Source organism: Diorhabda carinulata, chromosome 5 (genome assembly GCF_026250575.1).
Source record: "Diorhabda carinulata isolate Delta chromosome 5, icDioCari1.1, whole genome shotgun sequence".
Taxonomy (NCBI): domain Eukaryota; kingdom Metazoa; phylum Arthropoda; class Insecta; order Coleoptera; family Chrysomelidae; genus Diorhabda; species Diorhabda carinulata.
The window spans coordinates 17639385-17761280 of NC_079464.1; the positions used below are offsets into that span (position 1 = coordinate 17639385).

Consider the following 121896-nt stretch of genomic DNA (forward strand, 5'->3'; position numbering starts at 1 on the left):
TACGTTCAAATATATAAGTACGAATTAATAATATGCTGTCTGAAATATAATTTAAATAAATACTGGACAACAATACTGGATTAGTTCAAAACTGTTTTGAAAGTAGAGTTTGATTTACTTATTATAAATGGATCATCGGAATAAGAGAAAATTATTTATCAAAATTGAAAGATTAACGGACAAAATTTCACCATACCAATTTTATTCAAATACAAACGAAATTACATAAACAAAATATAGGAAGTTATGGATAGGATTTATATATTTTAACTTAAAATAAATACTCGTGATTTTCATATATACAGTGCTTTTCAGATAAAAGTATCCATCTTTAATAACTTTTGTAATACTGGTATTTAGAAAAAATCCAAAAACACGTCAATTTATGTTGGAATGGGCAAGCATTATGGCTTATTTAAACTTACTGGAAAAGCCACCCCCTCACCCCTAGCAGCATCCCCTTTATTTTTTTAAATTACTTTTCATATTTTTTATGTAAAATTTGGATACTCCTCTTTGAGCTGATTTCAGAAATGTATAATACTTGTAGGTTAAAGTGGTTAGTTTATGAGATAAACAATTTTTCTTTTAAGAGCACAAATTTTACTTATTATTTACTTTCACCTTATTTGCCTGTACTAAAATGGGTTGTACAACAGTTCAAACTCTTTAATCTTTTTAACTGTGCTATTTATTCTACTTAAAAAATCCAAACAACAAAAAACTCTACTTTTTATTAAAGTTTGACATTGTCAACTAGAATTTGTAGTCACTATTGATAGTGTAATTTGATACATTATTTATTTTGTTTCTCTGAAATGGTTTACTCTTTGCAAGAAAGAATTGAAATTGTAGGTTTATACTACCAAAATAATACTTGTGCAAGAGCTGCTGCTAGAATATTTAACGAATTACATGACGGAAGACATGCAACTCATAAGTATGTAATTCAACTGATGGAGAAATTTACCACAACAGGGTCTGTTTGCAATAAAGTGCATAAGCGAGAGGGACTCGTAAATAACGAAGCAATCCAAGTGGCAATTTTAGGGCAAGTCAGCTTAGAGGCTCAACAACCCCAATCGTTGTCAACAATAAGTAGAGCGATCGTTGTTTCATCTTCTACAGTTGCTCATGCTCATGGTCATTAAATGGCTTAGTAAGTAGGCATAATTGTAGATATTGGGCTGAAAGTGATCCACATATTATGCGTGAATTCCATACACAACATCCCCAAAAGTTAAACGTTTGGTGTGGTATCCTAGGTGACCACATTGTCGGACCTTTCTTCATCAACGGAAATTTAAATGGTGAATCATATCTTGAGTTACTCAGGGAAGGGGTTGACCCACGTATTACAACAATAATAGAAAATGATGATAACCTTTCCGAAGATTTACTGGTATTTCAACAAGACGGAGCTCCCCCACACTATGCTATGCCTGTCCGACAATTTTTAAACGAAACATTCCCCGCTCGTTGGATAGGTAGAAGGGGGCAGATGATGGAGTGGCCACCTAGGTCACCGGATCTAACACCCCTAGACTTCTTTTTATGGGGGTATTTAAAAACAAAAGTTTATGCTACCCAACCAGAATCTCTGGATGATTTACGAGAGAGGATAGAAAATGAATGTCGACAATTAAATCCAGCCGTATTAAGCAATGTCAGAGAGCCATTTCAAAATAGATTATACCATTGTATGGAAGTGAATGGTACTCATTTTGAACACTTATTGTAACTTCATAATAAATAGCACAATTAAAAAGATTAAAGAGTTTGAACTGTTGTACAACCCATTTTAGTACAGGCAAATAAGGTGAAAGTAAATAATAAGTAAAATTTGTGCTCTTAAAAGAAAAATTGTTTATCTCATAAACTAACCACTTTAACCTACAAGTATTATACATTTTTGAAATCAGCTCAAAGAGGAGTATCCAAATTTTACATAAAAAATATGAAAAGTAATTTAAAAAAATAAAGGGGATGCTGCTAGGGGTGAGGGGGTGGCTTTTCCAGTAAGTTTAAATAAGCCATAATGCTTGCCCCTTCCAACATAAATTGACGTGTTTTTGGATTTTTTCTAAATACCAGTATTACAAAAGTTATTAAAGGTGGATACTTTTATCTGAAAAGCACTGTATATTGAATCACTATGAATCTTTTATTTTTATAATCACTTTGCGAGAAGAGTCGTCACAGGACAGAGTTTAGTCGCAGAACAACTATTTAAAAAATATAATTTCATTTCAAGGTCCAACTCTAGACAATATTAAGTAAAACACATGTTTTCTTGAACAAAGACCATAGTGCTTGTTTGTACTTTTGGTTAAACAGACGTTTTTACAACTCAAGTACCTGAGGTCATAAAATCAAGCCTATACCGGCCTTTCATTCAAACTGCACCAATGTGTCTTAAATGTGTTACCTAAAAACTTAAAAACAATAAATTAAAATATAATAGTCCTTTTAAATAAATATTTCTAAGAACCAAAAATATATAAAATAAATGTTTAAAAACTAGAATTCATTTTTGCTCAGAGTCCAAGACAAAATAATATCACAAGTTCAGTAATCAATTTTTTAATCTTTCATCATAAAATAAATATTTTAACAACTCATTCCTTGGAAACAATAATTTTTTTTATTACAAAAACACAAACCGAAAAATATGGTTTAATATGAATGTAGTTTTAATATACATCAATGACATTTCAGTATTCATAGCATTCAGTTTTATCGGCAGTGTAATAAAAATCGAAGCATTACATTACACACATACATTTCACGCAGCTTCTGTCTATGCAGAAATATTATTTGATTGTGATTTGGAAGTGACTAAATAACAACTTGAATTTTATTATACATAGTTTTTTTTTAATCATTTGAATACAGTACAAACCCCTTTAACTTGAGATTCGTGCTTCGTAATTTTACATAAATTTTTAGAAGAATGTAGAATATTACTTTTCTATAATGTACTGAAATCTCTTAGTTAGAAAGAAGAAAATCTCTTCTATTGAGGAGATATAAAAAGTACTTAAGAAGTTTTTCATTAATTAGATGCAGAAAATTCATAATTAATACTTTTAAAAGTATAAATTAAACGCTCGAATAGAATGCAAAATATTCAAAAAGCAACTATTATTTTCAAAGTATAGTCGTTCTTTTTTTTATTGACTACTTGAAGTTGGGAAACAAACGCTAATTGATCTAATAAGTGCAGTGTTAAATCTAATTTTTGTACCTTGCAAGAAAATACATTTTGATTTTATATAAGGAAATTGAACTAAGTGTTTTTTGAATATTTTTGTTTAAAAACTGTACATATTATAAAGAAGAACGTGCCCTCAACTTGGAGCAGTAGACATTTCAATAGTTTTAGTTTCAAATAACAGAATGTGTGAATGCCATAGCCCCCAAAAAATTTCATTAAACGCGTTATGCAGTTTCCAGAACGGACACGGGAATCATAAAAAAAGGTGAAATAAACCAAAAGTGGTATTAATCATATTTAGTTAGTAAAATTGTTTATTGATGTTGAAGAACCGCTTCTTTGTCATCCTTTTCACTTAATTTTATTTTGTTTCAAATACCGCTCTTTATAAATAATTTTATGGTTTTAAACTCATCGTAATCCTTAAGTTTTATTGCTTTTTGTATCTCCTATATCCTCAATAAACTAACAACAACATTACAAAGAAATATCCATTCTCATAGAAATATTCTTTTCGACGTTGTAAAATATTTTATTTATAGAATTTTTATGGAATTTATTATTGTTAGGTTTAATTGTCATTTTATTTTTATCCTAGGTATGCATACTTATACAAATACAACTTTTATTTGACAAAGTTTCATTTTTTTTTCCAAATGTATAGCACTACTCCCTTGGAATCAATTCCATCAGGAACTGTTGAATACGAGCTAAATCGCGGCACAGTGCTAAGTAATTCAATTTATAAAGAACGTCAATCGTGTGACATAAACACATCCATTTCAATACTTCTGCTTTTCATCCACAATTACTTTCATATTTATGCTAATTTATTACAGTTTCTAAGCTGACGTTTCATTAATAACCTCTCTAATGTTCCGCGTTATTAATTCAGAAACAAGCCCCGTCGACCGGTGACGGGTGAAAAGAAAAATGGCACCTGGTCAATTTTTTCACGTACTTTGATTCTCTATTCCAACACGAAAAATTTGTATTGACAGATCTACATTGTCGCTTCAAATTCAAGATAAAATATTTAATGAATTTATTATAGTACTAAATACTACTAACTCGTGTTTCCCAAACCAGAAGTCAAAATAGACGGAAAATAATTACGATTGAAGGCTATCATCAATCTTTGATAAAAAAAGAAAACAAAAAAGAAAAACAGACTCTAGTGACAGGCAATTTGTGGGTAAATTAGCCGTATCTGCTCTGTGTTTCGTGGTTTGTTAACACATAATTTATAGGATCCTTTATATTGAGTGACTATTCAGCGTGAAACAGGCGGTAATATCAAAAATAGCACTTAAAACGTAAATACAACAATTATTTAAGGTAAAAAAATCTCCAATAATAATCAACATCTGTGTTAGAAAATGGAGTTTCCAATACAACGTCACGCGGGAATATACAACCGATAAATTTTTAATTTTACAGTAATTTCCGTGGTGTAAAAATATATTGACGAATTATTGAAGAAATAGAAATTTGAGTAAATGATTCATGACACTTAATCAAAAAGGCCCTACTGTATATTACAATAAAGACAAGTTTCAATATTCGATCCTTCCATATTCTCCCCATTCTATAGAATAGTATAAAAGGATTCAATTTAGGTACAACATTGTATTCATAGCAAATACTATAAATCAAAAATCCCTATCGATTGATCCGTCTCTTATTGTTATTTCATTCCTTTGTTCATCTTTAGTATTCTTTACCACAAATTCAAAGATTAATATGTTATTCTCATAATAAGAAAAACAATTTTCTATTTAATATTTGTTGTAAGCACGATATTATAGCTCAATAAATTTTAACTCCCATTAAACAAGGAATTTGTAGATCTGGAATAGATATGCATGAACGTATGGATTGATTTATCGTAAGAATATGCTTGCTTCCTATATTCTAAATAACAGATATATTTGTATAAATTATAACTGGTTTATCTTCATTAAAAAAAACAAAGAAATCTTTAAAAAAGAAATTTGCTCAGGAAAATTTTTGCGCATGGATTTGACGACGTTGGGAAATGGTGGAAAAGGAGTTAGCGGCTGGCAAACTTACACGGGAGTTTGTCAGTGAAGTTCCGCGTACCGGGCGATATATACGCGAATGGAAATTTGAAAAAATTGTGTAAAGTTAGTTAAAACTCTCGTCGAGTTTGAAATTGAAAAAGTTTCTCGCGTGTTTGTGAGCGATAGATTTAACTCTGCTTTTGATTTTTGTCATCTGATATCAAGTTTTGACTAAATTAAAAACAGCGCTGGTTAGTATTGGCTTTTTATATTATTTTTTAAAATTTTGGATTTAATTAATTTTTTACATTTTAAGGTTATCGTAATTTTAAAACGATGATTATTCATTTTTCTTTCTACATAAATTTGATTTCTAATAAATTGTTTGTAATTATAAAAAAGAATAAGGAATTGCTAGAATTTTATTTTTATATGGTTATAGGGACAGAGTCCTTATATATTTTTATTCAGGTTCAGTCTGCAAAACTTTCCAATGGCATGTCTTAATTAAAGTGTAACTAACTCAAATATGAAGAAATTAACATCAAATTGAAGAATACTATTTACAGATTTAATAATATTGCATTTTTTTTGTTATGTTTCAAATTACAAGAAATTTTTGTTCGACGTACTCAACGTGATCAAAAGAGTCGTAAGTCAAATAGTTGGTTCCTTTTAGAACATTCTATCAGTATATTTTCACAATTTAGCTGCAGGAATGTTGGCGTTATTTTATATAGATATATTCGTGATTTTGAGTCACTTTTAATTTGAAATTCTTTCTTTATCTTTTTATTTTGATTTTTTTTGAAAAAAATTAGTATCATTCGTGTAATTTTGTGATCTAATGCAATGATACAACTGTAATCTAAATAATATTGTATTCCCTTAAGTTTCCTCGTTCAATAATGTGTGGTGATTTCAATAATAAAAAACTTTGAGCAGTATCTTGGTAAACTTTTTATTTCTAAGTAATACGTCTTTGAAGCATATAAATAGAAAACGTATAGTATTTTTAATAATTTGTAGTTAGCGCCCAATTTAATTCAAATATTCCTTTGCAGATCGTCAAAAAACGATCACATTCCCTACCACGTCTTAAGGTGCATTCCTCTCAGCAGGATAAATTGCAAATGGTACAGTCATTAGCTACACATGTCACCAAACTCATTAAAAATGAAAGTTTTCAACCCAATGGCGCACGTAACGTCGATGAGTGTTTTTGAAATGATCCCGTTTTAATTGGCGAATCTCTTTATACGTTTTTTGGACATTAGAGAGAAGGCTCTTTCACGAAATGGAAATATACATCTGGTTGTTTATTTGCATTTGTAATTTTAATGGTGAGTTTCTAAAAGAAATTCAAGAAATTTATTAAAGTAACTATGCGTTATAGTTGTGAAGTGCAGTTTTATTTTTTATTTGATCTTTTTGAATTTTGTAACGTTACCTATAATTTTATTTTTTCCTAATCTTTCCTGTTTTGCAAAAACTCTTTTCATTTGGATGAAAAAAATTTTACTTTTGAACAATAAATGTTTCCTCGGTTCCAAAGTTTTCTACCAGAGCATTTACAATCCACTTTAATCAAACGTATATCATCATATTCTAGCCAACACTAGCCTACATCTGTGTAGGATAGTAGCCAGCTACTTTACCGATAGAGTTCTCAAATATGACACGAAGAATGGTCCTAAGGAGTACGATATTACAGGAGGTGTACCTCAGGGCTCTGTTCTAGGCCCACTCCTGTGGAATGTCATGTACGACGGACTGTTAAGACTGAAACTACCAAGTAACGTCAAACTGATAGCGTACGCTGATGATGTAGCGGTCGTGATCGTTGCCAAACATCTTGATGAGATAAGCCATATGTTCGACATCACCTTTGACAGAATCAACCAATGGATGGACGAAATGAATCTCCAGCTGGCGAAGTACAAGACTGAGGCAGTGCTTATTAGCAGCAGAAAAGCAGTAGAGACCATCAAGCTGAAAGTCGGTACACAAGAAATCACATCACAACCGTATATCCGATATCTGGGAGTGATGCTTCATGCCCGACTCAACTTCAAGCAGCAGGTAGAACACGTCAGTGCCAAAGCATCGATAGTAAGAGCTAGTCTCGCAAAACTGATGCCTAACGTCGGCGGCCCAAAGCAGAGCAGAAGACTACTATTATCATTAGTTGTCACGTCGGTGCTCACTTATGGAATATCCATTTGGGCAGATGCGCTGGAGCTGCAGGAGTCATGGAGAAAGGCTGGACCAGTATATCGTCTAAATGCTGTAAGAGTAGCCAGCGCCTTCCGCACAATATCGGAGGAAGCAGTCTGTGTCATTTCCGGAACTTTGCCACTCAGAGCTCTAGCTGATGAAAGAAGGAACCTTTACCATTGAAAGAAGAAGAGCGAATGACTTCCACTAGAAGAAAGAAGATATAAAATCTTAGCTACCAGAAGGAAGAGCAGCAGCTAATTCCTCCCTCTGCGATGTAATGCCTAAAAGGCGGGTCCGTGGGGGATGAGAGGATAGAAGATAAGAGGTTTAGGGTTTAGTGAGTAGGGGTAATAGCGCCGCAGAGTCGAGTCTCACATATTCAGGCGTACCACCTATGCCTGGAATCCGTAAAAAGGATTCCCCCCTCTTATAAAAAAAACACACACACACAAACATGCACACATAGGGAATGTTTTAATAAATTGAGATAGACAGTTAATTATTTCTAGGACTTGTATCTGGTGCTGGACTGAAATGGGTTCGTGTAAACGTACCTCAATATAGGGTACCAGGGGAAACGGCCCAGTTACAATGTGAATACGACTTAGGTAATGATACTTTATATTCCGTTAAATGGTATAAGGATCACGAGGAATTCTATAGATTCGTTCCGAAAGAAAGGCCTCAATCTAATTGGTTCGAAGTAGATGGAATTCACGTTGACGTAAGTATATAAACTGTTTAAATATCAATTGATTCATCACGATGTGAGATTCTGTTTTCGTTACTTTTGGAATCGAGGTCCGATTCCACAAAAACAAATATTGAATCAAACATTTTAATTCGCAAATATCATGACGGAACAAAATTAGTAAATGATTAATCGGGTTGACGTGAATATAGCTCGAGATTACTATAGCATGTTAAAGAATCATTTTGATCGAAAAGATACAGTCATAAATAAAGTAAGGCTAAAAAAATCATTTTTATGCATGTAATACGAGGGGACTTTGAAGTTACGTCCGAATTATAAGAATCCTGCTAATTCATGGAATGAAAGCTAAAATATTCCATTCAAAATGAAAGTGCATCAATTTGATAATATAGAAAAATGAATGAGTCTTGATTACGTTTTCATTTTAAAATAAAAATAATATTATTTTAGAACAATGAAATCCGCAGATGCAATCACGTTCGATTTAGGATTTTTTAATTTATTTTACGTTGGTGTTATTTTGCTAATTGATACCGCGTCATTCTAAATGATTGTCAGCTGAATAATACAGTGAATGAAATTGCTCCCTTCAGTAATAGGGGCATGTTCTCATATATTCTATTTTTTTATATCTAGAATACAGATTTGTTGTTTTATATTACAGTAAATGGTGATTTATAAAGGTATTATTGAACATTCAACATTATTTTACATTAAACGGTAAACCGACAATTTGAAATCTAAATTTAATAAAATGATAATCTTAAACTGATTGTTTAATATGAGTTTCAAATGGTATCTTCTCAAAAAAATTGTAGATACTTTTTTTTAAATTGAAAAATATATAATTATTTTGTTTCAGATGAGTCGTTCCGATAGCAAAAGAGTTGTAATAAGACCTATAGATTGGAAGAGTACCGGAATATTTCGATGTGAAGTATCCGCAGAGGCTCCATCTTTTGCTTCAGCGCAGAGCGAGGCAAAAATGGAAGTAGTAGGTAGGTTCAAATATAATTTGCAACAATACTTTGAGACGTGTCAGTTTGAATATTTAGTTTTAAATCTTAAGAATTAAATCATTTTTTTTTTTTTGAAAGAGGAATTATCCAACACACCTCAATCCCCAATTAATTAATTCCCCTAAGATTGGACCAAATAAATGTTTTCCGAAACAAATAATAATTTTTACCTAAACAAGCTTATTAGTTTGATATACAAATAACTCTGGATTATTGCTTGTTTATGGATACCGTTACAACGGAAAGTTTAAGATGTGTCGCGAATAGTGTAAATCTAGGTAGAGAAGGAACGTCAACTAAGTAACTCAGATAATGAAGATGTAAAGCACAAATGTTCTCAGCAAACATAAGATTCTTTGTATTCAACTTGTCGGGTCATGGAAAATGTACGTTCACAAATGTGTATATACAAAGGGAGTGCCAAAAGTAATTTGAGATATTCTTGTAGACGACACGATTAATATTTAATTTGAACGAAAAAAAAAAACAAATATCGCTGTTTTATTGTTCCAGCTCTTCCAACTGAAAATCCTGTTATATCAGGTGTAGAAGACGAATATCAAATTGGAGATGAAATAAATTTAAATTGTACAGCAGGAAAAAGTCATCCTGCTTCTATCTTGCATTGGTATATAAACGAACAGCAGGTAAATACTATTTACGAATCTTTTACTTTCTCTTGGATCAAAATGTTGATGATTGTATGGATAATTTTATTTATAGCAAAAGAAATTATTATTTTTATTTTTAAAGATTCAAAAACAAGACGCACTAATTTCATATCCCGACGAACAACATTCGCGAGGTTTGGTATCATCGGTGTTAGGTCTAAAATTCAAATTGGGTAACCACCATTTCCGTGGAGGTTCGATGAGGGTGAAATGTGTAGCTTCAATGACACCTTTACTATATGAATCAGACAGGGAAAGTGTCGTACACACGAAATCTCTACCACTAAGAGAAGCCCTTCTATTGGGTAAGTAAACTTTGTATAACTAATAATATAACCAAAGAAGTGCAAAGGAAACAAATTACAAAAGAAAATGAGGCAAAGGGCTCAGTTCGATAAACTTTAGGTACTTCTGAATAGACAGTAGAGGATAATTTTGTATATCCTATATACTTTTCTATTAACAAATGCTTTAGAACAGAGAAATAATATAATTTATTATTATTAATAACACCAGAGCGTGTATATATTCATTTGATATTTTTTAATTAATTAATCTTATCAAGATCCGTTTTGTGACTGGATTTTTTCCAGGGTTATGCAATACGCATTTCCTACCGAATCACACTGTATATAACGTTTATAATTTTTTTTGTTATAGTGAAAAGTTTCGGCAGTCGAAACGAGTTCAACATCGCCTCATTTCTTTTCGCTGCAATATACCTTTTAACGTGAGTGTTTTTAATTGTATAAAAAAATATCGTGGTAAATAAAAAATTGTTTCAATATTTGTGCAATTCGATGTCGCCTTGAACTGAACTGCTATTCTTAGTGTCTATTTCGACTGTGATAATCATCTAAATGAAAACTTTGTTTATTCTCCCCGTAACCCCCAATGACTTTCGAACAATTTTAGTATTTTAGAAATTGATTATTTTTGCATGATTATGATCAATGTAAATATTAATATAAAGGATGTTACCTTCATAGCAATCAAAACAAACTTTATCGATTTAATTCATCAATTGCAGATTGTGGAAAATAATTGAGTCTTCTAAAGATGAAAATATCCTTAATATTGATCTTTATATTAACAAATTCTATAGAATACATTTGTATACTACCCTCATTGAATGTTTGGGCGTCCGTTGAAATAAAATAGTATTCCAATGGAAGTAATTATATAATACAGAATCAAATGTGTGATAAAACTAATTACTAGTTCATTCAGTATATTTTGGTTAATTATGATCGTCAAATTTGGCTTAATAAACAGTTCTCAATGTAACATGTTACAAATTACGTCAATCAATTATTATTCAAATAATTAAATATGTTTTATAAACTTCTGAGATGGATAGAACTAAAAAATGTCCTGGAAATTTTATTTCATGAGACATTTGTTTCATGACGACTCTTCACAATAGAGATAAAATTTCTCCATTCACGAAATTTTTGCTTCTAAGATTCGAGATATTATCTGCCATTTTCAAGTGATTCAATTATCATTCGCGCGATTGTTACAAAAGAGAATCGAAGAAGAAGAAGAACGCTTGTTATTATTACCTAATAGCTTCTCAAAAAATCTCATACATTTTGGGAATGCCGTCAGATTTATAAGCAAGAGAAAAGCATCATTTAATATGTAATGTATTCAAGAAATCGCAATTTTTTTCAGGATGTCTGTGGTTGATTTTCAGTATTAACTCCAAATAACAAAGTCTGCATTATAAAAAGACTCTTATTTTCCATTTGAGTTTTTTCTATTTTATAAAAATAACGGACGCCACTGAAATAACCAAATTTTACGTTAATAAAATGCACTACAAAAATATTAATCATTGAAGATTAAATTTTTTATTATTAAATGTATTTTATACAAAAATAAGTGTAGGCCAAGGCTCAATCAACGCGATATTGTTTTAAAAGGAAAACTACCAATCTGCCATTAGATTGAATGACATTTTAATAATTTTGAACGTTGCTTGTCACGTAAGATTGTCTCCACTCCTCAATTCTGTTACTTCAATAAATGTAAAGTGAAAACAGTATAGAAAACGCAACAAAACACACAAGTATTTGGTCGTTTTCTAATCATATTTTATCCTGTTGAAAGAGCCAGTCGTAGAAAGTGGCCATAGAAAAAAAAATTGCAATTTTGTTAATATATAAATGATAAGTCAAATTTAAAGTAATTAATTTCAGAGATTAGAGTCGCAGATAATGGTTATTTTTTATCATTTTTTTAGACCATATTGTAACATGTCTGTGTAAATAAAAAAAAGTATTGGATCCATAATTTTTGTCAAACAAATTTACAATAAACTTTTTTTGCCCAATATCACATATTTATTTATCACACTAATCCCTAAATAATATCCCTGATTGTTGAACTAATTTATTTTTAATTTGGTTTTACGTTCATGCACATTGGCGTTCACGAAGGAACTGTGTAGCATGATCATTTAAACGAAACAAAAAAAAACCTGTATCTGTTGTTTCCGCCCATTCCTTTCATTCAACGAAATTAAAAAAGGCAATTTTCTATTGATCTGGAGCTTTCCGCAAAAAAATTCGATTAAATTAAACTGAATAGCAGGATGTCCGCCAGCATATCCAACAAAAATATAAATACGAGTATACAGTACACAAAAGGATTTTACCGTTGAAAGGATAATGATAGGATGTATAATATTGGTCAAATGCGAGGGCAAGCATTGGGGGTAAAATCTGTTTATAGATCATTTCATCCACCAATTTTCAAAATTTATAGTTAAATTATTATGAGAGGATTCACTTCTATCTTGAGGTGGGTTTAAAAAAAACAATTGGAAATCATTGAAAAGCGATTTTTTATAAAGTCGAACGACACTTGTTCACGCCAAAGTCATTTGAAATTCAAACCGTTTTCTAACACAGAAGAATATTCGTTGTATAAAAGATAAAGTTCAGAAATTACTTTCCCATGCAGTCACTTCGAAAAATTTATGTGAGTTTAACATTTTCTCCTTTTTTAAATAGGCAGCTGACAGAAAAGTAAAATAAAGGCGAAATCTTTCTCACTCGAATTGCCTTATATTCAACACGAAAACTTTTCGAGTCCCCCAGGAAATGCCTCAAATTAGAAGCCACTTGGGTTTATAATTTGCGGTAAAGTTTGTAAAAAGGAAATAAGAAAGATATATAATTACGAAAAATAACATTACAAACAATTTTTTAATAAAAGTTTTGATTATAAGTGTTCAAATCGACAAACAGAATAGTTTTTAATTAACAATTTACCAAATTTACAATGTATCTAAAAGGGAGAAATTAATATAACTGATTATACATTTCTAAAAATTGGATAAAATGAATTAGTCATTTACAAATAATTATCAAAATGAGCGGTGAAATAAATGAAAACAGCTTCCGTCAACAAAAGGAAAATTATAGAAAAGATTTCTTTGCGATTAGGAACAAACCTTGAACTACTTCGCTTTTATACTAACTTTACCTGAATACTTCCATTTCTGTAAATTGTAACGATTCCTGTCTAAGTTTCCTTTGCGGCTTTATGATCCTAATGTCGTTTTCTCGTATTAATGATGAATTTTCAGAAGGATTCTCAAAAGATACTTGGCTTCTTAACAAATATCGGTTGTTATGTTTCTAAGCGGGATAATTATTGCGCTTTACCGAGTTCATTATAATTATAGTCTGTTTTCCATTAAATATGGCGAAGGTTGTTTATTATAGCTTTTGGTTAAATTAATCTCAGTGACGTAAACAGTAATACAGACACGTTCCTTTACTTTTCATTTGTTTGCTTAATTAATTTTATTGTCATATTAAGAAATGGAAAAGTCGATTAACTGAAATTATATTTAAATAGGTTATTAAACAGATTCAAAAGTGATTATTTTCTCGGTCTATGGTATTTTCAATAGTGAGACACTTATTTTTAATATTAGGTATTAGCCAGAATCGGAATACACAAAATTTGCCTAATAAAGCGTGTTATGGATGTTTTCAACTCCATGAATGGGAAGTATTGTGCAGCATTCGAAACCAGATGTTATCTCAATATACATTCTACACTTAATAAGAGCTCGCGTTCAAATCCGTGATATTCGAAAAATCAATCATCAGAAAAATATTTGTTGCAAAGAGGAAAATATTTAGAAAATATTTCGTTTATAATTCCATATTGAAGTGTCTTCGAAGTGTCAACGTTTAATTTAATAGGAAATAAATATAAAATAGTTTTATGGTTTTGTTGATTCTGTTTGGTCATGTATATTCTTCAGACAATAATAAAACGTTATAGAGCAAGAAGATCGTATATAGATAAAATAAACGACGTATAAATATGTGCAGTGTATTTTAGTAATGCAGTTTGTGTCTGGTATAAATCTTCTTGAATAGAAACATATTGTTGTGAAATATCCGCATGAAGTTCTCCAGTAAATATATTGCTGCATACAATTTGCAAAGAGAACAACCAACTCCAAGAGGCACAATAAAATTATAACTTGGAAACTAGAACCAAACGGATTATTAAGAACAATAAGTCGACATTTATAAAATTACTGCAAAAGTTCGTAAAATTTAATTGTTCCGTACACGCAAAATAAAACAGGGCAAATAGTCAAATAAACAACCCAACAACCCAAAGACCAATAATAAATAGTAATAGAGCTATTGAAGTACCTTGAAATAATCATTTGGAAAAGAAATGGGGTTTTAAAACATTCCATCGTAATTTTGACGACTTTACTCTATACCAGCTACTCTTTAAATATATATACGTTTTGTAAATGTTGAAAATAAATATTTTGAAAATGTTCTTACAGAGAAGATAACTTCGGCACAAAGAAACCGGCAAATAAAAAAATGTAGTCGAGATAATATAACTCCACAAGTATTTTAACATATAAAAATTTTGCGAAGTTGTATGAATTTTTCGTTCCTCTTGGGTAATACATTCTTTATGCCTCAAAAGATTTATGGATAAAACTTTTAACGTAAGACAAATACCGCACCTGAGACAGGTTTGGGTATATATATAAATGTAAATGCGTCGCTACGCTATTTTATATATGTTACTGTGAATGTCCAATATTAGTGAATGTTAAGATGCACCAGTGTATGTCGACAAACACCAATTTCGATGGTGTAACTCGAAAACTGTTCTTAATTTATACTTGACTCGGACATACACCGGTGAATGTGAATGTTAACATACACGTTAACATACTGTGAACCTTCGGCGAAGATTCGGCGATTTACAATTTGTGTGAATTTTAAGAAACGCCAGTGTTTGTTCGAAAAGCAAGAACGTCGCTACGCGATTTTGTTTTAACACATGTAACGAAGAGGTTATGTTTGTTTAACCTAACCTAACCTAACTTACCTACCTATAACTAGTATAGGTAGGTTGTTTCAATGATTTCGATTAATAAACTATTTGCATCTATTTATGATTCTATTTATTGTAACAATTTGTGACTTCATTAGTCGTATACTGGCCCAAAACTTCTGTTTTCACACATCATTATTTCTCTATGTCAATTAGGCGGGCTTCATAATTTCGGTCATAATGAACATCGTGGTCTATGATAACAGTCACCGGTGAAAGACCGAAATCGTCATGGAAAGGATAGATAGCGGTAATTCACCAACTACCTTGGTGGATGTTAACAGGCACCAGAGTATCTTAACATATAGTGCATTTCGTATATTCACAGTAGCATATATATAAATACACGTTTTAAGAAATGTAAACCATATTCATCTATATTATCTAACTCTTTTTCTGATCTACCTTTTGATATGTCAGTATATTTTGCATGCTTTTTAGAATAATTTAAACATATTTCCATTTTCTATTCCTAATTTAAAACTAGTAGTTTTTTATAAATTCAAATATCTGGGAATCTGGCTCCTTGAAGACCGGGAATCAGACAAAGAAATAAAATGTCGCATTGAACAAGCCCGACCGGCATTCTTGAGGTTTCGAAGAGTGCTTACTTGTCCCATACGACTGAAGTGCTAAGTTTGGTCGGTGCTTCTCTACGGCATGGAAAGCTGGACATTGAAAACGACTGCGATTAACAAGTTGGAGACTTTCGAGATGTGGCTACACTGCAGAATTCTTGAAGTGCCTTGGACGGTTAGATTGAAAAAATTCTGAGACGTATCCATATTATTGGACACATTATGCGAAACAACAAATATGAATTTTTGCTCCTACTGATCGGACGTAAAATTGAAGGAAAGAGAGGGTTCGGATGGAAAAAAATATCTTGAATGCTAAACATCAGACAGTAGACAGGACTACAAGATATACAATCTTGTTAATATTATCAATTATTAAACTTTTAAGATAAAATATAAACTAGTTGTACCTAGATTTTACCTACCTTAATATTAGGTAAAAAAAGATTATTTTGTGTCTCTTGTAATCCTAACAAGCCGAAGCATCCCCTATAGTATTCCGCCAGGTCATGATGAATAATGACACAGTTGAGTGAACTTACGAACGAATGAAATTCGCTGAAGACGGGGTTATATTATAAATAGCTTTAAGCGCATCTTCTGCGTTCCCCATTTTACGTGAACATATTGTATATACACAATAGACAACGTAGGAGTCAACTAACAAGTGAATATCTGGGAAGGTGCCATCTGTTGAAAATCAATTATTCAACCCATTCATGCGAAATCATTTTAGTCATTGCATGAATAATTAACAACAAAAAAAAAAAACGAGTCCGATAAATAGGCATGTTTGATTTATTCATTTTTGATGAATAGTTATAGGGTAATGATGTTATATAGAGTAAAATGAATGCCCATTCACTAATCTTTCAAAATAAGAGAAAGTAATAAACAACAGGGATTTATACAAAATAGATCAACCATAGACGCTATATTCATCTTAAGACAGATTGCCGAAAAGGCCATAGAGTACAATAAAACCGCGTTTATGTGCTTCATAGACTTAACAAAAGCATTTGACAGAGTGAGATTACATGACGTCATTGAGCTACTAAAAGAACGAGGCGTAAACCAAAGGACAATAGACATCATTCGGGACATGAACAACGGAAATAGCACATATGTAAGAGTAAACAACGAACTCTCCAGTAAAATGCCAGTATCAACAGGGATTAGACGAGGAGATAGTCTCAGCCCAATACTCTTCAACATTATAATGGACGAAATCATAAAAGAAGTCAAAACGGCAGGCAGAGGAGACAGAATGGGAAAACATGAGCTTAAGATAGTTTGCAACGCTGATGACGCGGTTGTGATATCCGAAGATGAGGATAATCTACAAAAACTGCTACACAGATTTGAAACAGTTGCAGGAAAATTCAATATGATCATATCGAAACAAAAGACACAATCTTTGACAATAGCGAGAGAACCAAGAAGATGCAAACTGGCAATTTATAATAAAAGTGTAGAGCAGGTTATGTCTTTTAAATATTTAGGGGTTAACATCACGAGCAATAGGAACTTGAAACAAGAAGTCAAAACGCAAACAACAACAGCATTTAGGATATCGGGATTCCTTCGAACCGTGATATGAAGGAATAAATTTTTAAGTATCGAAAGTAAAACACGGATATATAAAACTTGTGTCAAACCAGTAATGACATAGGCCATAGAAACGAGTGCGGAGACTGCAACTACTAAGCGAATTCTTAAAACGACCGAGATGAAGACATTACGCTCAATCACAGGGAAAACACCAAGAGACAGAATAAGGAGCAATGAAATCAGAAGAATATGTGACGTTCCGGATATAGTGAGATGGGCCAGAACTAGAAGAAGAGCATGGAGAGATCATGTCAATAGAATGGACGACGATCGACTGGCGAAAATCGCAAAGGAAGAGAGACCCAATACAAGTAGACCGCCTGGAAGACCACCAAAGCGCTGGTATGAGAGCTGGTCCTCGGAGTCACAACTTAGGCTGCCTCTTTGAAAACACAAGACATAGTCTTAAAATAAGAAGAAGAAAGTAATAAACCTAGCAACGGATAAATATCTTATAAATAGGTTTCTATATCAATGTAAGCAAGTAATTGAAAAAAATCGAATAAATTAATATTTTTTCCATCATAATAACTTATTAAACACAACGCTCCTTATGATATCTTCATTAAATCCACAGTTTTAAACACAAAGGTCCATAAACCGATGCTGCCTTTAAACCGCCCTCAAAATAAATTTTGTGTAAATGATATAGCCATAATTTTAATGTCACTGAATAGCAAATCTGTAGAGCTAATGCTAAGAAATGGAAACTGCACAGTCATTTGACTGCCACATTTACATTATTGAAGTTAGTTGAGAGAAAATTTCTCTTCTTCGCCTATTTTTTCTTGTAGCGGTACGTATTAAGCCTACAAGGATTTTGTTTGATGATTAGTTGCATCTAGAGTAATATTATGTCTAATTATTTCATCTATTTCAAAAGAATATCTACATTCAAGTTCGTTCAAGTTGAATTTTTTAAATAAATTTTCTTACACAGTGTATTATTGATACATATATACAAGTATTGTAGAGCTTATCTTTTTGCTTGAATTCTGCTCCTATCGATCCAAGAATTTCGCGAGAATTATGCGTTAATAAACAAAATCTTTATTTACATATTATAAGACAAACAAAACTTTCAATAACTCTGAAATGTTTGAATTTTGCATAACTAAAACAGAATATGAAAGTAGTTTTTTTCCATAATTCAGAATCATGCGTGTTTTTACAAAACGTGCAGGCTTAGATAACTTATTATATGAAAAATTTTTTCCATATTTTTTTCAAATGAAATATGTTTATTTTTATTTTGAGATTTTACTTTCGCTTTTAATCAGTACGGATCTGGCTTCCGCGCCGGTTACAAAGACAGTAAAAAACGATTTTTATGTATTCTAATGAGTGTTGCGGAATGAAAATAATTTCTCGTGATAAAACTTTCTATTTCGAAGAATTTGTTTCTGTGGGTCGGTTTCGGCTTCATCGAGATTTTCAATAGAAATGAAAAAACAAGAAAGAAATATTACAAATTATATATCATTTGGGTACAGTGTCAATATGAAAGTATCAATTTAATATTTCATTACAAAATCGGTTACTACAATTATATTTAATTAATTATATTGTATATTGGATGCTGTATTGATCTTATGAAGTAATTTAAAAGCTGTTCGGAGTTTAAAAAATGGATGAAGAAAATAAAGCGAAGGAAAATTAATCACACGTTACGGTTTAATTTGACCTCTGTCATTCGGTAAAGCTCCAATTTTAAAAGAAACGGTATATCACGAAAAAAAGAAGCTTGCGGCGATCACCTGGATTCTGGTCTTGATAGAATCCATTTAAATCAGAAATTTGAAAGAAAGTGCCCGTTTGTAGTTTTGCTCTTTAAATCCCACTTGCCAACGGATCGTAAAGAATTGCGGCTACTCAACATGGTTTCGTTGTTCTTGAGATTGAAATCGCTACGCTGGACATTGATTTCACGGATAATTTGACCATTTACCGTTTTCTCTTTGCTTTTGTCCACGTCTAGTCCGGAGGCGTAAACCGTATATGTAAAAATAAAATTAAAATGTAAAAATTATATATGAGTATTTGAATTGTAAAATCTTATTTTCTTTGTGGAGTCCGTTTCTCTTTAGATATATAAAATCAATTCCGACTTTTTCACTACATCTTAGATACGAAATCATTCCAAATGATTTTTTCTAATTAAATACAATTATTCAAAAGTGTCGAACAAAGAGAATTTATTATGTTCTACTTCGAGAATTTTAAGTTTATCTAGGGAAAAACTGTTTGTTGAAAATGAAGCGATTTTTAAATATATATTTATTACACTTAAGTGTACACTTGAATCTATTTTTCGTCTTTCGAGGAAAGATTTAAGCCTTCGAGAATAAAAAGCATACGAAATAAAAAAATGCGTGTTATTATAACATTCTTATTGACTTTGTTTTCTTCCTTAATTATTTATCATTGCATCATCTTTCGATATGTCTTGGCCCCTATAGTTTACGTAAATAATCCAAGTTTTGACGTGGCGATTTTCAAAAACTATTAAACGAAACTATATTATAGGAAAAATGTGGCACAGATAGTCGCTTTGTTTCAAAGTATAGTATAAAGTGTTTGAGCAATGTTTGAAAGATTTTTATCTTCAGAAAATATGGAAGTAGGTTCTTTCCGGAATTTCTAATATTTCTAGAACGTCATTAAACTATAAAATATTAAACAATAAGCAGTTAAATGTCACATTCGGTATTACTTTAAACGGTATTGAATTGCACTTAAGAGAAAATAGCTATTGTTAAACATAAATCTCCCTTAGAGTAAAACCAGTTACAGGATCAATTTAACCATTTAAAGAATAATAATTCAATGGTCACCGTATGGTTCTTTCTTAGAATATCGCATCAAATCTACATTTTTATTATATATTGCAAGTAATGGTGGCAATAATAAATAAAATACATATATTTACGTAAGTCATTTCAACACAAAGACCTTTATGCTATAAAAAATGGAAAAGATTCTAACGAATTTCATCATCTTATATAAAGAGAGATATAAAGAGAGAAAGGTATTTTCAAAATAAGCACACACCTTTTGTTACGATTTCAGATTAATGCAATGAAAAAAGAAAGTAGAAGAAACAATAATCCTAATTTTTAATTCTACACTATCTTATATATTAAAAAAATTGATGATTTCCATTCCGAGTCCGTTCAGGCGTTCTACGCAACCGATTTGCAAAAAAATTTTTTTAATGAAAGGTATTGATGCAGAGATCAGTCATCAACCATCGGATTTTATCTAATTTTCACCATTCTCAAGTTATACTCAAATGCGATTTCCCCCTGTACATTATTTATGGGAGTTTTTCACATACACACGTTCTATCCTCAATATCTCAGGTTCTATTCAAGATAGAGACTTTGTTTTGGTTTGAGAGCACTCGCTGAAACACCCTCTTTGTTTTGAATTTTTGAACACTTGAATCGGTTGAGTTGGAGAGGAGCTAGGCGCGTGCATTCAATGTGGAGTTATGGATTTTTGTAGGTTTTTGGCAATTTTTCTACATTCAAAGATCTATATCTCAGGTTCTAATATAGCTACAGAGTTCGTTTTGGTTTAAGAACACTCGCTGAAACACCCTCTTTCTTTTGAGTTTTTGAACAAGTTATGTGAAGTTATTTTCCTCACTTTATATAAAATATCTGTGTCAGCTTTTAACGATAAAAGAACTTTATAAATTCATGATCATTCATTTTTTCATTCATTCTGTTTGTAGCTCTGAAATTGTAAACTGGTGTAAAAATAAAGTTTATTTTTAAAAAGATATTTTTTATACAAAATATCTTAACTAACACTTAAATCGGTTGAGTTGGAGAGGAGCTAAGCGCGGACATTCAATGTGAAGTTATGGAATTTTTTAGGTTTTTGGCAATTTTTCTACATTAAAAAGATCTATATCTCAGGTTCTAATATAGCGACAGAGTTCGTTTTGGTTTAAGAACACTCGCTGAAACACCTTCTTTCTTTTGAGTTTTTGAACACTTGAATCGGTTGAGTAGGAGAGGAGCTAGGCGCGTACATTCAATGTGAAGTTATGGAATTTTTTAGGTTTTTGGCAATTTTTCTACATTAAAAGATCTATATCTCAGGTTCTAATATAGCTACAGATTTCGTTTTAGTTTAAGAACACTCGCTAAAACACCTTCTTTCTTTTGAGTTTTTGAGCACTTGAATCGTTGGAGTGGGAGAGGAGCTAGGCGCGTACATTCAATGTGGAGTTATGGATTTTTTTAGGTTTTTGGCAATTTTTCTACATTAAAAAGATCTATATCTCAGGTTCTAATATAGCGACAGAGTTCGTTTTGGTTTAAGAACACTCGCTGAAACACCTTCTTTCTTTTGAGTTTTTGAACACTTGAATCGGTTGAGTAGGAGAGGAGCTAGGCGCGTACATTCAATGTGAAGTTATGGAATTTTTTAGGTTTTTGGCAATTTTTCTACATTAAAAGATCTATATCTCAGGTTCTAATATAGCTACAGATTTCGTTTTAGTTTAAGAACACTCGCTAAAACACCTTCTTTCTTTTGAGTTTTTGAGCACTTGAATCGTTGGAGTGGGAGAGGAGCTAGGCGCGTACATTCAATGTGGAGTTATGGATTTTTGTAGGTTTTTGGCAATTTTTCTACATTCAAAGATCTATATCTCAGGTTCTAATATAGCTGAAGAGTTCGTTTTGGTTTAAGAACACTCGCTGAAACACCTTCTTTGTTTTGAGTTTTTGAACACTTGAATCGGTTGAGTTGGAGAGGAGCTAGGCGCGTACATTCAATGTGGAGTTGTGGATTTTTGTAGGTTTTTGGCAATTTTTCTACATTCAAAGATCTATATCTCAGGTTCTAATATAGCTACAGAGTTCGTATTGGTTTAAGAACACTCGTTGAAACACTTTCTTTCTTTTAAGTTTTTGAACACTTGAATCGGTTGAGTTGGAGAGGAGCTAGGCGCGTATATTCAATGTGGAGTTGTGGATTTTTGTAGGTTTTTGGCAATTTTTCTACATTCAAAGATCTAATATAGCTACAGAGTTCGTTCTTTTCTATTATAATGATTTCTGATACTTATTTAGTGGATTCGAAGCGAGCGAAGCCGCGGGTAAAAGCTAGTTTCTATGAAGTTATCGAAGCCTCGGGTATAAAATTATAGTGATTACGGTAGTGGACAAGTAATAAAAAAGTAAATTCCAAAAACGATTTGTACAAAATATGTCAGATAGACAAACTCAGATAATCCGTAGCAATTATTATGTGCGAGCATATCGCTTTGACGGTTTAAATTGAATATGTTCAAAGCTTTACCTTGTCTGTTCTTTTGCGTGCTCAGGTAGGGATTTTCCAAGCAACGTTTATCATATATATTAACAAAACAAATCAATGAAGGATTTATTTCCTTAACTTGTTAACATTCTGTTAATTAAAGTGCTACATGTACCTGTTTAGGCTAGTCTGTGAATTTATTCACCCGAATTTTGAATGGAAATTATTCCTATTGAACATCATTGCAAATTATAAGTACATAATAATCGAAATATTTATCCGTCTTCGAAAATGATCTATTTTCAAAATACATTTCAAGTCTTCCTTAATTTCAACAGAAAAATTCAATTTATAATTAGAGTTTTTTAGTAATTTGAACGTCGTATTTATGAAAAAGTAGCTTTAAATTAATATTTATTCAAGAATAATTTTTGCTAAAATATTTAAGTGTAACTTCGGGTTTATGAAAACTTCATTTATTAGACTTATTTCATAGATTGGCCTAACTTAAAAATGACAGGAAGGAGAGGTTGATATTCAATTTATATACCCCCTGATGCGTTCATGACTGCATTTCACAAATTGGTTGTTGGATTTGAGCTCACGCTATGCATTTGCCTCACATAGATTGACGTTACGGGAGAATTGCAGGATAGATAAGCGGGTAAAGCTGAAAATCGGGGTGTATTTCTATTTGGGAATGATGATAAATCGATATATAAATGAGAAACTAGACAATATTTTCATGATTTTTTTACAGCAAGAATTCTTGGAACATGAACGGAAAAATTTTGAATTTAGTTCAGTGGTAAAAAAGATGAACTCATAAAAGGAAGTAGGATTATACAATGGCGATACAAAATCTTACAAACATGGAGAATAACCTGTGAAACAACTAGACAAAAGAAGTTAAATTCATAGTAATATAACAAGTTCAATTGAATCTACACTCAAAAATAAATAAATTTAATTCATCCTTCAGAGAAGTGTATATATATTTCTAATTATTAACTAACGAAAATCATAGAAGTACAATGAATGTCGTTAATATTATAATAGTAAACAATCTTTAAAGACCATTATGTTATGACGACTAGCAATGCAGGTAAGTTATGATTAATATGATTTTAAATAGAAATCTAATCGTTCGAATGAATTTTTTTGCAACAAAAGATAAATTCATATCCGTATTTCCAGAAAGCCATAGGAAATGGTAAAATTTCCGGATTTTATAGAGCTGAAATTTATATGAAGCGGAAAATGGTCAGATTAAATTCGCTCAGATAAAAGCCGGCTATAGAAAAATTTTAAATTATTACTGTTTACAAGGCGGCAAAGTTTGAAATACAGAAACACAAAGAGGATAGATTATTACTAGTTGCATAAAACTCAATTATGATGATTTAATATTCTATTTGATTTTGAAAATCGACAAAGAGTTTAACTATATAAATCGAAAAAGTATATAACGCAGCCCTATATAATATTTCTGTCATTTATTCAAATGTACTAGCTTTTACCTGCGGCTTCGCTCGCGACGAATCCATTAAATAAGTATCAGAAATCATTATAATAAAAAAGAACGAACTCTGTAGCTATATTAGAACCTGAGATATAGATCTTTGAATGTAGAAAAATTGTCAAAAACCTACAAAAATCCACAACTCCACATTGAATGTCCGCGCCTAGCTCATCTCCAACTCAACCAATTCAAGTGTTCAAAAACTCAAAAGAAAGAAGGTGTTACAGCGAGTGTTCTTAAACCAAAACGAACTCTGTAGCTATATTAGAACCTGAGATATAGATCTTTGAATGTAGAAAAATTGCCAAAAACCTACAAAAATTCATAACTCCACATTGAATGTCCGCGCCTAGCTCATCTCCAACTTAACCAATTCAAGTGTTCAAAAACTCAAAAGAAAGAAGGTGTTTCAGCGAGTGTTCTTAAACCAAAACGAACTCTGTAGCTATATTAGAACCTGAGATATAGATCTTTGAATGTAGAAAAATTGCCAAAAACCTACAAAAATCCACAACTCCACATTGAATGTACGCGCCTAGCTCCTCTCCAACTCAACCGATTCAAGTGTTGAAAAACTCAAAACAAAGAGGGTGTTTCAGCGAGTGCTCTCAAACCAAAACAAAGTCTCTATCTTGAATAGAACCTGAGATATTGAGGATAGAACGTGTGTATGTGAAAAACTCCCATAAATAATGTACAGGGGGAAATCGCATTTGAGTATAACTTTTTTAATATATAAGATAGTGTAATATTAAAAATTAGGAATATTGTTTCTTCTACTTTCTTTTTTCATTGCATTAATCTGAAATCGTGAAAAAAGGTGTGTGCTTATTTTGAAAATACCTTTCTCTCTTTATGTCGTTTTTATTTCATCCGAACATATAAATGAATTTCTAATTTCAATTTAGAGCGTACAAACGTAGGAATCGAAATCCTATAAACAATCAACGGTATAATAAAAAATAAAAAATAGATCTCGAATGAATTATCTGGGAAAAATAAAAAAAAATCACATTTTTCATCGATATAATTAAAAAGATAATGCATCAAAAATGTTTTTCGCTGAATTAATTTCGTTTTTCAGATAATTAAGTTAAAAATAAGCAAAAATTCCTTTCTCTAATTATCTTTCCATTAAACCTCGGGTAGTGGGTAATCTAGAAATCTCTCTATAATTGGCGGTCCGAGTTTTCATTAGATTCCACTCAACCAATCTACTTGGAACGACTCGAAGATTAACTTACTTAAAAATAAGGATTCTTCAGAGAATGCATCATTTCAATATATATTTTATTATGTTATAAACGTTTTGCTAAAAATCGAACATTATTATTAACCCAAAATTAATTTTCTGTTTCACAATATTTCTTTTATAGTTTGCTATTACCGCTCCATAATTCTTTTACCAACTGGCACGCGTATAACGAAGTTCCAGGTGCCGTTGTTACTCCATATCCCCCATGACCGTAATTATGGACGATTTTAATTTTTTTATCGGCGGTTGTTACCAAAACCTCCTTTTCGACTCTTACCGTACTTCTGTACGGTCTCAAACCAACTAAGTGATTCACTTCTTTGGCTGATTTAATACTCGGTACCAATTTTTCGCAACGTTCTCGTATAGATAAAGCATCAAATTTATCAGGTTTCGTGTTGTAAGAATCATAATTTCTACAACCGCCTAAAGTGACGTATCTAAGACCCGGTATTACATAAGTATCGAGTTCGCCGTAGTAAAACGTCTTCATCCAAGGAGCGTCAACCTAAAAAACAAAAAATAATTCTATTGAATAAAACTAATATTAATAATAAATCTGGTTTGCCGAGGGTTGAGGAGATTACAACCGATAAATAAGGCAATTAATCAAATCAAAATATAGAAGATCTGACTCTCAGATTACTTTCTATTTGTGAGCACAATATTGCAAACATTGTTTTAAACAATATTATAAAAATTCACCTTAATAACTTGTCCACGAATAGGTACCATTTTGTTGTCTTTGCATAAATATTTTGCTCCCATTCCAGTACAATTGACAATTATGTCGTATTCATGTCCTAAGGATTCCAATCTTTTTACATGCCGTTGCACAATCTTTCCTCCAGATGATTTAAATTTGTTCGTTGCCCATGGAAGGTAGATTGAAGAATCCGTAACTAGGGTCGTCAAAAATGAACCATATTTCCATGTTTCGGGACATAAAGTAGTTAGTTCTTTTTCTGTTGCTTTTCTGTATATCGGTAATAATTTCTCGATATATGGATTCTGAAATTGCAATACAAAAAACAATTCCATTACAACTTCATGAAATAAATTAATATCTAAAAATTATGAAACTGCCGCATTTTCTGTGAATATTTAATAATGCTTTTGCATTTTTTCAATAATCTATACTTACTCTAACAATTGATTTGTGCTGATTTGAAAAAATATACCCCGATATCTCCGCAACTCCAACATCTGCTCCATAAGAATTGTCGTGAATATTTTTCCAGTAATGATAAGAATCATTTATCCATTTTCTAAAAATAAGCAAAACGACCGTTTCACTTTTTATACATCAGATCATCAAGTTTATATTTATTTATCATATTTCACGTACTGCGTCGTTTTTGCGTCAGGTCCAATAAATCCAATACCTGGCCTAAATAATCCAGCAGCTACCCAACTGCACGTATCTTCGTAAAATTGATCGGCCAAAATTGTAACTTCTACATTATTAAAACTGTTTAATAACTCGTTAGCAGTAGTCACTCCTATTACGCCCGAACCGACTACGATTATTTTTAAATCTGTCATCGTAATTACTGTGCGAATAAGTATCGACGCAACCAAATGAATTTGAAAACAACACTGAGGATTTGTTATATTTTCGAATTGTTAGTGTCAAGTAGCGGGTATAAAGGTCAATAGAATTGAGATACGTTTTAATTAGATTTCATTATACAATGTTTATGTTTCGTCATTTAGAATTTCTATTATCGAAAGATTTCCATGATTCCATAAATATTCACAAATTGAAAAGAAATACAGTGATAATATGAGTTTGAAAATATATATGAAAGAGTACAATTTACGAATACAAAAAGATACAAAAAACTAAAAGTCTGAAACTGAAATCATCCAAAGGTAAATTAGTAACTACAATATTTATTAATTTGCAAAAAGTATTTGTTACTTTACTGTAATATATTATATTCTTCTATTCTGAAACAGAACAAACGTGTTTCGAGGTAAATGCTTGTTAACTCACAGTGGATCTGAAACTACAAACGCCATTTCCTTTAAACCAAGAAAAGTCATTAACTTTCACGGTCCTTTTCATTTCGACGGTTTAGTTTGATTCAACTATTTCGTTCTTTCAAATTACGAGAATGTTAATACATAAAGAATTTCACGATTACTTAATTGAAATAGTAGAATAAAAATATTTTAAAGTTCATGTATATTTCCATCGTATCATTGTTATTTATAAAAAACAAACAAACATAGAATAACTTTTATTAATTTTTTACACCTTTTCACACCTTATAATATTTAATATTTATCAAATTTCTCGAATATTCATTTGATTTAGTTTTCTCATATTTTTTCAATAGAAAAAAACATTCAATTAATATTCTACTTCGAAATTAAATGATACAAAAGGTCCCATTGAAAAAAACCTATAAATTATTTAATGGCGTTAAAATAATTTTTCAACTTCTGTAACGATATGATTTTCAATCAAGTCACATTTAACCGATTAAGGTTATCATCACGAGCAAAAAGAAATATATATTAGGGAGTTCATTAAATACTACGTGACAGACATTTCGACTGTTACGAATTCCTTTTATCGATTCATTTTACTATAGTCCAGTCAAAGTAGACATTTGACTTAGACAAATTCGCATAAAGATGAACATTGACAGAGACATTAAATACATCATTATAAATGAAATGTTAAAAGTCCCCTTCGATCCTGCTTCTGCAAAAAATTTTATTCAAGGTCAAAAGTAATAAATTAAGGTTTTTTCCATTTTTATCGAAAACAGTAAGTATTATCGTGAAAGTAGATCAGACAAAAGTTGTAGATCATACAATTCTCTACAAAAACGGTCAAGTTACTTTTTTTCTTAGGACTCACCATTCGTGAGATATCGCGGTTTCAATCATTAGAAAATTCATATTTTACATATGAGGTAGTGATTAAAGTGATTTCCACAGTAGGTATACTCGACGATCTATTGTAATAAAGAAAGTTTGATCAGATCGTATCCTATTAATTGAAAGAATAGTAATATTGCTAATGATTAAAGTGGAATAGGTTGTTTTTTTCTACATGTCATTATATAAGATGATTGTATAATTCTACTTCGACAATTATTTCTTCGTCTTCATTCCCTTCTTCTTGCAGAATTTCTGTTCGCTGTTCGAAGAAAAGGGATGCATCAATAATCTCTTCATTAATATCATAAATATCTTCATCTGTTGTATTTGTTTCAATATTGGAGCAAGTCTGACCCTGACAATTGATGCATACTGGCGAACAAAATAATCCCTCTTTTTGACAGCCATAATTTTCACTACAATCCGTCTTGCATTTACAAAAAATAGTATTGAGTAGTTTTTCTGGAGCACGCGGGAGTAACGTTTGAATTGGCCCCAAATAACTATCTGTTAATTTCCAACCCCATTCTTCTGGGTCCAGCTCATTGCCTAGCCACACTTGAACTTGGTAATAGACACGACACAAGTGTTGAAAGGCAGAAGCAGATGTTGGAGGCAGACAAGACAACTGTACTGTTTTATTTAACAAACTTCAAATATCTATATTTGTCTATGGAATAAATTTTTTTGAAGCAACATACATTGCAAGAAGCAATCTTTGTAAATACTTGTGCGCAATGAATTAAATCATTACGTTTCTCAAACAATTCAAATACTGATGTTTTACCTCTTTTAAAAATTGCTGATGTAGTATCGTAACCAATTACTGCATGTAAAAATAAAATATGAGCTTGACATTTCGGATATGCAGTCAGACTTTGTGATGAATATATTGTTGATTGTACTTGAGTTTTTCCAGGTTTTAAAAAGTAAATAATTTTATCATTTGGAGTCCGTGCAGTCAGTAATATCAACAAATCAACATCTTTCCCAACAACGACAGTTGTATCTGAACTTTTCCATTGTTCTATTGCTGTTTCAATTATAGGGACATCAGCATCATTATCAACTTGTTTTATTGAAATACCAGCAGCTGTAAATTCTTCACATAACATTGAAATGAAGCGACACTTATTGTGAGTATTTGCAAGAAATTGTTGTTGGTTTGTTGGAACTTTCATAGATCGATCAAAAACGATATCAACAGATAAAGATGTTTTTGTAGTCCGACGACGTTGTTCTGCAACTTCAATATTCTTATTTTCATTTATATCTAACGTATACAGGCTGCATTTTAGTGCATATTATGAAAACATGAATTTTCTAATGATTAAAATATCTCACGAATGGTGAGTCGTAAAAGAAAAAGTCACTGGGCTATTTTTGTAGAAAATTGTATGATCTACAACTTTTGTCTGATCTACTTTCACGATGATACTTACTGTTTTCGAGAAAAATGGAAAAAACCTTAATTTTGTACTTTTGACCTTGAATAAAATTTTTTGCAGGAATAGGATCGAAGGGGACTTTTGACATTTCATTTATAATGTCAATTTTCAGCTCTATGCGAATTTTGGCTAAGTTATGACTTATTTTTATCTATTTTGACTGGATTATAGCAACTTACAGAATTATGAGATTTAATATCCGCACTACCATAACTCCGATAAACATATATATATATATATATATATATATATATATATATATATATATATATATATATATATATATATATATAGTAAGAAGAATACTACTAATTAACCATTAAAATTTCAAATCAATTACTCGAAATAATATTTCCGTTTCGATAAATGTTCTTAACAAGTTTATAAATAATTTACGTTTCAACTCGACTAAGTCGAATTCGTATAGTAATTAGCAGCCGAATCTGAAATCCGACCGCATCGCTATCGTTTGCGACAATATTATGCAGTTTATGGAAATCGGATTTGTATGCGGAGTAGGAATATACGCCCATAACAATTTCGATAATTGGTTTAAACAGGTAACAAAGAGAATCTCCGGAGACAGTTTCTAACACTATTAACAATACAGACTATTGATATTGAAGTTTGTTATTATATTGATGTCGACAGTGTACCTTTCAACAAATTATCAAATTAAAAGAAATATTGAAAATAATATGTTGAGTTTAATATTCACCGGATGAAAGCAGGAACACAGGACTTGAGTATGATCAATACTTACAGTATGTACCTTCCTTAAAATATATATGTTACAAGAAAAGTGGATTCTCCAGTAAGAGTTGACTCTTCCTTGGTAAAGTCGACTCTAACTGGACTTTTAGTGATAAAGTGATAAATTTTGAACAACATCTACTAGACAGAGTTGACTAGACCTAGGGAAAGTATACTCTTACTACCTTGAATTAGTGAAAGTTGACTTTCCGTAAGGAAAAACAATCTTCCTAATAAATAAATAAAAAAAATAAATAAAAAACAAATAAAAAAGCAAAAACTCCAAAATAAAAAATTTTATTGGACAATGTTTATTATTTATTACAACAAGGTAAAGATTTGTGGCACTTTGAGTTGCAGAGTACATCTTTCTTTTTACACATGCACTTATTAGATATGCATTTAGTGTGGCAAGAACATTAGAAAAATCCTTGTCCATTTTCAAGCGATTGTGAAGCTGCAACAGTCATCAAAGCAATAATTTTATCCATAGGGACTTCATTTTCATTAATAATGTTTGTGGGACATTTACTGAATTGAGACCTGAAAAATATAAAAATTTAATATTAGGGACTGGGAGAGAAAGGAGAATCAGAGAGAAATAGAGAGAAGATACCTTGGAAAAAGCTGCTTCAGAATTCCATCTCTTGTTCCGATTCGATAGAATCCATCATCGTCGACTTCCAGTATCATGCCGAGGATAGATCGAGCATCTCCTCTTCCGCGGTCAACATCTGGGACAGGAATGCGGACTGATGCTCTTTTTGCTAGTGGCGGATGAATCTGAGTTTTTTTTTCATTCGTTTAGACAGTGAAACGCTTCTTTTCTCTGCTTCTTGATGGACTCTGAAGAATCAGAGAGAAATAGAGAGAAGATACCTTGGAAAAAGCTGCTTCAGAATTCCATCTCTTGTTCCGATTCGATAGAATCCATCATCGTCGACTTCCAGTATCATGCCGAGGATAGATCGAGCATCTCCTCTTCCGCGGTCAACATCTGGGACAGGAATGCGGACTGATGCTCTTTTTGCTAGTGGTGGATGAATCTGAGTTTTTTTTTCATTCGTTTAGACAGTGAAACGCTTCTTTTCTCTGCTTCTTGATGGACTCTGAAGAATCAGAGAGAAATAGAGAGAAGATACCTTGGAAAAAGCTGCTTCAGAATTCCATCTCTTGTTCCGATTCGATAGAATCCATCATCGTCGACCTCCAGTATCATGCCGAGGATAGATCGAGCATCTCCTCTTCCGCGGTCAACATCTGGGACAGGAATGCGGACTGATGTTCTTTTGCTCCGCTAGTGGCGGATGAATCTGAGTTTTTTTTTCATTCGTTTAGACAGTGAAACGCTTCTTTTCTCTGCTTCTTGATGGACTCTGAAGAATCAGAGAGAAATAGAGAGAAGATATCTTGGAAAAAACTGCTTCAGAATTCCATCTCTTGTTCCGATTCGATAGAATCCATCATCGTCGACTTCCAGTATCATGCCGAGGATAGATCGAGCATCTCCTCTTCCGCGGTCAACATCTGGGACAGGAATGCGGACTGATGCTCTTTTTGCTAGTGGTGGATGAATCTGAGTTTTTTTTTCATTCGTTTAGACAGTGAAACGCTTCTTTTCTCTGCTTCTTGATGGACTCTGAAGAATCAGAGAGAAATAGAGAGAAGATATCTTGGAAAAAACTGCTTCAGAATTCCATCTCTTGTTCCGATTCGATAGAATCCATCATCGTCGACTTCCAGTATCATGCCGAGGATAGATCGAGCATCTCCTCTTCCGCGGTCAACATCTGGGACAGGAATGCGGACTGATGTTCTTTTGCTCCGCTAGTGGCGGATGAATCTGAGTTTTTTTCATTCGTTTAGACAGTGAAACGCTTCTTTTCTCTGCTTCTTGATGGACTCTGAAGAATCAGAGAGAAATAGAGAGAAGATACCTTGGAAAAAACTGCTTCAGAATTCCATCTCTTGTTCCGATTCGATAGAATCCATCATCGTCGACTTCCAGTATCATGCCGAGGATAGATCGAGCATCTCCTCTTCCGCGGTCAACATCTGGGATAGGAATGCGGACTGATGCTCTTTTTGCTAGTGGCGGATGAATCTGAGTTTTTTTCATTCGTTTAGACAGTGAAACGCTTCTTTTCTCTGCTTCTTGATGGACTCTGAAGAATCAGAGAGAAATAGAGAGAAGATACCTTGGAAAAAACTGCTTCAGAATTCCATCTCTTGTTCCGATTCGATAGAATCCATCATCGTCGACTTCCAGTATCATGCCGAGGATAGATCGAGCATCTCCTCTTCCGCGGTCAACATCTGGGATAGGAATGCGGACTGATGCTCTTTTTGCTAGTGGCGGATGAATCTGAGTTTTTTTCATTCGTTTAGACAGTGAAACGCTTCTTTTCTCTGCTTCTTGATGGACTCTGAAGAATCAGAGAGAAATAGAGAGAAGATACCTTGGAAAAAACTGCTTCAGAATTCCATCTCTTGTTCCGATTCGATAGAATCCATCATCGTCGACTTCCAGTATCATGCCGAGGATAGATCGAGCATCTCCTCTTCCGCGGTCAACATCTGGGATAGGAATGCGGACTGATGCTCTTTTTGCTAGTGGCGGATGAATCTGAGTTTTTTTTTCATTCGTTTAGACAGTGAAACGCTTCTTTTCTCTGCTTCTTGATGGACTCTGTAGACTTGTCCAGGTCAGTAAGGATATAATTACCATCATCCACGAGCCAAGTTTCACCACTTGATAAATTTTGGTTTGGTCCAATGATATTAGTATTTCCATTCCCGTTACATTCTGTTTCGTTTTCTTGTTGTTGCTGCTCCTGTATTTAATTAAAAGCACATTGAAGATCCTCTTCAGTTTCTAAATTTGTCAATATCTCAGTAGGTAGTTTTGAAGTGGATAAGCCAAGTCTCGGGGGGCAACCTAACATATCCTCATACGGAGACCTTTTTATCCCACTATGCAATGCAGTGCTTTTTCATAAGTTGAATAAACATTAAGCCTTCACTCCATTTTGATGTTTTGTGGTGTTGCATCCAGGTGGCTCTCTCAACACTACCTTGACTTTGACTATGTCGCGGTTTGCCATGCACCATTTTGAAGTTTGGCCAAACAGTAACCAGATTGTCAATAATTTTATTAACGAATTCTCTGCCATTGTCAGATTGTAAAATATAAGGAGCGCCTAAAAAATCAATGATGTTTTCACATACTTCCAGTCTTGCAGTCATTGATTTCAGTGCCCTTAGCACAACAAACTTTGTTAAAGGATCCTAGTACACCATTATAAATTGAAAATCTCTATCGGATTGCGACTGGAAATCAATCAAATCCACTTGACATCGAGATTTCACTTCCTTGAATAACAAAAGCTTTACAACCAGTCGTCCTTTCTTCTTGTGGTTCAATTTTTGAATACAAGGTTCGCACAATCTTAAAAATAGTAAAATGTCCTTTGTAGTTACATTTTGGAATTTTCCTTTCAATTGCTCAATCATGCGATCTCTTCCTCCATGTCCAGTGGATATGTGCGCCTCGTTTAGAACTCCAAACAGCTCTTCATCAAAAACATAATACTTTATGTTTTCTTGGTCTGTGACAGGGTGAATTAGTTTTGTAATACCGCTTACTTCAATAATATCATATCGCCTTAAAAACCTAAGATCATTGTTTTCTTTTTTACTCGAGGTTTTTAGACTTGTGACTTTTTCAATATAACTATCGTATTTCAATTTGGACAACACCAGTGAATTTACTTTGGAAGCCGAGCGTTCTAGATTTAGCTTTTCTCGAAACACTTGTTCCTTGGAGTCTGGCATAATTATTATTATATTCTGAAAGTGATTATTAACCCTAAAGTACTACCGTTCATAAATAGTGACATATCTAATACTACTGAGTCAAATAGACCCAATTTTTTGATTTTTTGTTTAAAAAAGGTGGAAATTTTTTTCAAAAAGTTTTATTGAAAAAAATGCTATTATAATATATGAAAAAACTTATTTTTTAATGACATTAGTTAAATACAATTGAGAATTGAGAAAATTTCACAAGTAGTATTGGTTTTACTGTCATTTTACACGGACAGATTGCACATCTCTTTCTTTTAGAAGCTAATCCTCTTTGTTGAGGTTCTGGACGTGTAAGATTTGCATTACCCAGTAAGCTCTCCATTATAACTTTTAAACTGCGAGGCAGTGTTTTGCTTAACCTATTTTGGATGTGTGGCACGCATAAATCACGGCCTAATTTTTTGATGAACTCGGATCTTGACATACTTTTCTGAGCGAACTGAAAAACAACTCTACTTTTGACTCCTGCTATGTTCAGAATGGCATGAAAAATAGTCATCGGACAACGTCTTGTTCTACGGGAAGTGGATTAATTCGCACATTTCTGATCTAAAGAGTCTACTCCCCCTTTAGTTCTGTTGTAGAATGAGATTACTTCTGGTTTTTCAATTTTTCAATTTCAATTTTCAATCATCGTACTGTCAATAAAATATCTCCAACTCTCTAGAGGAGTAAATGGTGGTTCTGACGAACATTTCCTTTCAAGGAAGGTAAAACTCGAAGTAAGTTTGGTGCTAAGGTTTTTCCTCTTTTTGGAGCTTCTTTTGACCATTTTGTTTTATCTTTCTTTCCATACCAATAATTTCTCTGTTGATCAGTTCTTTCTCCTTCAATTTCAAGTAATTCAACACAGTCGTCTTTCTGATTCGATACAAGTTCGTTATCACTAGGCACCCAGTCATCCTCACTATCTGTGTTGTGTTCACTTAACAGTTCCACATCTTCTTCTTTCTTGTCACTTTCGTCACCATATCCTAAAAGTTCTGTACATGCCTGCAATCTATCTGTTGTCAGTGACTCTTCGCTGGATTGATGTTCAACCTGTGACTCAGCGTGGTTTTCTGATTCCATGTCTTCCCAGAAATCATCACTTTCCACTATTTCTAACAGTTCTTGATCAGAAAGTGGAACGTTTCTTTTGTGACTCATTTTCTTGAAGTAAAAAAACTTGATTATACGAAAATAACCGCGAAACAACCACAAAAAGAATATAATAATAGACTACACTTTTCAAAATAAAATAACGTTTTTGCTACCGTCGGGTCAATCTGACCCAATGCCGGCAATCTATTGTACTTCAGGTAGCTTATTTTATACTGCAACACTCAAACACGCGTCCTCATAGACAGTCAGGAGAATACTAAAGAGCGCATGAATCAGTTACGATGAGAAATACTTAGTTGCCATGTTTTGATAACTACACATGGTAGTACTTAAGGGTTAAAATTCAAAGACACACTGAAATTAATTGTAGTCCAGGAAATGAAGCGAAAAAGCTTTTGTATTGAATTAATTAATATTAAGACTAGCAAGGCACCAATTTTTAAAAACATATCATGGAAACAGAAACAGTGAGTGATCGGGAAAAAAGATTAAAAATGAAATAGTATCTGTAAATGGATCATTCGATACTTGGGAAACATTTCAAACTTGAACAAATAACACTCTTGGAATCTATAGATAACAAAATATTACTTTTCCGGTTTATCTTCGCCTTGAGCGGCATCTAAACTATAAATGAAAGAAAAAACAGATTCCGACTCGGTTTTTGGCTGTCCAATTAGCGTAAGATCGCTCAAATTCGGAGAATCACGACACACATTAGCTAGATAACTTTACAACTTTAAACTACTTCGTTTACTGGGCTATTAATGAAGTTTTACTATAACAAACTGCAACTAATTATTGAAATGTAAACACTTACTGAATCCTTGGTCGCTGTTGTTAATAGCAACAAATAGACACGTGAACGGGAAGACAACGGTAAAGACAGTGAACAACTAGAGCTGGAATAAACATAAACAAAACAAAAATATGCGCGCGCATGTATATGAGAAGAGCAACATCTCGGAATAAACTTTTATTAAACCACAGTAGGTATAGTTAACTCTTCCTAGGTAGAGTCAAATCTCCCTAACAATCTACTTTTCCTGTAACATATATACTGTTTCACCTTTGCCGACCTCAGATTTGAGGTTTTTGGTTACTTTTTTACCCAATATTTCCACTTTTTTGCCTCCTGTTTAAGTTTTCGTTTCTTATCGAATTTTCCGTTTCAGTATCTCCAAACATCTCAATGATTTATTGTCCAATTGTCAACAAACGTCATCAGAATATCACCAATGGGGTAATAATTATTTACAACAAATGTTACGTATTCAAAACGTTCATTCAAATCATCGATCGCTTCATGAAAATTGGGAAGGAAGTGTGAATTCTTATTATTATTTCCTTCATTCAAGTTTTTATCTTTACGTAAAAGTATTGAAAAATAATTGGCAATTTCATTACACAAACAAACTTTCTTTTACAGAAAGCAGATTTTGTGAGAAAACTAACGTTCATGTTATGCAATTTGTCGAGATATAGTTCTGAAACAGCGACGTATCATTTTAAATACAAGTTCCTTCAAAAATTCAGTAATAAAATTAGAGTAAATACACATAAATACACATTTGAAACCAAAAAATGAGGAAATGTGAGTTTGCGCATTTACAATAACTACTACTACTATTATTGAGACCACTCGAATCCAAATTGCCTCCATAATTTTCTATCCTCAGCCATGTGTACTTACATCTTTACTCACTTGGTCATTTCATCTTGCTCTTGGTCTCCCAAGTAGACGCCTCCAATCTGTTTGACCTCTCCACACTCTCGTTATTGTTGTCTTTTCATTTCTTCTTCTTACATAGTACAGCCACTTGTCATGTACTTCTAATCACAGCCACAATATCTAGTCGTTTGTACCGGTCCCTGAATTCTCTGTTTTTCAGTATTCTCCTTCGAAAACGGACCCATATATCCTCCTTAATATTTTATAAACGTTATTAACTTCTTCTGAGTGTGTTTTGTTAGTGTCCACACCTCAGCTCCATACAATAAAACAAAATCGTTGAAAAAATATAATTTCTATAATATCGGTCATATGTATCCGAAGAAATAATAGAAATTTAGAATAATCGAACTCTTAGAATCAAGTAGCAAAAGTATAAATAAATTGCAGGTAAAATTCGCTTCACTATCAAATTGGATATGTTTAAATCCTCATCTTACGACAATTTTTAAGGGTACCAATAATACGAAGGTTCTTTTTATTTCGTATTCCATTTCCGGTACCGCTACTGACAGTGTTTTCTTTTCATCTGCATACCAAAAGCGGTAGGTATTAATAAATCACCTGATAACGTTTAGCGAAGAGAATTTGCAAGAGAGAAAAATATCAAAGAAGCCGAAGTGCATTCAAGAAGTATTACTTCCTCGGACGGTTGGGCTTTGAATATATTATTATTACCTACTTACACAAATATAAATTTTTTATAATTTCACCAACAGAAATTACATACATATAATTAATAAAGTTCATAGTTGCTTCTGGAAACAAATAATTCCTAAATATGTGTCACAAATATTTTATCAAAAAACTTGATTCCGTTTTAGATCACGCCCTTTAAATCACTTGCTTCTTCTAGGGTTTTTTTCTACTCTATCATTGGCAGTCGCTTTCGTTTTGTTCAACTTTATTGTGAAGGAAAACAAACATAAATTTCGTGGTGTTTATCAAATCAAATATTTTTCCACACAAGCGATATTTTTAAAATTTACTACTTCACCCACTTTTTCGTACATAAAAAAAACCGTATGCGAGATTTATCACGAAAGTGTTCAACCTTTTTGTAATCTAAATAAATAAACTAGACGAAATGTTGACACAAACAAACATAATTTAATAGGGTTTCTATCAGAAATTTTCCGGCAACATGGAATGTCGCCGTAAATAGTTTTTGGCTTTTACTTTTTGTTCAAAATATACTCTATTTCTAAAAAGGATTGATCAATAATTATTTCAGTCTCGTTTTTAACTAATTAAACTGTGAATTAAGTGAAAAAAGAATAGAGACTGTAATTTTTTTCTCCAATCATTGAACAAAATTTCGCCCACCTTGATGCAGTATTCACCTAAGGAAATTGATAGAAAATGTAGGATTTAAAATTCGACAAGGAACACCGAGAGGAAAAGATGTATTACATGTATTGACAATAAGGCTTCTTGATTTCTCCTCAGGTTTCCTGCAATCTCGTCTGTATTAGTTTCCTTGTGAGAAAAGTCTTCCTAGGAACCTAATTTCGCCCCTGGCTTCATGATTTCTCTTCAGGTTTCTTGATGTCTCTTCAGGCTTCTTAATTATTCCTCAGGTTTCTTGATGTCTCTTCAGGCTTCTTGATAACTCCTCAGGCTTCTTGCAGAATCGTCTATATTAATTTCCTTGGAGAAACGTACCCCTCGAAACTTAATTTCACTGCAGGCTTCTTGATTTCTTCTCAGGCTTCTTGATGTCTTCTTCTCCGGCTACTTGTAGTTTCGTCTATATTAGTGGGAAACGTCCTCATAGGCATAGTCATGGTAACTATTTTTTTGTTGGGAAATGTCACATTTACAAACGAACATTTGTGATTTTTTTTCTTCAATAAATTAGTTTCTGAGTAACGGATTCTACGAGTTTCGACACATTTAATATTTACACCTCGTATAGAAAGTTGGGTTATATAATTTTTTTTGTGAGGTTTTTTTTATAGATAAAAAACTACGATAAACGTTTCTTACAAAAAAGAGGTTCTTTCCAATCAAAGTATAGGTAGTGATGAGCCAAAACATTGTGATAGTTTTAAAAAACATTGTATCTTACTTATTAAGAAGTCTACAAATCATGACGAAAATTGATATTATTTAATCTAAATAAAAAAGTACGAGTCGAATATAATGATTCATTATGTCATTATAACGTTAATTAACACCATTTCGGATATATTTTTTATGTAGTTTTCTTATAATAAATTCCAGTGAAATTATAGCAAAAATTACTGAGTTGTGTCCTGCATTTTATGTCTCAATTTTAATGTCTAAAACATCTTTTGACGACGTTTTAACAAATCGAAATATTCTCGTATTTTAGTTATCAATCGAATTAAAATCGATAAAGTTGTACATTTGATTTACCATAAAAAATAGAGCAAGACGATTTTTATAGAATATGAACAAGTCATATTGTGAAAATTTCAGTAGAATCAAATTGCACAAAAACAAAACTTGTCGGAAATAAAGGAATAGATTCAATTTTCACAATATTCGGTTTAATACGGCGGTTTTTTGTTTATTCCCGTTGGAGGGAATAACCTTTTCCGAACTCTTCGCATTTTTCAAGGAAAATTTCCAATAACACCCCGTCATTTTAAAACCTACCGACACTGATGGCATCATGTTCATTCTTTGTTTTCCTTTCAGCTACTTATGGTATCAGATGTACGTAAATGACTGAAACGTGGCAGATATAAATTTTCGCGATATTTGTTTGTTTCTTTCCTTTCTCTCCCTCGATTGATGTGAATGTAGAGAGACATGATCTCGTTAAATTTACACAAATAAAAAAAAATATACATTATAGTATATACACTGCAATGTAAATGACCTCATTATTTTTTCCATTTTCGTTAAAAGACTTCGTAATTAAAGTTGAAAGCATCATATTACGTACCTACACATCAAAACAAACACAGAGTTCCACTACTTCGTGTTGAAGTAATCATTATCTGAAATGCACTATTGTTACCGTTTGCGAATCTATGTACCATAATCGAAGTAATAGCTCAGATAGGAATGCATCATCACGAAGTGCAACTTTACATTTTGACCCAATTTCGTTTCGTGGGTAACTTGATTTAAGTTAATTCACTATTTGAACGGATGCGGAACTCCGGAAGAGAAACGCCGGGAGATTAGAGTCAACGGAATGGAGAAAAGATCACTATCTTGTTTAAGTAACAAACTATGATAACTATTCAGAAAATTCCTAATAGTAGCAACAGTTAATATTTCGAATTGAATAAAAAAATTGTTAAATATGTTATTGTTTTTTACCGCAGAATTGTATAAATGTATAAACGAGCAATTTGTAAATGTAAACCATTGCAATTTAGCATTTAGGTATCCTCAAACCCACCAAGCCAATTCTCATCCCAAAAAGAATCGGAAAATATCTTATACGTCTTATAACTAATTTGATTAAAATTTCAAGCACCTTAAGATAAATAAACAATAACATAATAATTTCCCTTTAACGTCCAAAATAGAAAAAAAATAATATATCACCTTTTCATAAGAATGTCGAGCTGAGATAACATTCCATTTTATTTATTCGGCCAATAACTCAATCCGTTTCAATATATATTATGTTTGTTCCAGCTATTTTTCCTTTTCTGGTTCATATAGATCAAAATACCGATGATTAAATATATATAACGTTATTAAAAAATATATTTATCTATAAATAAAAATCTAATAAAACAAATTTCAATCAATGCTTTTTACAACCATCCAAATACCTTTATAACCTAGGGAGATTTATCTTTTAAATCTTTAATAAATGTTGATATTTTCGCTTTTTACTTATGATAGGAGAAAAAAGTCGCATAGGACTAACTCCGGCGGGTAAGACCCAAGAATTATTTCGCTAAAAGTACCGATGAAAATGTTAATTCTATCGAATTATGAAGAACGATATTATAACCAACTATAGTACAATATATCAATAAAATTATCCAGACTTGTATCTCTCTCTGCGCGTATATGTATTCATACTTGAAACAATTTTGAAATAAGCTTGATATAGCAAAAGCATAATTTCGGCTTTATACCAATGTGAAATTAATTAATTAGTTATCTACCATTTCCAATCCATGGAAAGTAATCACGTTCGACAATTTGAAGTTACTTTTACTATTTAATAATGAAACAATTATTTTAGAATAAAATATTATTTTAGATTTTCTATTCAATGATTGGGTGTAGATTCCTAAATATTTTTCTTATTTTGATCAGATCAGGCTCTACAAAAGTTAATATTCAAAGTATTCACGTATTAATTCAAGTCCTTAACATCCCAAGTCACTCGTAACATATCGCAGATGATTACATTCATATGGTATGCAAATTAGTTTAGTCCTTCTAGCAATTGTTGTACACTATTAAAAATGTTCAGACATATTTAAACTAAATAACATCTAAAATATAACAATTATTACATTATATGAGTTATTTCTTTTTAAACACTATCGTATTGTAAGTTAAATGACAAATACGAACGTGAAATGATCCGATAAGTCATTTTTAGTTGGTAGTACATACAAATTGTGCCAACTATACAATAAAAACTAATTTTCGACAAATCAAATCGCTTAACATCTTATACATATATTCACTTCTATTTGAAAAAATGTCTCAAAGAAAATCTATTTGTCTGAAAAGATGGTACGTATTATAACCACAAAAGGCAAATCGTTTTATAAGAAAAAGCATCGATAATATCTAAGAAAACTAGAATTTACAACGATGTGGTAAGAAAATTTGTATCTATATTCTCTGTAATACCTGGTTGAGTTTAATATTAATGCTAACTCTTTTTTTTTAGGTACTCTTTTATCGTATTTGATTAGGTTTTATCTTTTTTTTTTCTCTACCATCTTGTTTATTTTATTTCAAGAGAATCCTGGATGGTACAGGGCTTTCATTCAACACCGTCATTTGTAACATATTTTAGTAGTGTACTTAATATCTTATTTAAGCTTAAAGTTTTAACGAGAATATTTGTTCTATCAAACTCATTAAATTAAATAAACCATTAAACGCAAATGCGACAACTTTGTGCTGTCGGTATTGTTTGATTTGTTAATTAAGGGTGTATATATTTATTGTGACACAATCCACATGGTAATGAATAGACAATCCGCTTTATTTCCGTTTATAAATTAAGTTATTAGCCTCTCTCGCCGACCTCTCACAGTCTCGTCTATTGATGGGGTTGGTATATCCCATATTTTGGAACGACCATATTATGAAGGTACCGCGAATTTTATCTAATAAGTCACAATCTAATATTCCTATTTGAAAAAATTGGAATAACGGATGAATTTAAAAAAATTTGAAACTAAATACTGCACTCCATTTTCAATGTTGTCGAAATAACATTCGATTTTTTCCATCAATTCATTTTAATGTTTTCGTCTCTTTTATCTAAACTAATTTATAACTACATAATATATTGTTGTTAAAGTTTACTCCTTAAGAATCGATTTGCATATATAAGGGGCCCGGTATGAGAAAAATGTGAGGAGTAAAATCTATCGATGAATGACGTAGTTACGTTTTTGGTGCGCATCCTATGATGCGCAACTTTCTAATTTGTCAGTGTCAACACACTTATATTGCTGTCATTGTGAAGTTTTATTATCATTGTGTTCCGCTAAAGTGAACTGAAAGTATTTTGAAATAGCTATGGCAGAAAGAGGTGTAGATGATATTGCCGGAACATCTAACAAACACGTGGTTGCAAGGTACGTTATAATTCATGTATTATATGTATGAGCATGTGCAATTTGTATTTATTAAATATTTTGATAATTATCGATGTAGTTCATATAAATATATATTTGAAAACAACACATAAAATTAGATAATCAACCCAATATGAATTATCGAGCGCATCTACATAAAATAGAAAATTTCTAACCTAACCAAAAATTATTTTTTTTGTCGATGTCTATAAATTCTTCCACGTTATTATGATTAACAACTGTAGTCAATAATTCTATAATATTATCAGAAAAATCGACAATATTTTTTCATTATAATAATGTTTTTATATAATTTGCTTTCGAAAAGTTATTTTTTAGCTTATTTAAATAATTTTCATGTACTATTTATTATTGTATTTAAAAGATTTAGTGACATAATTATCTTTTTATAACCATTTTTGTTAATTATTAAGATAATATTATATTTTAAATTTTTAAAAAAATGCTTATAAAAACCTTTTTTTATCAATTAGTCATTAGTCAATTTATCGATTAGTTATAATAAATGTGTATGAAATGAATAAATTGAATAAATATATATTTATGTATGTATATTATTTTCATTAATTAACAAATTTACCCTTTTATACATTATCAATCTTTTTTAAGTTAAATAAACTCTTTTTGCGTCTGGTTAGACTATCGAACTTAAGGAGTAAACTCCAGTCGTGCGTCGGAGCTGACACAAACAATTTTTTTTATATAATAAACGGGAGCTTTAAAGTTGCCTGCAAAGGCTTGAATATACATGTTTATGTATCGTTTCCCAAAAGCCGAGCAGGATTGTAAAATGACAAATGGTGGGCCAAGTCGCAGATTGTTTCAGCACTATACCCCGGAGAAATTATGAAGCTAAAATAACGAAAGTACATGTATACATACTACAAACTAAACGGTTAAAAATTATAGCACCTCTACAAACGAAGCAAAATAGTAGACTTGTATTTTGACGCGATACCTTTTTAAATTTTTAACGTTACCGTAACGTCAAAGTTTGATCCATACAGTTTTAAAATCCCTTTGTTCGCAAATCAAAATACACAATATAAAAACGTTTTCTACGTCTTAAATTATATTCTGACACTTTCCTCATTTCGTTTTTCTTTTTATATATTTGATAAATATACGGCTTCGAAAGAAAATAAAAATACGACATACTGTTTGATTTATTTGTGGCAATTTTCACAAACTGTGACATCTATGACAAGGTAATAAAAGTAACAAGTAAAGACAAGCTGTATCTGATTGCCAGATATATCTTTTCGGATTGCTCGATATCCGTAACTGTGAATACGACCCATCGGATTTAATCGAAATATCATCAATGTGTCTATCTACGAAAGTAGATGAAGAAATTTCTCTTTTTGATAGATTTATAGAGTAAATTAACATTTTTTCCCAAACCGAAATTTTAATTCTCATCTTTCTTAATGATTCATACAAGTTTCGTTACTTTTAATAATAAATAGATAAATAAATAAGTTCAATCTCATCATGAGATAAGAAGAAACATTGAATAATTAACTATTAAATAGTTAATTAGTTTCTACATAAGAAAAAATTAATAACGGAGATTATTTGAGAATAACGTACCGGTTAGATTGTTTAGTAGTCACGACTCACAAATAAATAAAATTTTCGACTATTTTGCTGTCAATTTAAGTGACACTAAGCCTATGAAATAGCAAACTCTCGATAATACTGAGCTGTGTTGATCCTTGATACGTAGCCCTTCGAGACAAAAGCGATGGGATTCATAAAGATCGAATTGGAAAATAAGGACTAATGATCTATCTGACAGTATATTCCACGGAGACCATTCCATTATTTAATATCCGCTCGTAGTCACTAATACTATGAATATTAATGATGAAAGTCTAATGTATATACGAAATGTAGATTATCTATTTTGCAAGAACTATTCCAACAGCGCCAGCTAACGTAATTTTCGCAATAAAAAAATATTTTAAGTACACGGAGAAAATTATTTATAGCAACTTGAAAGTTGTAATTTTTTTCATTTCTCACCTTTGTCTATTATATTTTAAATATATTCGTATATTTAAATGCCAAATTTCAATAGTTTCTTGATACATAATTTGGTTCTACGTAAGTTATTTATTCACAAGCTGTTTTAATTTTTTTTTCACTACGTACTACTGTCGGTCTTTTTTTATTTTAGCTTTGCTTAACTTTCGTATCTAACAATGATTTCACCTGGAGAGAAAATATCGTATACAACGTGTCGTAGCGAATATGATTTAAATTTATATAAGACAGGGGACGTCACTCACTTCGGATGATCGTTCTAACTTTTGAAAAGCGATCAGATTAAGGTGACAAAGGTTCATAAAACCAAAGTTAATATACGTATTTGTGTTGAAATACGTTAAAAAAACGAAGCAAATATAGATACGAATAAATATTTTTCAAACTACCAAACTTGTCAATAATATTCCAGCTTAGAAAAGTTATCTTTTTAAACTCCAATATCTTAGTGTAAGTATTTTATTGAAAATGAAAAATATATTAAGCCTCATATCTATCTATTAGAATCAATTATTTCTTTTGAGGAAACCGAAAACTTGTCGAGCTTCAAATCAATAAAGATTTTCCTGAATTTGAATATTTTTCCGTTCTCCATCTACCTATTACAAAGTTTTCTTGTTTTTACTGTACGTCAGAAGCAATTTAAGGAAAATTCTGCAAGTCCAACACAATTTATGAGTTAACAACTTTTCAAATTTAAGTTTCGGGTCATATAACAATAAACCTTTTCCATTTTTCGAGGTGTTCCTTATTATTGGTCGAAGGTGCCGCTTCATTTTCTGCGTTTCCTAACACAGAGCCGTTCTTATCATCGGATTCTAAATATGTACGAGATATCAGTTTGTTTTTCTAATATACAAACAAAAAAAACTTAAACCAACACTGAAAATTATATATAAGACCACCGTTCGAAATATTTTTATTTCTTTTATGACATTAAGAATTTGCTAATTTTTTAGAAAAAATTTCCTAGAAAGTATATTATTTCAAATTCTTTTAATAGTTCATTTCATGAATGAAATTTTGACGATTTTGAAAATATGGAAATTGTCTTTGTAAATCTTTTTTTTTCTCATATTTAAAATATTGATGATGATGTTTTTCTTGTTTTGATAAGCCGCCCCTGTTATATCTCTACCGACTTTCCATTTGACAAATGAAGTATGAGTTTTGAGTTCTTTTTCGCGTCTAGTGGGCTATGAATAATGGAAGCAGACGCAGACGATATCGAAAGTCTGCGAAAATTTCCACGATGTTCAAAGACACTACAATAATAACTCTACAACTTTTTTGACAGAGAATTATGAAGAGTAGCACGTATAAAAATGTTTATTTTGGATTTGTCACCTATTTTATAGCGGTGGTATCGTAATGATAAATAAGTAAAAACACTACGATATCGAACTACTTTTCACAATAGAATTTTGTGCAACTAGTGGTGAAAATAGAATATTTCACTCGAGAAAATAAATCACGAATCGCAAAAAAGTGTGTTAGTTTATAGGACGAAATATACTAAGCGTTTCGTGTACCAATTTATCACTATAAAAAAAATCTAATAACCTGTCGTTACTAATTATAATGGGATATTTCATACAATTATGCAACAATGATTTTATAGACTAGTACGTTAACCAAAACTCGCATTTTCGACAAAAATTTATAATATTAGTGGAGATGTCATAATTTCAGTTGATAAGAAAGGAATCCGTTTATTTTTTACCGGGCGTATTCACAAAAGTATTATGACATAAACTTCATGTTTCCAAGTGTCAAAAATCATCTCAGAAGCACATTTTTTAAGTGGAAAAAAATGAAATACGATTAGAAGCTGATAGAAGTTACCGAGAAAAAAGCTGTTTAATATGAAATATTTATAAGTAACTACTTTTCATTGTTTGTATATGGGCGATTCCATAAGCGTATCCCAAACGTCAAGACGACTAATTGTCGGACATTCTGTACAGCATTGTGCAACTTTAACAGTTTTAATAGTTATCATTGCTGGAAGTATTACATTTTTTGTATATATTCTAACTCGTGAAAAATGGTGAGGTATTTTAATAACAATGACTGTAAATAAGAGATGATTTGTATCATATTTATCATTTATCGGAGAAGGAATGAATGACAAATGACAAGACAGGTGATTTACGAAAACTTCTTATTGGAAACGTTTTTTGACGCTCTAATTATCCAAAAATATACTGGAAAATTGATAGGGATACACCGATTGTTGGTAAGAAGAATCTATCGCATTACAACCAACAGAAGATTCCAAAATACAATAAATACCGCTAATTTTAATCGTTTACACCTTCTATGTAGAATAATCACAACACCTGTAATCTAGATATAATATTCTAACTTTCTCCTGTTATTATTATAAAGTGATATTTTCTGTCCTCGGTCAATAATTAGACACATATAATTGTTTTTTATGTTGCTATTAATTATATACTCATCCTCGTATTTATTAATTGAAAGTATATACCACAAATTGATCTGTTATAATCGATCTGGCCCCATATTTCGGATCACACTAAAATCATAAATAATAAATCGTAGGAATCCATTGAAATGGGTACGGTGGTAGCACATCGAATCGTCTCTCATGTTGATCGTAACGTAATGCCCATCAGAGAGATAACAGTGAGTTATCGAGGCACTAAACCTCAATTACTAGTTAATCCTTGTAAGTTTAGATTAGAAGACAATGAGATTCTATTGTTTCTATTGTTCCTCTAATGATATCCGTTATTAGAAGGGATATGGTCTCCTCGCCCTAATTAATGACGTTGTGATCGTCGAGTGACATTCCATTTTAATATAATAAAATTGAATTCTCTATTTGTTTTTCAAAGCAATCGAAATTGTCTACTACTAAGCTCAAACTTTGAGCCTCGCAATTCATTTAATTACCTCAATAAACATTGTGATAAAAGATTTTGGTATTCACGTTCGATGAAAGGTATTTGGTACATTTTCTCAAATTTAATGACTTGAACATTTGCGGTATCTCTCAAAATTGATTTTAGATGAAAGGAATATAAATAATAATTGGCAAGCATCGGCAATATAATGAAATGTAGTGGTTTTTACATACCCTTTAACAAAAAAGAGATTCCTATCTTTTGTAGAGCATATAATTTAATTGAAAGAAAAAATTATAAAATACCGTTTTTTCCGTATTAATTTTCTTGTGAAACTTGACAAAAGATTATTAATTAATTCTAGGCAATATCTTGTATCAGCATAATCCCACCGTTCCTCTTAGTTTCTAATTGACCACAATTTTTATCTTCCGCTTATCTTTAGCCAAAGTTTGTTGAATATTCTCACGGATATCTAGCAATATTGTTCCTTTAATTTTATTCATGAGGTATTTGACATTCCGTGGTGCTCCTCGTGAACAATTAAGTTTTCCCACTTAGCATGCTGGATTATACTAATAGAGATGAGAACTGTTGAGTAGTGTGCTCAGTTCGATTCACACGAGAACCGATTTCCCTACATCTACAAGGATCAGGGAAATGGTAATGTTTTGTTTTCATATGAAAATCTATTTTGTACTCGATGTATAATTTTCATCACAAATTTATCAAAACGTACCCAACCAACGTCAACACCGGTTTGATTGTTTGAATCCAAAGACAAGAACAAGAAATACATATCGCTTCACAATACTTTAACGTGGAAGATGGAAGATGAATTATTTTAGGAAATCTTTTCATTGAATTATATGTAATTTCATTTGAATTTTATAATAAAAGACAGTTTTAAGATAATTGAGACTTTTCTTGTATTTGGAAAGCAGCTTGATCATTTTGAATGTATTACGTAAAGTAAATGAAATCTCACAATTATATTTATAATACTAGGATTATGTCTGTAAGTATAGACATGAAAATATTAAATACCGTACGTAAATTATCAGATGTTTACCTTGATTGTTTTGTCGCATTAAATATTGTTGTTTATAAAAAGTGACTAATTATCAGTTTATAAAGACTTAGCACAATCAATGTGTCTTAATTGTGAATCTTTGATATTACCTATGTAACTAGTTCGAGATTGAGAAGCAACATTCAAATCGAATTGAATTTTTTACTGAAAGCCTGTACGATTAAGTTCCATATACTTCTCCGATTTATTATCTTAGGAAGACGATAGAACTTTGAAATCGTAGGATTACTAATTTATATTTTAATGGGTAGGAGACATTGTTATTACAACTGGAATCTCGACTCAACAAATGTCTCGAAATAGCTTATTTCTAATTATCACAACTTTGCTTGCTTACGGGAATTTGAATAATCAATATTTTTTCTTAGAAGAAAAACAGACAGAGATTTGCTTTGAAAATTTTCATTTAACGATTGTATAGTCAAAATATCGTACAGTTAAAAATAACATATCTGTATAGTTTATAATTGGTTATTTAATAAAATTATTCAAGTCGGTTTTTGTTTAATCTAAAGATGTAGTGACTTAAATACAATTTGTTCAAAGTTTAAAGAAGTTAAAAATATAATTTTTGAAAGGGTTCCATCGACGCCGTTGGTATTGAAATCCTCAATAAGACTTTAAAATTCACAACGAACCAGAAATTCGATAAGCGACAAGTTGGGCTTAAAGGTTAGGGGAATGGAAAAGATAAAGATGATTCTTGACATATTTTCAGTATTCAATGTATAATTCTTGGGGATGGCGTATTTTATTAAACAAGAACCACGCTAGTCATCAATCAGAATATTGGATGTTGGATGTTAGAAATCGCTGAGAAAGGGAAAAAATAGAGCCGACGTGTTTAATATTAATCGGATCCCGTGTGGAAAGTCGCTTCCTTCACACTTTTATTGTCTCATTTTTTATTATCAACTATATATACACATTTTTGTAAGTTTTCAAATTTTTATTTAAAAAAAGCTTTGAGTTTTTTTTGTTTCAAATGTTTTCTATCTACACAATCAAATATTCACCTGAATATAATATAATAATAATTTATGATAAATGTATGACATAGTTTATCTTAAAAATATTTCGTATATCTAAAAACTCGAAATGAATTAATTCCATGTTTAGTCTTCTCAATGTTATAAATTAACTAAATATTTAATTTCTTTATTATTTTTACCTCAAAATGATATTATTATTCGCTATTTATACACAAAAGTATTGTCTGAAACGTAATTTGGCAATCTCTTTGTTAAACATGGTTAGCAATGACCTCAAAGTGTTTTTGTCATCAATATCAGGTAAATACTCTTTGAATCAATTTTGATATAACATTTGACAAATTGATTCTTCATAATTTAAAAATAAAGTAATAACGATAGAAAAAATAATATGCTTTAATCTAATCCATGAAATTTATTTCTAGTTAATCTAATGGCACTGATTGCTGGAATTGGTTATTCGTGGTCTTCTCCTTGTACGCCGAAACTGAGAAGTGTAACAGATCCGGATAATAATCCACTAGGAAGACAGGCGACTTTGGAGGAAATATCTTGGATAACTTCATTGCACGCTCTGGGCTCTTTGATAGGTCCACTATTTACTGGTATAGTCAGTAAATCATTTGGAAAAAAGATCACGTTAATTATCTTTTCGTTGTCGCAATTAGTTTCGAGTTTAATTTTGATATTCGCGTTTGATGTTAAACATTTTTACGTTGCAAGATTTTTATTGGGTATCGGCACCGGTTCCGTTTTTTCGGTGATTCCATCATTCGTAGGAGAAATATCACCGACGCGTGTTAGAGGTAGAACCAGTATGTTAAATTCGGTTCTTTTAACTGCGGGACAAACTTTAGTATTGATAGTAGGACCGTTTGTGACCATTAGAACCATAGCTTTCATGACTATTATTATTTATTTCGTATTTCTAACTACTTTTAGTTATTTCGTACCACAAAGTCCGTATGATTATGTAATGCGCGGCAGACCTGATAAAGCGAAAGCAACTTTGCGAAAATGGGGAAGACGTGATAGTTTAGAAAAGGAATTGTTGGAAATTGTTACAATATGTGAAGAATCGTCCAAAGAACAATCGTTAAAAACTATTTTCAAATCGACTATTTTGAAAAAGTGTCTTCTAATTTCTTTGGGATTGGTGTCGTTACAATCTTTAGTAGGTAATCCGGCGATAGTAGCTTATCAACAAACTATTCTCGATTTATCTAAAAATTCTACAGTATCCAGCGATATTTTTATAATTATCATAAGTGTAGTACAACTGATAGGTACATATTTTAGTACTACGTTTGTCGACAGATGGGGCAGAAAGCGTTTATTGATTATATCCTATTTAGGTTTATTCGTTCCACTTGCAATACTAGGATTTTATTTTTTTCTTCTGGAACGTAATTTTAATTTAGATTTTTTCTTTTGGATACCTTTCACTAGTATTTTGATTTACATCTTATTTTATAAAATAGGTGCTGGTCCATTGCCATGGACTCTTAGCGGTGAAATATTTCCACCTTCTTTTAAACCGCTCTTAAGTACCATAACCGTGTTTTGTATGACTCTTGTAAATTTTTTAGTTACTTTAATTTTTCCTTTTATCAGCGTTTATTTAGGTACCGCTTTCAGTATCTGGTCGTTTGCCGTTTTTTCGCTGATCTCATTGATATATATTTCTCTTTTTGTACCGGAAACTAAAGGAAAAAGTTTAATGGAAATACAAAAAATGTTGTTGGGAGAAAAAAATGTGATAAAACATGTAAGGGAGGCGATTAATTTTAATTCAAATGCGTCAAATTTGGAATGAAACATTTTTTATTCAAAAATTACATCTACGTACAGAAAGTTTTTTACATTATGATCATTTACTCAAATAATAATGCGTAGACGAATTCAAAAATTATATCTACAGATGAAACTTATGTACCAAAATTTTTTATTTAATAAAAAGAATTGTTTCGCATGATTAAAATCAATAAATGTATAGTTTATTTTTATTAAACTTTTCAAATATTTTCCTAGATTAAATAATTGTCTTTTCCTTATTTTTAGTGTTAAAAATTACTGTACACTTTAAAACGTTTTAATTGACATGTTAAGAACAAAACATGTTTGCGTCGCTTCGTAACAAAATCGATTCGATTCAACATATCTCTAACAAAGAAACTACCACTATTGGAGTGTGTGTTTCTCGACAAGTCGCGTGTTTTTGCAATAGTTATAGCTCTCTACCGACTCATTTTCTATCCGGGCTCTTAAATTTATGTCTCTATTCACCGACAACCGGACAAAATCAAGTCATCCGTTATGGATTTTAGCACGAAATTTGTCTGAAAAAGATATTTCGAAATTCGCTTACGTCCGTGATAGGAAGTAATATGTCAGAAAGGCGAGAACCTCTAAATATTTTAAGGCCGACAGATAAGTAATACCGCACGACACATTGTTTACGCTGAAACTAAGTTGTTAATTGCTACCAGTAAAGGTATTTAGTAAATTAATTAGGAATATGGATTATTTCACAAACGCAAAAGCGAAATATATAAAAAACGCCCTAATCCCGTGTCAATTTTTTCCGAATACGTTTTTCTCTCTTAAGATTTAGATAAATAAATCGAAATTATAATTGTAATACATATAAATTATCCATAAAATTGTACTAATTGATTGGAATCTTGTGTTTGTTTTATAATAATGTTTTGAAAAAATTCTCGAAAGTCGTGTTTTTTAGCGCATCTGCCAATAAGTCAATAACAGATAGAAGTTTATACAATTCACTTAAGTAGGTTACCGGTAAAGGACTGATTTTGCCATACAGAAATTATTTGATGTTCCTATTCAAATACGCAGACACTAAACATGGTGTATCTTAGAAATTTAATCCAATGTTTACATTACTCCTAGCGTAGAATGTCTCAACATACACATAAACTCTAAGAACCAACCGCTTACGCCTCCGTTGTTGGAGTGTTTTCAATTCCGTATCTAGTACAATGTAATATATAGGTAACGACCACGAGAAGAAAAAAAGGTTATTTTTTTATTTTTTTTAAGCTTAAATACATAAAGACCCGATAAAAAAATTGACTCAAATTCAAACCTAAAATAATGACAGGTTATTTGTAAATTATCTTTTTATTAGCGGATTACATTATCCCGTTGATATTATTCCCAAGTCCCGTCTGGTGTAAATGAGAACATAAAGTGTAAATAAGCCGTGGGAAAATAAGGACGTAAAAAAGTTCATAAGCTTTCATTTTCCTGTAAAAATGTTACATCGTAAAATATTTAAGAGTTGGGAAGTGAAACGTCTGTACTGGATTTGCTCCAAAATGAGGTTTTGTTTTCTTTTAGCAGATATTCCTTTTAATGTAGTCTAAAAGTAATTTGAAATAAATATTTTGACTCGTATTATTCCAATATATCGTTATCCTAAATTTATCCAAATCTATATATATATATATATATATATATATATATATATATATATATATATATATTCGAGTTATATAAACACGTACACTACTGATATTGTGAGACACTACTTTATTACAACACTGTCAAAAGCTTCGTCTGTATAAATAATATCTAGAACGTTCTGTTCGATTTAATAATAGATTATAGTTGTGGTATGGAACGGAATAAGTTATTAATCGATGTTTGTTTTGTAATTACCTAAATAACTTTGAGTAAAAACAGACCGTTTAATTGTGTGTAAGAGTTGGTGTATTAAGCAGTGTGTAATCGGTATTAATATGACCAACGGATCCAGAAACGTTACCTCCACAAAAAGGAATGATTATTCTATTTAACAACTTGATACGATTCCACTGACATTTATTTTTAAATATGACGTATGCGTTTATATTTTCTCATCTAATGGAGGAACGCCCAATTTATTGCACGCGATTCTATTCAGGTGTGGTTTCCAAAATCAAAACTAATTAAGAATAAAGAATATCTGACCAGCACGTGATTATAATATAGATATTTGTACATTCAATAAATAGTAATAATATGAATTTTAATTCAGTATAATTTGTTTATTTACTTTACGTATTTTTGCCTTCAACTTCCTCGAAGGTATCTCTTGACAAGAAAGTTTGGTTATCATTCAATGCGATTTTACTCATTTCAAACATTTTTTTCGTGTGCAAACTCTTACAGCATCTACTCGTTCATCTAATTTTTTTTCGTCGTCGACGTTGCTGAAGTGCTATGTTTTATGTAACGGAATCGGATTAATTTGGATTTGCCGAAGTCGCTAGAGTTTTAAACTCAACGGGATGTTGAATAATTATCTCCTTTTCTTTAAGTATCATTCAAACCGGGAACAAAAGATTTAATAACTCGAAAACCACTCGTATAAGTATTGCTGTTACGCGTTGGTTGAATTTATTTCTACCAGTAAGTTTTAACAGTCGAGCCTCTTCAAACAGTATTCAGCTATATTGAAATGAATATTTACGGGTTTTTTTTATTCTCAAATAAAGATTAAATTAAACCGTCTAAATTGCGGATATTTCAATTTCTGTTTAAATTGCGTTGGTAAAATAAAAAACAAATTAGTTGAAAGAAGAAAAAAAACGTATCGTAGGAAAAATAATATTGAAGAGTGAGCTATTTCTAATGGTTGATTCGAATCTTTTATTTTGAGAAATTTGTAAAAGTATATATTCCATATTTATAGTTGTCGTAGTTATAAATAAATTGAAACACTCGGGATATCCTAAAGTGAAAAGGTTAAACGTTTTATCCTACTAACAGCGCTCTATTAAAAATTAATTCATCTGCAAAGGTTTGTCCTGGAAATTAACTTTCGTATTCTACTAATTTTATTATAATACAAAGTAAAACAAACCAACTTTATATCTAAAGAGAATCGTTAGTAAGTTTTAAACTACATAAACTTATTGCAACAAGACAATTCACTAATTGACATCCATTTAAAAGTTGCAAAGTTTAAGCACAGAATGGGTTTATAACTAGAAACTTTTTACTCTTTTCAAAACTGAAGATTCAAATTTTTACATTATGTAACTTCATATTATACTAAAAATATCATTGACGTGGGTTAATTAGAGAATGATGGCATATATAACGGAAGTTACGTAAAAATATTTAATTCGATGTGAAACAAATTAAAAACAAATCCCCGTGTTCCTTAATGCTATGCTGCGGTTAAATCGGGCCGAAGCTTTGTAGCAAATTTAATCAATTTCAATGAGTTGACACCCTCTGAAGACATAAGTAATTAAATTAGTGGAAGATCTTTCGACGAAACCGCCACATTTTCTAATTAAAAGATATTGAAAATAGGAATGTTGATAAAGATATACGTGTGCTCTCGTTTCGTCTTGTTCGTTGTACAGACTTATTTAAATAGAAAATTATACAAGTGGAAACAAAGATAATAAACTTTGAGTTGAATGAATAGAAAACGAAAAGGGGTCGTAGAAAAGTAAACGAAAATCTACCAAACATCAATAAAACACATTTCTAGAATTCTCAACTAAATACAGACGTTCAATCAAATAATTTTAAAAAATACCTTCAACTAAATGCTACAATATGGCAATTATTTCGAGTGAATATTATAAAAACCCACATACACAAGGAAACAAACAAAATAAAACAGCTTAGCTTCTCGAAAAACCGGAAAACTCCGATTTGATGACATCATAAACTATTTTCAAGAGTTTCACCAGCATGTAACACATCCTTTTCAGTATTTGCGGCTTTCAATAAAAGATAAGTCGGGGTTTAGTATCCTCTAAATAAAAAAGGGTCAAAGGGAATAACAGCAGCATAGGTTACACGGTAAAGATTGAGATAATAAAAATTTTCTAATTTGTACTGTCATAAAAATAATAAGAAAAGCATTTGATGAAATTTAAAATTCTCTGTTTTCCTGTTATGGCTACACTTTAGTTTAATATTGTCACTCTTTCCGGTGAAATGGAGATTATTTAGCAAATAGTAGAAAATATTTTACGTTTTGGACTCTAAAACGTGACAAAAAGAAATTTTAATTACGTACCCTTAGTTGAAGAAAAATATGTTACGTCTTTGCATTGAAAAATAACAAGTAAAGACCACGATTTATTCGGCGAAGGATGTTAACCTACGGCCGATATATAATAAATATCCTTAGGGAATAGTGTAGGAGAATTTCGTAGAGAGAGGGCTAAGCTGAATAGACGTTAACTTTGATAGATACTTTAGAAAAAAAGATTTATTTATTTTTTATTTTCTACCAGATACCTAATATATTACGTCGATATTGATCGATAGCCACGCAATATAAGTATATTAAGAAGCGAAATAATCATTTTTTCAAAATGGACTAAAATGTCGATGTCTCCCAATAATAGACACAACAATAAATACATCAGTTTTCGAATAAATTGAAGATTTAATTACCAATGTAAGAAAACTATTTTGTGAAAAGATTAAAGTGGATGGAGAATATTATATTAAAACAGCATGTGACACAATTTTAATTTAATTGTTCATACACGTACGTGTATATGATATATATTCGAGTCATAAAATTTGCAATCTAGGTACTTGACGCGTCGAGATAATCTAACAGTAGCTTCATCATACAAAATTTATCTATTATTTTATCACCAGAAATTTCTTCATAAAAAATACCATTACATCCTTTAATGGGGTAATAAAAGTCTGGTTTATTCGCTTCAACACTTTACCAACATAAAAATAACAATCGTCTCTTCTGATTAAGAGCGATATGACGTTTAAAATAGATAACAAATGTCAAGTTGTTACGTACTTTATTGAATATGAATATCATAATTTAAAGTGCAATAATAATTTTATGCAGTCTACATTAGAATATGTACATCTTTTGTTATCTGTAGATAATATTTACTATCATCATATATTTCAAAGCGGAAAAGATTTGGAAAGGTCAATCACATATTGTTTTTTTATTCGACTGTAACAAATATCCGGAGCTCGCGAGATTTATTTTCGGAAAAATTCGAATTACCTCAGATGTAGAGAGACAGAGAAAGAAAGAAAAGACATTGAATCAGTACTCAAATAACTGAAGTGAAAGCCAATAAATCTCTAGTCTAAATTGAAATATAAACCAAAATTATTTCAAATTTTCAGATCAGTAACTTTTTAATGCATTGTTTAAACATTTCTTATTATTTTCCATAGAAAACATTTTAGAATTGAAAAGAATATGAATATTTTGGTCTAAAAAAATAATTATCCATCTAAACTCTATGCTATATCCAGTTGTTTAAGAAAAAATTGAATTTACCTACTCATATCTTATCTATATATAGTTACCCAAATCAATAACTCAGCATCAACGCCAAAACGGTAGACAGAGGTTTTCCATATCGACAAGACAAGTGTTTCCCTCGAGGCGAGCTGATGCAAATGGCAGTCGCGGGGATTCCATATTTTACCGTAGCTTCATATTCATATAAATAAACAACTAAGACATATACACAGTTAATATTAACGAAGAGGTATTTCTCTTTGACGGCTGGCGTTAGGTTGCTACAGAGCCGTTTTAATGAAGACGAGCAGCCCCATAGTGTATAGCTACATATTCCGAAAAAAAAAACGCATGAACGAAAATCATTGTGAAAAATAGTATGAAGAAGATATAATTAAAATTTACAGGTATATAAGTTAACAGAGGTCATAAATTTAAAGATAATATGTTGTTTTTATGATAGCTACAGATCAGTATATGTGTTACAGGAAAAGTAGATTATTAGAGACAGTTGACTCTGCCTAGGAAGAGTTAACTCTCACTAAAAGTTTCAGTAAAAGTTGGATAAACAAATCAACTTTACCTAGGAAGAGTTAAGTATACCTACTGTGGTTTAGTAAAAGTTTATTCCGAGATGTTGCTCTTCTCTTATAACTGCGCGCGCATATTTTTGTTTTGTTTATGTTTATTCCAGCTCTAGTTGTTTACTGTCTTTACCGTTGTCTTCCCGTTCACGTGTCTATTTGTTGCTATTAATAACAGCAACCAAGGATTCAGTAAGTGTTTACATTGCAATAATTAGTTGCAGTTTGTTATAAAACTTCATTAATAGCCCAGTAAACGAAGTAGTTTAAAGTAGTAAAGTTATCTACCTAATGTGTGTCGTGATTCTCCGAATTTGAACGATCTTACGCTAATTGGACAGCCAAAAACCGAGTTGGAATCTGTTTTTTCTTTCATTCATAGTTTACATGCCGCTCAAGGCAAAGATAAACCGGAAAAGTAATATTTTATTATCTATAAGTTAGGTTAGGTTAGGTTAGGTCGACTTTACCAAGGCCAAATCGGTTTTCCCCTTGCAATAAGTCAACTTTTACTAACTCAAGGCAGTAAGAGTATACTTTCCCTAGGTCTAGTCAACTCTGTCTAGTAGATGTTGTTTAAAATTTACCACTTTTCCCTTTTAATCAACTTTTACTAAAAAGTCCAATAAGAGTTGACTTTACCTAGGAAGGGTCAACTCTTATCGAAGAATCCACTTTTCCTATAACATATATATATATATATATAGACACCAACTTAAGATTTTTATATATGTAAAATTTTTATTTTATTAGTACAAATTTGGTTTTCTTTTTATATAACTTGATTGTAAACAAACAAACTTCTTTCTTGTACACTTAGGACAAAGAAAACGTGTCAAAATGTGAATAATGATTTAATTTTGCGTGCTCATAGTAATGTGATCGATAAGTACACCATTAAGCCAGATTGAAATTAACCTACTTTTGGGTAATAATTGTTGAAAAATCACACGCAAGAATTATTTTTATCTGCGTAAATCGCGGTCGAATTGCGGTGGTAGCGTGCGAAAAAATTCGTTTTTCCTCACTAAAGAGAAAACTTCGGAAAGTTGGGGACGCTTAACATGACTTTCCATTTTATTAATTAACACTTCTGATGGATCGATTATAAAAAGAATAATCATTTTTTTGCAAGAAGCTTTTAATTGTAAAATTTTCTTATTGAATTCCATAAATATTGATACAATTTGGTATATTACACACCATTACACACCAATTTTACAGATACAAGTAAACACAAGTATTCAGCTTTTTAATATTGAACAATGAAGAAAATTCTGCATTTCTTATTTTTGGCCTTATGGCAAATTGTCGGAAAAATAAACAATAAAGGTCCGTGTGTACCGAACCTGTTTAAAAGAAAACGTGGTGAAAACATAAACATTTGGAATTCAGTCGATCTACAAGCAAACATCAAGGTTAGTGCTAACATTTATCAATCGACAGATGATTTTTCTGTACAATGTACGCTCAGGTATTCTATTCTTGACACGTTCAAAAATACGTTCAGAAAATGTGGCAATTCATTATTCATGGTTGGCTACACCGACGGGAAATTCGGAGATCATTTATCAAGAAGTGAAGAATTCTATACATATAACAGGCAGGACCGTTTTCCTGGGATTATTTTCACTTACGTCTTTTCCAAATCATTTAGAATAATAAAGCGGGAAACGATAAACAAACGTCAATATTTCCGGTTATTTAAACAAAAACTCATCTAATACAGTTAAAAGTTAAAAACTTACAATGTCGAAAGTAAAATAAAACTACGATAACCAGAATTGAAAAAATTATTCAAAGAAAAGAAGGCTGACTTTTATTCAACATGTATTTACACGTTTATCAATTGATTCGAAGTAAAATCCTATTTTCCACTTCGTTATGAGAATGTTTTTCTTTAATTTCAGGTTCTTGAGGATTTGTGAATATGTTAATGAAAGAAGTGTTTAATATGATCAAAATAGAACTACAAGATTTTATTTATTTCAATTCCACTGTCTTCATCGTGATTATTGAGATATTTGAGTTAGAAAAATATTCAAAAGTTATTCTATTCACTTTGCTTTCGAAGAAATTCTTTAAGTTTAATAGGAATACAAAAATTGCTGCATATTCTATACAATGACTTTCCATTTTAACTAACAATAGACCGTGCACGGATGTTCTTAGCAATATTGGTCGTCCACCGCGTTTCCTCCCTTTTTCAATTTTCAGGACGAACTTATAATAACGAATTGGTCGAACACGTTGTCTGGCATAACTCACATCTGGACAAATTATTCCCTAACAGTTTCTAATATAGATATTTTAACACAAAACGGGAATTTGATAAAATGAATGTTTTTCTTTTAATTTTTGTTTTTGTTTATTTCATTTCTACTTTCCGGATATCAACATATAAATAATTGTACGTATTGCTTTTCTTTTATGCGGATCTTTATTATTTATAGATAGATTAATAGATAATTGTTTTCAAATACAAATCGAATTTAGTATCAATATAATCGAAATATTCTCTCCGATTCTCATTGCAAATTGATAACAATTTCGATTTAACTGGTAGTCTGTATAATTTCTGCTGGCATAATGCCGGAAACGTTCCAAATAATCATCCAAATAGCTTGATTAGAATAACACCAGAAGTGACATTTAATCTTCCAACATCCATTGTTTGATCCACACGCAAGACAGATTGTGTAAAGACCGGAAATTACTATGTGTCAATGGCAGGTTGGTGTAATCAAATCACTTTCAATTATAAATTATCATAAAGTTTTTTCATTGTAATTGATTTATTTATATTAGCCTACAATATAGTAAAAGTATAATTTCAAAGACACGGTTCGCCATATTCCATAAGTCGACTTGTATAATCAATAAATGAGTGACGTGAGAGTAAGTGACCCTTTTATTATTAAATTTGTTTGTTACCTAAAGTTTTGGCAAACACAAACTGTAGATAGCGTGGTGGCGAGAGCTTAATTCGCATTTACATGTTAATCGGAGTATAAATTGGTCAGATAATGATAATGGATGGCGTTGGTCGGTCTACATTCCCCAATCAGTTTATTTGTTGTAGGAACGTTTATTTTTAAGAGTCCCAGACGACAGGATCAACTTATAACTGACGTCTCTTTTGTATGTTTAGAAAAAAATACCAAAAACTCGTTATTCGGTATATGTGAGAGAAAATTAAAAAAAAAATGGATTGTGCGAATAAACAATAGAACTGGCTAAAAACTAGACATGAGCAGTTAATATTGAAATGTGTGCAATACTTCTGTATGCTTTCAATGAAATTATCAGACAAATACTATAATTCTCATAGTTGAGACCGTACAATACATTCCGAAATTCATTCATTCATTCATCAAACGAACAAAACTAGTACTCGAATCACAAAAAGAGTATACACACGTTCAAGCATCGTATAATTTCGTGTTGAATATGAAGCGCAGTTGTATATTTGAGATATACCTTCACGTACACACATATATATATATATATATAATTTGAATCCCGCTTCGGCTTTTAGATGAAAACTACGAAACAGATAACGGACAATGGTCTTTGTTGATTTCACCGAACAACCAACTTGGCAGACTTTTCATATTTCCATGCTTATTGATTAATTTTATGGTTATTGTTGTTCGAAATGGAAATTTTCGTAGTTCGCGAGAAAAAGAATAAAATATATTTTGTTTATCGGATAATACATTTATTAATAAACCACCAAGCGAATTGTTTCGATTCTCTCTCTCCCTCTTCTCTAACCGACTAGAAACATTCTCATTAGATGAATTATTTTGGTTGGCATTAGAAATGGCGTGGTCTACTAGAACCAACGGCGGTATAAACTTCGTTGCGAAGTTCACTGTTTAATTTTCGGTAGAGTTTGCGATGCGGTAAGTCAAGGATAAGAGGCGATCTCCCGTTTGATATTTCTCCTTCTAATGGAATGTCTGAGATATTTCCACCGCACTTGTTGCATCTATAAACATCATAACTACCAATTATGTAATGAACCCTTCCAATATATCCTAACAAAAATTCTATGTAGTACTTCTACGTAAATAAGATCATACTCTAGAAAAAATTATTTATTAACAAAATAATTTGAAACAAAATACGAAAGTGTTTGTGAAATATGTGCAGAAAAATGTTTACTTAGTGAATATAATAATATTGTGGAATATAAATCCGTTTTGTTGATTGAAAAGATGGAATGCGTTTTGTGGTCGTGTTACTCCAATGTATTGAGCCGATTAATTTAATACATATCCACGTTAACCAGTCAGTTTTCATAATATTGTACAACGTAAATAGTGGGAATAAATCATGCGACCACATTCGGATATAAATCGCACTTTGTGTAGGAACAATTGCCAGGTGCTGTCGACAATCGTAAATCATAGCAAACGCAAATATTAGTACACGTATAATAATATAACGGTAAAACTGCGTTAGGCTGAGCTTGTTGTTGTTAATTCCAATTCCGGTCTAGTTAAACAAGTTAATTGTCGATCGATATTTCGAACAACTCAATAATTATTAGTCATTACGATTTAGAAAAAAGGCCAATATAACCAAGTAAGTGATTGATTAGGACAAGCCTGGAAAGTGGCGGTTTATGTTCTGCGGAAAGAAGACAGAGAAGTTTTCATATGAAATTATTGACGAATTAACAAATAAGTAGATAACCGACCACGTTTATAAAAACACTATAAATAAATAAATAAATGTATCATAAAAATGAGTAAAGCAGGGTCTACACTATGCCGCGGTAGGCCGGACGGGTTGATCCGGGTCCACACCGAAAACGAAGTCGACCGGGTTATTTCTACCTACATTATAGTTTCAACACCAAGACTGGTGACTTCGTTGAAGAGTACTTTTTAGAAATTGGGAATCTGAACTATCCCATAGAAGACGACGTTCTCTATATAAGTCTATTAACACTAAAACTTGTTCGTCATTCCACTCCATCACTTAAAATGAACAATAAAAAACCCTAGTTAAACAAACTGAGACGAAAATAAAATAATTCGTCTAGTTCGGTCGGAGGTTTAATTGTAACTGAAGCCGCTCGGTACGTCCCCACTCTATATTTTTGTTCGGTTCGGCTCGGCTTCCTTTGATCTGTATCTACTTTATGCGGGTGGGGATCGGCACGACCCGGGCCGGCATTTTCTAACCCGGCAAAGCCGCCCGGGGCGTCTACATCAACGCGGCTTAGGCCGCCCGGCCTACCCCGGCATGGTGTGGACCCTACTTAAGATCTTATATTGTCCCTTTTAAATTTTATGGTACTATATATACCCCAATAAAAGTTGAAAGTAGTTTTGGATTTCCCGAATGATTAACAATAGTGTAATATCTCCCAACATCTGCAGATATGTTTTTTCTTAGAAACATCACGTTTATGGAAATATTGAAATTTCCAACTATTTATTGTAATTTAGCGTCTAATTATTAAGTATCGATCTTTCGAATTAGGTCAATTACTTTGTGACTAAAAACTGTAGTAGAAAACACTTAACAAAACGGAATCCCAGAATTTCGAAAATAAATAAATCATGACACAGTAGTCTTTTCCGAGTGTAACATCAAGCAGGACCTGCCAACGAACCCAAAGCTTTCTCTCTATATTTAACGACTTCTTCATTGAATATGTATACCGGCCGTATCAAATGGAAATTTCGCATAGTTTACCTCTTATATATACTTAAATTTGATGAACTCAGATATACATTTCACTTCTTTCATGTTATTCTCTCAAAAGAATGGTTTTTGTTCGCTAACGATAAGAGATTCAGACCCCTGCTAAATTATTTATGTTTCGGATGAAGAAGATCGATAAAATATCCCTAATATAAATCTACTTTTCAATTCACCTCTATATAAATATATACGTTCAAACCCAACTTTGGAATAATTTCCATGAAAAAATTATCTATTATTATGATTATGATTTTAAAAAACCAGTTGATTTATATGTTTCATTGCATTATTTTTTAATAGTAATAATCTCATTAAATATATAACTCAACATTCAACAATCTACCGTGAATCCGTTACAATGTAAATATTTGCAAATATTTTTCACTTTCCCTTTGTTTGGATTGACACTTCTTCCATGGTTTCTCGAATTTTCGTGTTGACTTAAAGGACTGAAAACTCCCTGACGTGCAGTATAATTATTTCCGATTTCTTGTTGATTTTTACGTTCTTTGCAAATACTATCACCGAGTCTATTGTTTAAATTACGTTTTTTATTTTTTCAAAAAAAGATGAAAACATATTGCTTTGCCTACGACGATTGTTTGATAAATATTGATTTTCTACATTAATTCTCGGAACAAAAAAAAGGAATATAACGAGAATTGTAACAAAAAATATTTGCACCAATATTTTCGTTGTTGTTCATAATTTTGATGAACTTTTGCAATAATAAATCGGGTCTACTTAAAAAAGAATCGTTTTATTGTACTTATTTCAATGAATATACACACCTACATACATTTCCACAGATTCTATTTTCACTATTTCATTTTATTGCTAATATTGAATTTTGCAAAGGATACGTTTCGATTTTATAGCAAATTGTACGGAAAGCGAAGGATATAATTTCTCCTGTTGTTTGAATAAGCCGTATCAAATCAGAGTTAAACAGTGAATGGTGCATCAAACTATGATTCTCAATTCTCTCTCCGCGTGCACACGTCTAATTCCTATTATCTGTTATTATAAAGTTATCATAATACTGCATTGATTACTTGATTCCTGATTGGGGAATTATCCTGATACATGAAACCGATGTTTAAACTATAACGATATGATGCAATAAGCAAAGAAACAAAACTTGTTAATGTGGAAATCATTTTAAACCAAAAATCTTAAATACATTCATAAATAATAAACATTTATTAATAATTCGTTTGTGTAGCACGGCGACTAATCATAATTAAATAAAATAATAAATAGATTCGAACAAAACTATTCATCCTTTGATAACAATAATGCTGAATTTATGTATAAAAAAAATTAAATATTTGATGTTTTTTCTTAATAAAACATGATGGATAATGAATAGATGCAGGTGACATTGAAAATTTATCAATAATTATTCCTAATCATTGTGCATATTTATTTGATTCATCGATTTGTTTATCCTTGAAGTGATACAATATCTCAACAGTTATCACGATTATAATGTGTTTTCTTTACTATTATTAGTCTATTAGATACTAATCTAATCAATTATATTGAAAACCAGATATAACATAAATTTGTTTTAAACAATAGTTAACATTGCCCACGATATTTTATATATTAAGGACCAAATTGCACTTTATCTTACTAAGAAATATTGCCCAAAATAATCCGCAATTAAATATTATTTTAAGCAATACCTTACCGACATCTATTCATAAGTATTAACTATTTCGAGTAGGTACAGTATTGTATAAAATAATAATTTAATCGCATCTATTGATAAATAGCAACGTTAGTTACCTCGAAAATGTAGAGTTCTATAAATGTTGCTGAAAACAATACTTTATCGACATCTATTGGTAAGTAGCAACGTTAATTATTTCGAATTAGTAGTGTCCTATTTTATTTTAAATACTGTAGCGACATCTATCAATAAGTAGGAACATTAACTGACTAGAATAAGTAGATACCTAATAAATTAAAATGATTAGTGACATCTATGAATAAATAGCAACGTTAATTGCCCCTTATAGTATATAAAAAATAGAGATTTATTTGGAAGTTTTTCGGTATTGATGAGACAGCAAATATATAAAATTCAATTAAAAACTATTCATTGCTCATATTTTAAATGAAATGTAAGTTGTAAGCTATAAAAAACGTATAATTAAAAAAGAAATATTTATTTGTATAAATTTAAACATAATAGAAAATGGATACTTAAATTTAAATGTTGAATACTGAATAAAATTTGTGAAAATTCTGTTCTGTTGAAGCGTGCAAAACAATAAAATCTACAAATACAATCACATTTGGCTGCTCTTCTGTTCCTAATAATAATGGTTATATATCAATATGAAAGAATTTTCTCAATGTCTTGCGCCATGGTCTTTGCGAGGTCCATATGGTAACATAAATAGCGGTAACTAAACCTAACATGAACAAATATTTGTTATTATCAGTATTTCTCTTAAACCAATTTGTGTATACGCTCATAATAAGAGACAGTCCTCCAAAAGTGACTACAACACTACCACTAGCAACATGTATGGCAGTATTTAAGGACGGTTTGATGTATTGTTTAAGTTCGACATCAAACAAAGAAGTAGTACCATTGATAGCAGAAGGTATACATCCTAATACAGCAATAAGACCGAAAATAGCATGTAATGATTTGAAATGCTCTTTACCTCTATCATTTTTAGTTTTAACTGCTATTATAAATCCAATGGCTACTAATATCATACTTATAACTATGGCTATCCAATGGTAACGAAGTTTTAAAGTACGATCTAATTTCAATCGTCTACCTACTGGATTTTCTTTTGAAATAAACAAAACTCCTTCAGTCATTAAGAACATCCACTAAAACAGAATAAAAATTTTTTGATTCTTCATTCTTTTCATTCAAACATTATGTTAACTCAAATTTCAAACAATCGAAATGACTTTTAATTTAAAAATGTAAATTTTAGAATATACACAACGTAATGTTCACGATTATTGGAGTAGTAGCCATGACTTAACCTATATTTTGATAATTCTAATTCGATACAAAAAACAAAAGAACTCACCCCCAAAGAAAGTAAAAACGGGTGCCATGTGAAAAAATCAAAGGGACGTGAAAAACATGCATACAAAATAAGTCCGACAAATAAGATAACACAAATATGTGAAATTGTAGTCAAGTCATCTTTTAAACCAGGAGGAGGTGTCGGTCGAGGACCCTTCTTGAATTTTTTCTCTTTATCCGCACCACCTTTTTGGTTTGATTTCTCCATTATTTCTTCAGAACCCATTTCTTTTTCTTCAATTACTGAACTATCACAGATTTTCACCTTCACTTCCACTTGCTCGATCGAATTAGAGTGAGAGGGAGACAACAATGATTCGCTACATTGTGGCGGGTTTAATTTAAAATCTTTTGTATGGCTTATCAGCTGCACGTCCTCTTTTTTGGCGATTGTTTCCATTATCTTAGCTAACAGATCTTAATTTTTTTTAAATATTCTACTATTTGTTTTCAAGATAATAATTACGTAATTGAATTTATATGCGATTATTCTTGATGACTTGAATAATTCGTATAAATGTACTTGAAACAATTTGTCTGATATTTATTACGATTGCGTCTTCTAATATACTGCATGATAATATTATAAAATATAAGTTACTGCAGATAACCCTTGCCATTGTTTATACAATATGTTGAGATTAATAAATGCTACAATTAATGTTGATGAATATATACACAAGATGCGTGTATTTTTTTAGCATAAAATCTGTTGTTTATCTTTAGAAAATATGTAATTATTGATGTTATATTCTGAATATCCTCATTAAAATAAAAAAAATTTATTAACTTACATATTCACACTCCATCTTCTGACATTGTATTCATTTCAGATGTGTATGTATAGATTTCTACATTTACCGTATTGAGAAATTATTACTTAGTATATTTGCTTGTAGATGTCGAAGCATATTCTGGTATAAAGTAAATAAATATTTTCTCGATAGTTGAATTGAATTGATTGATAATATTTGTTTGAATATTCTTTTTTTATATCAAGAAACCAATTAAAAGTTTAGATTAATGAATTTTTGTAGAAGATAAAATGTTAGCTCGCTAGTGACATCTGTTGATGAATATTAACACTATTACTTCTAGTGTGCTCTTGGTTTTAATTAAGATTTTTTCTTCAACTCGATGTACATGTTGGAGATCTTATATATTTTAATATGAAACTGAAAACTAATGTAATAATACTTGTTTTTCTAATATTGGAATAAATTTATCGCCGCTTATAATTGTTGTATTGGAAGCTTAGCCAGTGCCCCTTCAACTGATGACATCTATGTTATCTTGACAGCTTTCATAACGGTATCCGCTATAACCCTTCGCTATCGTAAAATACATTTCTTAACCAATCAAATCACCACACGAAGTGTTTGTTGTTTTGTCAGCTTAATAAGTTCCTTATTATAAACAGAGTCTGGTAACGGGAATTCTGTTCTTTTTCATTTGATAGTCGATTGGGCCGGTTCCCAGTTTTCTTAATTGTGCCACGTCGATGTGTGCATTTTCAACAAGTTTCATTTTGTAGTCGTAACATACATTTTCAAAATGATAGGGCGAACGGGTTTGATATTGTTCTTTTTAAAAATAGTTTTTGCCGCCGAAGAAATTAAAGTCGATGAAGGAGTTCTCGTACTTACCAAAGACAATTTTGAAAATGCCGTAAGCGACAACGATTTTATATTGGTGGAATTCTGTAAGTACATATATTCTTTTAAATATCGACAGCACTTTTTGTAATAAAATTTATGTAAACATAGTTTTTAGTACTTGATACAGGTTTTTTATTATAGAAACTGTATTACTGTTTAAACTGGATTAGTTTGAAACTGAGTGGGTTTTATTTTACATTAATTATATGTAACTCCTTTTTACTAATTAAGCACGTATATTATAATGTATAATTTCGATGGAAAAATACGTTTTCTTTATTACGTTTTTCATTTACAATGAAAATATTTCAAATATGTACTGATAAATTAATGTATACAACATTTTTTTACATATGTTAAACATATTTATTTTTATCACAATTGGACATAATTCCTTGACATATTCTCGTGTCGTTCGTATCAAATTATAATTTTTTCATATTATTTCTGTTTATTAATGAGGTTTTTTTATATCATCTTTCAGGATTTCTTAATAATTTTTTTAGTTTCCTTTATTTACCGAAGAAATAGGTTAGTTTGCTTTAAAATAAATTAGAATGCAGCATACTTCAATATTATCATCGTATCCTTGATAAAATTGTGGGTGTATCAAAATTTTATTGCCATATATTCATTTAAAAATTTTAATGATTGTCTAGATAAGGTTATTTTTATATGTAGATGCTCCTTGGTGCGGACATTGCAAAGCTTTAGCTCCCGAATACGCCAAAGCGGCTAAACAATTGGAAGAACAAGGATCGGCGATTAAGCTTGCAAAAGTAGATGCCACCGAGGAGGCAGATCTTGCTGAAAAATTCGGAATCAGGGGATATCCCACATTGAAATTCTTCCGCAAGGGAACACCTACAGAATATTCAGGTAAAATATCGTATTTTTGTTTATTTAGTAGACACTTTCAATATTAATAATGTTTTTTTTGAATTTGGTTTAATTGATTTGTTGATAAAAGTATATTGAACATTCGTATATTAGACGCTTCATGTTGATGCGATCCATTTGCAAATAAAACCTATAGGGAAAATAAAATCTAACCGTACAAATTAATATATAAAGACAATCAGTTAATTGAGATATCAAATATTTATACAGGGATTATCACAATAAACTACTTGATATTTATTTTTCTTTTTTCATTTAGAAAAAAATATTTAATTAGTATTATTTCAAATCTAAATAAACATCAATATTTTTGGGTTTAGTTATAAGGTTATGTTGATATCAAATTGGTAACGAAAAAAATATTTTAAAACATGTTATACTATATAAAAATGATAATAATGGCGAGTTTTTTTCCACGACAATTACACTGTGTGACGGGCGTTTCGTTAACCAAGTTATCATCTCTTCAGAAACACTTACACTACACTAGCACTACAGTAACACTCACAATTACCAGTCTCTGAAGACGATAACTTGGTTATGGAAACGCGCGTTTGATAGTGTAATGTGAGTGTTGGTGTAGTGGTAGCATACAACAGTGTATTTCTAACTCAGTCAAATGAACCTTATAGTCAATAATGGTGTTTCTTGAGATTTCTTTCGATTTTTCTTTTATTTTTTGTTGGATTTCCTCAATTTTTTTTATAATTATATAGGAGGTAGACAAGCAGATGATATCGTTAATTGGTTATTAAAGAAGACCGGTCCTCCCGCTAGAGAAATAAATACCGTCGAAGCAGCCGAAGAATTAATCGATGGTAACAACGTTATCGTTATCGGTTTTATCAAAGATCAAAGTACCGATCTCGCAAAAGCTTATTTGGAAGTGGCTTCCACGATCGACGATATTCCTTTCGCGATTACATCGGAAGATGCAGTTTTCGAAAATTACGAAGCTAAAGATGATACCTTGGTGTTGTTCAAAAAAGTAATATTACTGTACTTTCGATATTCGATAATCGTATTTTTTTTGTCGTTTTTGTTGCAGTTCGACGAAGGTAAAGTGGTATACGAAGGCGGATCTACCGATGCGGAAATAAAGAAATTCATAAAAACAAATTCGTTACCTTTGTTGGTGGAATTCAATCACGATACGGCGCAAAAGATTTTCGGCGGCGAAATTAAGAATCATTTATTGATGTTTTTGAATAAAAACGACGAATCTTATGCCACCATTTCCGAAGCAGCTAAATCCGTCGCTAAACCTTACAGAGAAAAAGTACTTTTCGTAACGATCGACGCCGAAGAAGAAGACCATCAAAGAATATTAGAATTCTTCGGTATACAGAAGAAAGACGCTCCGGTGGCTCGTCTGATCCGATTAGAAGAAGATATGGCTAAATACAAACCGTCGACTGAGGAATTAACAGCGGAAAATATTCAAAAATTCGTCGACGATTTCTTAGCCGGTAAACTTAAACAGCATCTTTTGAGTCAGGAATTACCTGAAGATTGGGATAAACAACCAGTGAAGGTGTTGGTGGCTAGTAATTTCGATAGCGTCGCTTTGGATTCGACTAAAGACGTATTAGTGGAATTTTACGCTCCTTGGTGCGGACATTGCAAACAATTGGTACCCATCTACGATCAACTTGGCGAACATTTTAAAGATAACAACGACGTTATTATTGCTAAAATGGACGCTACTTCCAACGAATTAGAACACACGAAAGTAACTAGTTTCCCTACCATTAAATTGTTTACCAAAGGAGAAAATCGAGCGATCGATTACAACGGTCCGAGGACGTTGGAGGAATTGATTAAGTTCGTCGAATCCGGTGGCGTAGACGTCGAACCTTCCGAAGAAGAAGAAGTCGAAGACGTCGATGCCGCCAAAAAAGACGAATTGTAATTCCGTGTGTAAGCGAAAGTGAAAAATTGAAAAAAAATGAAATACAAAAAAAACTTATTTATATATATTTTTAGATTCTTCTTCTTTTTTGTACAGAATATTGTTTGTGAATGATATTTTTTTTGGTTAGTGTCCTTTAATTTAATCACTTTATTTAAATCGTTTTTTCGAGAATATTGAAGATTTCAAAAATCTCTTGATACTTTTTTTATAAATTGATTATGTATAAATAACATTTTGTGAATAATTTATATTTGTTCATTAAATGCGTTTCCGATATATCTTTTATTGTTTTATTTCCAATTCCAATACAATTTAAAAGCACCTCGTATACATTAAAAGGTAGAGGTGAGGAAAAGCGCTAATTAATTGTAATATTCTATATCCATAGAAATCGCCAGTTATTGTATACTTAAAAGTTTCTCCCAACTCTACTCTTTCACGAAACGTATATATAATAAATACATTCTATTAATAAACTTGTCATTATAAAAAAGAAGAAAATTATGTCATACAACGTCATGACAAGCATACACTATACTGTCAAATAAACGTAGTCAATTGAAATTTTATACCACCACTAACTACTCTAATATCTAATGATATTAAAATTGATAACTATAACTTCCATTCTACTGCAATTAAATTCATATAATACATTCATATAATAATACAACTTAACATTTTTTATAATAGTTTATTTAAACGAATCTTCCAACTCTACTCTTAAAGGAAACTTGAATAAATTCTGTTGGATCTATACATTATATTTATTTATATAACAAAAACAGAAGAAAATGTTATTTTAAGCAATCGATTAGATATTACGGTGCAAGTGAGCATAAAAGCGCAATTGCCACACTACAATTTTTTTTAATATTGCTACACTTTCAGTCACAGAACTTGTAGTTTCGGTGGTAGTCCGCGTAAGTAAAAGAACGTATAAAACTTGTAAACATAACCACGTTTTTTTCTAGTGGTGTGTTATTAAATAAGAAAATATATTTAATTAAATAAATATGAACTCTGTAAATGACGAAAAACCTCGAATAATACTAGAGGAATATAAAACATCTCGAGTAAGCTACACCTATAAAATATTAAAAATTATAGGTTATTTATAAACTTCATTTTAGAATTTACCGAGTGAACCTACTGTTCTAAACGAACCGTTTTCTATAAAGAATTTCAAAAAAAAATTTAGAATAGTCATAGTCCGAAAGGAAAACGACGAATTGGAATTTGATTTAATAGGATTACATCCGTATTTAGCGAACACGTTCAGGAGAATAATGTTAAGCGAAGTACCTAGTATGGCGATCGAAAAAGTTTTTATACACAATAATACTTCTATAATTCAAGATGAAGTTCTTGCACATCGTTTAGGATTGATTCCTCTTAAAGCAGATCCGAGATTGTTTGAATATAAAGGTTAGTTTTTTTTATTATAATCGTTTAATATTGAAATATTGTTTAAATTAACGTCGAATATTTGATTTAGACGCTTCCTCTACAAACACGGAAAACGATTCACTAGAATTCGAGCTTAAAATTAAATGTAGTTATAATAAAGAAAGTAACAAAAAGGAATCGTCGAGGGTTGAAGATATGTACAAAAATAATAATGGTAATTATTTTTTTTATCAATTTTCTGTTTTACAAATACGTTATTGATATATTTTCAGTATATTCGAAACATATAAAATGGATACCGATTGGAGAACAACAAAAAGAACGTTTCAAAGAAATCGACGTCGGTCCAATCGATTCTGATATACTTATAGCGAAAATGAGACCAGGACACGAATTGGACATTAAAATGGTGGCTGTTAAAGGAACTGGTAAAGACCACGCTAAATTTTCACCTGTCGGTAAGCTACAATAACTGAAAACTTTTCCGTATTCCTATTTTCTGTATTTTTCTCGTAGCTACGGCTTTCTACAGAATGATGCCCGATATAAAACTAATAAAAGAAGTGACCGGCGAATCCGCTTACAAACTTCAAAATTGTTTCTCCCCAGGCGTTATAACTGTAAAAGAAGAAGAAAACGGAAGAAAAATTGCAGTGATTAATAACCCTCGGTATGATATAGGCAGCAGAAACGTTTATAGATACGACGATCTTAAAGATGCCGTTATTATGACAAAAATTCAAAATCATTTTATATGTAAGTGAAGTGCTTGAAAAAAAACTTGTGGGTAAAACTTTTTTTCTTTTTCTTTTTCAGTTACTATCGAATCTGTGGGTGCTTTGAAACCGGAGGACATATTTAAAGAAGCCGTTAATTCATTGAGGAGCAAATGTGCTTCATTATTGGAAGAATTAAATTTATAATTTCATTTTATATTTGAAATAAATGTTTTTAATATCATAAAACGATCTTTTTTCCCCATAAAAATCATTTAAATATAGCGGAAAATTCACTTACACACTAACAATTCACTAACCCTTAACAACGAACATAAATTTTTCACTTACACACTTAACAACTCAGTAGACTATTCACTAATACTTTACAATGCACTTAACGACGTACTAAATTATTCACTTACATACTTAACAATGCACTAGACTATTGACTAACACTTAACAACGCACTAACTAATGACTATTCACTTACAATCTAATTTATTTTGACCCATTAGCGCTCAATTTAACTAACCTAACCAAACAAATTACTTTTTTGCAAACGATATTATGAAAAAAACGTTTTGTTACATTAATTGAAGATTAACGCACAGAACGTGTCTTAAGAAGAAACACATACTTTTGTTATTCTTGGGATAAATTCAAATTAAAAAGAAATTTAGACGTGTAATTTAAAATGTCACAAAAAAATTAAGTTACAGAAAAACGTTGCCATGAAATCAGTATTCAAACGTTAAGTCCATTGTTGTCTGTTGTTAAGGTAGGTAGCTCCACCAGTTATTCAGTGGAAACAACATGGAGGATTTTAGATGACATATTTTTATTGCACTAGCGTCTCGATTGGTAAGAAGTAGAAATAACTTTCTTTTGCTGAAATTTAGATGCTTCTTATTGGGTATGTTTAGTGGATTAACGTCTCTAGCTACTCTAAAGCTTCTAACTTACCTTCTTCTTTTTTAACATCATTAAAGCTAAAAAGTCAACAATCATAGATTCGGAATGGAAAAATTTTTTCGACAATTAGTTAGAAGCTTGTAAAAGTGTATTCATCTCAGTGGAGAATATTTTGAGAAATAATAAAGCCATATCCAATTATAAATGTTGGTTTTTATTTATTTACCTCAAAACTTGTATACCAACCCTCGTATACATAGTCACTTAGTTTAATTCTCTCATATAGTTCAAGAAACTTTCCTCGTTGTTAAACGTTTATAGTTTTCACGAAATTTCCTTTCAATACGTTCTGGACATATATAATTAGCTAGTATGTATCCAAAATATTAATTGTTTATAACAATGAGAATTAACTAATCCAAACACATAGGAAATTACGCATTTTTAGGTTATATGTTTGAAGTTACTGCTTCCCTTAGAATCGGTTTAATTTACTAATTAGCATATGGTGGTGTTTCATTATACTTAATTACCGTTGAACAACGTAAAACCGTACTTCTAAAACGCGGAATATCTAAAATCCGGATTAATTCGTTCCTATCGTAATTTTTAGCTTCTATATTTGACACAAGATGGCGAAACCATACATAACGATATAATGAAGAATATGTTTTAAAGTATTTAATCTTTTTGTTATTATTATTTTATAAATATGTTTTTGTGCAGTATTAAACGCGATTTTATTATATTATATGCATACTTCTCTCTCTGTTTAAGTTATTATGTAATGCGATATTATTTCTAGTTAACGCGATAGATGGCTGCACCAAAAATGCGTGGAAATGTTCGTATGATATAAAATCAGGTACTAGCGATTTCGGATTTACGATGTTGTACTGTATTTTATTTAGATTGAATTTTTAAGTTTGATATACAAATATATGCGTTTAAATGGTTTGTTAGCTTCCATAAATAAGAACTTGCAATATTAAGATTTTATTTATGTACTTTGGAAAAATATTTACGTATGCTATTATTTTTGACTGTTTACGCATTGTCTACGCATTTGGGGATAATCGATTTGAATGAGGTAACCGCGATTATTTTTAGAAAAAAAAATATCGTAGGCGAACGGTGTAGGCATATATATTTGTTCATTCATCTAATTTGAAGTAAGGAATTTTGCGTCATAAAGCAGTTTATTATGAAACATTCTTTCAAAAATCTACACTAATAAGTAGAATTATTAAATATATATACGGAGAAAAGTTAATTTTCTATTAATCATAAAATATAAATATGTCTTAAAGTACATCCAATTCTTCATCTAATTAATTTTTATATAATTTATTAACGTATCAACACTGTCCGAATTCATTTAAACTTTTGTTTATTAGAAAAATAACCAAGTAGTGTACTAAGCATCGAAAATAAAAGAGAAAACTCGCCCAATTCTGTATTTACCAAATTAAAAATAGATTTTGGCCGGCGTAAGAAGTTGTGCTAATATTTGAAAGTAGCGCGTATCGGGCTTCAGTCCAGTTCTCAACACTAAGAGACGCCGATCTCCGAATAATTTAAACGCCTTTTGTACCCCCCGAACATTCGACAAAATGGTTTATGAGTCCGATTTTTATACGACCAGAAGGCCTTATCGTACAACCCCCACGATATCGTCTTACACGATTTCGGTAAGTGATTTTTTTAAGTTTGATTTTCCTTTTTTTATATTTATCATGGGACGTTGAAAACTCCATTTTGGATAATTTAGAAAATCGCATTTATAACCTACGAAAATGGTTTTAACAACAGCTTCCGAATTTTGATAATCTTCATATTTTTATTTGATTTATTTTAAAATTTCAAAAAATTAAACGTTTTTATGTATAGATTTCTGGAAGGAATAATTCGTTGGTATTTTTTCAAACAAATAGTATGCTAAAAATAGAAGAAGAACGTTTTTAAGTTTATAAGTGGAGTTTTTAATTTTTATCAAACTTTATATTACGAACAAACCAAATTTAAAAAAGATCAACATAATAATGTAAAGTTTGAGATATTAATTAGTTTACTAACACTTTTAAATGATAATTTGCAATAAAGATAATCAATATATACAGTGTCAAAAAAGAAAATTGCGTTTCTAGTTTTTCTCTAACACATATATAGGAAAATACGAATTAGACGAAATTGGAATCAAAATTTTCTATTTTGACAATGTATTGAATATATTTTGAAAATACGTAGTTTGGCTATCAATAATGGTTTTAAGGTTCTAACTACTCAGTTATAATTGATCATTTTTTGTTGAATGTTACGTGAAAATGGACGAACTTTTTTAAAAATTCGTCTTCTAAAAACATTGAAATTTTCCCATACAAATGCGTAAAGTTTTTGTATATGAAATCCCCATAGACTGAATAAAATCTTAGTTTATAATAAATTTTATTATAAAATGCTTTTTGCTTTGATTTAACAATTAGTTGACGCCTAATAGGATTTGAAATTAGACGCGATTGTGATCTGACCTATACGTGTCCGTAAATCTCACATAAATGTTAAAAAAAAATAACTTACGACGAATATATTTTCATAAATAAAAAACGTTGAAATCCTGGTATAAAAATTCGACTTGAATATTCTCATAAGTTCTGTAAAAGTTTTGGCAATCAACTCCAAATGATTTGCTCATTGTCGAATAGATTCCTTGTGAATAAAGTTGTGCGTTGCCAACAATCTATTATTAAATATTGTTATTTAAATTAAGTAGAAAAAAAAAACAATTAAATTTCAAACTCCAGCTGTATTTAAACAAGTTTCAAATAACATTTATGGTATATTCGAAGTTGGTGATTGTTTTATTTAATATTTCTGAATTTATTTAAATATATAGAAAATAATTATCTAAACTGAGTAGTTTTTTTCTTAATAATGCGCTTAGATTTGGCCTCGGACGAACAGCACTGATGTCTACAATTCTTACAGAAACGTGAGATACCATGGGAGAAAGTGCCGTTCGTGCCGAGGCCAAGTCTCGTCCCGGATCCGATAACGGCTTTCGGCAAAAAGAAATCACCATCGGAACCAGTTAAAACCGAAAGAAAATCCATTTTATCTCCCGAAGAAAGAGCAAAAATCAAACCTAAAATTCTACTAGAACCCGTCAGGCCTTACGTATCCGCTAGAGACACTACCAGAGAAAAAGTTTTAACCAAAGTTTCGAAAAATACCGTTCAACCAGATAATGATCACATGGATTACGTTTTACCTAGATTACATAAAGTTGCAGAATGTCCGGATCTGCCTTATAAACGACGAATGGTGATCAATTCCGATATGCCACCAGTTTGGTAGACAAAAAAAAGAAGTTACGCAACGAGACACTTTAATTGCAATGAGCAATTATTTTTAACAACACAATGTTCATTTTAATTACGAAAATTTCCCATAAAGGCTTCCACCACGTGATTAATACGACAAATCAAGTTATGACTAATATTCCAAACATATTTGACAAAACTCTAAAAAAATATCGATACACATATCGATGAATAAGTTTCAAATATGATATGATAATATTTAGTATTTAGTATTATTTGGTTCATTCGATTTGGAATCTGAGCTGAATCAATATTTTAAGTAAACCAATCTTCAATTATTCTTCTTCTTTCCACATACTCAAGATCTTTTTATCCTCGTATTGGTTTCTACCAAGTTCAATGACATTGAATTCACAATGGTGGGATGGTAGCCTTAAGGCCGCTTGTCATGATGCAAGACAACGTGCAAGAAATTGCACGAAATTTATCGCAAAGTCAATATATTGCATAGATGAATATTGCGTTTTATTTAATATTTATGTGCGGTTTAAAAATGAAAATAATAAAACTAAGTAAAGTGAATGGTCAGTGCATCACTAGCATTAATTATAACTTCTGTTACTTTGATTTTGGAGTGTGATAGGCAGAAAAGAGGATTAATCAAAATCCCAACCTCAAATTTCATTTAAAATTTTTGTCCCTAGCTTAACGACGAAAATAAAACTAAGTTTTACGAAAATCAGCTCATCTACTGAGCCTAAAATAACTAAATTTTCAACCTGCACCCAAAATAATTTCACCAAACCGATAAAGTTGCAAGTGCGAGGAATATTGCATTGCAAGTTGTCTTGCATCATGTCAAGTAGCCTTAAGCTAAATTTCATCGGCGTATGTTTTTTATCAAGGAATATTGCGTGTTGCGTTGCATTGCAAGTTGTCTTGCATCATGTCAAGTAGCCTTAAGCTGAATTTCATCTGCGTATGTTTTTTATCAAGGAATATTGCGTCTTGCATTGCATTGCAAGTTGTCTTACATTATGTCAAGTAGCCTTAAGCTAAGTTTCATCGGCGTATGTTTTTGATCAAGGAATATTGCGTGTTGCATTGCATTGCAAGTTGTCTTGCATCATGTTAAGTAGCCTTAAGCTAAATTTCATCTGTGTATGTTTTTGATCAAGGAATATTGCTTGTTGCATTGCATTGCAAGTTGTCTTTCATCATGTCAAGTAGCCTTAAGCTGAATTTCATCTGCGTATGTTTTTGATCAAGGAATATTGCGTGTTGCGTTGCATTGCAAGTTGTCTTTCATCATGTCAAGTAGCCTTAAGCTGAATTTCATCTGCGTATGTTTTTGATCAAGGAATATTGCGTGTTGCGTTGCATTGCAAGTTGTCTTGCATCGTGTCAAGTAGCCTTAAGCTAAATTTCATCGATGTATGTTTTTTATCAAGGAATATTGCTTGTTGCATTGCATTGCAAGTTGTCTTGCATCATGTCAAGTAGCCTTAAGCTAAATTTCATCGACGTATGTTTTTTATCAATAAATAATGCGTCTTGCATTGCATTGTACGTTGCATCTTGTCAAGCGGCCTTTAAGATTTCACGACTCGATTTATTTTAGCAATTTGTAAAAGTCCAGAGATTTGTGAATAAAACCATCGATTTTAGATTATAATTCGATTTTTATTGATAGATCGAGTCACGTGTTGGAACATTTTCACCGATTCCAGTTTAGATGCCTTTAAAATATTTAGTTCTAGTTTCTATTTATCAAAATATTGGGTAGTTTTTCTAAAAATTTCTTATTTTTTAGTGTCTTGATGCGTTCTTCTTCATATTGAACATATATCTGCTTTTATATTATTTAATTTCATTATTATTTGTTCCGTATTGATAGCAAACTAGTTTTAAATTAGTAATATGTGAAGAGATGCATTTTTGATGTGAATTTCGTTAAGGCTTTTAATTTTAATAACACACGCTTATAGTTTTTAACCAGAGTTACATTATTTTGTTTATAAATATTTGAGGGATATATAAAACAATAAAATAATTTAAAACGATGTTTTATTTTTATTGTTAATTGAAAGTATACATTGCATGAAAAATATACACATACAAAAACTGAAACATATATTAACAAAACTACCTATCCGTCCTATATACGTATATCCTTATTTTCGAAAAAAATCTATCAAATTAAAGGTAAGTCATCAAATTATTTCATCACATCTCTTCGTTTACATTGTCCAATTGTACGAATTTAATTTTCAAATGTGGAAATTATTGTTAGATTCGATAATAAAATTTATTTTCGACTACAGTTCGTAATATAGTTATTTAGAATATCTGTCCGTGTCTGTATCAAAATTGTTGAAATTCAAAACTAGATTTTACGCTCAAAATAAATTTGCGTTTTGCTTTTCAGAAAATCAAAAATAAACCATATTCTCGTCTCGTATTTACATTTGGTATATTGCCAGAATATATTAAATTGTACGCAATCGTTTCGTTTTTGCCTCAAAGAACAAAAAAAAAAAGGATATAAAATGAATTTCTTCGAAAAAAAATCTATTCAAATGCCTCAGGATGGTCCCGACAAGGAAAACACAAAAATTTTCGTAATAAGAATCGTCAAGCTCTTCAAAATTTACCCATTAACAATCGACATCATCTTTATATTGTTGGAAAATCTCCGAGCTATTTTTTAAGGCCTGGGAACAGAAAATATTCTGATGAGGCTAAATCTGGCGATTAGGTAGCAATTCAAACTTCAATTCATTAATTTTGGCTATTATTCTAAACGCGGACGTTCAATAACTTTTATATCTTCAAGGTAGTCAATGAAAATTATCTCACGAGCATCCTAAAAGAACCCGACGCCATTACCTTGCCTGCAGATCCTGCTTTGGAGCCGGTTTTACCTATTAAATAACGTGGCATCTTCAAACACTAATTTAGGTTAAGACCTCGTCCCATAATAAAATATCGGGTAGATGTATTTGAAGAAATCTATGTCTATTTAATTGAAGTTTCCACGTCAGTCGAAGAACGAAGAATGTTTGTATTACTTTTTCATAATTTGAAAATCTTGAGGAAAATCTTTTCCAATTATCATATTTAGATATTTCAGTCTCGTAAAGATTGATACGCCATCTGTTGTTTTTCCAGTTTTGTAAGACCAAATTATGAAGTGAAATAAAAAATAAGTTATTCAGAATTGACTAGATATTAATTTATTATAATCAAAAGTAATTTGATTGGATATAGAAACGAAGAGTGACTTTTTGATAGCGAAAAAAATAATAAGATAATTTTTGTCCATCGATGTAACGTTTACTGTATTAGTAGTCGATAGTTATCAGCTTTATTACTTACTATTCAAGTTTAAACTAAAATTCACTGTAAAACGAAATAAATTTCCCATAATAATTGGTAAAATCCTGACGAAAGATCAAATGAATGAACTACACCGCCCCGAAATCAGGATTCAACCATTATCTGGGACGTATTCAGTATATGTTTATTCAAATTTTAGTTTAAACCGTTTTGTAATATTCCTTTTATTCGTCTATTCCTCACAATGTCATTCTTCTTCTTTTTTCCTCAGACGCCAAGACATTATTTGGTAACTGAAACGCCGGAACGCAGCTACAAATCAGCGGAACAAGTCTACTCGTACTCTTACAATTCCGATTCTAATCGATCCGGTTACGGTGCACCTCAATCTCGTTCTTATTCTTCCTCAGAAACGGTCACCAGGTCTTCCACTGGAGGTCCTGGTGGCTACAACTACTCTTCTGAACGTACGTCACGCACCAGAGGCGATGGTCCCGGAGGTTATAGCTCTAGCTATAGCTCTACCACTTCCGGTAGATTACCAGGGGGTACTACTTACCGCCATTATTCATACCGCATCTAAATCTTTTGGAATCTTGATTTAGAAGATCGATTCTTCTTATATATTGATCACTTTTTAATTTTTTTTGATGTGATAGTTTATTTTGTTTTTAAATTAGTGGATATATGTACAGGGTGTGTACAAATTTTCGTATAATTAGACGAAATCAAATTAGAAATAGGAAGTCATTGATTAAGGATTAATAAATAGTAAAAAATGCAGTGTTTTGTAAAAGTATGATAATTGAAAACGCCCTATACATGTATTCTAACATTTTTGTAGTTAGTAAAGCACGTGGTTGAAATAACAAATCAATTTAGTAGAAGTAAAATGGATAAATTGAATTTTTGCTTCTGAAATATTAATTAAAAAAAATTAACTGTTTTCTGTAACAGGGAAACGAGGTTATACAAAGATTGGTTCAATAAACATAATGCCTCGAGCGCTAATTTCTTTTTAAAATCAGATTTCTATTGGAAAACAAAAATAATATTTGAAGGTTATTTCGAAATATTCTTTATAATAATGGTTGAGTGATGTATGAATTTTTTGCGATAACTTTCAAAGTTTATCATCAAATTAACACAAACACCGACTGAGTTTTTTGTTGTATACATTCTAATTGTGTTTATGATTATAGTTTATAGTATTTGTTTGTGAAATCAAAATTTTGTACCCTTTTTATTTTTCGAATTATAATAATTTTTGTTATCTACCTTGTAATATATTTTATGAACATAAATTCGAGTTTTCTTTTCCTTAATATTTTTCGTAATCTCAACATCCTTTCCTCACCTTCACCCACTAACATTGTATGTGTTTATTTTTTCAAAAAATATGTTTTTTTTGTTCCATACAGTGTGTGATACAGTTTGACATAATTATCGAAACGAATATTTTTTTTGATAATTTGAAATTGATATTTTTCACCTTGTTTTTTTGTATAGTACTAACTATCCATATATATTATTTATCCTTGCTTTTCCTTTCCTCAGGGAGTGCCTTCTAGACAAGTTAGGGTGTTGCCGGGATTAGGAAAAGTGAGTATTATTTATTTTCAACAACGTAATAGATATAAAGAAGCAAATTTTGAACAAATATTGAACAACGTAATCAGATATTGATAATAAATTTGAATTTGATACCAAATTTTTTTCTTTTTCTTTGTACTAATGCACCAAGTACAAAAATATGTTCGAAATTTGCACTAAATTGGCTATTTTATATTTTCTTTTTCTTCTATTATCTCATTTAGTAATTTTAAGTTATAATCAAACAATAAGCACAAAAAATTACTTCAAAAATATTTACAATTTATCATCAGTACTCACTTAATTTGAGCTCGAGAAGGGTAAGCTCTTTTTTTTCCTGTACGAAGGGAATTCCTCATGTTCACCCGTCGTGTCGTCGGACTCTTTTAGACTTAAACCCCGCTGAATTCCTACTCTTTTTCTCTTTGGTTTCTATTATATCATAGGTGTACTTCCAGGACTCCTGTTATTCTAACAAGCTTTTCATCATGCTGGTAATGGTAAAAATACATCTACGTTTCTGGGTATACACCTCTTCACACCTGAGCAGTGGGAAAGCTTTACTAGGTGTAATATACCTCACTGCACTAAGTGCATTTAGAAGTATCCGATCTCCGTCTGGTATAAAGATACTTTCGATAACATAAGTTTCTTGTTCATCCAAACTTCGATAACAGGAATGAATCGGCCATATATTATATTGTACCATATCGTTTGTCACCTCTGGTTAATATCTTCAGCCTTCGACAGTCCTTTGTACCTGATTCTTTTACTTCTGCTCCACCGGTAGACGCTACATATGCGAATAATTATCTTCTTCTGTAGTCGTATCTGCTTAGCATTAAATGTTTTTCTTTCGTAGACAGTTTGTCTATGGCCACGCTCAAAAGGATTTTCCTATTAGATGCTCTAGGACTGCTAATGTTTGGCGTTATACTCGTCAGAGCTGCAAGACTTTTCTCTGCTTTTACTTTACTTTTTAAAGTTTCGTGTCTAGGTAAATACCTAGGTGTGTCGTAAAGACAGCTTCTGGTTTTTGTGGCGCTAGCTCAAGACGTTTGGTATTCTCTTTTTATCAAATCTCAGACCAGTCATCTACAGTTAAGGATGAAGTTCTTTAAGAACCAACGACGTACGGAATGCGTTCGATTGAACGTCAGTTTGTATTTGTTGTTATATGGTGATGCATTTTTTTTTTGAAAATTCGGTATATTTTTAAAGAATAAGTGGGTATATTTTTTTGTTATTTATTTATAGGTACACGTGACTTATACGTACGATCGTATAGTACCGTATGTGGGGCACAAAAGGTTGACGGTCGTGACTGCTCCGCCGAAAGTATGGGCGACGCGGCCCAGTGTCCTTCAACGCGAATACGACCGCATAGAAAGTAAACTTCGACCTTGGAACGGTTATTCCGCGACAAATCGCTACCTCAACTCTAATTCGGCTGTGGTAAGAATCAAGAAATAATATAAATTAAAGGACATGTCGCCAATTTAAGAAATTGTTTAGTAGTTTATTACGAAAAAAACAATAATTTTGGCCGAACTGTAAAGGTTTTCATTACTATTCGAAAGCCCACTATTATTATTATTTGAGGTATATAACAATAAATTATTGAAGAGAAGAAGATCTAAGCAATTTCTTTCAAGTTGGTACGATGAAAATATTTTTAAAAGAATCTGGAGAATTATACTTCTTTGCTATTTTTACTTAATTTCAAAGTACAAAAACAATTATTTTAAATAGAAAGTTTATTGGAAATGTCAATGATAAGTAATTATTCTGGTCTATAACTTAATTCGTGCGTTTTTTTCCAAATTTGAACGTTTATTTAAGAAAAACATGTACTAAATTATTGCCCATCTGGAGCTATGACCTTTTCCCATCTTTCTAGTAATTTTTGGATCCCATCCCAAAAGAACTGCTCTGGCTTGGCAGCCAAGAATGAATCAAACCATTTTTTTATATCTTTCTCTGATGTAAACCGTTTTCCAAATGTAGTCAGAAGGTGCAAGGTCTGGGTATAAGGCGGGTAAGGTAAAACTTCCCATCCACTGTTTTCCAAATAGTGTTTAACCGGAATAGCAACGTGGGGCCGAGCGTTGTCATGATGAAAAATCATTGCCTCGCATATTCCGGACGTTTTTCGGCAGTGCTCTCTTCGATAGCGTTCTTAATTGATGGTTTTTTGTGCTTGGGGTTGTCGTAATGGATCCATTTTTCATCACCAGTAACAATTCGATGCAAAAAGGCAGCATTTCGGACATGCAAAATCGTCTTTCGACGTCTCTCGGCTTGAGTTCATGCGGAACCCAATTTCCTTGCTTTTCAATATATGCAGCTGCTTTTAAACGTTTTGAAAGGGCTGCTTGAGTGACACACGAAGATTCTGCGAGCTCTTTTTGTGTTTGGCAACAATCTTCATCTAGTAATGCTTTCAGTTCTTCATCTTCAACCTTTTTTGGCTGCCAAGGACGTTCATCGTCTTCCAAGCCAAAATCACCACTTTAAAATCGTGCAAACTACTTTAGGCACGTTCGTTCAGCTAGAGCATAAATTTTCACCAAAATACGATGACTTTCGGCAGTATTTTTCTTTATATAAAAGCAATGAAGAAGAACTCCCCGCAAAAACACTTTTTCAGAAACAAAGTTCGACATATTTGAGTGAAAAAATTATTGTTTTTAACGCTTCAAATAAATTAAATGTACTGTAAAGACATACAATAAAAGTAGCTTTCCAAAGCGGGTTCGGAATATTGGAACGATGTAACATTATACAAGTTACGCCATCTTTTATCAAACCGCACGAATTAAGTTATAGACCCATCAATATAATTAGTAATTAAGCATTTCCGATATTTTTCTTCGAAGGCATTAAAAACTACGACATAAATTGAAAATTCATTCGAATAATTCGAAACAAAAATATATTTCATGTAATTTGTTTCAAATTTATCCAGATTCTAGAAAAAACGTGATTTGGTCTGTATCATTTTTTTTTATATATAACCGATAAGTATCTGGGAGTTTGTTGTTCGTCCTTCGATTTGTTTTGTCCCATTTTCCATAATATTGAATGCTCGATATAATAGAGATCGTGCTTTTTATCGAAAACGCTACATTCTTGTAAATTCTTCATTTTATTTTTCAATTAAATGGTTTCTCACTTCATAATTGATATAATAACGATTTTAGTTAATAGTAGAATGATCTCGTTTACTATAGTGACCAAGTCACGTGATAATTTGAGCTCGATTTTTGCACTTGCGAATTTATACTGACACTTCGTTTTTTTAAATTTTTTTATTGTATTCACCGCTTGAATTCCTCTCATCAGCGCAATATGCTTTTTTGTTTTTTCAACTTATTTTTGACAAGCCTAACAACATGCACGCTCAGCCGATTTTTGGCTTGAAGAAAATTGAAATATTCAGTCAAATAAGTACGTTCTATCAATATAATTATATTTATATATATATTTATATATACACGACGTTTCGAGTACAATTATTACCGTCCTCAAGACTATTTATTCCCCTTTATTCGTTTTTCTACATTTTTTTTCTTTCCTACGTCCATTATTTCCAGCTTCCTACAACTTACATAACCTGATATGATCGATTTATTAGAATTTTTCTATACAACAATTTTTTTCTTAAAATTATTAATCCAAAATAAACAATTACCATTATTGCATTGATAAGTGAAATATTTTTGATTTTTCATGTCTTATGCTCCACCTCTCGTGTTTTAAAAATATAATCAAACGAGGATCGTACCAGAAGTACCTGTCTTGACATAAAGATGGCGGTAATTTTTTTAAAAAATACCAAAAAATAGTTTGAAGACACCACGTCGTTTGCCAGTCATCAATAGTGAACGTTTTCAGTAAATTTGTAAAGTAGCAAAGTTTAGACGAGACCGTACGACCTTCAAAGACAAGTAGTTGACCAAATGAGGTGACGACTCCAAAAATATTGAAGAAAATCCACAAAGTGGAATTGGCAGACATTGTAGGCATTTCATAAAGGAGTTAAATTGCATTTTGGCTGGAAATTAGAACATGAGAAAGCTGTGCGTTGCGTTTGCTCACAATGGAACAAACACACCGTCGTGAAGATGTTTCCATCGAGTGATTGGCAATGTTTCACATAAATTTTTGGGCCGTTTCATTACGTGGTTCCATCACTTCACCCCCGATACAAAATAACAATCAAAACAATCGATTGAAAAGGGAAAACCGGCACCAAAGGGAGCAAAGATCGTTCCATCTGCAGTTAAGGTTATGGCGTCGGTTCTTTGGGATGCGCATGTGATAATTTTCATTGACTATTTTGAGAAAGGAAAAACTATCAACAGCGAGTGTTATTGCAACGTTTGAGCGAAGAAATTAACCGTTTGGTTAAGAAAAAAGTGTTGTTTAATCAAGACAATGCACCATCTCACATGTCCATTATTGCAATGGCCAAAATTAATTACTTAAAAGTTTGAATTACCACTTCATGCTCTCTATTTGCCAAATTTAGCACCATCGGATAATATCCTGTTCTCAGACTAGAAGAAATAGTTTGGTGGACAAAGATTTTCCAACAATGAAGTGCTAATGGCTATTTTGAAGAGCTTCACGATTCCTATTAGCTAAAAGAATAATAAATATATTTTTTCCCAAAATTGTTGTGTTTTCTTTGTTGGGCGAGGTACTCCTGGGGCCATCCTCATTATAAGTATTACAATTCATGTCTCATGGTATATATTCTATATTCCATGTATCATATATCATGTTTCAAATCTGAAACTAGTTAATTTTTCATACGAAATGTATTGGGGGTGGGAAATTGATAATAAAAATGAAAATTATAACTTTCAACTTAAGTATTTTTTATTACTACAAAATATTTTTCTATTCACTATGTATCCGTATTATTTTTATTGCTTTCTATTGCGATAATGCCATTTTATAAAATGGATATTTGCACTTTCCAATAATTTTATGATATGGAATAAAATTTCCATCCGTCTTTAAGGAAGAAAACCAGATAATTTTATTTATATTCCTACTTCATATTTATTCTTTCGCGAGCCGTTTATTCCATTAATTTTCCAGAAGATATACCTGGTTAATGGAACGCAAGGAACATCAGCTGCCTTAGGGCTTTCTCTTTATATTTAAGAAATACGAATAATCTCGATGCTCTTTTCCAGAACGAACAATCTGAAAAATAATCCTCTTTGTATATAATAAATTAATGAAATCTCTGTAGCCCTAATTTTTTAATTATCGTGTGTCACTATTATAAAAATGGTTTTTCATTACAGCAAGAGTTTCAAAACGAATGCGGGAATAGTCTTTTGTCACTTATTTTTTATATTGTTTTCTTGTTTCGGCTTGTATTCATATTATTTATTTATAGAAAAATGGTTAAAAATGTAAATTAGGGAAATTACACCCTAACGTAGATAGTCGGTTGGTAGCACTGATTTACGTTTGACAGTTGATAATATTATTTCAACTAAAACGTTTGCTCGAATCAGAAAAATCTCATCCTGTAAGTGGAATGTGTCTGTTGAATACACCATTAGAAGGATTATTCTCACTCTAAAAAGTGACACATAAAAATTTCATTATATTAAACTATCCATTCATTTATTCCATGACTAATATTTAAAAATTGAAATAACCTCACACAACGTCCAGTCAACTGCCAAAATGAAACTAGTATTCAGGGATACCAATCCACTGCAGGAAATTACCAAAGTATTAATTATAAAATTTAAATGATTAGTTTGAAAATTTATTAAAAATACTGTGTATCTCAGAATAATAAAACCTATTCTTATAGTAATTTTACTCACTTACTCACCGAATATTATAATTCAATTTTATGACGGTTTTTATGGTATAAAAATCTACCATTACCTTAATAATTTTCTTCTTGGAAGCGTTCTTTGCATTGACGTAATCTTTGCCACGGCGTGATGAGGCCTACAACTACAAAGAACGTGGATTTCGATACGCTTGGTTACTTTTTATATGCGCGGGTACCAAAGTATACAATATCTACATAAATTTACACAGATAATTTTCTTCGACACCAAATACATCGATAACTTTTCATATATAATAATAAGTCTTTGTGTTCACTTCAAAAAAGCTTCATTCATAACCATATAACATACAAAGTGAGTTTCATTGTTTTGTTTATAAGGATCTTCTGATCCGGCCGGTATTATGGTGGTATTAACATCGTTGCCAGATCTTTCCTTTTTCCGGAAAAATAAAGTGCTTTGTTATTTCAAATACATAACCCTGTATATTTTTCGCTTTTCGAAATCCTTAAGAAATAATATTAGGATATGGTGATAGGTGTAGAAGTCAAGAAGAAACTTGTAATATCTTTAATAATTTATATCCTAACCGAATTCCCACAACAAGATTTACTATCGATATATTTAAAAAGTTTAACGGAACTTGTTCGGTAAAAGATTTATCCAAATCAGGACGAAGAAAAACTGCATTAACTGAAAATAAATTTTTAGATGTTTGTGTCTTGTTAGGGAACTAATGAAAATCCATACAAGGTTTGTTCAACAGTTGTCAGATGACGATTTTGATAGACGCGAAGAGTTTGCAGATCTAAAATGTGACAAACAAAACTATCCAAATTTTTTAAGGCCACTTTTTGTATTAATGGGAATGTAAATTATTGATACTGTTCACGTAACAATCCTCGTTGGATGCGCGAATCCAATAACCCAATATCCCGAAAAACTGAATAATAAGCGACAAAATAATTAGTCCTTTTTTCATTGAGGGTGAGGGAGAGATTATTTCTTGTGGGGTCATTTAAAAAACATCGTTTATAAAACAAAACCTGCCAATATTCGGGAATTAAAAGATTATCACAAAAATAAGGAGAATTGAGCAATCAGGGATGTTGTAAATGTATTGCAAAGATTTAAAAATAAACGTCTACGATTTATTAAAATTAGTTATAAGATTTTTTTCATTAATACTTTTTGTCGTTCTTATAAACAAAACTCTATGTGTCTTTTTCGTAATCCAGAATTTTTGTATACATATCGAATATTAGTCACTGAATTCATATATATCTTAATTACTTCGACAAAGAACAGGGTTGTATTTAGCACAAGTATTGAGCTTTCGAAATGGTAACCAAATAATTCAAACTCTTCGACTAAAATCTTACATACTTCTTTTGACCTGCTCGTTTGTTTAAAAATTATCAGAATTTCATAAATATTGAAATTATATTTTTCAGTAACTTGTATGAAGTATTGTCTAGTATCAAAAGTCAATTATTTATTTCTAACGAAGTAGTTTCCTTCGAGAATCGATTTGAAGGCACACAAAATTAGAATATACCCTAAAATAGCAATGATATTTTGTTTATACCAAGTTTTCGTGATGGAAAATACACGACCTGAAATAATTCCCTAAACAGATAAATGTTTTGTTAAGAAACACTTTGTTTATGAATGAATATCTTAGCACGCTGTAATTATATACTAACTATCATTACCATATACCCTCCTACTAGTTTAGTAGTGTTTCATTATGTTAATTGCTTAGAATAATCACAAAAGTTCATCTATATCTAGAAAATTGTAAGAAGAAAGTCTGAAAAACAAATCGAAGCTATTTTATATCAGTTATCGTCTATAATCAATTTCCTAGGTTTGTCTTAGCTTCTGATATATTTCGATTGTAAAATTCTCAAAAATCAAATGCCTAATTGATTAATTTTTTCGATAAATTTCTTATCTACATCTTGTTTATTGTTGTGTTTCTACAGATATCTCATTTTACTAATACGACTACGATATTGCCTCTCCTTTCTGCAACGTAGTAAATCTCCTCTTTTATTACAGCGGACTTACTATGTAAGCTACCCAATAACGGGATCTGACTACTACTCCACCAACATATCTTCATCGTCCTCTTACCCGAAGTTATACCGGTGGTACTATTCGTTTCCGAAGGAATACTATTCGTATTGGCCGTTATACAGGACTTATCTTACAAACTATTTGAGGAACTACTATTCGAACACCGATTGGCCTAGTTACTATTGGTCGACTTATTTGCCTTACGTTAGGAATTTGGACTACGATTTTAGCGAACTCGAAAACCGAATCGATAATTTGCGAGTGAGTACCGAATGATGACGAAACATTTTTTTCAGTGTATTCAAATTGATATTTCCGTTGAATATATTCCAAAATACTATAAAAGTTTGATGAGAACGGGAATTTACTAGTAATTGAGATTAAATCCGGGAATTTAAAGGAGAATAATACTATTTTATCCATTTTTTTTAACATTCGTGTTTTAGTAAGATTTCAATTTTTATACACTTCAATTCACCACGTATATCATCAGTTTTGTGTAACGAATAGTTGCTTTAATAGTGACAGAGTATTAAAAAAAATTAAACCTGTTGTACAAGGTTTTAATTGAATTTTTTTTAAATATATTTAAATTATTATGGGAACCATAGAAAACAATCTACAGGGTGTCCCACGACGAGTTAAAACTATCTTTATATGGCAAAATACTTATAGTAAAATCATGAAAATTTCTACGTTTAGGTTTTCGGATACGATGTTTTTAACTAATATATTTTCAAATATGGTTCTGCCGGAAGTCGACTGTAACTTTATTATTTTGAACGGAACACCCTGTATATTAATACATTTTTGAAATTACTTAAAATTTTTGTATACTTTTGTCTAAAAACGATTTTCGAAAAATGCATATTTTTTGAGTTATTAATTTTTTTGTAAAAAAATTGACAGTTGCAGACCCTTATAAATGATTTTTTGACGAGTATATCCTTAAAGATATGAAAATGGTTTCTATTCGGTTGATTTTAGCAAGGTCAGACGTATTTGAATCTATGTTGAAAAATTTTAAATTTTATACAGGGTGTGTATAAAAAGTGTTCAAAGTTTAACTTCATAAATATCAAATTTCTTTATTTTTTCTATTTTAATGCATTCAGGGGTGAAAAATAAGACATTATTCAAGAAAGTTTTCCTATACCTAAACCTTACCGTTAACCATATATTAAATTAACTATATAAAGAAAAATACTTTTTATTTCTTAGTGTTTGAAGAAATAAAATTTAGCCCACACCTGCATCTCTAAAAATTCACAGAAAACATTTAATATCTGGATAACAGTAACATTTAGTAAAATATACATACATTTGTTTTATTTTTTACCCTGAATGTATTAAAATAGAAAAAACCGGGTGGTTTTATTTAAAAAAATGTTTATGAAGTTAAATTTTGAACTCTTTTTATACGCACCCTGTATAGAATAAAAAATTTTTCGACATAGATTCAAATACGTTTGACTTTGCTAAAAGAAACCGAATAGAAACCATTTTCATATTTTTAAGGGTATTCTCGTAAAAAAAAATAATTTATAAAGGTCTGTAACGATCAAATTTTTAACAAAAAAATTAATAACTCAAAAAGTATGTATTTTTAGAAAAAGTTTTTAAACAAAAGTATATTAAAATTTTACGTAGATTTCAAAAATGTAATATACAAGGTGTTTTATTTAAAATAACAAAGTTACAGTCGAAAACCCAAACGTAGAAATTTTCACGATTTTACTATAAGTATTTTGCCATATACAGATAGTTTTAACTCGTCGTGGGACATCCTGTATATCGACGAGTGGTAGAAATATTAAAATTACAACATCTGCTTTCTATCTATTTCTTACTTTCAACTCCCGAATGAATTAAATCATATCGTACCGTTTCCTTTCCTCTTTATCCCTAAATTTCAACTCTTTTCATAATTGAAAATCTATTTAACCGCGTCGTAGATAAATTATACTATACTACTCGTATATAATACATCAAAACTAGTTTTTTTACTATTTGAATGGAAATTTTTGGCTATGACAAATCTTGTTTTGAATATACGTGAATATACAGGTAATAATCCTAAAAATAAATGTCGTTTGGGGGGATATTATTCAACAACAACTATGATTCATAACATTAAATTTAAAAAGAATTAATTATATTTACTCGGTGCCCAAATTGTGTCGGAAAATTGGATCGTTCCCAATATGATATTGTTTAAAATCTATCGGAAGATCCAGGTGAGCGCAGAAAAATTTGTGGTAGTGCCAGAAACACTACAAGATAACTGTGATATTTAATTAGATTTCGAGTTTTAAAAATAACAGGTAAGATTTTCCATATTTATTGATCCTTTACATCGTTTCCTTATCGATTAATATAAATAGATTCACTTCCAGAAACATGCTTACGTATCTTAGGAACCCGATATCGGGATACGAATATTCGTTTTGGCCCGACGCGAAATTTTTTTATCATTACAAAATCTACCGACCCCTAACTTTCTATCAAGACTGGCCCATTACTGGTAGGGAGTGGTATCCGGAATATTGGCCCAGCTATCATTCATATTGGCATTATTTAAAGGATGTACCTAGCGAAAGGGCTTTTTCTACGGTTAGGGTAAGTAATTATATAATAATCAAATAACTTGAATAAAATATAAAAATGATCTCGTTTGATATAATCTTCATTCCAGGTAAATAACAATTTGTATTGGACAGATTCCATCCTTCCATAAAAATTAATCCATATATTTATATCTTAAATTTAGAATAAATATTTATTTATAATATTTTTGTCGTTTTATTTATTATTTTATCCTTTTTTTCATATTAAGTGCCAGGACCAAAACGGTGGATTTATAAATATGCTGATTAAGGGGACTTTCGAGCTTAATTTGTGACATTAAATACTCAAAACGTGCAGAATAATAGTCAAAAAGTAACAATATAATAATAGAAACAGGCAGTACCAATATCCGCATTTTTAGACACTTTTAAACGCTGAAATACGTCGAAACGTTAATCTTTTATCAAGAGAGACCTCATGGCAAGTCGAAAAAAATAACTATGTGATAATTCTATTTGGAAACTTGCCTAGTAGCATCAACTACATAATTTATTAATTTTAAACATTAGGACAAGCTTATATGTATGTTAACTTCGTATATTCGTATTTGTCAATATTAATTTTAATTTTTGGCAACAATTCTCTGACGTTTTCCAACAGAATTTATAATATTTGAGACAGAAACTTTTGTTTCAAACAATAATTAGAAGTGATTGTGTAAAGAACGATCCTTCGTAGAAAGTAAGTATACTAAAAGATAATTAATAACAGATTTAATATTTCGAAATTTCATTAAAACATTCATTGTTGAAATATAATGAAATTTGTTGTATCCTCCATGATTGAATTTCAATTTTATTTGAAGAATCTTTGGTAGTTATCCCATTCGTAGGACAATCTGTATATGTTTCAAAGTCTATTGAATTATTCATTGCATCGCTTTTATGCAACTGTTTTTAACATATTTTTGGATTTGTTAAACTACACTTTTCCATATTAATATCTCAACTATACAGTCTCTATTGACATCATCAAATATTTTATTATTAAATTCATCTGCGGCCCAAAAGATCGTTCCCTTATCTTACTGCTATAATGAAAAACCCAGTGTTTACAGCTGATCCACTCCTCTTAAAAAGTCTAGAATGTGGGATGGCTTTAATTCCCAGAGATCTTTGTCTTTTATTTCAAGCGCTTCCAAATGTAGTGCTTTGGAGTTCCTTCAAATCTTCACGCCGCATTATCTACTAGGTTTAACATCTTACGGTCTTTCAATAGAACACCTGTTAGTATTTGTAGATTATTTTTACTTAGGTTGATACATTCAGCAGATCTATTCTGGTTGTTGTTTCCAAGAAGAGTCTTGGTTTTGCTCCTTTTTCCACAGAAGGGTTCTACGCAATTCCAAACGAGTTTGGATTTTATGATATTGGAACTTAGAGCTCTAATGACTGCTTGACTATCGGACAGGATCATGATCTCTCTAGATTGAACTGAACACTCTTTTAAATTGCATTAATTTCTGATCGAAAAATGCTTATGGCGCTGTCCAGGTTTTTAGAATGTTTGGTTCTAGACACGTAAATTCCTATTCAAGTTCCATCTACTGTTTTTGATCTATCCGTATACCATTTAATGGCAATTCTGTTCATTTTTTGTATGGTGTTTTGATCCAATTCACTTTTACAGTTTATTATTGAAGTGAGATTCTTCTCAAAGCTAAACTTTTTCGATGCAACGTCCTGGGTTGATAATTCTTTGATGATTCCGTTTCTAAACATTCTAATTGATTATTTGTCTAACTATGTGGAAAGGAAAGACTTAGAACTACTTCTAATGCAGCTGCTTGGACAGGATTTCAAGTCCTCAATGGGCAATTCAATCTTTGTACTTTCTAGAGATTGTGGTATTCAGACTAGTTGTAGTACCTCAAACCACTGCCCCATATGTGATGATTTGTCTTGCAATTTATCTTAATTTCCAGTTATTTTTAAAATTAACTTTGTTAATCATTTTATTTATCCATATTTCAGATATATTTAACGATTATGTTGAAACTGAAATATGATTATTTATTTGGTAGTAGAATGATTTATTATCCCGATAGTAAAAACTATTACGATGATAATAGAGGGATGTATTGGTCTTTGAGACCGTATTATTGGATAAAAGGTTACTGGCCATCACATATGTTCAATGTATGGCCTACTGAACACCATTTGAGAAAATTAAGGGTAAGAAATTAATATTTTTGTTACAAATAAAAAAAATATGAACTAAAATTCTAAAGAAAATCTTATCTTTTTTATTTGTTGCAGGTTAGAAATAACATTTACAGTCTTACGTTATAAAAATGAAAATATGAATAATATTTTGATGGTAATCAATGTACTATAATGCCAAATAAAAATTTTTATTGGTTAAATTTATTTCCTAAAACCACATCAATTGAATAAACTGGTAGATATACGTCACGACTTTTTAATTTGATACTCTAAAACCCTTTGTTATGTTTTTTTCTTTTACTATTCAGTTTCTGGAGAAGTAAATGTTCAGTTTTCGTGCTATTTCTTGGAAGGTCTCGTTAAAGTTGGTTTTTCATTATTTGCCCATTTAGCCGATCGATCTTCCATCTTTCTATCGTCTCGACCTCAATTATCAGATCATCTCTTATATCTTCACTTTTCATTTTATCTCTTATGCTCATTTCTTTGATATTTTCATAAACTATGCCTCATCATGTTCTTCGTTTTTGTTTTTCTTCAGTGAGTTACCGTCGACGAGCAATAAATCTTGTATAATTGTTTTGTATATGCGGATTTTCCTATGGTTAAACAAATATTTGTTTTTCGATTTCAGGTCCCGTAGATAGCCAAAGATTTTCACGATGCTATTCACTTGGGTTCGTATCTCTTGTTGTATGGTGAATGGGGTTGTCGTTGATACAAAAATACGAATGTTATTAACTGAACTATAAACTGATTACTATTTATATACTAAATAACGAAAGGAAAACTATGAAAATTTTTAATACATTTTCTATGTATATAACGCTTGTAGAATTCTTCTCAGGAAACGTATAGAATTCCGTCTATTAAACTTGGAATCAGAGCTTGATAGACAATACGAAATAAGCTCTAAGAAGAAATTATTTTACAAAGTTTAGCATGAATGTGATATTTGTAATGGTGATGAATAATTCGACTTCCAAGAATCCCATGGATATCTATTGTTGCAAGAGGCCTATGGGGACGATTCTCTATCAGGTACGCGTGTTTTTGAGTGTTTAGTGAAGGCCCGGAAAGCATTGAAGATGACCAGCGCCTAGGTAGCCTCGTGACTGTTTCAACTCCGGAAACAGGGACCAAAATCAATCAAATTGATGATTGCCGAGGCTAAAAACGCCGATAAAGAAACGGTTGGAAAAATTTTACACGAGAAATTACACATGAAGTTGGTGTTAAAAAATCTGATCAAAGGCTCTTGCGTCAACGGGTCTGCTCAAATTTCCTTTAAAGATTAGAAAAAACTTTGGAAGGGACTCGATTTGAGTCGATGGAAGCGGTAAAGCAAAAAACTGCAGAGCTCCTAAAAATCCTTACCAAAGAAGACTTTCAACACTGATTAGATCAATGGGGAGGGTTGTATATTGAATAATTTTTATAATAAAACCCTTTTTCGTAACCAGATTCGTTATTTAATAGCCAGAACTCGTAGTAATTCAATCAAAATTTAGAGAATTTAATTTGGAACGGATCTAGAATGTTCTTAACATATACCAAAATGATTCCGGATCCTTTTGGGGTCCCAAGCAAATAAAAGGAAAGCAAATAAATGCAATTTAAGAATTCTAAAGCTTAAGATTTTTGAGATGTATCAAATACTTTGGTAGTTGGTAAATTTTCAATGCCATTCTCAGACGCGAATATACAAACATTCGTCCTTGGTATTATGAATAGAAATGTCTGTCGTTGAGCGTTTCTATTGGGAATCTTTTTAAATATTTGGGTTAATTTTCGAGATACGTGTATGGAATTTGAAATGAAATTGGCATCGTTCCAGTATTCAAAAATATATAATAACCGTTTTCACCTATCTTTTAACAAATATCGAGTGACTCGTGCAAAGTAAATCTATCACGAATAATATACGTAAGTTGACAATAAAAAACGTAATAAGATTAATGGATGTATCTTTAAAATATTTATTTAAATTTCAGGAAAATGCTTCAATTACGATACGATACAGAATACGGTAGCAGATATCAGTATTTATTAGCACCGGCTACGAAATTTTATTTAGATTATACAACTTTCGATAAAAAATATCCTTACGCTCCCGAAAGGTACCGCAATTGGTATCCCCATTATTGGCCCTCACATTTATTAGAATACATTCCTACGCAGTACTCTTTACGACAATTACGCGTGAGTCCAATAAAAAATTTAATTTACATTTTTTTAATTTAATTATCGGGAATTTTTAATATCGAATGTTCAATTTTCTTTTTGTTTCCAACCAACTTCTGGGAAGAAAGTTTTTAGACAATGTTGATAGGGTTTAAAAAAATTTTCTTGTGTAGCGATTTCAATTTCTTATAACAGACTTCTTAAATTTTGAACCAATGACCTTGAATATGTTTCTTTGAAACTCCAGTTTCAGTTTCAAGTTTCAAGAAAATTTAGAGATATAGTATATTGTAGAGATATTTGATTTCAGCCATTTCCTTCTTAGAAACTTCCTATAGCAATGTTAATGAAGAGTTGTTGAGAAACTCTACATTACAAAATATGTTTTTTTTGTCCCATATGCTATTACCAATATAAAATATGATAATAGAAATATACAAAAAGAAAATAAATATTCATAAACTGTCGTTTTTATATTTGGATGAAAATACAATCATTTTGTCATGATAAATAATAACTGAAATGATTCTTTTTTAGGTTAGAAATAACTTATATAACTGTTAAAAAGTATTGAGGATATAATCTTGAAATATTCGTAAATATACAAAAGTCTGTATCAACATGATTATAAAAAATAAATAATTTTATTAAGAGGACAATTTTTTTAATTATAACGACAACTATTGTAAAAAATAATATCCCTATCGAACCACTATTTATTCCCTAAAATTAATTTAATAAAATAATGAAAAACAAAAAATCGACAGGTCCATAAACATAACAGATTTTTCTCATTTTATGTTTTTTTTTTATAGAAACATTCGTCAATAATTAAGAAACATTTATCAAATAAAATTATTAGAAATATGTTTACACGCCGTTTAAAAATGTAATTTAGAATCATAACACACCTAACTAGTTCAATGCAAATTATAAATTTAGAAATTGGAAAAAATCCAAAACGATTCGAAACTGTTAATACACGTTATTGTTTGCGCAAACTTCACACTTGCTGGTTTGAATTTATAATATATCCGAGTAAGTAAAATAATAAAATAATTTATAAGATTAATTTAAATTTTTGTTTTAATATATACAATCTACTATACATAGTTTAAATACAAAATCAACGTTCTTTATAATACTACGAGCTGAATTGAATCATGACGCTCGAATAATTTCAGACAATGCCTTGTCACTCGATGGTAATATCAATAGAATGAGTGTGAAACAGAAATTGAATAGAATACATTTCATCCGCGTTTCGAAGCTCTAATTTTCATTAGTACCAAAATCGCAACGAATTATTGACAGAATTAAATCAAAAAATACGTTCTTAATTTTGTTGAATACTTGACTTACTCATAATAATTAATTTATAACTGACACTTAACTATAATTTACTTTCTATTTCCGAACGAACTCGTTTATACGTGGTTTGGCTATTAAATAACGAGAATGCGCCCTAGAGGTCGCCCTAGACAGGTGGGGAAAAACCGAATAGTGCGTTGGGTATCTAGATATCTTGTCTATGCACGTCCCAAAATACGTTTCCGTCACTATCATAGTATTTGAGTAATAGCGGTTTGAAACCTTAACCAATTTCGTTATTTAATAGCCAGACCTCGTATATTCAAACGAAATTCTAACAAGTTCTTGAAAATAAAAGGAGAAAACAAATAAATAAATAATGTAGTAGGAAAGAATTGAATTTCGCGGTTTAAAAAAAGTATGTAAAACGCGCCTTCGCCGAATTTTAGAGTTTCATTATAGAAGGACAGAACCGGGCTTAGGAACATATCGCGGATTTGTTCGTATCATTAAATAAACAAGATTTGAATTTCAAACAAATTTGGTTTAGTATAATCATCAAAATATATGGTCATAATTGTTAGGATATATATTTTGCAGGACTATACGAAATAATGTTACAAATTAAATATTATCCTGGCGAAGGATACAATTATTTATTCATGCCAGACTATAGATTTTATTGTGATGAAAAAATTCAACGACACCAAAGTTCTTATTACAATTGGCCTTTCCGTACTCGGATTTGGTATCCGTATAAAAATTTGAGGTTATATTTCGATTATATGCCCTCAAGGAGACCTTTTAGAGAACAAAGAGTAAGTATACTATCGAAATGATTTTTTAGTTCAAACTTTTTGATAATTATTTCAAAGTTATATAATAATAAAAAATATTAATAGTAAAATCAAATAATAATTCAAATTACCATCTGAAAGACAAAACTAAATTATTGCCTGTATTTTATAATTCCACAGTGTCTTGTGAAGGGACAAATTAATGAAAAAATATTGCTGAAATTGTAAAAATGTGAATATCTCGTATTTTTTTGAATTTTTTTTTATATTTCACCCTATAAATCAAAACTGCTAATTTCTAACAACTGATTTCGTATTAAAAATATGTCGAAAATGGTTCAAGAAAATTTTTAAAAAAAATTTCAATATTTACTTGTTTTTCGAGGTATACAGTTTGTCCTTTGGATGATAATTCATTTTATATTAACTATAATAGACAAATAATCTTCTTTGATTTGCATTTTAGATACGCCGTCTCATTTATTGACACTATGGTGATTATTTCCAAAAAAACAACAATAATTTCCTAAGATGACAATCTTAAGAACAAATTCTATTTGATTATCTTCCTTACAAGTGTTTATTATAATTATTCTTATTAATAAAAAAAAATTATACGATTTTTTTTTCGTTATTTTTTTATAACAACCTGAATATCACACGTGGGCGCATATAAAACGGCCCACTGACCATTAGTCTGTGGACGGTAAGACGAAGACTGCAAGAAAATAACCTGACCCCCAAAACACTTGCGATTGGATCGAAATTCACTCCAGCTCATCGACAAGAATCTTTTTACAAGGGATAATCTAAATTCAACGTTAGAGATGAGCTGTTTGAAGATCGGAGTGCTCTTGGAGGTGGTTCCTTCATGATCTGGGAATGCAGTTTCTATAGGAGCACGAACCGACCGTTTTCGAGTCAAGGTTTGGTTAGCATATAATCCCGACCTATATCTGATATAGAACTTTCATGTGATGATGTAAAAGAATTAATTTGAGCCTGACTTTTTATCTCAAACTCAATTCGAGAGTTTATTATTGCAGTAGAAGAAGATGTTAAATTGATTAAATCTCCGAGAGATGTTATTAGATCATACTAATTATTCAGAAATGAAAAGCTAATTTGTTTATTGTATTAATTTAATTATGTTAAATATAGGCAGTCGATATGAATTTTTATACATTTAAACTCACATTAAAGCATATTGAATAGTCTTTCAAATATCATATTTGAATGATGAATAATTTTCGAAAAAATATATTAGACGTGAAAAGTTTACATTTCTATGCACGCGTGTATAGAAACGGTATGTATGGTAAAGGCGAAAAGCAAAATAAACTATAATTTCATTTGTTGCTATCATCCAGAAATTCATGGAAGTGGTAGCAATTTATTTGTTTATTCTGATTAAATTCGGATTTGTCAATTATATTTTTCAAAAAAGGCGTTTAAGACATACATGTATACCTTAAACGACAAGCTTAATTTTCATTTATTTTTAAACTATTTCGTTCTCATGTCAGTGCGTCATGGATTTTTGACTTGGCCGAGCACCAATTTGTTATAATACACAAACATTTTCGTTAATTCTACTAAAATTTATAAAGTGCCGAGAATTTTGTGTCAGTTGCGATTTTGTGGTCACTCGTGTATCGTCTTAAAACATAAGTAAGTCAAAATATTCAAAATAGAACACATAATATCGAATGCGTTTCATCAATATTATTAATAACCATACTGTAGTATTAAAATTTCAAATGTCGTTCGAAAGTTTGCAATAAAAATTGCTAAACTGAGAATTCGATTCACTTATTAAAGATATTTACAGAAGATGTTATCAATTAAATACGATCCCGTACATGGGTACGACTATTCTTATAATACAGCCTTTATCCCAGACTACAAAATTCATCGGCCTTACGATTTTTATTTTGATTGGCCGTGGAGATACCGGGTTTGGTTACCTAACAGGCCCTATAGGCGATTTTTGCATAAGGAGCTTTCCGGTGTAAGTAATTTTTTTTTAATACTATGACGTCGTAACCGAAACCACTTTATAAGCACTAAAAATAGAAAGACAAATTGTAGACGAAAGCTTACAAAAACTAAAAAACAAACATAAAAATAACTCAATAAAGATACAAATAAAATAAAATTTCAATACACAGGAGAAAACCACATTAGAAAGACCTACAAGTATTAATATTGTATCTGCTATTAATTAAATATAAATAAAATTATATTAACGATAATCCGCCAAAGCTAGTGAAAGAAAAATGATGCCTTATTGAATTTCGAACCTATCCAAGTAGTAAATAACCTTGCTAATATGATACTAGTAAATTTTAAAGAACTACAAGTATTAATATTGTATCTGCTATTAATTTAATATAAATAAAATTATATTAACGATAATCCGCCAAAGTTGGTGAAGGAAAAATGATGCCCCATTGAATTTTGAACCAATGCAAGCAATAAATAACCCCCAAAAACTTTATTAACATGATACTAGTATATTTAGAAAACTTACAAGTATTAATATTGTATCTGCTATAAATTTAATATAAATAAAATTATATTAACGATAATCTGCTGTAATTTGAAGTTGTAAAATGGGATTTATAAAAGTTACGACGCCATAATATATAATTTAAATTTGGCTCAAAATTAGTATATTTTTTTTGTATTTTAGATCAGAGACATCATCTATATGTCGTAAAGGAAATTAGAAGTCAACGAAATAACAATATATATTTTTTAAATATTTACAAAAATTTTCGACATGTTTTGATTTTATTATATTAATTTTTTACGTTAATAAATTGGTTTAACAAAATTTACGTTATATAATTCAGCTCCTCTTCTTTATTTTTGTCACCGAACAAACCTGTATCTTCAAGATTTTGTCTTTATATTATTTATTTTCGTTATTACCAGTTTTGAAATTCGAAATTTTTCGTTTCATTCGTTTTTATATCAAATTACAAAACATAAAATAAAATATCTTCAAAAGTACATGAAAATTTCGAACTAGCTGTGGAAAATGATAGCTATAAATTCCGTAATTTCTTTTGGCGACGTTCCAGAAAATTTTCTATATCTGTTACGTTTCAACAAAATCATCACAAAATCGTCATTGGTATTTCTAACAGAACCACGCAACCTGCATTTTAGAAACTTGTTTATTATTAAAATAAACAGTAAACGTAAGTAATTATATATAATATTCTATACGGAGTCGGAATGAAATACATCGAATATGTTTTTAATAAAATCTGATTTTTTACTCAAATTTGTAATTGACATAATTTATAACAAATAATGTTGTGATATCACCAATAATTATATGTTTTGCGAAGTCTATAGTAAATTCGATATTAATTTATTATTAAAGAAACAATTATTATTAATTATTAACACATTCTAGATGTATAATGTACCACACGATCTCCAAACGCCGTATATACCGCCTTATATCAATATTATCGATTACGAACATGTGCCTTACACGAAATATCACTCTGTATATGTTCCTAATTATGATACATATAGACCGGTAGATAAATACGATAAATGGCCTTCTTGGTATCGAGCTTACTTACATATGCCCGAATTTAGGCACTATTTGAATAATACTCTTATGAGAGATGTGGGGGTGAGTTTTTTTTGGAAATATTTGGGATTATTGAAAGCAAAACTCATATTAATATAATCAAATTAGAACTAGCTATTATTATTTTTCATTAAAAATGAAGTTTTGTTTTCAAAAATCGATTTTAAGTTGTTTTTATATTATTTTGAAAATATTTTAGATTCGTAGACATAAATACGTCCACACTTATTGGTAAAACACGAATAGAAGAAAGAAAATTTGCGATTTGCGTTCAAATTTTGTCAATTTCATCATAATTTGTATTTACAAATAAATTGCTTTCGTGTATTTTGGATAGAATATTTAATTTGATAATTTGTTTACTTGGAATCGGAATTTTGATATAGAATCAAATTCTAAATTACATTATCCATTCGATACAGTACAAACATGGAATAATTAGTAAAAAAACAAATTTTACAATATTTTCACAGTGAATACATTTTTTTATAAAATCAAAACCAAATTTCCACAACATAATAAACCAACGAAAAATCCCGATGTAAAGCTAGTTTCATCGATAATATTTTCTAATCATTTATGAACAAATCCCACCCTCTATTTTATAAACGAAACTACGAGGATAGTTCCAAAAGTACCCGGAAAACATAAAAATTTCGGAAAAAAATGATGTTATATCCTTTTAGCTCCATAAACTTTTCCCAGCGATGTTCAATAAGTGCGATACCCTCTTCATGTAATTCGTATGAATAATTGAGCCTCATAAACACATATCCAAACATGTTTGTTTCGATAACGAAGTTGTCGTCTTCAGGGAAAGTGTTATACCAAAGCTTTATGTTGCCAAATGTGAATATTTCCGAGCTGGTATCTGGCAAACTTCCAGTAAGATTTCTCGCCTAGTGCTTTAGAGATTTTATCTTTATTCTCGATAAAAATCTCGACTAATCTATTGAGTTTCGTTGTGAAATCTGTTTAATCTTTAAATAATAAAAAGTAAGTAATACAATATTAAATAAATATATTTTTTATCAACTAAAAAGTTTCATGATTATTAATCAAAAGTAAAATATTGGCGAAGGCCAAATTAGGTAGTTAGCTTTTACCTGTTTTTTATTGAATTTGAAATAATTAAAATGAAACAAACTATAACCTAATCATTGATTGTATTCTATTTAATATAAAAAAAGTAATATTGAAATGAATTTATATGAAATTATAGCATTGAATATTTTTTTACAATTATGGTGGTAGCCCTCGTGAATATTTAATTATTCATTTTCAGAAATGCTTGGATTGCAATACGACCCTTATTACCGATACGATTTATGGCCTTATTCGAAATACGTTCCCGTTGATATACCGGATTATAAAATTAACAGACCTTTGGATTATTATAGCAAATGGCCGGAATACTATCCAATGTTATTGCCCGTACCAGAATTCAGAACGTATCTGAATAATCTTTTACTTAGAGATTTAAGGGTACGCGATTTATCAATTACAATAAATCATTACAAGACCAAAAATAAAGTTTTTTCAATATCGTTTTGGATATTGGAATTATTTAATCATATCACTAGACGGTGTTTTTACAAATTACGTTTTTGTTTTAGCTGAGAAAATATCAATATACACACACTTATTGGTGAACAACTATATAAATCGATTTATTTAGCTACGAATTACCAAAAATATATATTTAAAATGTTATTGGATATTTAATATTGAAATGCATGTAAAGAAAAATAATATAACCGAAAAATATAAAATATTACGTATCCTCTCAAAGTTTTTTGTCGACTATTCCGATTAATTTTTTTGTTATTGCATAATAATTAATCTTTTCGTGTCGTAAATTTTTGTTCGACGAGATTTCGTAATATTATAATGATAAAACTACGTCGCTTTTTTATATTAAATATTAACAAAGTAGAAATTTCGATTAAAAATTCATCAAAAGACAAGTTTTCTATTGTGGCCGCATAAAAACCCTAGTCGAGATTATATTCCATTTGATCGAGCTTCTTAATTCGGGGACTCATCACTTTATCTGAGATTGAGATTTTGCTGTAGACAGAACAGATTTTCTCTATCGTTTGTCGACTCAATTCATCCACAATCTAATATCCACGATTTCTATTGCATTTCGAGGCGTTTCCAATAAGAAAATCATTTAAACCAATATTAAAATAAGACAGTCTCATTAAAATTAATGAATAATTTCGGTTCCAATTTGATGAGACACTCGAATTAAAATTCGCAAACTATCAAATAAAAGTAGAAATTTCGATTAAAAAATTGATCAAAAGACAAGTTTTCTATTGTGGCCGCATAAAAACAATCGTCCAGATTATGTTCCATTTGATCGAACGTCTCAATTCAGGGACTCATCACTTTATCTGAGATTTATCCCTTGTCAAATCGATTCATTCATAATCCACGATTTCTATTGCATTTCCAACAAGAAAATCATTTTTTAATTTAATTGATATAATTGTATATATTTGCAAGATGTTTTGAAAATTTCGATGACAATTTGATGAGGCACTCGAATTTAAAATCGCAAGCTAACGGTTTTTACAATTGTCAAATAAAAGTAAAATTTTCGATTAACAGATTCATCAGAAGACAATTTTTCTATTGTGACCGCATAAAACCCTCGTCGAGGCTATACTTCGTTCGATCGAGCTTGTTAATTCTGACACTCATCATTTTATCTGTGATTGGGGTTTTGCTGTAGATAGAACAGATTTTCTTTAATCGTTTGTCAACTCAATTCATCCACAATCTAATATACACGATTTCTATTGCATTTCCACTAAGAAAATCATTTAAAACCAATATTAGAATAAGACAGCTTCATTAAAATTGATGATTTAATAAGAAAACTGTGAAATAAAAGTAGAATTTTCGTAATTTACATTATTCGAAAGGATTTGTTATTAATTGGAGGGTTGTATCTTGGTAACTAAGAGCTGCTTTTTGTCTCAAATTGTAAACTGTCGATAAAAGTTTTGCTTATAGTTTCAAAAGTGAATATATACAACTGATAATTCTGTAAACAGAGTTAGCTATTTCAATAAATGTCGTGCTAGTGGAATCGCAAAAGAATCCTGAATCAAATACGTGAGTCACGACGCGTCCTAAAAATATTTCAAGCTTATTTTCATTGTGAAAATAACCCAAAATAAACACACCTACATTATTTATATAATATGAATCAACTCCAAGTATTTTAAGGTTATTACAATCGTCGGAATACAATAAGTTTGTAACGAAAAAAATGTATACTGGCCGTTATCCAAAAATTCACACTTAAAATTTTACGTCTTTTGAAAAATAAATGCATTCGTTTGGATAGTGTTTAGTGTTTGTGTGTGGTCTCTGTTGGAATAGCAGGTAACTAAAATTGGTAAATCGGTATTATCATGTGATTTTATAAGTATATATATATTGTTTTTTTTTGAAGAAATGGTGAGACTAGAAACTAGGTACGATCCTATACATGGATACAATTATACTTATTGGCCGGACTCTAAATATTTCAGAAATTATCAATTTGCTCCTCCAATATCTTGGGTAGACGATTGGACCAGAAGATCGCGTGTATGGTTTCCTTATTATTGGTCTACCAACAGATTATTTTACCATTATAATGATTACCGGCCATCGATAAGATCTCTTCGAGAACAACGAGTAAGTATATAAGCTTTCGTTCTATATAAAATTTTTCTTTCGTCGAATTTTCTAAATTGTTTCATATTAAATAAATAAAATATATTTTTGAAAAAATTTCGTCGTAATTAGAGTTATTACTAATCTTTTTGATTATATTTTATTTTATTTTAGCTAAGACACAACTTATACTTTTAGACCCGATTAAAAATCAAACGTTCAAATTATATTGTAACTATTTTTTGTAATAAATTTTGAAAATCTATATTGTGTTTGTTTTAAATTCGAAATAACTACGATTTTCCTCCCATATAAATTTCGATTATTTAACAATTGGGAATAGGTAATAAGACATTTAAAATTTCATTGGTTAGGCATATCAAAATAACGATTCAAAAGATCTTTTTAACGAACAAAAGGATTATAGATATATCTGAAATTAACTAATTAACAGTTTTATCTTCAAATATTGATGGTATTCACTAAAATTGCTGTATAACTATCAATTAATATTATTCATATATTAAATCACTCAATAAGTCGTGTTATTTCAAAATGAATCTACTTTAAAAACAATCTCGTGTGTTAATTTATGATTGTTTCTTGATGAAAACATAAATATCGTACAAGCAATGGCTTCAAAAATGTTATCCGGACTTTTCTCCATCGAAAAGAACCATTTTTTTATTGGTTTGCTCAATTTAAACAGACACCGATGTTAGTGGACCTTCTGGGCGTTCAAATTGAGGTGGTTATTCCAAAAAAGTACACGAAATAGTTATATCTAATCGTAAATTGAAATTGCGTGAGATAGTTGAGGCTGTTTAGGTTTCAGAAGGCAGTGTATTGAACGTTTGATTATCAGAAAGCTTTTTTTTTTAAATTGGGTGCCGCATTTACTCACAATCAATCAAAAACAACAACGTGTTTACACGTGATAAATCAGTTTTTTTTGCAACTATATGTGATAATAGATGAAACATGGATCCATTATTCCATTCTAAAATCAAAACGATCATCATTTGAGTGGACTGCAGTCGGTGAACCAGGTCCAAAGTCACAACAGTCAGTTGGGGAGGTTATGGCTTCAGTATTTTGGGAGGCTTTCGAAATGTAGGTTTATGGACACAACACCGAATCAAAGTATCAGTATTACAAGAAATTGGTCCACTTACAAGGCTACTAACCAGAATAAATAGGACATATAGCTAGAAGATGGGTAGATTATGATAAATATGAGGCAACATAGATTTAACAGGATAGAAAAGCGTGAAAACAACTGCTGAATAAATATAAATGGTGTCATTTCATACTTTGGAGGATGATGGAAAGAGGAGGAAGGAACATTGTTCATCAAATATTTTCAAAAGGAAGAGACAATCGATAGAGAATACTACATAGAGTTGTTGGATCGTTTGAATGCAAAAACGGCCTTATATATCGAAAAAAAATCACCAAGATTTCACCAAGATAATGCACCGATCCCCAAGTCGATATCAATATTAGTTGAAATGAATAAATTACACTTCCAATAGCTTCCCCATCCACCGTATAGTTTAGATTTAGCCCTCCAGTAACCACTGGCTATTCGCTGATCTCAAAAAATGCTCGTCGGTAAGAAATTCAGCTCAAATGCAAAAGCAATGGTTGAAACTGATGACAAATACGGCATTCACAAGTTAGAGAAGCTTTGGAATGATTTAATTTCTCTTGAAGAAGATTACATTCATGAATTGGTAAAAATTCAGTGTCTTTTGAATACTTGATTTAATTTGCGGTTGAATAGATATGATTTTAGTGTTTCCTTGTCTTGAGCGATCGATCTTTATTTGGTCCTTACGATTTTTTTGAACTTCAACGTACAATTTTATAGATTTCAATATCGATTGCGATCTGTTCCACTAACTTTACCACTTGCACTAAATTTTTATTTCTATTTTTACTTAACAAAATTGATATTGCCCAGTTCACGCTAAGTTGAATTCTTCGAACTCGGAATGCACCAGTAGCGATTCTTAGTGCAGTTCTTTGCGATAAATTAAGTTGTTTGAGATACATTTTTTCACATGATGCATAATACAGATCCAATTTATAACTGGCAATGAAATTAATCTTATATATTAGTTAATAAAATTTTTACAACTTCATCTTGTTTATAAATCCTATGTCATCGAGGAAAATCGCGTTTAATCTCAAATCTGTTATTGCATATTCTATTTACTTGGAAATTTTTGATGTTATATAAGATGTAACGAACGTCCGCAATGTGATAAGAAACTTTGAAGATTTTCATATAAATATGTCATTTTTAAACAGCTAGTTTGAATTTTAAACGTTATATTTGGATAACAAAAACATTTTAATATTATATTTTTATATAGATGCCGGTATAACATTGTAATGTAATTTGCTCAAATAGAAGTTAGAAGATGTTACATACTATCGTAAGTAAATAAAAAAAATACACAAAATTGATGATATACTTTTAAATATGTATAAAAAAATACGAATAGTGATGACCAGTATGTTGAGTACATCAAATAATTAATCCATTTTTTATCGTTTCAGTTTCCTAACTAATTTCAAAAAACGGTTTATTAAGAGATAAAAATTCGATGTCGTTTTTGAACTTCGACAGTAAATAATCTTTAAAATATCTTGCATAAACTTCTGGTCGTGGCTACTACTACTAATTATAATTACAAAAGTTTTTATAATTTAAAAATCTTTCAGAAAAGTGTTTACTTGGACACCCCCTATCCAATAAAGGCCGTGGATTATTCGTATTATCCATATTCTTACAGAACATACAGGCCTTTATCGCTCTATTATGATTATTATTGGCCATTGAGTAGTTTGAATCGCTATACTAATTACTGGCCTTATTATCCTTACTACAGATATTTGTATTATAAATATACACTGCCATCTGATAGATATTATCATTTGAAATATGTAAGTATAGCATCGAAATTATGAAATAAGTAAGTACATAAATGAATAACTGCAACTAGTGACATGTCTTTTTGTTTTATTAGAAAGTTGTTTGTCGAATTATTCATCTAAAATATAATATAGTCATCGATAGAACTTCATCTAAACTTTTGAAAGTCTGTTTTTTAAAAACTTTATTGTTACAATTTTTCAAGCGAATGATCTTAATCAATTTCACGATTGAATTAACAAGATTCATTGAATGAACTAGATTCATTATTCATATTTATACTAATAAAATGCTGACAGTTATTTACGTAATTTGATGTTTATGCGTTTTACTTTTTAGAAATGTTCTGGATTTTTCTTCACATAACTATCCATTTATGAATACAAGTAATTTTTAATCATGACGTTAAATTGTTTTCTATCTAACAAAATTTTTTAGTAACGTGTTAACTATTTTCGAGAAAAATTATGGATTAAATGAGGTTATTTTTACGAGTAATTAATTTTCTCTTTGTTTTTATTGATATAATTTTGAAATGAGAGATGAAAACAAATCAATTTTTTAAATTATATGATAATTTCGTTCGAAAATATGTTAAATAATTCCTTCATAACTCGATATTTCCACACCGATTCCATCATCTTGATTATAACGAATTAGAAAAGAATTCCCCATCAACTTATTACCTTTTTAATTAAGAAAAAAATTATGCGACTTGAGCTTTAAAATTAAAAAAAAAACCATTCGATATTTGTTACGTTTTTCGAATAATTTTAACTAAGGAAAATTAAGCAGATAAAACAGAATGAAGAATCACATAAGGAAAAAAATGTACCAGCAATTAATCAAAACCCAACGACAGATGGTAAAATGGAAATCTAGATACCGAGGTATTTGAAAATGATAAGATAAAGAGTCAAAGCATTGAGTACGAAATATTACAGTTCAAATATGATTTATTTTTTGCTCCCTTCTGGATAGTAGCTACACCAGGAAGACACGATTTGTTGTAAACATTTTCTACAATCATTTATTTGGATAAAATTAGATAAATAGTTATTTATCTAACAAGTGAGTAAAGAGATAGTTTTTCCATGACTAGGACGGTAATACTCGTGAAAAATAGTTAGTTTACTCACGAGTTTCATACACATTTGTTTCTACGTCCGTCGACTTGAAAAAATTCGACAAAACTTTTATCAATTTTTATTTTATAATAGTAATATTAAAACTATAACTGTGAGCATTATTAATTTGAAGATAAAAAGAAGTTACATTGATATTGGTACTTGAATCGTCAACATTTAACGAGTTCAAATAATTAACATTATAGGAAAACTAATTATCAATTAAACATTAGGGCCCTCTCACACCAAACGAATCCGAATTAATCAGAATCACTCCGAATGAAGTTGAATTTGATTGACCAAGATTCAGCTTCGAGCGCTCCGTTTACATGTGAAGGGACTCTTTTCCCGCCTTCAAACCGGACGAATCTGGTTCAATCAGGTTTGATTCGAGGTCGCACTTGATTCCACCTGTCAGATTCCTCGTCCGGTCAGTCTTGAATCAACAACCATACGAGATGGACTTGGATTTATTAATTTTAAAAGTTAAAGAAAATAGTACGATTTATGACGAAAAGAAGATGAAAGGATTTTTATACATTCAGCTGGTAAGAAAAAGTGGAGATGACGATTCAGATTCAACTTGATTCGGATTCGTTTCGTGTGAAAGGGGCCTTTCGAATGTCGAATTTTATACTATCGCGGTCCCCTCGTTTTTTTAACCAAAATCTACGTTTTCACGGCGGATTTATGCAAATGCAACGAGTTTCGAGTATTTACTGATGTCTACGTCGTTATTTACAATTAGGGTTCCTTTCAGTTTTGAATTGGAGTAGACCAAAGTGTTGAAGACCTCCACATTTTGGATTTAGCTTCAAAGTAAGCTTGTAACACTCTTTCTATGAAGCTGTTTATGCTTTTTTTAGTACGCCAGTTCATAAAAGAATTATATTCTTTTAAATACTGTTCCTCGGATTTCTCAGCGATAAGATTCATAGTCGCCGCAGTTGCCGATTCAACAACATCTTCTGGTGTGTAGTTTGAGCTTTCTTCACTATTTCTTTTCATCACTGATAATAATAAAACTACACTTCTTTTAATTTGACACAAAACGGATTTTTTTAAACGCATATCAAGAAATAAAGGGGTGACAGCTCATAGAAATGAATATTATAACGGACGTAGAAAAAATAGTTTAATATACAGTGTACTGTGTTCGTAATAATCATGCTTGACGGTTTGATAAACCTTTTTGTGACAAAGATACAAATTCATTGCCTGCAAACATTCTTCAATGTGGCGTTAATTCATTTATAATGTGTTGTTTGATAATACGTTCAGTTTTTATAATTTTAAATTATTTTTAAGGTACATTCAAGTGGTTATAAGATATTTATTATCCATTTAAACGAATTGTCCAATATTGGACAGATTTTCGATTAAATAAATTCTACTATGATCTTCAATTCACTATTAATTTAAAATTTTGTCTCCTATAGAGTTATTTTGGTTAACAAATCTCCGAATTTATTAATATATACGACGCATTGATTGCAAAACCTACGTAAATTTATTTAAAGTTATTAAAAATCCTAAAATGTTCAAGATGAAAGGTTTTTACTATTCAATTTAAAAAAATTGTTTCTCTGGCTGATAGACAAATATACCAAGATAGAAATAATCACTTGATTGTACTAGTTGTTAAAAAAATATAGTTTGTTTTTAACTCTATTGGTTTGCAGAAAATGATTTTCCTACGAGATTCGATAAGTAACATTAGAGAATACAGGATTTATCCTACTCAATCGTATCTTCGTCACAAAATATACAAACCGCTTAGCTTGTATTGTGATTATTACGAACCGATTCGTTCCCTGTTTTGGGACACTTCGTATTGGCCCCTATATAAAACTGTTGGATCGCTAGAAGCGCAATGTAATAAAGGAACCGGCGATAGATTACAAAAAGTGAGTATTCAATTACCAAAAGTATACAAAAGTTATGTAATTAGGGCTAAAATAACATAATAACGTCAATCCAAATAACTGCTTCTTGCCGAAACGCCGCTTCAATTAACACATGTTTGGATAAGTTTCTGAATTTACTATTAATTTTCAGATATTCGATGACGAAACAAGGTTGATTCGCGCACAAACGGCGTCTCTGTTGAAACGGATTCATGACCCGGTTCCTCGTGTTCGTTCCAGCTGGCCATTAACGGTCACGAGGTAAGTCCAAATCTCTCAAATCAATGTTTGAATCTGATTATTTTGTTTGACATGAGTCAAATCGGGCGATTTAACCGGCCATTCGATCGTTACACGTCTACCAATCCACCTATTGGGAAAACCTTTAAATACTTTCTAACTGTACGTGCAATAGATCGATCTATCTCATCTGGATCATTAACATCACGAAAAAGTCTTTATTATCTACCTCACCTTTAACTGTGCACTCAAAAAAATAATGACTATTAATTTTTTTCTTGATGATACCAGCCCAAAACGCTGACGATTTTCTCTGCTTCAATATCTACAGTTTTTTTGATGATTAACGTCGCTTCTGTCCATCATCAAATCACATAATTTTTGTCTTCTATCAGGATCACTCCCGAATAAACTAAACTTTGTAAGGGTAATATTTGACCGTGTATTAGATACGAGGCATATTTTTTAAGTAAGTACCGTTTTGGAATTAAAAAAAGAAGTGCAAACATATCCCCTCATAAAATTCTGCCGCCTGACTTGTTAACCACTGTATCACAACTGTTTTGACTTCGTTATCGTCTTGAATATGCTGACCGCCCAGGTGTTTCTTCAAGTGCAGGAAATGGTTAGGGCTTAAGGGAGGATGATCTAGAGTTTCCCAAAGATTCGATGAGATCTTTCGTCTGATTGTCCACATGTGGACGGGCATTGTCATGCAGCAAAACGATACCCTTACTCAACTTGCCACGTCTTTTGTTCTGGATTGCACGACGCAGATTGTTCAATGTCTCACAATAAGACGCTGCATTGATTGTCTCATTGCGAGGCCGAAACTCCACTAGCAATACTCCTTTTCTGTCCCAAAAAACTGTGCACATGATTTTCCAGGCTGAAATTGTTTGCTTAACCTTCACTTTTTTGGGTGATGATGAATGTCGCCATTCCATGGATTGTTGTTTCGATTCTGGTGTGACGTAGGCCACCCATGTTTCGTCACCAGTAACAATTTGGTCTAAAATATCTTCATTTTCATTGTGGTACCGCTCAAGGAATGTCAATGCCATCTTTAAATGCTCTCACCCGTATCCTTACCATTCCATTACTCATAATGTTTTGTCCATACACTTCTCAGGATGAATATCGATCGATTTTACGCCTTTAGCACCGAGAAATCGTATAACAGCCCGTACTTCACAATCGGCGGGACTCAGTAAACAACGTATCTAAACAACGCGCATGTGCGGAACGCTGACCTTGGGATTGCGGCGGCGGAATCGCAAAACGGTATTTACTCAAAAAATATGCCTCGTAAATTTGTTGACCAAAACTAACCACCTTATACCATAAAAGAAATGACGAACGTTTTCTTTTCAGATATAACTACGATGACGGCGGTTTACCTGCAAGATTGTCAAATGACAATTATATTCATCGCCTTCTAATAACATCACCCTCGTCTAAAACCGAGTACACTACTTATTTTACCGAACCCGTTAAAAAATATATCGGTGAGTTGAGTAGGAGCTTTTCCCCGAACCACGCGATATCTATTCGCAACCATATTGATCGATTATAAAGCTATACGTACACGCTTTGCATGCTCGAGCTTACATTTCATGGTGGTTCGGGGAAATGACCAAACAGAATGTGGAAAACCGCAGCTCGCAATAAAGAAATATATATATTAACGAAGTACAAGATATTATTAAATTTTAAATTAAATAATAATAATAATCTTGTTGTTTCTGAAGATGTAATGAAGCTCTAACTTCGTTAATATATTCAAAAGGTCTGTAGAAACGAAAAACTCAAAATAATGTTATATTGTATGTCAGAAGAAGAGATATTAAGTTGAAAACAATTTGAAATAAATGTAAAAATAACAAACCGCACCGAAAAATCTCTAAATATACATGATCTAAAGTCAGTAACAGAAAACAAAGTAGATAAATAGCTTTAGAATTCATATTAGATTTATTCTGCATTTACAACAACTTCTAATCTTCTGCAAGGCCCAGATTCGTGCATTTTTAAGATACGCCATCCAAGCATACCCTGAAGAGATTCGATTCAATACAAAAGAGTACAGTTAGAGTTATAGATTATCGAGAATTGATCTGAAACTTGGACAGCTTGATCCTCCGAGCTGTTTAAAAAAATCCAGTTCGTAGTAGTTTTTGCAAGCAGACGTTGTTCATGAGCATCGAATTCACCTGTAGATAACTAGAACTTTAATTTATCGCGTCTCATTTCTTTGGAGCAATGCAATAATGTGGAATCAGCTACCAAGGTACGTCTTTTCCGAGCATTATAACCTACAGAATAGCCTTTGAATTCACATTCGATTTATTCTGCATTTACAACAACTTCTAATCTTCTGCAAGGCCCAGATTCGTCCATTTTTAAGATAGTTGGAGCTCAATATCCAAGCATACCCTGAAGATACTCGATTCAAAACAAAAGAGAACAATTAGAGTTATAGATTATCGAGAATTGATCTGAAACTTGGACAGCTTGATCCTCCGAGCTGTTTAAAAAAATCCAGTTCGTAGTAGTTTTTGCAAGCAGACGTTGTTTATGGGAATCGAATTCACCTATAATAACCAGAACTTTAATTTATCGCGTCTCATTTCTTTGGAGAAATGCAATAATGTGGAATCAGCTACCAGGGCACGTATTTTCCGAGCATTACAACCTATAGAAGTTTAAGATAAATATCTACAGGCATCTCCACGTGGCTAGCACCACTAGAATTATACGAGTGTGAAGAAGTGTGTTTGTTTTTTACATAAAAAAACGCTCATCTATTATATTAATTGCTACTTATACTTTTTTCGGTTTATATTCTAACTTCTTATAGGGAAATTCTGAAAACATAATTCAAGTTTGTTGTACAGACCTTTTAATTCGAAAACTGCCAATGCTTTGTCATTTGCATTTGCATATCCATTAATTAAAGTAGGTATTCATAATTTTCATAGAAATGTAATTGTCACAAAGGAATAAAATAAAAATTAGTATCTTAATCGATGAGTATTTCTTTTTTAATTCTTGTTTCTTCTGTCTTTTCTTCACTTACTGCCTTGTCCTTTTTTCACGTAATCCCACAGTCTTTAACGACCTAAATTTTTATATCATATCCTGCTTTCCTCTCAGATATATTATCATGTTCATTCCGTTATTTTCTACTTTTCAATCTTTCAATCTTCAATGTCGTTACTCAGTCAAATTATCGTGTTTTGCTGCTTGAAAATAAAGCTTGATCTCACCCCAGCTGGCGCTTCATAAAACAAAATCGTTTTCCTCATTCTGATTATCCTGGTGCATGTATCTCCCAGGAGCTGGTCATCTAGCATCTGTATCCTACGCAGGCGATAGAGTTTACAGTCGCAGACCGCATCTCTATCTTTACGAAGATCCATTAAAAAGCGATATCCAGCTGTTGAGCTATTACATCAACAGATTCAAGCAGGAAAAGGCAATTACTGGAAGCGGCGAATCTACCAAAGGTAAATGGTTGTTGTTTTGCAAATCATTTTCATAATTTACTCGCCGGAATATATTATTCGTATGAACAATAAAATTGATATTATATAAGATGATTTTTTATTCTTAATTTCAAAATTTCATAGTTTTTTTAAAAATAATTGAATTATTCAATTTCTTCGAATCTTGGGTATCGAAATATCGGGAAAATAAACTTAGCGTGACAATAAAAAAACAAAATTTTGGAAAAATACTGGGATATGGTCGAACATAAAAAATAGGAAAGGATAATTTATTTATTTATTTTTATCTAGATGCTTGAAAAATGATTTCATAATCAAAGATTCTAATACTGCATATATATATATATATATATATATATATATATATATATATATATATATATATATATATATATATATATATATATATAAAGAAGGAAAATCTTTATCAGATGTTTTTGTATTATGTATTCATATTCTGTAACATTCATAACATTTTTTTTACTAACAATTTTCTTTTTGTATCTTTTTTGTATCTAATCTGTGTGTACTGACGTTGTTGATTTTCTTTTCCTTACAGTCCAAAACGCTGAATCTCCAGAAAAAAATGAAGAGAAGCCAGAAATTACGGAAATAACGGAATAATTTCTTCTTTCTTGTTGTTTTTACTTCTTCTTCTTCTTCTTCTTAGCTATTAACTGGCTTAAACAGGATAATTCGCACTTAATTTATTATATACTGCCATGTTAACTGTGTAATAAATATTGCACGAAAATTATTATTTTATGAAAATGATGATTTATTGGGCACTGTGTTGAATAAATTTTATTTTGATAAATTTTGTTTTATTTCTGATTCATTATGAAATATCTAATAAAATGTTAATAAATACGCTAATTTTTTTTGTGAAAATACAGGTAAATCCAAGTTGAAAAGACCGCAAATTTTATGTGGAAATTCTTTTAGAAGGGATTGATATTGAAAAGAACAATTAAGATCTGCTTCAACTAGATGATTATGATGCAGAGGACGTTCAATGTATTGGATTGTCAAAGACTAGAAAGAAAAACTATCGAATAGTAAAGAAAACTGGATTATTGGAAAGATATTGAGTGTCCAATTAAATTAATTATGATATATCAACGAAAATGTTAATAAATACGCTAATTCTTTTTGTGAAAATACAGGTAAATCCAAGTTGAAAAGACCGCAAATTGTATGTGGAAATTCTTTTAGAAGGGATTGATATTGAAAAGAAGAATTAAGATCTGCTTCAACTAGATGATTATGATGCAGAGTACGTTCAATGTATTGGATTGTCAAAGACTAGAAAGAAAAACAATCGAAAACTGGATTATTGGAAAGATATTGAGTGTCCAATTAAATTAATTATGATATATTAACGAAAATGTTGATAAATACGCTAATTTTTTTGTGAAAATACAGCTAAATCCAGTTGAAAAGACCGCAAATTGTATGTGAAAATTCTTTAAGAAGGGAATAATATTGAAAAGAACAATTAAGATCTGCTTCAACTAGATGATTATGATGCAGAGGACGTTCAATGTATTGGATTGTCAAAGAATAGAAAGAAAAACTATCGAATAGTAAAGAAAACTGGATTATTGGAAAGATATTGAGTGTCCAATTAAATTAATTATGATATATTAACGAAAATGTTGATAAATACGCTAATTTTTTTGTGAAAATACAGGTAAATCCAGTTGAAAAGACCGCAAATTTTATGTGGAAATTCTTTTAGAAGGGATTAATATTGAAAAGAACAATTAAAATCTGCTTCAACTAGATGATGATGCAAATGATATTCAATGTATTGGACTGCCAAACTCTAGAAAGGAAAACAAACGAATAGTAAAGAAAACTGGATTATTGGAAAGATATTGAGTGTTTAACTAAACTTGGATATGGAAGCAGATAAAAATTATTTACTGTGGAACGGATGATAAAACTCTTATATTTAATGAAAGTTATGTTCAACATTTGATAGAAAACTTATCTTTTCTTAGGTTAGGTAAACAGAGTATCTAAGAAATGAATGCCAAAATGTCGGAAACGACTTAAAAAATTTAAGATGTTAGAAACTGAAACTATTTCGATTTCACTAGTTTCCTTCGGATTTGAATAGATGAGGGACTAAATGGGATTTGTGTCAGAATTCGGTAATACTGTTCCTCTAAAATCAGTAACGGGTCAAATTTCCTATTAATTGTTTAATCTTTTACTGGAAAATGTTATAACCTAAAAATTTTCCAATTGTGTGATTCCGTTTTTGTAGTATCTTCTTTAGAACATAAACAGTGCCCACATTCAAATTCCTCATTAACTATTCATTTATTGACTCCAGATTGTCAATTGTTAACAACTAGGCACAATCATCCGAATATATATGTCATAGCATACGAGGTTTATTCCAAAAGTCGTTTCCAGTGAATTTGTAAGCATGGAAAAAATTATTTATCGTTATTTGATCCAATACTTTCATTTGAAAGGCTTTAGCTCAATCAATATACGACCTGAACTAGATTATACTTTGAGTGAGATTGCTCCTTCGTTGTCAACGGTAAAATATTGAGTACAGTTTGAACCAAATGGGGGGACGACTCAAAAAGTGCGGATAACGAATCAAACTTTTAGCAGACGAATTTTTGTATATTATTTATGTATATATATATATGGAAAAAAGCAAAAATTGGGAAGATGGACAGGTAAGTACGACCAAACAAACGCAAAATTAAAATAATCTTTAAATGTTGGTTGAGGATGCTATTTTTATTTTTACAATTCCTATGTTTGTTGTCTTTTTTTCTTATAATATATAAAGATTTTAGAACGTTTACAACATGAATTATATAAAACAAATTATCATTTGTTTCAATAATGATTACAGAAAACTTTCGCAGAAATTTTTACGTATGAAGCTTAACGAGAGCTGATATACGTTTTATAGAAGATCTTGTAAGGCTAAATCTGATGAAAGTGTATTAACAAATCAGTTATTATGGACTGATGAAGTTCGAATAGTGAAGACACTGTTAGAAAAAGTTGGGAAGAGTATTTTGGAAGTCGAAGAAAGAATAAAATACCCGAGATAGTTAGAATAAGCAATATTCCATGATTGAGCTACTAAATCTCGTTCTTCGAGGCAAAGTTTTAGATAGAAAAAATATACATATAGGGTTGATTTTAAATCGGATACTATCAAAAATAACATATCTATATACCGTTTTTGAGAAGTTGAAAGTGAAATGTGAAAAATCGTCAAGAAACTTCAAGATTGAAGATATCCAAATATTCCCGGTCATTATTTATAACAAATTTTTTTCTATAATCAACAAAATTTTTTATAAATCTTATCAATATGTTATTATTTGTTTCAGCTCCGTTGAATCCAGCACGCGCTACTCGTAAATTCACTGCCAAAAGATTGGAAGATAATGAAGAAACTTCTAAAGAAATGCAAAAATTACGCGAAGCGAGAGCCGCCAGATTGGCGTTTATTAATGAAGAAGAAAAACGCGAGAGATCATCCGTAGCAGTAGACGACGCTGTTAAAGCTAAGAAAAAGAAAGAAGAAGAACGATTAGCGGAAGAAAAGTAAGAAAAATCATAATAATAATCATCATACAAGTTTCTTATATTATTTGTTATATTACGCATATGGTGGTTTTATTTTTTATAGAGCTTTAGCAGAAGAGCAAGCTAGACGTGATGCCCAAAATAAAAAAGAAGAAGCAGCTAGGAGAGCCGAATTAGCAAGACAAGAAGAATTAGCAGCTCAAGCGGCAGCCGAAAGGGCTGCTGAACTAGAACGACAAGCAGAATTGGCAAAACAAGAAGAATTAGCAAAACAGGTACCGAATGACACATATTGAGACTGTCCAATCGAAAACTATACTTACATTTTCATTTTTTTTAAGGCTGAAATAGAAAAAGCTCGTTTGGCGGAAGAAGAACGTATTCGCCAAGAAGAACAACGTCGTTTGGAGGAAGAAGCGAAAGCCGAGGAAGAAAGAAAACAACTTGAACGTCTCGAAGAACTTGCCCGACAAGCTGAAGAAGAAAAACAAGCCGAGCTCGCGCGACAAGCCGAAGAGCTTGCCGAATTAGCGAGACAAGAGGCTGAATTAGCCGAACAGGCTAAACGAGAAGCCGAACTAGCAGAATTAGCTCGACAAGAAGAAGAATTAGCCGAGTTAGCAAGACAACAAGCGGAGCTAGAAGAATTGGAGAAAAAAGAAAAAGAATTAGCCGAATTGGCCGAAAAAGCAAGAGAAGAGGCTGAAGCTGCACAAAGGGAAGCAGATGAAGCAGTTAAAGAAGAACTTAACGCAACAACGACAGCAGAAGAAGCGGAAAACGCGGAAGAAGAATTGGCTCAACAAGAAGCGGAACTGGCAGAATTGGAAAGGCAACAAGCTGAATTAGATGCGCTCGAAGCTGAAGCGCAAGCTCTCGAATCTGATCAACCTGATCCGGAACCCGAACTGGAACTTAAACCAGATTATACGGAAGAAGAGGATGAAGAAGAAGCTAAAAGGCAAAGAGAAATGGACGAATTAATACAACAAAAATTCGAATTAGCGGAACTCGAAAGACAACAAGCCGAACTTGACGCTCTCGATGCAGAAGCTAGAGCTTTAGCTGGAGATGCTTCCGAAGCCGGTGACGATGAAGAAGAACCGGCGATAGCCGAAGATACACCGGTACAATCTGACGTCGAAGATGATAATTAAATTTGTTTTTCATCTCTTCTCTTTGTTAAGTTTGATGATATTTATTTAGGTTTAGAATAATTTTTTATATTTTTTCCGCTAGTTTTATTGTTTTTTTTTACATGCTTATTATCCTCGCATTTATCGATCGCATTTCTTTGTTTCTTTTTTCTGTTGATTTATCTTTTTATTGGGATTGTTATACAGTCTTTAAAGTAATGTCGCTCGCAATCGCTCTATTTATAATTTCGGTTTAATAAATGTTGTTGTTGTAAAAAAATGTTGTTTTTATTTGTTTATTACAGTGAAAAATCTACACAGAAATGTGGATACAATGTTTTTTATATAAATGCATACAAAAAAAGTTTTTCTTTTCGAAATTAAATACAAAAGAACCGAAAGATAAGAAGTTCTATCGAAAATTTTTATTTTGAAAACGTGTTATTTAACTCTAGCTTCATTTTAATTTTCCGTGGAGAATATTTTTACGTGCTTCGTAAAATTTCGTTATTTTTACCCTAATTATTTGGGTTTTCCGTAAACGATGTCGGCTTATGTTTAAATAACCCTTTTCAAGTTTCCTTATTAACCATAATTGGAATATCATGGAAATACTTGGCACCTTAACGTAATTTTATACT

The 121896-nt window shown here is 31.0% G+C and overlaps 9 protein-coding genes and 2 long non-coding RNA genes across 21 annotated transcripts; 8 read left to right on the forward strand and 3 right to left on the reverse strand.

Moving 5' to 3' along the window:
- The first annotated feature begins 5282 nt into the window (after window positions 1-5282).
- On the forward strand, window positions 5283-12204 carry LOC130893673 (cell adhesion molecule 2-like). The gene is made up of 7 exons (XM_057799951.1): window positions 5283-5492; window positions 6306-6584; window positions 7971-8185; window positions 9039-9174; window positions 9709-9842; window positions 9949-10171; window positions 10527-12204. The coding sequence occupies exons 2-7, from the start codon at window positions 6539-6541 to the stop codon at window positions 10598-10600; spliced, it is 828 nt and encodes a 275-aa protein (XP_057655934.1). The 5' UTR covers window positions 5283-5492; window positions 6306-6538; the 3' UTR covers window positions 10601-12204.
- A 13062-nt stretch (window positions 12205-25266) lies between these two features.
- On the reverse strand, window positions 25267-27104 carry LOC130893821 (D-aspartate oxidase). Its single transcript, XM_057800224.1, has 4 exons — window positions 26858-27104; window positions 26654-26777; window positions 26215-26520; window positions 25267-26017 (listed from the first exon to the last, which is right to left on the reverse strand). Exons 1-4 carry the CDS (start codon window positions 27052-27054, stop codon window positions 25625-25627), a joined length of 1020 nt encoding a protein of 339 aa, XP_057656207.1. The 5' UTR covers window positions 27055-27104; the 3' UTR covers window positions 25267-25624.
- A 6792-nt stretch (window positions 27105-33896) lies between these two features.
- LOC130894528 (KRAB-A domain-containing protein 2-like) lies at window positions 33897-34442 on the reverse strand. Its single transcript, XM_057801409.1, has one exon. It carries the CDS (start codon window positions 34440-34442, stop codon window positions 33897-33899), a length of 546 nt encoding a protein of 181 aa, XP_057657392.1.
- Window positions 34443-50308: 15866 nt separating this feature from the next.
- Window positions 50309-52147, forward strand: LOC130893917 (facilitated trehalose transporter Tret1-2 homolog). Its single transcript, XM_057800370.1, has 2 exons — window positions 50309-50410; window positions 50536-52147. The coding sequence occupies exons 1-2, from the start codon at window positions 50368-50370 to the stop codon at window positions 51924-51926; spliced, it is 1434 nt and encodes a 477-aa protein (XP_057656353.1). The 5' UTR covers window positions 50309-50367; the 3' UTR covers window positions 51927-52147.
- A 13562-nt stretch (window positions 52148-65709) lies between these two features.
- Window positions 65710-67564, reverse strand: LOC130894025 (transmembrane reductase CYB561D2-like). Its single transcript, XM_057800541.1, has 2 exons — window positions 66757-67564; window positions 65710-66547 (listed from the first exon to the last, which is right to left on the reverse strand). Exons 1-2 carry the CDS (start codon window positions 67153-67155, stop codon window positions 66026-66028), a joined length of 921 nt encoding a protein of 306 aa, XP_057656524.1. The 5' UTR covers window positions 67156-67564; the 3' UTR covers window positions 65710-66025.
- A 467-nt stretch (window positions 67565-68031) lies between these two features.
- On the forward strand, window positions 68032-71506 carry LOC130894024 (protein disulfide-isomerase). 2 transcript variants are annotated; one of them, XM_057800540.1, is made up of 4 exons: window positions 68032-68457; window positions 69095-69292; window positions 70030-70301; window positions 70362-71506. In XM_057800540.1, the coding sequence occupies exons 1-4, from the start codon at window positions 68310-68312 to the stop codon at window positions 71223-71225; spliced, it is 1482 nt and encodes a 493-aa protein (XP_057656523.1). In that variant the 5' UTR covers window positions 68032-68309; the 3' UTR covers window positions 71226-71506. The 2 variants fall into 2 exon arrangements, with proteins under 2 accessions (XP_057656523.1, XP_057656522.1); XM_057800539.1 differs by having other exon boundaries at window positions 68066-68457; window positions 70030-71506.
- A 600-nt stretch (window positions 71507-72106) lies between these two features.
- Window positions 72107-73603, forward strand: LOC130894078 (DNA-directed RNA polymerases I and III subunit RPAC1). The gene is made up of 6 exons (XM_057800651.1): window positions 72107-72304; window positions 72362-72656; window positions 72727-72852; window positions 72911-73096; window positions 73155-73394; window positions 73455-73603. Exons 1-6 carry the CDS (start codon window positions 72245-72247, stop codon window positions 73559-73561), a joined length of 1014 nt encoding a protein of 337 aa, XP_057656634.1. The 5' UTR covers window positions 72107-72244; the 3' UTR covers window positions 73562-73603.
- A 928-nt stretch (window positions 73604-74531) lies between these two features.
- On the forward strand, window positions 74532-121535 carry LOC130894077 (uncharacterized protein CG45076-like). Of its 8 annotated transcripts, none has more exons than XM_057800644.1 (12): window positions 75667-75960; window positions 82486-82530; window positions 83779-83976; window positions 90420-90698; window positions 109550-109771; window positions 112570-112794; window positions 112946-113055; window positions 114409-114542; window positions 116406-116543; window positions 119921-120137; window positions 120223-120394; window positions 120461-121535. In XM_057800644.1, the coding sequence occupies exons 1-12, from the start codon at window positions 75883-75885 to the stop codon at window positions 121274-121276; spliced, it is 2634 nt and encodes an 877-aa protein (XP_057656627.1). In that variant the 5' UTR covers window positions 75667-75882; the 3' UTR covers window positions 121277-121535. The 8 variants fall into 8 exon arrangements, with proteins under 8 accessions (XP_057656633.1, XP_057656627.1, XP_057656631.1 ...); XM_057800643.1 differs by having other exon boundaries at window positions 75669-75960; window positions 116373-116543; XM_057800646.1 differs by lacking the exon at window positions 112570-112794 and having other exon boundaries at window positions 75669-75960.
- LOC130894081 (uncharacterized) lies at window positions 92615-93228 on the forward strand. Its single transcript, XR_009059284.1, has 3 exons — window positions 92615-92761; window positions 92834-93056; window positions 93133-93228. It is a non-coding gene; the product is annotated as an uncharacterized LOC130894081 (long non-coding RNA).
- LOC130894079 (uncharacterized) lies at window positions 93562-100144 on the forward strand. Of its 2 annotated transcripts, XR_009059281.1 has the most exons (6): window positions 93562-93746; window positions 95039-95239; window positions 95324-97156; window positions 97225-97432; window positions 99326-99543; window positions 99989-100144. XR_009059281.1 is itself a non-coding variant. In XM_057800653.1 (3 exons), exons 1-3 carry the CDS (start codon window positions 98338-98340, stop codon window positions 100007-100009), a joined length of 354 nt encoding a protein of 117 aa, XP_057656636.1. In that variant the 5' UTR covers window positions 98286-98337; the 3' UTR covers window positions 100010-100144. The 2 variants fall into 2 exon arrangements, 1 of the variants encoding a protein (XP_057656636.1); XM_057800653.1 differs by lacking the exons at window positions 93562-93746; window positions 95039-95239; window positions 95324-97156; window positions 97225-97432 and adding an exon at window positions 98286-98452.
- Window positions 100965-107081, forward strand: LOC130894080 (uncharacterized). 2 transcript variants are annotated; one of them, XR_009059283.1, is made up of 9 exons: window positions 100965-101193; window positions 101354-101533; window positions 102218-102731; window positions 102953-103180; window positions 103338-104134; window positions 104424-104623; window positions 104755-106553; window positions 106611-106837; window positions 106991-107081. It is a non-coding gene; the product is annotated as an uncharacterized LOC130894080 (long non-coding RNA). The 2 variants fall into 2 exon arrangements; XR_009059282.1 differs by having other exon boundaries at window positions 104755-106540.
- Window positions 121536-121896: the final 361 nt, after the last annotated feature.

What these genes read in the sequence shown, in the direction of transcription:
- LOC130893673 (XM_057799951.1), top strand. Translation starts at nt 6,539, where the DNA reads ATGGAAATATACATCTGGTTGTTTATTTGCATTTGTAATTTTAATG. An exon ending in TTGCATTTGTAATTTTAATG is followed by an intron (nt 6,585 to 7,970) that starts GTGAGTTTCTAA and finishes AATTATTTCTAG; the next exon opens with GACTTGTATCTGGTGCTGGA. An exon ending in AAGAGAAGCCCTTCTATTGG is followed by an intron (nt 10,172 to 10,526) that starts GTAAGTAAACTT and finishes TTTTTGTTATAG; the next exon opens with TGAAAAGTTTCGGCAGTCGA.
- LOC130893821 (XM_057800224.1), bottom strand. Translation starts at nt 27,054, where the DNA reads ATGACAGATTTAAAAATAATCGTAGTCGGTTCGGGCGTAATAGGAGTG. An exon ending in CCTGACGCAAAAACGACGCA is followed by an intron (nt 26,778 to 26,857) that starts GTACGTGAAATA and finishes GCTTATTTTTAG; the next exon opens with AAAATGGATAAATGATTCTT. An exon ending in TTCGTGGACAAGTTATTAAG is followed by an intron (nt 26,018 to 26,214) that starts GTGAATTTTTAT and finishes TTTGTTTTTTAG; the next exon opens with GTTGACGCTCCTTGGATGAA.
- LOC130894528 (XM_057801409.1), bottom strand. Translation starts at nt 34,442, where the DNA reads ATGCCAGACTCCAAGGAACAAGTGTTTCGAGAAAAGCTAAATCTAGAA.
- LOC130893917 (XM_057800370.1), top strand. Translation starts at nt 50,368, where the DNA reads ATGGTTAGCAATGACCTCAAAGTGTTTTTGTCATCAATATCAG. An exon ending in GTTTTTGTCATCAATATCAG is followed by an intron (nt 50,411 to 50,535) that starts GTAAATACTCTT and finishes ATTTATTTCTAG; the next exon opens with TTAATCTAATGGCACTGATT.
- LOC130894025 (XM_057800541.1), bottom strand. Translation starts at nt 67,155, where the DNA reads ATGGAAACAATCGCCAAAAAAGAGGACGTGCAGCTGATAAGCCATACA. An exon ending in CGTTTTTACTTTCTTTGGGG is followed by an intron (nt 66,548 to 66,756) that starts GTGAGTTCTTTT and finishes ATTCTGTTTTAG; the next exon opens with TGGATGTTCTTAATGACTGA.
- LOC130894024 (XM_057800539.1), top strand. Translation starts at nt 68,310, where the DNA reads ATGATAGGGCGAACGGGTTTGATATTGTTCTTTTTAAAAATAGTTTTT. An exon ending in TTTTATATTGGTGGAATTCT is followed by an intron (nt 68,458 to 69,094) that starts GTAAGTACATAT and finishes TTTTATATGTAG; the next exon opens with ATGCTCCTTGGTGCGGACAT. An exon ending in AACACCTACAGAATATTCAG is followed by an intron (nt 69,293 to 70,029) that starts GTAAAATATCGT and finishes ATAATTATATAG; the next exon opens with GAGGTAGACAAGCAGATGAT.
- LOC130894078 (XM_057800651.1), top strand. Translation starts at nt 72,245, where the DNA reads ATGAACTCTGTAAATGACGAAAAACCTCGAATAATACTAGAGGAATAT. An exon ending in CGCTAAATTTTCACCTGTCG is followed by an intron (nt 73,097 to 73,154) that starts GTAAGCTACAAT and finishes TTTTTCTCGTAG; the next exon opens with CTACGGCTTTCTACAGAATG. An exon ending in AATTCAAAATCATTTTATAT is followed by an intron (nt 73,395 to 73,454) that starts GTAAGTGAAGTG and finishes TTTCTTTTTCAG; the next exon opens with TTACTATCGAATCTGTGGGT.
- LOC130894077 (XM_057800643.1), top strand. Translation starts at nt 75,883, where the DNA reads ATGGTTTATGAGTCCGATTTTTATACGACCAGAAGGCCTTATCGTACA. An exon ending in ACCCGTTAAAAAATATATCG is followed by an intron (nt 114,543 to 116,372) that starts GTGAGTTGAGTA and finishes TGTATCTCCCAG; the next exon opens with GAGCTGGTCATCTAGCATCT. An exon ending in GAACGATTAGCGGAAGAAAA is followed by an intron (nt 120,138 to 120,222) that starts GTAAGAAAAATC and finishes TATTTTTTATAG; the next exon opens with AGCTTTAGCAGAAGAGCAAG.
- LOC130894079 (XM_057800653.1), top strand. Translation starts at nt 98,338, where the DNA reads ATGCAAATTATAAATTTAGAAATTGGAAAAAATCCAAAACGATTCGAA. An exon ending in TGAATTTATAATATATCCGA is followed by an intron (nt 98,453 to 99,325) that starts GTAAGTAAAATA and finishes TATATTTTGCAG; the next exon opens with GACTATACGAAATAATGTTA. An exon ending in GACCTTTTAGAGAACAAAGA is followed by an intron (nt 99,544 to 99,988) that starts GTAAGTATACTA and finishes TTTGCATTTTAG; the next exon opens with ATACGCCGTCTCATTTATTG.